Source organism: Lissotriton helveticus, chromosome 4_1, assembly GCF_964261635.1.
Source record: "Lissotriton helveticus chromosome 4_1, aLisHel1.1, whole genome shotgun sequence".
In the NCBI taxonomy this organism is placed as follows: Eukaryota; Metazoa; Chordata; class Amphibia; order Caudata; family Salamandridae; genus Lissotriton; species Lissotriton helveticus.
Window position 1 is genome coordinate 1,440,815,544 of NC_136063.1, and position 144,179 is coordinate 1,440,959,722.

Genomic DNA, 144,179 nt, shown 5'->3' on the forward strand with positions numbered 1-144,179 from the left:
CTCTGGGGATGCTACGTCTTCTGTTGGTGTTGTGCAGCCAGAAGTATCTGTGGCTGTTAGGCTTCCCGTTGGAGAACAGCAGCAAGATGTTTCGGTGCTGCAGGCTGGGGTGGCTGCTCCCCCCGTTGATAGGGATGGCCTCTGGGTTCCCCCTGGCTTGGTGCAGCCGGCATTGCCAGAGTTCACTGGTGTTCCTGGGTGTAGAGTGAATACAGAGAATTTTCTGCCAATTAATTTTTTTCAGTTGTTTTTTGACGATGTGTTTTTGCAAGAGATTGTTGAGCAAACCAATTTATATGCAGAACAATATTTGAGGGCCAACAGTGCCAGCCTTAAGCCCTATTGTAGAGCAATCCGGTGGACTCCCACCAATGTTGAAGAGATGAAGAAGTTTCTGGGATTAACTTTTTTGATGGGCTTGATAAGGAAGTCATCAATTACTTCATATTGGTCCACTAGTCCCTTGATGGTAACAGCTATATTTCCAGCAGTCATAAGTCGTGATCGGTATACGCTTCTTCTTCGGATGATGCATTTTGCTGATAATAGTTTAGCGTTGTCACGCGATCACCCTGATTGTGACCGTTTGTTTAAAATTCGGCCTGTCCTTGATCACTTTGTTGATAGTTTTTCTGAGATTTTTGTCCCTGGTAAAGAAATTGCAGTGGATGAGTCTTTGGTGTTGTTCAAGGGCCGCTTGGTTTTTAGGCAATACATTCCTAGTAAGAGGTCACGCTATGGAATCAAACTGTATATGCTGTGTGACAGTGAGACTGGATATGTCTACAATTTCAGGGTGTACACTGGTAAGGAGTCCCGCATTAACCCTCCTGGTTGTCCTTCTACTTTTGGAGTAACTGAGAAAATTGTGTGGGAACTAGGTAGAGGATTATTTAACAAAGGCCATCATTTATATGTAGATAACTTCTACACTGGTGTGCAGTTGTTCAAGGAGTTGGCCAAAGTGGGCACTGTTGCTTGTGGCACAATGCGCAGTAACCGTAAAGGTTTCCCAAAGGAACTTGTTTGCAAAAGGCTTGTGCGGGGACAGTCTACGGCATTGCGATGTGGGGAGCTTTTAGCTGTGAAGTATTCAGACAAGAGAGATGTGTACATGCTGACTACTATCCACGATGAAAGTACTGTACCTGTGCCTGTTTGGGGTCAGGGTGCTGAAGTGCGCAAACCTGTGTGCATTCTAGCTTACAATAAGTTCATGGGTGGTGTTGACAGAGTAGATCAGAGGTTGGAACCTTATGCTGCTCTTCGAAAGGCTTACGTTTGGTACAAGAAGTTGGCTATCCATCTGTTCCACTTGGCATCATTTAATGCTTTCGTTGTGTACCAGAAGTCTTGTCCTGGGACGAAGATGACTTTTCTTAAGTTTCAGGAGTCTATAATAGGCAGCCTTGTACTTGTGCAGCAGGCAAGTGTTCCTAGATTTGGAGTGGTGGAGGAAGTGGCTAGATTGCAAGATCGCCACTTTCCTGAATCTATTCCTTCCACTACTGCTAGAGACTTTCCGACTAGAAGATGCAGAGTCTGTTGGCGAAGAGGCGTGCGGAAGGAGTCTCGTATATACTGTCCTGACTGTCCTTCTAAGCCTGCATTGTGTATGTCAGCTTGTTTTAAATCGTACCACACGCAAAAGAACTATTGGGAGTTTGAATGAGCTGTAAAGTAAATTGCCTGGTCTGCATTCTGTAAAACATTTTTAGTTTGTTTCAAGGATTGGCATTAGTGCAAAGTTTTTATTTTAAGAATTTGTGTTACCTGATTTGTAGGTATTTCCATTTGTTTAGTGTTATTTTCAAAAAAAGAATTCTAAATGTGTTTGTGGTTTGTGCCGGCTGGTGCTTGGCTGGCGGTGTGTGTGGAGTTGCGCTTGGCTGGTGGTGTGCGTGGAGTGGTACTTGGCTGTCTGTGCACGGAGTGGTGTTTGGCTGATGGTGTGTGTGGAGTGGTGCTTGGCTGGCGGTGTGTGTGGAGTGGTGCTTGGCTGTCTGTGCACGGAGTGGTGCTTTGCTGGCGGTGTGTGTGGAGTGGCGCTTGGCTGGTGGTGTTCGTGGAGTGGTACTTGGCTGTCTGTGCACGGAGTGGTGTTTGGCTGATGGTGTGTGTGGAGTGGTGCTTGGCTGGCGGTGTGTGTGGAGTGGTGCTTGGCTGTCTGTGCACGGAGTGGTGCTTTGCTGGCGGTGTGTGTGGAGTGGCGCTTGGCTGGTGGTGTTCGTGGAGTGGTACTTGGCTGTCTGTGCATGGAGTGGTGTTTGGCTGATGGTGTGTGTGGAGTGGTGCTTGGCTGGCGGTGTGTGTGGAGTGGTGCTTGGCTGGCGGTGTGTGTGGAGTGGTGCTTGGCTGGCGGTGTGTGTGGAGTGGTGCTTGGCTGTCTGTGCACGGAGTGGTGCTTTGCTGGCGGTGTGTGTGGAGTGGCGCTTGGCTGGTGGTGTTCGTGGAGTGGTACTTGGCTGTCTGTGCATGGAGTGGTGCTTGGCTGGCGGTGTGTGTGGAGTGGTGCTTGGCTGGCGGTGTGTGTGGAGTGGTGCTTGGCTGGCGGTGTGTGTGGAGTGGTGCTTGGCTGGAGGTGTGTGTGGAGTGGTGCTTGGCTGGCGGTGTGTGTGGTGTGGTGCTTGGCTGTCTGTGCACGGAGTGGTGCTTTGCTGGCGGTGTGTGTGGAGTGGCGCTTGGCTGGTGGTGTTCGTGGAGTGGTACTTGGCTGTCTGTGCATGGAGTGGTGCTTGGCTGGCGGTGTGTGTGGAGTGGTGCTTGGCTGGCGGTGTGTGTGGAGTGGTGCTTGGCTGGCGGTGTGTGTGGAGTGGTGCTTTGCTGGCGGTGTGTGTGGAGTGGCGCTTGGCTGGTGGTGTTCGTGGAGTGGTGCTTGGCTGTCTGTGCATGGAGTGGTGCTTGGCTGGCGGTGTGTGTGGAGTGGTGCTTGGCTGGCGGTGTGTGTGGAGTGGTGCTTGGCTGGCGGTGTGTGTGGAGTGGTGCTTGGCTGGCGGTGTGTGTGGAGTGGTGCTTGGCTGGCGGTGTGTGTGGAGTGGTGCTTTGCTGGCGGTGTGTGTGGAGTGGCGCTTGGCTGGTGGTGTTCGTGGAGTGGTGCTTGGCTGTCTGTGCATGGAGTGGTGCTTGGCTGGCGGTGTGTGTGGAGTGGTGCTTCGCTGGCGGTGTGTGTGGAGTGGTGCTTGGCTGGCGGTGTGTGTGGAGTGGTGCTTGGCTGGCGGTGTGTGTGGAGTGGTGCTTGGCTGGCGGTGTGTGTGGAGTGGTGCTTGGCTGGCGGTGTGTGTGGAGTGCTGCTTGGCTGGCGGTGTGTGTGGAGTGCTGCTTGGCTGGCGGTGTGTGTGGAGTGCTGCTTGGCTGGCGGTGTGTGTGGAGTGGTGCTTGGCTGGCAGTGTGTGTGGAATGGTGCTTGGCTGGCAGTGTGTGTGGAGTGGCGCTTGGCTGGTGGTGTTTGTGGAGTGGTACTTGGCTGGAGGGTGTGCGTGGAGCGGTGTTTAGCTGTCTGTGCACGGAGTGGTGCTTGGCTGGCGGTGTGCGTGGAGAGGCGCTTGGCTGGTGGTGTGCGCTGAGTGTTTGGCTGGCGGTGTGCATGGTCTGGTGCTTGGCTGGTGGTGTGGGTGGACTGGCGCTCGGCTGGCGGTGTGTGAGTAGTTACTTTCTGTTGGTCACTGCACACACTGCTTGTTGAGTGACACTCCACGCAGTCCATCAATTTGTGTAGTTCCAGTGTCAGAAATGTGGGCGTGTGAAAGTGATGGGCCCTTGAATGGCGCTGTTTGCTGGTGTGAGTGTTGAAATGTGATGGGTCCGCGGCTGGCGTTGTGAATGTTTTGAATGTGTCACACGTACGAAAGGTGTATGAATGGCCTGTAAAGAGGTTGGTGCCTTGACGTGGCTTTACAGCTCACGAGCTGTGAGTCAGTGGTTCAGTTTATCATACTTGCAATTATACACAGTGTATTTCATTTTTGTGAAATTACTTGCGTATACAATTGTATGTACTGAATCATCACTCACCCTCGTGCCAAATCCAACCAGTATGTGTGTGTGCTTGCGGATTAGATGGGTGTGCAGTAATAATTGATTTTTTTTCTCTTTCTGCATTAGGGTGTACCTTGTCCCTTATTGTGATTGTTGTAATGTGTTGCTTTTATTCCAGATGGTGTCAGTGGTCTTGTTTGTATCAGGTATGAAAGGTGCGTGAATGGCCTGTAAAACGGTTGGTGCCTTGTCGTGGCTTTACAGCTCACGAGTTGCGAGTCACTGGTTCGGTTTTTATGCATTTATTTATTGACAGAGCATTTCATTTTTTTGAAATATCTTGTTAATAAAATTTTATATACTGAACCATCACTCGCCCTCGTGCCAAATCCAACCTGTATGTGTGTGTCTTTGAGGAATAGATAGCCGTGCTTGAATGTTTGACTTTTGAGTAACTCTGTTAAGGTGAGGTACCCTTTTACTCGGGAGAACAAGGGGAACGCTGGGTGGTAGGACATTTTTGCCGGCACGGCGATCCCACGGCAAAATTTTTGGAAAAGTGCTATTTTTATCTAATTAAGGTTTGCAAGGAGTTCTGGGTAGGAAAACATTGGGGGACCCACGCATGCCATACCTCCCTGGACTCCCCCGGGTGTCTACTTTTCAGAAATGTGTGGGTTTGGTAGGTTTCCCTAGATGGCTGTCTCGCACGGGGCCAGAAACCCAGGTAACCCCTCTTGCAAAAGCTGGAGAATTCATGTCAACCAGCTTTTGCAAGAGGGGTTACCCGGGTTTTTGGCCCCGTGCGAGACAGCCATCTAGGGAAACCTACCAAACCCACACATTTCTGAAAAGTAGACACCCGGGGGCTTCCAAGGAGGTATGGCTTGCGTGGATCCTCCAACGTTCCTTTACCCAGAATCCCTTGCAAACCTCATTTTTTGCTTGGAAAAAATCAGTTTTTTCACACGTTTTAGTGTGGGCAAGCGTGGCATCACTGGGCTCACACAAATTACCTCCCACCCAGCGTTCCCCAAGGTCTCCCGATAAAAATGGTACCTCACTTGCGTGGTTAGGCATAGCGGCTGCTTTAGGAAAAGGCCCAATTCATACTGTGGAGACGAAAACATTACCTTTAGCCAAATAATCTTATTTTTTGAGGGGGTCACCTGAGCTTTTGGCCCGGGGCTTGGCAGGCATCTTTGGAAACTACCAAACCCAAACAGTTCTGAGAACTAGACACCCGGGGGAGTCCAGGGTGGTATGGCATGCGTGGGTCCCCCAATGTTTTCCTACCCAGAAACCCCTGCAAACCTGAAATTTTGGTCCAAAAACCCACTTTTCCATACTTTTTTGGGTGGGATCTCGCTGCCGGAACAAATGTCCTACCACCCAGCGTTTCCCTTGTTCTCCCGAGTAAAATGATACCTCACTTGTGTGGGTGGGCCAAAGGCAAGTGACTTAGGCTGGGGTGCTTAATTTGTAAAACGTAAATGTGAGTAAAAACTACTTTTTTCAAAATTCATTTTTGGGGTGTTCTGCTTTGGGGCACCCACACAAGTGAGGTATCCTTTTACTCGGGAGAACAAGGGGAACGCAGGGTGGTACGACTTTTTTGCCGGCACGGCGATCCCACGCCAAAAAGTTTGGAAAAGGGCAATTTTTACCTAATTTTAAGGTTTGCAGAGAGTTCTGGGTAGGAAAACATTGGGGGACCCATGCATGCCATACCTCCCTGGACTCCCCCAGGTGTCTAGTTTTCAGAACTGTTTGGGTTTGCTACTTTGCAAAGAATACCACCGAGCCCCGGGCCACAAATTCAGATCCCCCCCCCCAAAATCAAGGTAGTTTTGCAATAAGGTAATGTAAATTCACCACCGTACGATTTGAACCGTTTCCTGTTGCAGCCACTATGTCTACCCACGCAAGTGAGGTACCGTTTTTTTCGGGAGACCTGGGGGCATGCTGGGTGAGTGGAAATTTGTTGATCCACGCAGATTCCAGAACTTTCCACCACAGAAATGTGAGGAAAATGTGTTTTTTTGGTCACATTTTTATGTTTTCAAGGGATTCTGGGTAACAAAACCTGGGGGTAGGCAGACGAGTCACCCCATCCTGAATTCCCCTGGGTGTCTAGTTTTCAAAAATGTATAGGTTTGCTAGGTTTCCTTAGGTGCTGGCAGAGCTACGGCGCAAAAACAAAAGGTAGTCTTTTTGTCCGAATCGTGCAAAATTTCACTGGGAAATTGAGGTGCGACCATGCTGCGTTTTGCGCTGTTTCATGTCGCAGCCACTATGCCTACCCACGCAAGTGAGGTACCATTTTTTTCGGGAGACCTGGGGGCACGCTGGGTGGGTGGAAATTTGTTGATCCACGCAGATTCCAGAACTTTCCACCACAGAAATGTGAGGAAAATGTGTTTTTTGGTCAAATTTTTATGTTTTCAAGGGATTCTGGGTAACAAAACCTGGGGGTAGGCAGACGAGTCACCCCATCCTGAATTCCCCTGGGTGTCTAGTTTTCAAAAATGTATAGGTTTGCTAGGTTTCCGTAGGTGCTGGCAGAGCTACGGCGCAAAAACAAAAGGTAGTCTTTTTGTCCGAATCGTGCAAAATTTCACTGGGAAATTGAGGTGCGACCATGCTGCGTTTTGCGCTGTTTCATGTCGCAGCCACTATGCCTACCCACGCAAGTGAGGTACCATTTTTTTCGGGAGACCTGGGGGCACGCTGGGTGGGTGGAAATTTGTTGATCCACGCAGATTCCAGAACTTTCCACCACAGAAATGTGAGGAAAATGTGTTTTTTTGGTCAAATTTTTATGTTTTCAAGGGATTCTGGGTAACAAAACCTGGGGGTAGGCAGACGAGTCACCCCATCCTGAATTCCCCTGGGTGTCTAGTTTTCAAAAATGTATAGGTTTGCTAGGTTTCCTTAGGTGCTGGCAGAGCTACGGCGCAAAAACAAAAGGTAGTCTTTTTGTCCGAATCGTGCAAAATTTCACTGGGAAATTGAGGTGCGACCATGCTGCGTTTTGCGCTGTTTCATGTCGCAGCCACTATGCCTACCCACGCAAGTGAGGTACCATTTTTTTCGGGAGACCTGGGGGCACGCTGGGTGGGTGGAAATTTGTTGATCCACGCAGATTCCAGAACTTTCCACCACAGAAATGTGAGGAAAATGTGTTTTTTTGGTCAAATTTTTATGTTTGTAAGGGATTCTGGGTAACAAAACCTGGGGGTAGGCAGACGAGTCACACCATCCTGAATTGCCCTGGGTGTCTAGTTTTCAGAAATGTATAGGTTTGCTAGGTTTCCCTAGGTGCTGGCAGAGCTACGGCGCAAAAACAAAAGGTAGTCTTTTTGTCCGAATCGTGCAAAATTTCACTGGGAAATTGAGGTGCGACCATGCTGCGTTTTGCGCTGTTTCATGTCGCAGCCACTATGCCTACCCACGCAAGTGAGGTACCATTTTTTTCGGGAGACCTGGGGGCACGCTGGGTGGGTGGAAATTTGTTGATCCACGCAGATTCCAGAACTTTCCACCACAGAAATGTGAGGAAAATGTGTTTTTTTGGTCAAATTTTTATGTTTTCAAGGGATTCTGGGTAACAAAACCTGGGGGTAGGCAGACGAGTCACCCCATCCTGAATTCCCCTGGGTGTCTAGTTTTCAAAAATGTATAGGTTTGCTAGGTTTCCTTAGGTGCTGGCAGAGCTACGGCGCAAAAACAAAAGGTAGTCTTTTTGTCCGAATCGTGCAAAATTTCACTGGGAAATTGAGGTGCGACCATGCTGCGTTTTGCGCTGTTTCATGTCGCAGCCACTATGCCTACCCACGCAAGTGAGGTACCATTTTTTTCGGGAGACCTGGGGGCACGCTGGGTGGGTGGAAATTTGTTGATCCACGCAGATTCCAGAACTTTCCACCACAGAAATGTGAGGAAAATGTGTTTTTTTGGTCAAATGTTTATGTTTTCAAGGGATTCTGGGTAACAAAACCTGGGGGTAGGCAGACGAGTCACCCCATCCTGAATTCCCCTGGGTGTCTAGTTTTCAAAAATGTATAGGTTTGCTAGGTTTCCTTAGGTGCTGGCAGAGCTACGGCGCAAAAACAAAAGGTAGTCTTTTTGTCCGAATCGTGCAAAATTTCACTGGGAAATTGAGGTGCGACCATGCTGCGTTTTGCGCTGTTTCATGTCGCAGCCACTATGCCTACCCACGCAAGTGAGGTACCATTTTTTTCGGGAGACCTGGGGGCACGCTGGGTGGGTGGAAATTTGTTGATCCACGCAGATTCCAGAACTTTCCACCACAGAAATGTGAGGAAAATGTGTTTTTTTGGTCAAATTTTTATGTTTGTAAGGGATTCTGGGTAACAAAACCTGGGGGTAGGCAGACGAGTCACACCATCCTGAATTGCCCTGGGTGTCTAGTTTTCAGAAATGTATAGGTTTGCTAGGTTTCCCTAGGTGCTGGCAGAGCTACGGCGCAAAAACAAAAGGTAGTCTTTTTGTCCGAATCGTGCAAAATTTCACTGGGAAATTGAGGTGCGACCATGCTGCGTTTTGCGCTGTTTCATGTCGCAGCCACTATGCCTACCCACGCAAGTGAGGTACCATTTTTTTCGGGAGACCTGGGGGCACGCTGGGTGGGTGGAAATTTGTTGATCCACGCAGATTCCAGAACTTTCCACCACAGAAATGTGAGGAAAATGTGTTTTTTTGGTCAAATTTTTATGTTTTCAAGGGATTCTGGGTAACAAAACCTGGGGGTAGGCAGACGAGTCACCCCATCCTGAATTCCCCTGGGTGTCTAGTTTTCAAAAATGTATAGGTTTGCTAGGTTTCCTTAGGTGCTGGCAGAGCTACGGCGCAAAAACAAAAGGTAGTCTTTTTGTCCGAATCGTGCAAAATTTCACTGGGAAATTGAGGTGCGACCATGCTGCGTTTTGCGCTGTTTCATGTCGCAGCCACTATGCCTACCCACGCAAGTGAGGTACCATTTTTTTCGGGAGACCTGGGGGCACGCTGGGTGGGTGGAAATTTGTTGATCCACGCAGATTCCAGAACTTTCCACCACAGAAATGTGAGGAAAATGTGTTTTTTTGGTCAAATTTTTATGTTTGTAAGGGATTCTGGGTAACAAAACCTGGGGGTAGGCAGACGAGTCACCCCATCCTGAATTGCCCTGGGTGTCTAGTTTTCAGAAATGTATAGGTTTGCTAGGTTTCCCTAGGTGCTGGCAGAGCTACGGCGCAAAAACAAAAGGTAGTCTTTTTGTCCGAATCGTGCAAAATTTCACTGGGAAATTGAGGTGCGACCATGCTGCGTTTTGCGCTGTTTCATGTCGCAGCCACTATGCCTACCCACGCAAGTGAGGTACCATTTTTTTCGGGAGACCTGGGGGCACGCTGGGTGAGTGGAAATTTGTTGATCCACGCAGATTCCAGAACTTTCCACCACAGAAATGTGAGGAAAATGTGTTTTTTGGTCAAATATTTATGTTTTCAAGGGATTCTGGGTAACAAAACCTGGGGGTAGGCAGACGAGTCACCCCATCCTGAATTCCCCTGGGTGTCTAGTTTTCAAAAATGTATAGGTTTGCTAGGTTTCCTTAGGTGCTGGCAGAGCTACGGCGCAAAAACAAAGGGTAGTCTTTTTGTCCGAATCGTGCAAAATTTCACTGGGAAATTGAGGTGCGACCATGCTGCGTTTTGCGCTGTTTCATGTCGCAGCCACTATGCCTACCCACGCAAGTGAGGTACCATTTTTTTCGGGAGACCTGGGGGCACGCTGGGTGAGTGGAAATTTGTTGATCCACGCAGATTCCAGAACTTTCCACCACAGAAATGTGAGGAAAATGTGTTTTTTTGGTCACATATTTATGTTTTCAAGGGATTCTGGGTAACAAAACCTGGGGGTAGGCAGACGAGTCACCCCATCCTGAATTCCCCTGGGTGTCTAGTTTTCAAAAATGTATAGGTTTGCTAGGTTTCCTTAGGTGCTGGCAGAGCTACGGCGCAAAAACAAAAGGTAGTCTTTTTGTCCGAATCGTGCAAAATTTCACTGGGAAATTGAGGTGCGACCATGCTGCGTTTTGCGCTGTTTCATGTCGCAGCCACTATGCCTACCCACGCAAGTGAGGTACCATTTTTTTCGGGAGACCTGGGGGCACACTGGGTGGATGGAAATTTGTTGATCCACGCAGATTCCAGAACTTTCCACCACAGAAATGTGAGGAAAATGTGTTTTTTTGGTCAAATGTTTTTGTTTGAAAGGGATTCTGGGTAACAAAACCTGGGAGTAGGCAGACGAGTCACCCCATCCTGAATTGCCCTGGGTGTCTAGTTTTCAGAAATGTATAGGTTTGCTAGGTTTCCTTAGGTGCTGGCAGAGCTACGGCGCAAAAACAAAAGGTAGTCTTTTTGTCCGAATCGTGCAAAATTTCACTGGGAAATTGAGGTGCGACCATGCTGCGTTTTGCGCTGTTTCATGTCGCAGCCACTATGCCTACCCACGCAAGTGAGGTACCATTTTTTTCGGGAGACCTGGGGGCACGCTGGGTGGGTGGAAATTTGTTGATCCACGCAGATTCCAGAACTTTCCACCACAGAAATGTGAGGAAAATGTGTTTTTTTGGTCAAATTTTTATGTTTGTAAGGGATTCTGGGTAACAAAACCTGGGGGTAGGCAGACGAGTCACACCATCCTGAATTGCCCTGGGTGTCTAGTTTTCAGAAATGTATAGGTTTGCTAGGTTTCCCTAGGTGCTGGCAGAGCTACGGCGCAAAAACAAAAGGTAGTCTTTTTGTCCGAATCGTGCAAAATTTCACTGGGAAATTGAGGTGCGACCATGCTGCGTTTTGCGCTGTTTCATGTCGCAGCCACTATGCCTACCCACGCAAGTGAGGTACCATTTTTTTCGGGAGACCTGGGGGCACGCTGGGTGGGTGGAAATTTGTTGATCCACGCAGATTCCAGAACTTTCCACCACAGAAATGTGAGGAAAATGTGTTTTTTTGGTCAAATTTTTATGTTTTCAAGGGATTCTGGGTAACAAAACCTGGGGGTAGGCAGACGAGTCACCCCATCCTGAATTCCCCTGGGTGTCTAGTTTTCAAAAATGTATAGGTTTGCTAGGTTTCCTTAGGTGCTGGCAGAGCTACGGCGCAAAAACAAAAGGTAGTCTTTTTGTCCGAATCGTGCAAAATTTCACTGGGAAATTGAGGTGCGACCATGCTGCGTTTTGCGCTGTTTCATGTCGCAGCCACTATGCCTACCCACGCAAGTGAGGTACCATTTTTTTCGGGAGACCTGGGGGCACGCTGGGTGGGTGGAAATTTGTTGATCCACGCAGATTCCAGAACTTTCCACCACAGAAATGTGAGGAAAATGTGTTTTTTTGGTCAAATTTTTATGTTTACAAGGGATTCTGGGTAACAAAACCTGGGGGTAGGCAGACGAGTCACCCCATCCTGAATTCCCCTGGGTGTCTAGTTTTCAAAAATGTATAGGTTTGCTAGGTTTCCTTAGGTGCTGGCAGAGCTACGGCGCAAAAACAAAAGGTAGTCTTTTTGTCCGAATCGTGCAAAATTTCACTGGGAAATTGAGGTGCGACCATGCTGCGTTTTGCGCTGTTTCATGTCGCAGCCACTATGCCTACCCACGCAAGTGAGGTACCATTTTTTTCGGGAGACCTGGGGGCACGCTGGGTGGGTGGAAATTTGTTGATCCACGCAGATTCCAGAACTTTCCACCACAGAAATGTGAGGAAAATGTGTTTTTTTGGTCAAATTTTTATGTTTGTAAGGGATTCTGGGTAACAAAACCTGGGGGTAGGCAGACGAGTCACACCATCCTGAATTGCCCTGGGTGTCTAGTTTTCAGAAATGTATAGGTTTGCTAGGTTTCCCTAGGTGCTGGCAGAGCTACGGCGCAAAAACAAAAGGTAGTCTTTTTGTCCGAATCGTGCAAAATTTCACTGGGAAATTGAGGTGCGACCATGCTGCGTTTTGCGCTGTTTCATGTCGCAGCCACTATGCCTACCCACGCAAGTGAGGTACCATTTTTTTCGGGAGACCTGGGGGCACGCTGGGTGGGTGGAAATTTGTTGATCCACGCAGATTCCAGAACTTTCCACCACAGAAATGTGAGGAAAATGTGTTTTTTTGGTCAAATTTTTATGTTTTCAAGGGATTCTGGGTAACAAAACCTGGGGGTAGGCAGACGAGTCACCCCATCCTGAATTCCCCTGGGTGTCTAGTTTTCAAAAATGTATAGGTTTGCTAGGTTTCCTTAGGTGCTGGCAGAGCTACGGCGCAAAAACAAAAGGTAGTCTTTTTGTCCGAATCGTGCAAAATTTCACTGGGAAATTGAGGTGCGACCATGCTGCGTTTTGCGCTGTTTCATGTCGCAGCCACTATGCCTACCCACGCAAGTGAGGTACCATTTTTTTCGGGAGACCTGGGGGCACGCTGGGTGGGTGGAAATTTGTTGATCCACGCAGATTCCAGAACTTTCCACCACAGAAATGTGAGGAAAATGTGTTTTTTTGGTCAAATTTTTATGTTTGTAAGGGATTCTGGGTAACAAAACCTGGGGGTAGGCAGACGAGTCACCCCATCCTGAATTGCCCTGGGTGTCTAGTTTTCAGAAATGTATAGGTTTGCTAGGTTTCCCTAGGTGCTGGCAGAGCTACGGCGCAAAAACAAAAGGTAGTCTTTTTGTCCGAATCGTGCAAAATTTCACTGGGAAATTGAGGTGCGACCATGCTGCGTTTTGCGCTGTTTCATGTCGCAGCCACTATGCCTACCCACGCAAGTGAGGTACCATTTTTTTCGGGAGACCTGGGGGCACGCTGGGTGAGTGGAAATTTGTTGATCCACGCAGATTCCAGAACTTTCCACCACAGAAATGTGAGGAAAATGTGTTTTTTGGTCAAATATTTATGTTTTCAAGGGATTCTGGGTAACAAAACCTGGGGGTAGGCAGACGAGTCACCCCATCCTGAATTCCCCTGGGTGTCTAGTTTTCAAAAATGTATAGGTTTGCTAGGTTTCCTTAGGTGCTGGCAGAGCTACGGCGCAAAAACAAAGGGTAGTCTTTTTGTCCGAATCGTGCAAAATTTCACTGGGAAATTGAGGTGCGACCATGCTGCGTTTTGCGCTGTTTCATGTCGCAGCCACTATGCCTACCCACGCAAGTGAGGTACCATTTTTTTCGGGAGACCTGGGGGCACGCTGGGTGAGTGGAAATTTGTTGATCCACGCAGATTCCAGAACTTTCCACCACAGAAATGTGAGGAAAATGTGTTTTTTTGGTCAAATATTTATGTTTTCAAGGGATTCTGGGTAACAAAACCTGGGGGTAGGCAGACGAGTCACCCCATCCTGAATTCCCCTGGGTGTCTAGTTTTCAAAAATGTATAGGTTTGCTAGGTTTCCTTAGGTGCTGGCAGAGCTACGGCGCAAAAACAAAAGGTAGTCTTTTTGTCCGAATCGTGCAAAATTTCACTGGGAAATTGAGGTGCGACCATGCTGCGTTTTGCGCTGTTTCATGTCGCAGCCACTATGCCTACCCACGCAAGTGAGGTACCATTTTTTTCGGGAGACCTGGGGGCACACTGGGTGGATGGAAATTTGTTGATCCACGCAGATTCCAGAACTTTCCACCACAGAAATGTGAGGAAAATGTGTTTTTTTGGTCAAATTTTTTTGTTTGAAAGGGATTCTGGGTAACAAAACCTGGGAGTAGGCAGACGAGTCACCCCATCCTGAATTGCCCTGGGTGTCTAGTTTTCAGAAATGTATAGGTTTGCTAGGTTTCCCTAGGTGCTGGCTGAGCTACGGCGCAAAAACAAAAGGTAGTCTTTTTGTCCGAATCGTGCTAAATTTCACTGGGAAATTGAGGTGCGACCATGCTGCGTTTTGCGCTGTTTCATGTCGCAGCCACTATGCCTACCCACGCAAGTGAGGTACCATTTTTTTCGGGAGACCTGGGGGCACGCTGGGGGTGTGGAAATTTGTTGATCCACGCAGATTCCAGAACTTTCCACCACAGAAATGTGAGGAAAATGTGTTTTTTTGGTCAAATTTTTATGTTTGTAAGGGATTCTGGGTAACAAAACCTGGGGGTAGGCAGACGAGTCACCCCATCCTGAATTGCCCTGGGTGTCTAGTTTCCAGAAATGTATAGGTTTGCTAGGTTTCCCTAGGTGCTGGCAGAGCTACGGCGCAAAAACAAAAGGTAGTCTTTTTGTCCGAATCGTGCTAAATTTCACTGGGAAATTGAGGTGCGACCATGCTGCGTTTTGCGCTGTTTCATGTCGCAGCCACTATGCCTACCCATGCAAGTGAGGTACCATTTTTTTCGGGAGACCTGGGGGCACGCTGGGTCGGTGGAAATTTGTTGATCCACGCAGATTCCAGAACTTTCCACCACAGAAATGTGAGGAAAATGTGTTTTTTTGGTCAAATTTTTATGTTTGTAAGGGATTCTGGGTAACAAAACCTGGGGGTAGGCAGACGAGTCACCCCATCCTGAATTGCCCTGGGTGTCTAGTTTTCAGAAATGTATAGGTTTGCTAGGTTTCCCTAGGTGCTGGCAGAGCTACGGCGTAAAAACAAAAGGTAGTCTTTTTGTCCGAATCGTGCTAAATTTCACTGGGAAATTGAGGTGCGACCATGCTGCGTTTTGCGCTGTTTCATGTCGCAGCCACTATGCCTACCCACGCAAGTGAGGTACCATTTTTTTCGGGAGACCTGGGGGCACACTGGGTGCATGGAAATTTGTTGATCCACGCAGATTCCAGAACTTTCCACCACAGAAATGTGAGGAAAATGTGTTTTTTTGGTCAAATTTTTTTGTTTGAAAGGGATTCTGGGTAACAAAACCTGGGGGTAGGCAGGCGAGTCACCCCATCCTGAATTGCCCTGGGTGTCTAGTTTTCAGAAATGTATAGGTTTGCTAGTTTTCCCTAGGTGCTGGCAGAGCTACGGCGTAAAAACAAAAGGTAGTCTTTTTGTCCGAATCGTGCTAAATTTCACTGGGAAATTGAGGTGCAACCATGCTGCGTTTTGCGCGGTTTCATGTCGCACCTACTATGCCTACCCACGCAAGTGAGGTACCATTTTTTTCGGGAGACCTGGGGGCACGCTGGGTGGGTGGAAATTTGTTGATCCACGCAGATTCCAGAACTTTCCACCACAGAAATGTGAGGAAAATGTGTTTTTTGGGTCAAATTGTTATGTTTGTAAGGGATTCTGGGTAACAAAACCTGGGGGTAGGCAGACGAGTCCCCCCATCCTGAATTGCCCTGGGTGTCTAGTTTTCAGAAATGTATAGGTTTGCTAGGTTTCCCTAGGTCCTGGCAGAGCTACGGCGCAAAAACAAAAGGTAGTCTTTTTGTCCGAATCGTGCAAAATTTCACTGGGAAATTGAGGTGCGACCATGCTGCGTTTTGCGCTGTTTCATGTCGCAGCCACTATGCCTACCCACGCAAGTGAGGTACCATTTTTTTCGGGAGACCTGGGGGCACACTGGGTGGATGGAAATTTGTTGATCCACGCAGATTCCAGAACTTTCCACCACAGAAATGTGAGGAAAATGTGTTTTTTTGGTCAAATATTTATGTTTTCAAGGGATTCTGGGTAACAAAACCTGGGGGTAGGCAGACGAGTCACCCCATCCTGAATTCCCCTGGGTGTCTAGTTTTCAAAATAGTATAGGTTTGCTAGGTTTCCTTAGGTGCTGGCAGAGCTACGGCGCAAAAACAAAAGGTAGTCTTTTTGTCCGAATCGTGCAAAATTTCACTGGGAAATTGAGGTGCGACCATGCTGCGTTTTGCGCTGTTTCATGTCGCAGCCACTATGCCTACCCACGCAAGTGAGGTACCATTTTTTTCGGGAGACCTGGGGGCACGCTGGGTGAGTGGAAATTTGTTGATCCACGCAGATTCCAGAACTTTCCACCACAGAAATGTGAGGAAAATGTGTTTTTTTGGTCAAATATTTATGTTTTCAAGGGATTCTGGGTAACAAAACCTGGGGGTAGGCAGACGAGTCACCCCATCCTGAATTCCCCTGGGTGTCTAGTTTTCAAAAATGTATAGGTTTGCTAGGTTTCCTTAGGTGCTGGCAGAGCTACGGCGCAAAAACAAAAGGTAGTCTTTTTGTCCGAATCGTGCAAAATTTCACTGGGAAATTGAGGTGCGACCATGCTGCGTTTTGCGCTGTTTCATGTCGCAGCCACTATGCCTACCCACGCAAGTGAGGTACCATTTTTTTTGGGAGACCTGGGGGCACGCTGGGTGGGTGGAAATTTGTTGATCCACGCAGATTCCAGAACTTTCCACCACAGAAATGTGAGGAAAATGTGTTTTTTTGGTCAAATCTTTATGTTTGTAAGGGATTCTGGGTAACAAAACCTGGGGGTAGGCAGACGAGTCACCCCATCCTGAATTGCCCTGGGTGTGTAGTTTTCAGAAATGTATAGGTTTGCTAGGTTTCCCTAGGTGCTGGCAGAGCTACGGCGCAAAAACAAAAGGTAGTCTTTTTGTCCGAATCGTGCAAAATTTCACTGGGAAATTGAGGTGCGACCATGCTGCGTTTTGCACTGTTTCATGTCGCAGCCACTATGCCTACCCACGCAAGTGGGGTACCATTTTTTTCGAGAGACCTGGGGGCACACTGGGTGGATGGAAATTTGTTGATCCACGCAGATTCCAGAACTTTCCACCACAGAAATGTGAGGAAAATGTGTTTTTTTGGTCAAATTCTTTTGTTTGAAAGGGATTCTGGGTAACAAAACCTGGGAGTAGGCAGACGAGTCACCCCATCCTGAATTGCCCTGGGTGTCTAGTTTTCAGAAATGTATAGGTTTGCTAGGTTTCCCTAGGTGCTGGCTGAGCTACGGCGCAAAAACAAAAGGTAGTCTTTTTGTCCGAATCGTGCTAAATTTCACTGGGAAATTGAGGTGCGACCATGCTGCGTTTTGCGCTGTTTCATGTCGCAGCCACTATGCCTACCCACGCAAGTGAGGTACCATTTTTTTCGGGAGACCTGGGGGCACGCTGGGTGGGTGGAAATTTGTTGATCCACGCAGATTCCAGAACTTTCCACCACAGAAATGTGAGGAAAATGTGTTTTTTTGGTCAAATTTTTATGTTTGTAAGGGATTCTGGGTAACAAAACCTGGGGGTAGGCAGACGAGTCACCCCATCCTGAATTGCCCTGGGTGTCTAGTTTCCAGAAATGTATAGGTTTGCTAGGTTTCCCTAGGTGCTGGCAGAGCTACGGCGCAAAAACAAAAGGTAGTCTTTTTGTCCGAATCGTGCTAAATTTCACTGGGAAATTGAGGTGCGACCATGCTGCGTTTTGCGCTGTTTCATGTCGCAGCCACTATGCCTACCCATGCAAGTGAGGTACCATTTTTTTCGGGAGACCTGGGGGCACGCTGGGTGGGTGGAAATTTGTTGATCCACGCAGATTCCAGAACTTTCCACCACAGAAATGTGAGGAAAATGTGTTTTTTTGGTCAAATTTTTATGTTTGTAAGGGATTCTGGGTAACAAAACCTGGGGGTAGGCAGACGAGTCACCCCATCCTGAATTGCCCTGGGTGTCTAGTTTTCAGAAATGTATAGGTTTGCTAGGTTTCCCTAGGTGCTGGCAGAGCTACGGCGTAAAAAACAAAAGGTAGTCTTTTTGTCCGAATCGTGCTAAATTTCACTGGGAAATTGAGGTGCGACCATGCTGCGTTTTGCGCTGTTTCATGTCGCAGCCACTATGCCTACCCACGCAAGTGAGGTACCATTTTTTTCGGGAGACCTGGGGGCACACTGGGTGCATGGAAATTTGTTGATCCACGCAGATTCCAGAACTTTCCACCACAGAAATGTGAGGAAAATGTGTTTTTTTGGTCAAATTTTTTTGTTTGAAAGGGATTCTGGGTAACAAAACCTGGGGGTAGGCAGGCGAGTCACCCCATCCTGAATTGCCCTGGGTGTCTAGTTTTCAGAAATGTATAGGTTTGCTAGTTTTCCCTAGGTGCTGGCAGAGCTACGGCGTAAAAACAAAAGGTAGTCTTTTTGTCCGAATCGTGCTAAATTTCACTGGGAAATTGAGGTGCAACCATGCTGCGTTTTGCGCGGTTTCATGTCGCACCTACTATGCCTACCCACGCAAGTGAGGTACCATTTTTTTCGGGAGACCTGGGGGCACGCTGGGTGGGTGGAAATTTGTTGATCCACGCAGATTCCAGAACTTTCCACCACAGAAATGTGAGGAAAATGTGTTTTTTGGGTCAAATTTTTATGTTTGTAAGGGATTCTGGGTAACAAAACCTGGGGGTAGGCAGACGAGTCACCCCATCCTGAATTGCCCTGGGTGTCTAGTTTTCAGAAATGTATAGGTTTGCTAGGTTTCCCTAGGTGCTGGCAGAGCTACGGCGCAAAAACAAAAGGTAGTCTTTTTGTCCGAATCGTGCAAAATTTCACTGGGAAATTGAGGTGCGACCATGCTGCGTTTTGCGCTGTTTCATGTCGCAGCCACTATGCCTACCCACGCAAGTGAGGTACCATTTTTTTCGGGAGACCTGGGGGCACGCTGGGTGGATGGAAATTTGTTGATCCACGCAGATTCCAGAACTTTCCACCACAGAAATGTGAGGAAAATGTGTTTTTTTGGTTAAATTTATTTGTTTGAAAGGGATTCTGGGTAACAAAACCTGGGGGTAGGCAGACGAGTCACCCCATTCTGAATTGCCCTGGGTGTCTAGTTTTCAGAAATGTATAGGTTTGCTAGGTTTCCCTAGGTGCTGGCAGAGCTACGGCGCAAAAACAAAAGGTAGTCTTTTTGTCCGAATCGTGCTAAATTTCACTGGGAAATTGAGGTGCGACCATGCTGCGTTTTGCGCTGTTTCATGTCGCAGCCACTATGCCTACCCACGCAAGTGAGGTACCATTTTTTTCGGGAGACCTGGGGGCACACTGGATGGATGGAAATTTGTTGATCCACGCAGATTCCAGAACTTTCCACCACAGAAATATGAGGAAAATGTGTTTTTTTGGTCAAATTTTTTTGTTTGAAAGGGATTCTGGGTAACAAAACCTGGGGGTAGGCAGACGAGTCACCCCATCCTGAATTGCCCTGGGTGTCTAGTTTTCAGAAATGTATAGGTTTGCTAGGTTTCCCTAGGTGCTGGCAGAGCTACGGCGCAAAAACAAAAGATAGTCTTTTTGTCCGAATCGTGCAAAATTTCACTGGGAAATTGAGGTGCGACCATGCTGCGTTTTGCGCTGTTTCATGTCGCAGCCACTATGCCTACCCACGCAAGTGGGGTACCATTTTTTTCGGGAGACCTGGGGGCACACTGGGTGGATGGAAATTTGTTGATCCACGCAGATTCCAGAACTTTCCACCACAGAAATGTGAGGAAAATGTGTTTTTTTGGTCAAATTTTTTTGTTTGAAAGGGATTCTGGGTAACAAAACCTGGGGGTAGGCAGACGAGTCACCCCATCCTGAATTGCCCTGGGTGTCTAGTTTTCAGAAATGTATAGGTTTGCTAGGTTTCCCTAGGTGCTGGCTGAGCTACGGCGTTTAAACAAAAGGTAGTCTTTTTGTCCGAATCGTGCTAAATTTCACTGGGAAATTGAGATGCGACCATGCTGCGTTTTGCGCGGTTTCATGTCGCAGCCACTATGCCTACTCACGCAAGTGAGGTACCATTTTTTTTCGGGAGACCTAGGGGCACGCTGGGTGGGTGGAAATTTGTTGATCCACGCAGATTCCAGAACTTTCCACCACAGAAATGTGAGGAAAATGTGTTTTTTTGGTCAAATATTTATGTTTGCAAGGGATTCTGGGTAACAAAACCTGGGGGTAGGCAGACGAGTCACCCCATCCTGAATTGCCCTGGGTGTCTAGTTTTCAAAAATGTATAGGTTTGCTAGGTTTCACTAGGTGCTGGTTGAGCTACGGCTCAAAAACAAAAGGTAGTCTCTTTGTCCAAAGAGCTTAAGATTTCACTGGGAAATTGAGGAGCGACCACGTTGCATTTTGTGCCGTTTCCCGTCGTAGGCACAAGGCCGACCCACACAAGTGAGGTACCATTTTTTTCGGGAGACCTGGGGGCACACTGGGTGGGTGGAAATTTGTTGATCCACGCAGATTCCAGAAATGTGAGGAAAATGTGTTTTCTTTGTCAAAATCTGAGCTTTGCAAGGGATTCTGGGTAACAAAACCTGGTGGTAGGCAGTCGAGTCATCCCATCCTGAATTCCCCTGGGTGTCTACTTTTCAAAAATGTATAGGTTTGCTAGGTTTCCCTAGGTGCCGGAAGAACTAGGGTGCAAAAACTACAGGTAGGCACTTTGCCAAAAAAGGGTCAATTTGTAACTGCAAAATTTAGGTGTGACCACGTTGCATTTTGCGCCGTTTCCTGTCGCAGGCACAAGGCCGACCCACACAAGTGAGGTACCGTTTTTATCGGGACACTTGGGGTAATTCAGATTTGTAAATCAACTGTTATTACCAATTGAGCTTTCTTGCATTTCTCCCTTTGAATGAAAGATATTGTGTAGAAAAAAAAACTTTATGAAAAATGACCAATAATTCTCATGCTAGTATGAGTATTCCCAACTTTGAAAATGTGCAATTATATACTGTTTCTGAACTCTATAATTTGTACCCAATTCATACATACATAGGTGTCTTTCATACAGATTATTCCATGTGTACATTTTCCAAGACAAAGTGCACTATACCCAGTAAATGAAAAAATACCATTGCAAGTTGCTGCTCAGTTTTTGGATCTGGGTTCGTCGGGTTCTTGGTGAAACTACAAGTCCCATATATCCCCACAACCAGGAAGGTCTAACGGATGTAACGGTATATTGCTTTCCAAGAGCTGTCAAAATTAGAAAAAGTTATAGGTGAAAACGTTGAGACAAAAGGCCGTTGTTTTCAACAAATTTTCAAATATTCCAATATCTAACTGTTAGTTTCTATAACGAAACCTTCATGGATTTAGACAAATGACCCCTTTCTGAATTCAGAATTTTGTCTATTTTTCGGAAATGTAAAGCTTTCCAGGATCCATTATTGCTTTCAAACTCATTTCTACCATTAACTGGAAGGAGGTGGAAAGCTCTAAAAATAGCAAAAATAGGCTATGTCCCAGAAAAATGCCAAAACTGAGTGAAAAATTTCGGTTCTCTGACAAAACACTGTCATTCCCTAAAAGCTGAGAAAATGGAGAATTCAGCCCCACAAACCCTTTTTTGATACCATATTCAGGGAAAAAGCCAGAGGCTTTCATTTGCAGCCCGTTTTTCCCATTTTTCTGAAAAAAACAGAAAAACACTATATTTTGGTTAATTTCTGGGACCCCTCCAAGGGAATCCACAAACCCTGGGCGCCTTTAGAATCCCCATGATGTTGGAAGAAAAGGACGCAAATTTGGCGCGGATCCCTTATGTGGTCAAAAAGTTACAAGGGCCTAAGCGCGCACTACCCCAAAACACCAAAAAAAGCCTTAGCACAGGAGGGGGAAAAGGCCTAGCAGCGAAGGGGTTAAGGTGCCATGATACAGCCCCTGGTGTGTTTCTGGAAGTCAATACATTACGTGTCAAAGGAACACCAGATCAAAAAGTAAAACTTTGTTGTGAAAACATATCACTGACAGAATCATTTTGCACTTATATATACATTTTGATTAAAGGCATTCCTCAGTGTGCTTCTCCGAAGGAGCTTGTTGCCATCTGATGCCTTGATGCCTTGATATCAATGGTGATAAATATATTTTCATATTTTTTTCCTATTGGTATTTTTGTTGCATAACATGATGTTATTATTTTTGAGGAACACTTGAGACTGTGACCTAAACTTTACCTTGCTTTAAATTAATATAGAATGCTTTTGAAATATCTGAGTGCCTTGTAGAGTGTCCAGTTGGATTAAACTCATATAGTTGTGTACGAAACAACAGATCTTTCTATTTATAATGCTAGTTTATGATGCCCACCAGCCTCCTCACTACTCTTTTTCCACTCCTTTCATCTCCTACTCCTTGATAGACCTAAGTGCAGAAAAATAAGATCATGTCTCAATTTAGGTAAATATTTTTCTTCTATTTGCACCAATGTATAGTATTAGCTTAGATTTCGACTGACTATCCGGATACTTGTCTTCTGTTCTTTGTAACTCTGAAAATCATTAATAAAGATATTTATTAAAAAAAGAATGAAACAACACTAACAGCTACAGCACTTCAACTTTTCTTCCATGTTACGAAAAATTCTAATACAAAGACTTTACACAGAGAACAAGAAGTGCCATATTCAAGGTCGAGAACTTTATTGAGATAAATTGAAAAGACAGTTCCTGCAAAACAATACCAAAGTACATGATTCTTGGATTTTGTAACAAAACTTTGACGCCCTGAATCCTTAAGGCGAGGAATATCTTCCAAAGAAAAGGATGTTTTTTGATGGGTTATGCCGGATGAAAAACAAGAAGGGGTGGTCAGCCTTGAATTCCTCTTCCCGGAGCATGCAAAACATTGCAATGCCTGCCGTTGCAGCAGCTGCTTCAGTGCCTTCTTCGTTTACCTCCACAAAGGATTTGTGCACAACTTTAGAAAGAAAAAGGTCACGTGTTCCTGACATTCCCGACAAGTCGGCCACACCATTCTGGAATAAGTCTACAAGACCCAGGCCGGCCAAAGCTGATTTCAGTTCATAGGAGTCCTCTAGCTTGAATTTGGGCAGATGGACGTGAACATCAATAGCATCCATATTTTCAGGTAAAGTCCATTCCTGGAGTGTTTTTAAGGTAAGTTGACTTTCCAACTGTAGTTCAAAACAGAAAAAGAGACATAATATAACTAAAAATCATTTTACCATTAAAAAGCAAAGTGACATTCAAAATGTACAATATCTAAACATAAGAATTTAGTAATACATTTCATCACAATTCGTGAGGAGCTACTTAGACAGGAAGTACTAATGATGATAAAAGATTCTACAGCCTCACACCACAAACAATGAATGTCTCTTATGAAACCCCTTAGTGTTGTATGAGAGTATGCTTGAAAACTCAAAACCTGATCGATCAAATTTACTCCAATAGAGATTATGGCAAAAATGCTCGAGAAGCAGAGCCATTCATACTCATGGGACTTTTGAGCATCACACGGCATTACTCACATGTAACAACCATTTCTTGGTTGCTGCACTTTGAATACATGTCAGAAAGGATCCAGTAAGGTTTCCTTGACCTATTATAATACATAGGAGGTAGAAATCCCTGTATAAAAAATTATCTCTAGTTTTCTTATTACAATCTAGCTGGGACCCCAGTAGTCACCTGTAATAAGAAAAAAATCATAGCTGCTCAATTGTAGTAAGGTATCATAGTTGAGTTGGGATGTCATAGGCAGTGTGAAAGGCAGGTCAAGGAGAAGAATTACAGCATACATTTAAACAGTGGAAACGTGATCCACCCTTTCAGCCATTCTGAAATGGTTTCCTGAAATGAACCCTCTTCAGCAGAAAGGAGCAATTGAGGAGCAACATGTTTATTTTTAGCTCAGCTAAATTTTATTAAACAAAAGAAGAAGTTAGAAGTTCCTCTCCGTTACCTCACATTATAAACTAAAGCCGTTTTTTGACAGTGACTCACAAATTAAATTGCACCCTATATGTGTTTGCAACAAATAACTGGTTGCATATTGGTGCAATGTAATATATTTTGCATATTTGAAATCGCACAAGTTCATATGAAGGATCAAGAGGCCAGGGATTTTGGTTTTGAAGGGCAATGTTCCTTTGCTGTAATTGGAAGAACCCTTCTTTAAGATCATCCAGAAAGATGGGTTGTAAGACGTTTTTACGCATGCATTTCCAACACATGCCTTTACAACGTGGTCCGTACAACGACCTTGTTGTTACCACGCGTTCCATAACAACAAAATTCATTACAACGACTTGCTTTAGGGAAGCGCTGGAGTTTGGAATAGTATATTTTACTATTCCAACTTCACTCTGTGCAACAGTAGGGAAGGTGTTGGATTTAAAATCCAACGCCTAAAGTTCCCCAAAGCAAGTCGTTGTAATGACATGCATTGTAATGGGACACATGGTACTAATGTGGTCGTAGTACTGACCGAGTTGTAAAGGCACCGCGTTGTTCTGACAGCATTGTAAACGCTGTTTCCTGTTCAAACATGATCCATGGGAGGTTGTTCAAGAAAGACTCAAGTAGACCTGTGATATAGTGAACTGGGTGCTAGTGAAGGTTCTAGCTACACGCTGGTGCAAGAGGATGCGATATGCATACATTGTTCATTCAGTGTTATCCATTATTCTAGCAAAAGCGACAGATATTACAGCTTTTGTACCAGCTCACTACTGTAGAGACAGTCACGAGGTAAAAGGTATGCAAGGTGGATGCTCACATACAAAATCATCCCACTAACCTAATTCACATGGCGAGAAACATTAACTCAGCACACATCCGGTTTTACAATTCTTAGGGGACATTTCTGCTACAAAACCAATATCACAAGATAGAATTAAACAATCTAAAATTAATATCGGTAGCCAAGCAATTGGGATTTATGTGAAACCACGCTAAAGTAATAAACAAATAAAGCATAGCTCTGCTAGAGAGGCGTGCTGTGTGTGTTGTTTATCAACCTGTAACCACAATAAACATGTTTTGTGTAACTGTCTCAAATGTCACTTTTAAGAAATGCAGACCTAGAGATAAAAATCTTGACAAGTATGCTGCTTGCAGGCACTTGGATTATGGATATCATAGGGGACTTGTGGTGTTGAGGGACACACAGACGCATATTGTTAGCCCGTTGCTGCCAGGACGTTTGTTATGACAACAGTGAGGTTACTAGGGGTAAAGGTTGCTACTCCTGGCTTGGTTTGCCCTATGGTACCACTGGTACGGCCTTTGTGGTGACTGGCCATGTTTAGTTTCTAAAGTTCTCAAACACATACATTCTTTTCTGAGCTACAGATGCTTGTTGAATTAAGGGTTTTTGAAAGATCATTAAAGATATATACACACACATACACACACACACACACACACAAACACACATATATATATATATATATTCACTGAAAAAACCATAGGTTATAGACCATATATAGTTAGGAATTAGCATTTACAAAACCTTGAAAATTCACTGAAAAAACCATAGGTTATAGACCATATATAGTTAGGAATTAGCATTTACAAAACCTTATTTTACTCACACAAAACCATTGAAATTCCATATATAGTTAGTTGCACTAACTATATATCGCGCACCCGCAATCCACTGCTGATGATGTCACATATTACATCATTCATGACATGGTCAGTGACATCACTGATGACATCACTGATGACATCTCAAATGACATCACTGATGACATCACTGATGACATCACTGATGACAACATCCAGTGACTGTATGTTTCTGTAAAGTTAAAATGTGTCTTACATATTGAAGAATGAGTGGAAGTATAAGTGTCTGGACAAAGGATTTAGTAGGTGCATGACTGAATGTATGAGTGAGTGATTAAATGTGTCTCACTGAGTGCATGGGTTAGTGACTAAACTGTCTTAATTTGTGCATCATTATGTCTGTTGTTCTGTAAACTGCTGCATGTGTTGATCAGTAGCTATATGATTAACTATATGGGTTACTGATTGATTGTCCAAGTATTTGTATGGGAGACTGAGTGTGTGTGTGGCTGGCTGGGAGGTGTGTGACTCTGTGCAGATCAATGTGTACTTGTATCAATGATTGTATAAGAAGGTAAGTATGTGTTAGTATATGTTTGAAAATGTAAGGTGCTCTATGTTTAACTGTATAGACAAGAAAATGGAAGTGTCATTGATTCTTTACAGGACTGACTAGGTGTGTGAGTAACTCCATGGATGAGTGGCAGACTGTGAGTGTCTGTATAGGTGTATGAGTGCATATGATAGTGTTGTAAAGATGAGTGATTGTATGTATGAATGATTGTATGGGTGAATGAGTGAATGTGTGTGTAGACATAGGAATCAGTGAGTGCGTATGTAGTAACTAGTATTGGTGTGTCAATGGTTTCAAAAATTATACTCTGTATTTAACACTGGGTGAAACAGAGGTTATATTAAAATGTGAGGAGATGCATTGTATTGTCACATGAATGATATCATCAGTGATGTGGTCATTGATGTCAAATGAGATGTCATCAGTGATGTCATTTGAGATGTCATCAGTGATGTCATCAGTGATGTCACTGACCATGTCATGAATGATGTAATATGTGACATCATCAGCAGTGGATTGCGGGTGCGCGATATATAGTTAGTGCAACTAACTATATATGGAATTTCAATGGTTTTGTGTGAGTAAAATAAGGTTTTGTAAATGCTAATTCCTAACTATATATGGTCTATAACCTATGGTTTTTTCAGTGAATTTTCAAGGTTTTGTAAATGCTAATTCCTAAGTATATATGGTCTACAACCTATGGTTTTTTCAGTGAATTTCATTGGTTTTTTAACAGCTAATATCGGTAGCTGTAAAATGTATTCTTCTTTAAATCCAAAAATATATTTTATATGTTTATGAATAATTTTTTTTTTTAATATTTTTTTTTCTTCGTTCCCGCTTCTCGAATCGGGAAGCTTCCCGTTAGCTGACCTTGATGCCGAGAAATAGACCGCGAGCCGGTAAACGTTTCTTTACCGCAACTGCCGCATTAGAAAACAACATCGTGACGCCTCCCGTCCGCATGACGTTTCACGTTGTCGCGTGATACGTCATATGACGTGCTACGTTAGCGAACTGGTACGCGAAGCGAGTCGCAAAGCGCAGGTTTCTGGAAGCAAACCGGGAGGCCCTGCAAAGCGCTTAACGTAAACACAGCAGGTCATGTGACTTGGTAATAACACTTTTCATTGGTTCATTTCACTTTTGGTTTCCTAATGATGTAAGACTAGGTCATATAATATAAAATGAACACTTTTCATTGGTTGAGAACTCTTGTTTTTCCCAAATGATGAAAATCCCTCCTTCTTTCCTCACTCTGACTTTCATCTTTGTGAGAGAAAGACCCTTTGTTACCAGTGAGCAATGGCTTCTTTAGTAGCTTCAGCTGGTGCTTCCCCACCACCTCCACCACATCCAAGGAAGAGTGGACCACCTGCTCAAGTTATAATTCAACAAGAAGAGGAAGAAGAGGAACAGGACGACGAGCACGAAGAGAGGCAGTTTTTGCCTGAGGAGCCCAGGACGTCTCACCGGAAAGAAAACTTCATTTGGCAATTTTTTAAAATTCCCAAAGGTCAGAAAAAAGTAAATGCAAGATACGTAACTTGCCTTATATGTCAAGATAGACTGTCCAGAGGGACCGAGAAAAAATACAGTTTCGGAAACTACACAATGCATCGCCATATGACTAGGTGGCATCCTAACAACTACAGTGCTGCACAGTTTCGGAACGACCTAGATAATCTCCCTATTATGGCCAGAAGATCTGTTGTACCGGAAGTAACGGGACCAGAGGGCAGGGAGATAGTGCCAAATATACAAATGAGATTTGGTGAAGTAAAACACGTCTGCGTACATTGCGATGGATTCATTTGCTACGGAGAAAGAAGCATCACTCTGATCAACAGAGCTATTGACTATCATATGCAAGTTTGTACGAAACGCCCAAAATAATAAATACTTTTTTTTTGTTTTGTTGCTCCTGTTGAGCCCTTTACAATGAATCGTTTTCATTGCCCCTCCAAGAAAAACCCAAAAAACATATAAAACTGTTCAGAAAAATTCAAAAAAAGTAAAAAAATGTTCAGAAAAATAATAAAAAAAATATAAAACAACAAAAACAATTAAAAAAAAAGTTCTTTTCAGAACTACCTCCCCGTTATTAAAAAATTGGTACAATATTTGGAACTGTGCCAACCTCTATTTCTCGTAGTTCGCTTCCCAGTTCGCTCGCCGGTACGCGAACCGGAAGTGAACCAAAAATTTTTTTTAAAAAAAAGAACAGTAAGTATAAGGGAAGGAAACAGACACTTATGTTAAAAGAAAGACAGCTATAAGGGAGTAAACTAGAGATACTATTACCCGTAATCCACTGCTGATGATGTCACATATTACATCATTCATGACATGCTCAGTGACATCATCAGCAGAGGATTGCGGGTTTTTTGGCAACGTGCCTTATCCACAGTTTAATAACGCTGCCTTTTGCTTTATATAAGTTTTCAAATTGTATGAAATATATACCAATAGGTCGTTATGAACCTTTAGGTAGTGCTTTTCTTCATGAGGTCTGGTCGCTTCCATACACATACAGATGTTTCAAAGATGATCAAGAAGTTTATCTGAATGGAGAGGAATGCACTGAGACGCCACATCATTCACTAATGTGTAGGCACATACAGTTACACGGTTCATGCAACAAACACCGACCAAATATGGCTTGCGTGTTGCAAGGCACGCCAGTTCCTGCTATCATCCCCACGTTCAAGTTGTTGGAAAATGGTAGTTATTTGATGCTCAATAATGAAGATTGTTCTGGGTTAATTAAAAGTATTCCTTTTATCGTAACAGTAAGTGAACGGGTTATTTGCTGCAGAAATGTTCTATTTCCTCCCACACATGAACATAGGGAGTTTTCAATCTCGCCACAAATACCAACCTTGGGAGCAGATTTCAACGGCATGGCAAGAATAAGAGCTCTTTTGTCTCAGAGAGAGGTGGCCTTGAGTTCGGCCCGTGAAACTTTCGTGCTTCACATAGCGAACACCCGTACAGAGGTGCAGACCCTTTTCAATACAGATTTGCCTTTCCATTTCAGCAAGATGGTTCGGACTATCTTTAACGCGTCCTCCACAAAGGCCCTGGCGCACTTTTTTAAAGTTGTTACCAGTGGTCTCGTGACTTCATTTGAGAAAATCTTTGGAGTCATCCCTGCTTTCTTTCATTCTATTTTTTCCACTCTGCTTCGTGGATTCCCATTTTTACTTGCATTACCAGCGGACGCTCTTGTGCTTTTTTACATTTTTAAATATGGATGTCCCTCCTGTGCAAGCTCCGGCCCTGCAGCTGCTGACACTGTTCCGCAATCGCATGCTAGAATATTATGGCACAATGCCGTTGGCGATATTAAGCACGGCATATGGATTATCTTTTCGATTCTCCTACTTCACCTGTGTCCAGCCTGTATTTCACTGCCTGACCTGTGATTTCGATTGGGCCATTGATTTGTGTCTCTGCGGACCGGTTTCTCCTGACGTAGACTTTAATCAGCTGATGACTCCTATCATTACTCACGAGTTGGTTTGTCCTGGCGAAAGGATTATGGCTGTGGCATTGATGCATGGACTAATTGGTCCCTGGAATTTACTGGCGGCAACACAGTCTTTCTTGGAACAGAGCTTTCTTGAAAACCCACCGAGCTGTCCTCTGATGGTGATAGAGGATCCGGTGCTGGGAGAGCACGTATGTTCTTTTCCGCTTTTAAATTGGATGGCTGAACTCTTTTCGGATGAAGACGGTGACTTCCTATTGGAGGCTGTTGCAGCTTATTTTGCATACACAGTTATGTCATAGACCTTTTTCATGTTTGATATGCTGAGTACTAGCATTTCATTGACAATTCATTGACTTATTTGTCAAGTTTTTATTATTTAGCTTGCCTATTGGCTTAAGACTCGATAAAGTACTTGGCTGTTTTATTTTTCTTTAGCATTAAATTTTCCTAGTTTTTAATGCTTTACCTTGCGGACCGTCCACATATAAACTTGCAATCTGCTCTCATGAGATGGCACTTCTATTATCTTATTCAGTTCGTTTCCGGATCATGGGGAGGTGTCATCTAGGTCCTGGATATCTTTACACCGTGTTAAGTTAGCATGGGCTCATTACCGGTTTAAACGCCATTTTTCCTTTTTTGCAACTTCTGCACACGACACTTAGTTGTTGCTTTAGCTTTCAACCTAGTAGTTCATCGTGGTTTACATGAGAATGATATGTTCTTGCTCTACTATCTGCTTTGCTTGTTAAACTATATCTGTACAGCGAGTGCTGAAGTTTCAAGAACAACACGATACAGAATTGTTATGAGGTCTGATCTCCACGACTTCATACTCATAACATAAGTGCAACTTCTGCCAATTCTGGGCATGAGGCGGGTTTTATATTGCTTTGCCGAACACACATACACAACAGTTGATGCGGTTCACATGAAGAGAGAGCTGGTGTATGCTGATGTGATTCCTTCAAATCTAAGACACTAAAGTATGGGCACGCCCTAAACCAACACAAAGAGACCTTCTTAGCAAATAATATAATATGTGTATTAGGGAGGGTGAGATATAAGCAGCCGCGGGCCATGGAGGGAGTTACGGTGGGGCAGGGAGGCGGGGAGAGGGAGGGGCAGGGTGGAGCCCTCTCCACCCTGCCCCTCCCCCTCCCCGCCTCCCTGCCCCACCGTAACTCCCTCCACGGCCCGCGGCTGCTTATAAGTGTTGCTAACTCTTATTCATTTACAGCATGTTAACATACTGTCACCATTCGCTTTTTATGTACTAGTAACTATGCTGGTAATTTTGCTACTGATAATATGTGTACTTGTATTATCTAACATACTACGCCTGAGAAGACGGCATTAGTAAATAAACATTTCAAATACACATGTGTTCTTCTTAACTCCATGTTCTGGTTTCTAAGAAATATATAACGACCGACTGTTCATGAGTTCCACGTATCCTGAGGTACTATAAGTTCATATTCTGGATTGTCTAAACATTAAGAGTTTGTTATATCCAATGTGACACTGTACCTAGCTTGCTAAGGGGTTTTGATTACTAAGGTGAGTTCTGGGACACTTTAATTCGCCGAGGTTCCAATCCTCTGTCCACAGTTCTGTGTGAGAACAGAAACCCTGCGACAGGGGCACCCCTGAGCCTTGCTGGAGCTTCATCACACTTGCGATACAACTCCAGCAATGCGCCACCTTTACGGCACAGATACGTCACGCATCTGTGCTGTTTTTGCCCCATGATGCGCCGCATTGTAAATGCAGCACACCATAGGTGACGGAACAGCGGCACAGAATGACTAACACATCCCTGGTGATGCGCCAGTCATCATAAATCTATCCCTATGCTTCTTATCTTGTTAGAGATGAACCGCCATATGTATCATCAAAGTTTTTTGCATTTCCTAAATAGCGAACTTTAAGGAATAAATAGCGATTCTTTACCATTCCTAGTTTGCGATGACCTATTTGCTAATTACAAATTACCCATTCATTTCCATGCAGCAGGAGGCCCATAGGAATGAAGGTGCAATTTGCGATTAGCAATTACCTCATCGCAAATTACGAATTTTTCCGAGGGTGCAGGGGTGTCTCAAGAACACCCTGCTGCACCCCCGAAAAAGAAATTTGGGGACATATGGCGCACATAAATTTTGAAAACATTCCTTTACCTCAAAAACGATTTTTTTTTTTTTATATATTCATACTTTGAGTTTCTAAACAGTCTCAGAAACACACCAATTTGTCTTCAGCAGAGCAAAAGGTATGCACTCCAGAGTCTGCAGCTATCAAAAGCACAGAAATGCTGTAATTCCTCACACATATCTCTCATGTCACACCAATCAAAACTCTTCCCTCACTTTTTTTCAAAGCAAAACCCTGCCCCCTCTCTGCTTTTTCTGCATAGCAACCACCTCTTGCAAAACCTCTGGTGTTTCCAAGTTCACACAACAATGTTGCAATTGAACTCTGAACTCTCAGTGCACCTGCATATCCAGAGCATTCTTTCATTTAATGATTTTTTCTTCGCCACTCAAAATACATCTTTCAACGAACTCATCCATGCACACTAACTTTCTGTTTTCAGCAATCAAAATCCACCAATCACTCTTACTGCTTCATTAACACAGAAACTCCTCAGTTTTTTTCATTTTACACTCTCATTTTTTCAACTGCCATTTCATTGCCACACTTCATCTGACTGCAGCAGAACCTTCTCTCGCCATGTTTTCTGTCTGGATTGTTGGACATAGTTATATCTATTGGGCTCAAAGGTACGCTGAAAACAGGAATTTACCTAACCTCAATTTACAAGATGTGGAAATTAAGTGGTTTGGCCACAGAGGATTAAAATGTCACCAATTGATACCATTGGTGAAAACCTTTATGCATTTGCCAAAACCTGACCTGTTAATTGTGCACTGTGGAGGTAATGATTTGGGCACTTTGACTGGGGTAGGTCTGGAAATGCTTTTAAAGGACACCTTTGAGCAATTGATGGCACTTTTTCCTCAGACTGCCTTGGTATATTCAAATATATGCCAAAGACAAAAATGGAGGTGGTCGAACCAATTTTGTCCACAAATTGAGAAATCGAGGAAGCATGTAAACAAATGTGTTTCAGCTTACATGAGAGACCATGGAATGGGCTCCCTGTACAACAATAACTTGCGTTACTACATGCAAGATATCTACAGAGGAGATGGAGTTCACTTCTCAGATGAGGGCAACAGAATTTTCACTCTAAATTTAAGACTGTGCATTGGTACCTACTTATAAGTACCTAAATGTACCATAAACCCAAAAGCTCTTCTCAGAGCTACCCTACATCTGATCACTCACAATTATTATTTTACTCTAACTTTTTTCACTAATTTTCAAGAAAGTACGCTCCCCAGAACGCTTCCCGGTTCGCGAACCGGGCGCACTCCACGCAAAAAAACTAAAAAAACGGTATATTTTTTTTTTGCCCTGCGAGACCCTTTCAAAGCCTCCACATCAAACCTAGGGGGTCAGGGACGATCTACTATGCCCCCTTATGGTCATTTGCCCCTTCGCTTTGGCCTCCTCTTGTCTCTCGATCCTACCGAGAGACAAGATGGCGGCCGCTACGGACTGTTTGGAATGTTTACAGACGCCGAAGAACCAATCAGCTTCGCAAACCTCCGTAACGCGAAAAGTACACGAAGCGGAGCGCTATTACAGATATATATCTTTTTTTGAACGTTAATTTCTCAAAATCCACTGGAGCACATATATTGAGACCTAGCAAAGGCACATCGGGCTACCAGTCCCTAATATTTTACCAAGTTTCGTGCAAATCCATTCAGCCGTTCGATTATTATTATTATTTTTTTTTTTTGCCCCGCGGGGCCCTTTTAAAACCTCCACATCAAACCTAGGGGGTCAGCGAGGATCTACTATGCCCCCTTATGGTCATTTGCCCCTTCGCTTTGGCCTCCTCTTCTCTCTCGATCCTACCGAGAGACAATATGGCGGCCGCTACGGACTGTTTGGAATGTTTACAGACGCCGGAGAACCAATCAGCTTCGCTTCACAAAGCTCCGTTGCGCGAAAAGTACGCGTCCTGGAGCGCTGCCCGGTCCGCTGTTACAGATATATATCTTTTTTTAAACGTTAATTTCTCAAAATCCACTGTAGCACATATATTGAGACCTACAAAAGGCACATCGGGCTACCAGTCCCTACAATTTTGCCAAGTTTCGTGCAAATCCATTCAGCCGTTCGGGCTAAAAGTGAGGCCAACCGCCCTATGGAAAACTCAATGTTAAAAACACGTTTTGGGACCCCCCTTTTTTCTCGGCCCCCCCTTGACGAACCCCCCCCAAATTTTCAAGAGCTGCTCAGAAACAAAATGTGCCATTTTCCTGAAAATTTCAGCCAATTCCGTCCACAAACGCCAAAGTTATTAGACATAGAATTTTCAAAAATCCCATAGAGAAAAAATCCTAACTATATATACCTACTGGCGACCGCCAGTAGGTAATATGTATACATACATATATATATGTACGCATACATACATATATACATAAAATAGAAAAAGTCAATTCAATTTCAAAATGCTTTACTCGGTGTGTATAAATACAACCATATAGCAACAAGCAAAATAAAATTATAATACAACATACATTTGTATCAGTTTTGGTTTACCGAATGCCATCCTTACTCAAATGCCGTATACATTTAGCAGCACATGGCCGACAGTCTTAAAGTGCTTTTTGGTACGTTTGTCTACTAGTACATGTGCAAATTAACAATATAAAGTGCAAAATTAAATATACCATCCTTACTAATGTACAATATACATTTAGCAGCACATATCCGACATTCTTAAAGTGCTTATTTAGTGCATACGTCTAATAGTACATGTGCAAATTAGCAGAGTAAAGTGCAAAATAGCTATACCAACCTTCCTAGAGTACAACATACATTTAGCAGCACATGTCGGACAATCTAAGAATGTTTATCAGTGCATTCTTCTATTAGTACATGTGCAAATTCGCAATATTAAGTGCTATAAGTGGTAGAGGTACTCAGTTTCTGACACATGTGCAAAAATTAGCTATGTTAAAACAATTTGATCAAGTGCAAAGTTTAAACACAGAGAAATGATGCAGGACTACTGCCTCCTTCACTTGTTAAAAGAGCAAAGCTCTTAACCTGTCACAGTTGCACTGAAATGATGCTCCACCTTTGTCCCTCCATTGACGTTCACTGACTGGGTCATGCTTTGAAGAGGTATACTCTGAAAATGGAAATTACTGATGAAATTGAGGCCAGCCACCTTCCAAATGAGGGTCACAAGGAGAAAGAAAGGGGACGTATTCAGTGAATAAAAGTGAATGTAGATGACTCAGTAACAACAGCACTGGGAGGCAGTAGCTTGCAGGGCATAGCACTGTAGGCTAATAATTCATGGCATGAGGCCCAGCCCTGAAATACAACAATTAAAGGGGTCAGCACTTTTGGCCAATAATTCTGACAAAATTCAGTAAGTTAATAATTCATGGACAACAGCACAAAATGTAAATACTTCATGGGGAGGGGAACCGAGGATGGTAATAATTAAGGGAAAGTAATGCTTAATGGTAACGATCCATAAACTTCAAAATGTTATGGCAAGGGCTATTGATAATTGGCTGCAGCATAACTGGCTGATATTAATTGGGAATGGCAATGCAGTGGTAATTGTTTACATGTTTGAAGCTGTATCAGTACATATAAATAGTTCTGCTTGGGAATTTTAGGCACATTACTCAATCAAATTTCACTATACTAATCCTTTTTAGGCCTTCGGAGTAGTGTGCTACTCGCCGAAAAGCACTTCGACGCCTACTCGGGTAGTATGCGCTAAATAAATACAATTACAATAGTATTTGTGTGCCTGGCCCCAATGTGGATGAGTCTGGGCCTGATGCTTATGCCTTAGCATTAGAGACTGCACCCAAGCACGTGAAGCTTTGCCAGGATATGTGAGGCTTTGTGTCTATTTGACTTTGTTCCTGACCCTTTTAGATCATTCCCGCCACATGGAGGTTGTGCCTAGGCATTCGAGGCTGGTTTGGGTACATGAAGTTTAAATGGGCATATGATGGCTGCACTTAGGCATAGGATGGTTGCACCTTGGTGTGGCAAGGAAAGTCAAACAATGGATGTGCCTGGGCATTTGGGTGTATGCTAAGACATGTATTGGCTGTCAAAGCTTTCATTTGGCATTTAAATCAGTAATAGTCATATACGGTTGTATCCGGACATCTGAGGAGGTGCCTAGGCTTTTGAGTAGTGGCTGGGCATTTGATGTTCGAGCCTGAATTTAAGTGGGCGTATGATGACTAGCATTTGAGGCTTACTTTTGGCATTTAAAGCTGTAATTTGTCAGAAAGGTTTACACAAAGGCATATGACCCCTGTGGTCTTGGCATACACTGGCCTATCCTTGGTTTATCATGACAGCACACCTCTTGATATATCTGCTAACAGAACTATCTTTTCAGCTTTGGTAACATTTTTATTTTAATAATCCAACAAGTATTGCAGTTTTGAAGTTCTGTGATATTACTTGTGGTGATGCAACTAGGTTAGAAGTCAGGTGAATTCAATTTTTTGGAATGCCATTATGAGTCAAAGTGTATTTGACATGTGGAGAGAGGAGTTGGCCTAACGGCTAGGGCGGTGGACCTCGAATCTGGGGAACTGGGTTTGAGTCTCGGCAATGATATTGAACATCCTGTGATTCTGGCAAATCACGTTATCTCCCCATGCCTAACAAAAGTGAGTGTGTCCTCATGTATTGCAACTGGTGCTATGTAACCGATTCGTGTCAAGTGCGTGCTATATAAAACTCTGTAAAAAATAAAAAGCCCGCCATTTTTGGCACTTTGGTGAAATGACTCCAATGAGCAGCAATCTGTAATGTTGTAGGACTCTCACGTTACAGATATGTAAATATAACTGTGAGAACCGTCCGAAGTTAGTGTGCTGGGATTTTAATACTGACTGGATTTCTGTTTATGAAGACATAGAGCAACTGAAAGTAGACAGCTTGTCAGCACATGTGGCTTTACCTGTTTAAGGCCAGTTGCATCGTCAGTGATGGCATCAGGTAACAAGAGGATCATGCTGAGTTCATCACCAACGTAGGGAAGCTCCAGGGCACGGCAGTTGGCCTCCATAATGTAGCGGAAAGGAAACTTCTTCTTTTGATACATCATCTTCACTGTCTTTTGCTCATTCTGATAGAAATTACAGATAATAATTGCAACTTTATTTATTGAGAAAACATTAATCCAATTGCAACACAAGGAAAAAACATACAAAATTAAGCATTTTGTGGGGAAAAATAATTTAAGACTATTTGGCAAGCTTTTAGGTACCCAAACTCAAATAAAGCATTATTAAAATTGCCAAAAGGATGGACTGGTCAGGCAGCAATCTAATTTGACATAGGGATCTGGAGCTCCATCCAATGCAAACAGTATTGGAGAATTCTCCCATCCTTCCTGGATATTCACGCACAGAATCATCAGTATTAGGAATAGAATAAGTTGTAGGGTTAATTTGGTGATTTTTCCCTGGGAAAAATATCTTGGAAACTGATGAAGCACTCCTGAACGGTTGGCGTCAAGCCATAGGTCTATTTGACAATCACCCACCTGATGGAGGACCGGGTCAATCTGCAGAAGCAAAAGAGTTAAGCTGTTACCCCCTGTATATGAGGTGGAGTCACTTGGTGGCTCTACAATGTGCATAGTTGTCTGTCTCCTGAAGCCAGGGGCAGTGCACACATAAGGAGAGGTACCTTGCTAGAGGTGCAACAGCTGATGGAGAAGTGCTATGGGCTCCGACAAAGGACCCAAGCTGTTGTGTGAGGTGGCAGCTGCGTATGACAGGCCTGCCAAATATGATTTTGTCATAGTTACCCCCATTATGTTAGCAGGGCAGTCTGGCGATGTGGAATACCCACGGGGCAGGTGATGAGGACACCATAAAACAAGCACTGGCAAAGCTACTGCCTTTGCCAACGGGTTTTAGCCGTGTTGTACACCAGCATGGCTGCTGTTCAGCCTGCCAAAAAGTTAGTGGCATAGAGGAGAGTGGTGTGGCGTGTTATAGAGGTGAATGGCGAAGAGCCAAGTAGAGTGTTGTAGAGTGAAGTGGCATAGAGTGCTGTGCATTGGAGTAGCATGGAGTGGAGTCGCGTACAGTGGCGTACACTGGAGTGGCATAGGGTAGAGTGGACTGGTGTAGTGTGCATTGGTGTAGAGTGCTGCAAAGTATAGTGATTTAGAGTGCAGCAGCATAGAATCCAGGGGCATACAATGCAGCAGTGTACAATGCAGTTGTGCAGAGTGTTGCATAGTAGAGTTCAGTGGCATAGAGTGTAGTGATGCAGAGTGGTGTGGAATAGAGTAGAGTGGCTTAGAGTTCAGTGATGCAGAGTAGAGTAGAGTGCCATAGAGTGCAGTGGCATAAAGTGGTGTAGAGCTGAGTGCTGTAGAGTCCAATGGCGTAGAGTGGAGTGCTGTACAGTGCAGTGGCGCAGAGTGGAATGATGCAGAGTAGAGTGGCGTATAGTGCACTGGCATAGAATGCAGTAGTGCAGTGTAGAGTGGGTTAGAATTCAGTAGCATAGAGTGCAGCGGCATACAGAGCGCAGTGGCATAGAGTGCAGTAGCGTGGAAGGCAGTAGCTTTGAGTACAGTGGTGGAGAGTAGAGTGCAGTGGAATACAGTGCAGTGGTGTAGAGTAGAGTACAATGGCACTGAGTGCAGTGGCATAGAGTGGAGCAGAGTAGAGTGCAGTGGCACAAAGTGGAGTGTAGAGCAGTAGAGTGGACTGGTGTAGTGTGCATTGGTGTAGTGTGCATTGGCGTAGAGAGTTGCAGAGTATAGTGGTGTACAGTGGAGTGACGTAGAATACAGCTGCATAGAATTCAGTGGCATACAATGCAATGCTATAGAATGCAGTGGCGTAGATTACAATGGTGCATAGAAGAGTGCAGTGGTGCAGAGTAAAGTAGAGTGGCGTACAGTACTGTGGCATAGAGTTGTGCAGAGGAGAGTAATGTAGAGTGCCGTGATGTACGGTGTTACAGAGTAGAGTATAGTGTCATGGAGTGCAGTACATGGAGTGCAGTAGTGCAGAATAGAGTTGTGTTGAGTGCAGAGGTGTAGAGTGACGTAGAGAGCAGTGGCATAGACTACAGAGAGGCAGAGTAGAGTGCATTGGCGTAGAGTGCAATGGTTTAGAGTATAGTGTTGTAGAGTGCAGTGGCATAGAGTGGAGTGGTGTAGAGTGCAATGTTGTAGGGTGTAGTGGGGTAGAGACGATTGTTCCAGAGTACAGTAGAGTGGAGTGTTGCAGGATAGAGTGAAGTGGTGTAGAGTGTAGTGCAGGATAGAGTGCAGTAGCATAGAGTGGCGTAGAGTAATAACGTCAAGTGGTGTAGAGTGCAGTAGTGCAGAGTAGATTGGCGAACAGTGGATCGCCATAAAGTGCAGGGGCATAGAGTGGAATTTTACAGAGTGGCATAGAGTGAGGTGTACAGTGGAGTGGCCTAGACTTTAGTGGTGTAGAGTAGAGTGGCGTAGAGTGCATTGACATACAGTAGATGCAGTGGCGTAAGTGGCATAGAGTGGATTGGTATGGAGTCGATTAGAGTGCATTGGCGCAGAGTGCGGTGCCATTATGTAAAGTGGAGTGGTGCAGAGTAGAGTGTAGTTGCATGAAGTGGTACAGAGTAGATTGGAGTGACATAGAGTGGAGTATGCAAGGTGTGCTACAACATTGCCATTACAGACGACATAATTTCAATTGAAAGGAAGATTACATATGCACAGGCATACAGTTTTACTAATAAAACTATACAGCGCAAAAACGATAATGTGTGGAAAAGGCATAACCAAATGTATTGTTTTGTTTTGATCATAATAAAGTGTTTGCTTCCAACACACTTCAGAATTAACAAAAATGTGCTTTATTTGTGCTTTGCTAATACTGATACATTCTGAAATACCTGCAGTCTAAATGTTGATGTTGTGCTATAAAAAACCCTTTCGTCTACCCCCAGTATACAACAAGATTGTCACATAAATCCTCTCACTTTGAAGTCAGAGAAAGAAATCTAAACACAAAGCCCCCTTGGAAGGCAGAGCTTGACATTTGACCTCTGTCTTTGAATGCACAGCTAATGTGACAAGATACAAACAAGATTTATAGGCCTATTTCCAGAAAGGAGCACTAGTGGAAGAATGTGAAAAGGCTTTGCTCCTTGGAAAGAACAAATTGAACCTGAACAGCCTAAAACAAATAAAGCCAGCAAATAGAAAGCCAGTAAATTTGATAAACAAACCACAAAGCCAATGGTAAGCAAAGAGCGGAATGCATCCCCAGGGAAGCTTTCTTAATGTCCCCGAGATGTCTTTAGCAAACCAGTAGGCTTTGACTTAAAAGGGATACTGGAAGGGTAAGCAAAATGAATGGCAGCAATAATTCCCCAAATGCTAAAGCACAGATTAGAGACCAATACAAATACAATGCAAACATTTCCAGTTTACCTAAACCAGTTACGTTTTTATTCTGTTTATTAAATAATCAATACCTCAATTCATCTTTCATTATGTAAGATTTCAAATTGATTGCAGTTCTCCGTTAGGGAACACGATTTACCTTATTCAGCCTGAATGGCATGTCCACGGTGCTCTCTGCATTAAATTTCTCTGCCCAGTTTCCCTTGAAATATATGGCATTCACCAGCACCAGGATTGTGGAACTATCAATGGTACCTTCAGGCAGTAGATCCAGAATTTTACCTAAAGCCAGGAGGTGAAATTAAAAGGAAATATCATTGTGTATGTCAGATTTAACATACTAATAGGCAAGTTAAAGAATGGGTTAGAGCAGCAAGGAAACCAACCCTTTCAAGATGGGTTTGGAAAAGTGGAAGGGGAATGAGGGGGACCATTAGTTGTTACAACACACATTTTCACAAGTCCACACCCAGGTCATCAATTCACTGCTCCAGCTTCTTCACAAAAACATCATATTTTGTAGTGACTTGCAGGGACTCAATGTGGTGAAGGAACCATTTGGGACTATTCCAATGTTCTAGGCCCATTGGTCTCTCACTGTTAACTGATGTGGATCTATGTATCACTCAAAGAACTATTAGGTACCCATATTGCATTTGTGATATGATGATGCCGAGGATCTACTGCATATCACCCAAAGGAGGCAATATACCCTTGTAGACCTTCACTTCTAGCCAATGCCTAACACTCCCCCATGTCACAGTAAATCACACACATTCTGGCATTCACTGAAATCAGTGACACATTATGTCTTATTCATTACATGTATGATGAAGGAGATGGCATTCCTCAAGATCACTGAGACAACACATTGTTACTAAGAGACATGCTTAGGCTGGATTCTTTCTACATGTACTCCTGTGCAAGATGTGGCAGCAAAGCAGCAACAATACACGATTGTGTAAACAATGTAACAAGGCTAGGACAGAAACACTTTGCATGCATTTCTATCAATGTTAATTCCTGAGTATGAACCATATTAGAGCTGCATGCAGTCACTTCAGAGCATATCACTGGAAAAGACATGGATGTATGACTTTGAAAACACTTCTTTCATCACCAGATTTCAGTTCCAAAGTTACCTTGAGTGCATATTATGAGAATAGTGAGTTTTAAATATTGTTTCACCAAAATATCGTAGCCAGAATATCGACTACCAAAATATGTGAAGGAAAGTATATATAGGTAAGTAAAGATTTACTATATTTATCGCCACATGTATGTACCTTGATAATAAATATATATTCAAGGTACATAGATATTAAGTTAAGATATATAAATAGAAAACGTGCATATATATATATTCACTGAAAAAACCATAGGTTTCAGGAGTTATATAGTTAGGAATTAGCTTTTACAAAACCTTTGAAATTCACTCAAAAAACTATAAGTTTTAGTGGTGTTATAGTTAGCTGGACATTGTACTCATACAAAACCATTGAAATTGCTCCTATATAGTTAGTTGTACTAAGTATATATCGCGCACCCGCAATCCACTGCTGATGATGTCACATATTAGATCATTCATGACATGGTCAGTGACATGTGGGTGTGTGTGAGAGGAGTGTGTGTGTGTGTGAGGTGTGTGTGGTGAGTGTGTGTGTGTGTGTGTGTGTGTGTGTGTGTGTGTGTGTGAGGTGTGTGTCAGAGGTGTGTGTATAGAGGACTCAAGGGCAGCTAGGCCTCACTCGAGCCTCTGCATAGTAATGTTCACCAACTGGAACTGAATTGTGGTCCGCTGCCTCTCAAATGTATTTTTGAAAGCAGGATCACCAGACTCTGCAATCAAGCGGGCTGTTAAACTTGAAAAATATCTCCTAGAAAGCAATTGGGAGGGTAAATCACTATACCCTTCCTGGCCCACCACATATTAGGGAAGAGGACAGGTGTGGTATTCAAACCCTCATGTGGCCCCAAAGTCCTCCTTTCACTGAGACTGACTGCTCAATCTTACATTTATCCTTGGGAGAGGAAGGCACAAGAATGCCGCTTAGCCAATGTCTCTCTATCGCTTTGCTGCAGGTGAAATGCAGAAGAACTGGTGTTGTATTAGCAGGATGTGGCAACCCCCACAACTGCAGCACTGTAGGTGAACAGAACCGTTTGGCAGAGGGAACTTTTTCAGGTACCACTGGCTCAACACTGACACGAACCCGTAGTATGCAAGATTGTAAACCATCTGGTGCACGTCTGCATGCCAAGAATCTTGTCTGTGATCAACAGCACCTCGTTACTGCAAAAATCCAAGACTGTCCTTTCCTTTTTATCACAAGGGGGCTCAGATGAGAAACCTCAAGCTTATCTCTATCCAGTGAGGACTGGCTACTTGCCAGACTGAGTGCCCTACACAAAGCTGTTCCCAGTATTTCCCACTAGAACCTGAACATTTACACATCTATATCAGTTTTTAGGAACATCTCACCTTCCGCTCAATGTTGAATTTGCCTGGATTCAGAGCCATGCTGGAGGATCCCTGTGTGAGAACCATTCTCCATATTGAAATCGCTCACCTGACATCTGCGGCCCCTTAGTCTTGCACTACCCTTCACTCTGCCCCAGCATTGCATTATTTCTCTAGTGGATTTTCCTTGGACTTAATTATCATTAACAGGATTCCCAATTGCACAATCAAACTGGATCCAATGCACAGCTCAGAGACACTTCTCAACCTACATTACCACCAATGTCCTGAGATAGTAGGGAAGGGAGTGCACTCATAGGTAGGGAACTGAGAACTGAGGTTATCGTGTGGTTGACCACAAAAATATTTGCTATTGTCTCTCTCCATGATTCAGGAAGTCTCTCTCTCTTGGAGTCAGCATTTACCCAGGAAGATGGTGTGGTGGGCGATTCTTTTTGTACCCAGAAAGTTGTCACTAATTACGATTCCTTTCTTTGCCATACATCTATCTCCAAATAATGGATATTACAAGGTATTGAGCCAGGATTAGGAAATAACATACTGACCCTGTATTACCAGGTCAATTTTCGTATGTCAGGCCAGATTCCAGGTCCTTTTTCAATTCTATTTACCAAGCAAGTGGTAAATGGTATTGGGATAATGCTGTGGGTTGGGAAGATGGGAGGGTTGTGGTGGGGATAGATAGATGTCAGGGGACGGGAGAGAATATGTGATGCCATAGTGCTGGCAAAGGTGGGTGGGGCTGGGGGAACAGCCCATGCCACTCTCTAGTTGTGAATCCACACCTGGTAAAGTTGGGTTTGGCGTTTCGGACCATTTTAGGGTCAGAAACACTGGACCGCTACTAGTTTGGCAGACAGATATTCCTCAGGGGTATCACTCCACTTGCCCCTTAATGATACCTCTAGAGGGATCTCAGGCCCGGCCACTCAGACATTGTGCCTAATTCCTGCAGATTGAATTTGTTGGGATAAATCCTAAATGTGTATAGCACTGAGGACACAATACAATGCATTCACAAACGTGTCATCTCTGACCTCAGTAGGAGATTAATGAGGGTGTTAAATGACTTACCGATACTTTCAGAAATGTCAGTTGACTTGCTACGGATTGACAGTTTTGAGGCTGTAAGGCCATTCATGGTCCTGCATACTGCCTGTTCCTGTCTCCTGGTTTCCAGTTAGCCATGCTAAAACTTTGCTACCGCCTTCAGAATACAATGCTCGACCCATCAACTGGATAGCCTAAAACCTCTCCCCCACAGAAAATAGGAGTGACTGATAATGTGATGATAGACATGCTGAGAGTATTGGCTTTCAATGGCTTGTATAAGGTGATAAAGAGTAAGTGATGCAGGCAAATGATTTTGAGGGGCTATGGTTCCTGTGTCATCATGTTATGTTATGTTATGTTATGTTATATTTATTTTTGTATAGCGCGCGGCTACTCAAAAAGAGTGTCCCGGCGCTTTGAGTAAGGAGGACTACCACACAATAACATAACACAGTTAAAAGAGAAGGAGCAGAAACAAAAAGGGCAGACCAAATGTATGCCGCCTACTGGATAAACAGCCAGGTTTTAAGACCTTTTCTAAAAGCAAGTAGGCTGGTGGCTCCCCGAAGTGTGAGCGGCAGAGAGTTCCACAACTGTGGCGCCAAAAGTGCAAAGGAGCGACCTCCCAGGCGGGCTCTCTTCACTCGCGGGACCACCGCCAAGAACAGGGATTCCGATCTCAGAGAACGAGCTGGGTGGTAGAGTGCAAGTCTCTTTTGGAGATACTTTGCTCCAACCGCATGGAGGGCCTTGTAGGCCAAGGTCAAAGCCTTGAAGGCGATCCGTTTGCGGATTGGAAGCCAGTGCAAAGTCTGCAGCAAGCCTGCTGCGCTGGCACGTCTGTTCAAACCAAAGATAGCTCTAGCAGCCGCATTCTGCACCACTTGAAGCCGCTGTAGCAGATACTCTGGCAGGCCCAAGTAGAGGACGTTGGAATAATCTAGCCTAGAGCCGATCAGGGCCTGCACAGTCAGCTTCCTGTGCTCCTCAGATAAAAGGGGAAGAAACCTCCGCAGCATTTTAAGGAGGCCGAAGCACATGCCCGACACCCCGAGGATCTGAGATTTCAGCGTTAGCCCCTTATCCATCTTGACCCCCAAGTTCTTCGCCATTTGGGATGAACAAGACGGAGGGAACATACTAATGGGCCACCAAGCCTGCCAGTCTGGCTCCGTGACGCACCCAAAGAAGAGTACCTCGGACTTATCGGAATTGCACTTGAGGCTGTTTAGTTGGAACCATTGAAAAACAGCCCCAAGGCAATTCCGGATACTCTCCCCATCAAAGTCTCCTCCTCTCTTACACGAGAAGAGGAGCTGGGTGTCGTCTGCATAGGATACGATCCGGGCCCCAAACGACTCCACCAGCGCCGCCAAAGGGGTCATAAAGATGTTAAAAAGGGTCGGGCTCAGAATAGAGCCCTGTGGGACCCCGACTCCCAGAGGCGGCATCACGGCGGAATCTGGCGAGGCCCAGACCGTTTGCCGGCGGCCAACTAGAAAGGAGGAAAACCAGCTGAGCACCGTCCCCCGCAGTCCTATCTCATAGAGTCTTGCGAGAAGGCCGTCATGGGGGACGGTGTCGAAAGCCGCCGACAAATCCAACAGCACCAGCATGGCTTTGCCCCCCGTGTCCAGAACCCCTTTAATGGTTTCTGATACCTCGAGGAGCGCGGTCTCGGTGCTGAGATTTGGACGGAAGCCAGACTGGGTGGCATGCAGAATCTCATTTGTCTCTAGAAAATTGGAAAGCACCGTTTGAACGTGCTTTTCCACAACTTTCGTGAGAGCCGGCAACAGAGAGATAGGCCTGTAGTTGACTGGGGCCTTTGGGTCCAAACCAGGCTTCTTTAGCAGCGGGATGACCATTGCCTGCTTCCAGGCCTGCGGAACCACTCCCTGGCTTAGCGAGAGATTCAATAACGGGTTCGCCAGCGGATTGATCACCTCGGCAATTTTTGCCAGAAATTTAGCGGGGCACGGGTCCAGCGGCGAGCCCGATTTGAGATTGCCCATAAGTATTAGAGAGGCAGGGGCAGAGATGGGTGGAAACACGCCCAACGTCAAAACTGGCGAGGCCAGAGGGGACAGGTTAGCCTCATGGTTAATCAGCCCCACTGGTACAACCGAAGGAAAGGAGTCCTGTATAAGTTGGATCTTGCTAGTAAAAAAATTAGCCAGATCCAAAGCCCAGGAATCGGCTGGCCTCTCATCCGAGGTATTAGACAGTGAGGATGTAAATTCTCTCACAATGGAGAAAATCTCCTTACAGGAGTTGGAGGCGGCCTCTATCCTCCCTGCCAAATAGGCTTTTTTTCCCAAACGGATGTCCCGGTGGTAGGCCTTAACCGCCGTCTTATACGTCAGCTTAGCCCCTGTGTCGTATTTGCCCGCCAGGCTCTTTCGGCCACCTTACACTGCTGCCGCGTAGCGGACAGTGCTGCGGTGAACCAAGGAGCGGAGACCCGTTTCGGTGTAAAGCGGGGGGACAGTTCCGGGGCAAGATCGTTTAGCCTGTCTACCAGCCACGCATGCAAGGACTCCAAATCCTTCTCTAAGTCGCCTGAGAGGGGGCAGGGGTGATCCAAGGCAGCCTGGGCCAGCATCGCAGGGGTCACTCGATGGTAGGCCCTATAGACTCGACCCTGCTGCTGTGATAAAGCAACAGCCGCTTTAACTGTGCCTTTGATTGAAAATTTTGCAAGCAGATGGTCTGACCACAGTACCGGGATGATCTCTATCACCTCAAGAGGGGATGACGAGAAGACCTGGTCAAGAGTATGCCCCTTGTCGTGCGTAGGCCCCTGCAAATAAGGAATCAGTCCCAGCGGGGCCATAGCCTCTGAAAGTTTGGTAGCTGCAGGGTCCGACGGATCATCCATCCGGAAGTTGAAATCCCTGGCCACAATGCAATGTTTCGCTTTCAGGGCCAGTCCCAGCAGCACGGAATCAAGATCTTCGAAGAACGTACCAGATGGACCAGGCGGTCTATAGACCAACAATCCCTTGACTGATTGGTGCGGTGCCAGGGTGATAGAGAAAGCAAGGGTCTCAGAACCGCGGATGTCATCCACTGGCAAGATAGCACAAGGCGTGCCCTTCTTCACCATGTAAGTTGAAATCAGTGTTACGGACTTGCTTGACTGGAAGTGCAAACACTTGCTCTTCGAATTCACATGGATATTCCTCAGCTACCACCCATTGGCCACCAAGCTTCAATTAACCCAGCACCAGATAATCACAAGAGAGGTTTCCAATGTAAGCCATATACAAACATGTATTTATCTCATGAGAACCAGGACACAATCTACAGCAACTTGAATGTCAGTACCAATTATGAATGTGTATGCCCAGTTTCACACTCAACAGAGCCTCCACAGTAAAAGACACACAAACATTGGATTGGCACAAAGCAATCTGGACACAATCACAGCTCTAACCAGAGGTCTTGTCTCAGATGTATCAGGAAAATGCAGTACATTCAGTATATGCAATATGTATTAACTAATTCAAGTTGGAAATGACATAATCTTTGACTGCCTCTGTGATCTTGTTTTTCACAGCGTGCCAGGTCAGTCCAGCTTTACCCATCATCTCAGGACACGCAAAGGGTTCTGGGCAGTGAACAGCTAACCCAAACTAGTAACATCTCTGAACTATTCTTGTCTAAATTGCTTTCCTTTATTCAATGAAATAAGGTCCACAAACTGTTTTGCTCACACTGTGGGCCATAACCAGTGCTTACATTGAGCTGATGGTTGCTGGTGAGGGCCACAGCACTTATTTTTGGGGACCATCGCGTATTTTTTCCGCATCAGACATTGACCAAGAGCAAGGGAGAGAAAAACACATACAGAGGAAAAAAGCAGGAAGAGAAAGACAGGAAGCTGTAGGAACATGCATGAGTGAGACAGGGCAAGGAGTTTCTAGGGAGTGGATCGAAGAAGTGTGAGGTCAATTCAAGACTAGGCAGCCCTAGTATTTGGTGAGCCAACATTTAAAAGTAGCACCCGTAGGTTTCTGAGCAGAACTTGAGGCACCGGCAATCATTTCCATTACAAATTAAGCACTAGCCATGACCTCTCTTCTGCACTTGCAAAGCCAATTAACCATCATCACCAGGTAAAATACTATCCAACATATATGCTATGACCACCTTAGCAAATTGCAGCATTTAGATATTGAAGAGCGGTGGTAACACAACTGTGAGATACCACAGCTCAAAAAATAATGGCTAGGAGAAAAAAGCCTGAGTTTTATTTGACAGACAAGGCTTTCCAAGAATGATGCAAGCCAATACTTGATTACACCTCTCAACCCCTATTTTCTATTCTGTCAAAAGGTACTTCTGGTCCATTGAGTCAGAGACATCAGACAGGTTCTGATGTCCTTGATCACTGGCCTACAAGAACTTGTTCTGGATTTGAACTAGGACCGTAGTCATAAAGAACTCTAACTTGGTTTGGTCAAGCAGTGCCTCCTCCAATTCCAAAAAGCTTTTGCAATGAACCCATTCTATGACTTTTGCTATGGTCAGCCAGTTCAAAATATGCCTAAGCTGTGCTCAGTGTCTAAGTGCCAAGGTAGGCTTTTTTAATAGATGCCTCACAGTAGCATTTTTAGACATTAGTGCTTCCTTTTCTTCCTGGAGGCCCTGATTCACAACATTGTAAATCACAGTTCTAACTGCAAGAGAGTTCTTTTTAAAATAGAGGTGAGGCAAGGATATAATGGAAATCCTGAGCACCCTAAGTTGCCCTCTACTCTGCTGTTTTGGCATCTGTGATTAGCTGAAATTCTTTGTATTTCATAAAACTATTTTACTAGAGTTTGCGTTGTGACAAATAATTATCAGGATGTAGATATTGAATTGTTTGGTGGGCATGAGGCTCAATCAGCTACTGCAGTGAACACATATTTAGCTGAGATTTGAATAATTTCAGTAGGAGCACTGTATTTACTAACAGCCACAATTACATTTGGATTGCACTATCAGGTAAATGAAAAGGTCATATCCAGACTGGATTCTTGCAACAGTAAATCAAAAATCATGGACACCCCTCCACTGAAAGACATGAAAACACACACCACCTTGCTATCAATTTTTGTTTTAGGTGGAATTGATGTTCACAGAGTTGAAGACTGAATTTGGTATTATAAGAACTAAGTTTGAAATCTGTACCTATACTGTTGGCCATATACATGTTCGGCTGCACAGATATGGCAACAGACTCGCTGAGATTGAACAAAGAATATCAAAAACCTAAAGATTGTTCTAAGCTAATAACACCTGTGGTATAGAGATCAGAAAACATGCTGAGGAAGTCCCTCCCAAAATAGGCGAATAAGAGCCACCGATGTTAGATCAGTGGGTGCATAAGGTGAATTTCTGTGACCTGTAAAATAAAATAATTTGTGAAATAGCTAATGTCTGGCTTATTACACAGGAGACTCCTTTCTTCGCAATGGAGTGTGGTCTTTGATCCTTCGTTTTTAGAAGGGTTTTTGATCAGTATCCCCTTCCCAGTGAGATTACTCTATTATAAAGTCTGGAACATGATTCTTAGGGTATGCCATGGAGATTGACCTACTGCCACTTTGAAGAGCATGGACTCTGATACTCTACAACTAAGGCCCCGTCGGCACGCACATTCTCCTTCAAAGCGAAAAGATTTTTGCTTGAGCACTGGTGGAGTACACAATTTGATGAAAAGCTGCGTTTGCTCAACTTCTTAACTGCTACAAGAAAATACATAGATAAAAATGTGTTAAGCACAAAATCTGTGTTCTGAAAAAAGTGGAACACTTGCTTCCTGTTATAGGCCCACCGTCTTTGAGAAGTATCATGGCAGCAGGTTTTAGCTCAGTAGCTTTCTTGTCTTCCACCAAATGTGTATCCCGCAATTTTGCATTTGTGGCCAATTACAATTGTTAAGGGATTAATGTGCTACTAGTAATTTCAGGAAGTCAGTGTTGTTTGGGAGTTTGTTTTTATGTTGGTTATTGTGGTGTGTTTCCTCTGACAAATGCAGTTTGGTGCATGAAACGCACCTCTAGGAAAAATATAATTTAAGTAAGGTAAATGGTTTGTATTCCCAGCAGATTTTGGCATTTATGGCTGTAAATTCCTTTGAAATTAGCACTGAGCTGCCCTTATCTTGATTTTGTCATCTCGCCTAGTCAGTATGTTTTCTGCACAGGATCCTTATGTCCGAAGATCTTTGGCAGTCTGTATGGTATTGTAAGCAAGGTGTTCACCAACCCCCTTACTTGAGTTTAAGTTAATTGAAAAAGTTACACCTGTTAATGTGGGTACCATCCCCATGTCTGGGCCATGAGCATAGTATCTTTTTGTGATACTTGATTATTGAGGGCCTCATTCGGAGTGCCCAGGTAACTCTGCCCTGCAGGAGTAATCGATACAATGGGCACCTGTAAAGAGTCACTGCGGATTACTTGGAGTGTCCCAATGGAAATGATGAATTAATGGAGGAATCAATAACTCCAGGTCCTATTTCTACTGTAATTCCTCATTACCCCTGGAGTTTCACCTGGAGATCTGGGCTGCTGAAATTTCCGGGTGAAACAAAATTGATCTGTGGTGTTTCTGAAGATCTCATCATTCTGAAAGGGCTAGTACCTGCTTTTTGTCTCCCTTTCGGAATTTTGAGAGAAATCATAAATGAGGCCTTCCAAATGTGGAGCTGTGCAAAAACATTGATTGCCTTGTTTCCGATTCTTTCTACAGCTGACTCTTAATTGCTTGTATCTGGAACCCTGCGGACAGGATTTCTTGCAGTGTACTTTGTATAGGGGCAAGAAATTGATGTATGAAAAGGCGCCTTAGCCTTCTGCAGATGACTTAGTCAATCATCAACACAATGCACAATTTAGTGACGCGCATACAATAAAGATTCTCCAACATGAATCTTCGTGAAAAGGTAAGCCATGATGCATTCCCTTTACATTCTAAAACATGAATGCCAGATTAAAACAAGAGAAATGTAAGACGAAATCATGTATTCTTCTTTTCCTGGACTTCACTTACTTTTCTCCCCAGAGTCCCTTACTACACTTTTCACCATTGTAGTTCCTGTTTTGTTTCCGCAGGGTTATTTACTATTGGTCTGGTTGAAAATCTACACAATAACTGTTACTTTGTACAGGAGATAAAGACAGCCTTTCCCTTCATCTCCATGGTACGTTACCATTGGTCTGCTCCTCCACCCATTTGTTAATGCCCTGGCGTTCTACATCGAAGGCACCAATAAAGTCAGCAGCCGATAACTCCGCGCCATATAATTTCAGAGATGAAGCCAAATATTCCTGAAGAAAGACAACAGAAACATTAGTTATTCCAATCCACAGTAAGCACAAAGAAAACAGTTCACAGACAGTGGGTGTGTCAGAAATAGAGTAGTCAGGAACTAAATGTATCAAGCCATAGCTTTTACTAATCGTATTCTTTTTATTAGGCTACATACAGCTAAAAATTCTGGAAGTAATGTTTAGTCACTTTTACACCCCTGGTTAAGCGTGCGATATCCAAAAGACATAAATTCTATCTTTTCCTTTCATTAAGGCTTGATTTAACAACAAAATCCCAAATTGTTTGCAGATGTAGGATGCTTTTGGAGAACATACATCCTTGGAGAAAAGTGACTATATGTGTATGTGTTCCTAAGTAGTGAACAGCTGGTTTTGCTTCATTGGGACTTTGAATACTATTGCACTTGATAATTCTCTTCTTTCAGATGTAGCTCAGTTTTGATACACTGGAGACAAGAGACCTTATTCAGAGTTTGTCGATAGGGTACTTTGTCAAACCCATCGCCTCATTTTGACGTTCCACCAAGCTCTACATATGACCCTAGCACTATATTCTCAAGGAGAAATGACTGGCAATATATTGATGAGAACATGGGGCATGCAAGAGGCCTATCTATTCCTAAGTCTTACCTTACTCTAAGATCCTCCAGTGACAAACTATGCTTCTGACGATCCCTCAAGGTTTGATTGAAGATTTGTAAACTCATAGTCCATCACGGCAAAGGATTAGCTGTCCTGCAGCATGAGGACCCATATCAAATGAAAAAGCTTAATGACTGATAAGATTATTGAGGGCTTTAGTAAACAAAGAGTACCACAACACCTTGTCTGTCGCCTCTTCATTGTGCGCTCACCAGTCTCAGTGTTTGACTTTGTAGGAGTTCCACGCTGCAAGTAAAGTGTTTCTAGTCTTAAAATGACTTGTTCCCTGGTATTAACGAACCGGTAGCTTAAATGTCTTAGATTGCCACAGACTGCTGCAAATTTCCCTGTTCCGGCACTTCTTGCCTACCACCAGCATCTATACCAGAGGGTCTTCCATTCCTAGAAAACTAGTATTGAGATTTCCAATGTGCTGCAACCTGCCAAGTAGGAAGAAACAATGGATCTGCTAGCCTCTTTCTTTTCATCTGTGAGAAACTAAAAATGTCAGAAACGTCGGGCACATCCAGATTCACAGACGCCTTCATGATTTACCATATTTGGTGCAGTTTAGATGCCCCAATTCTCAATTTTCTTTTTTTGCAAAATCCCCAACATTTCAGAAATAGGCACAGCCCTGAGTAACAAAATCCACGAAGAATTGCCCTGATGCAAATGAGGGGATGCTTTACTATATCATTGTTACACCAGGCATCTTTTGTAGTAGTCAAGTGCTCGGGTGCAAGAATCAAAAGCCTGCAGCATTCAAGGCAGGGCATGAGCAAAGATAATTCGTTTAGCTTTGCCCAGTGGCACCTGAGAAATGCTATCAGCCCCACAAAGATGTTCTAGGCATTTTAGGATTGGCTTCTTTTCGGCCATTAAACTTTGACCATGCCTGAAAAAGAGCAGTTCAGAAAACAGAAGTGAGATTCAAGCTCGGCATTAGTACTTTGATTGAAAATCAGCAGGAATATAATTGAACCTGGCTTTGGTCCCCAGAATATTCCATGCCCAGTCGGGCGGCATCTCTTTCAGGTTCCTAGAGGTATAGGCCTGGAATGCGCTCCCTGTGTCACTGAGATCAGTGACAGACTTAGCCATATTTAGGAAACTCCTTAAAACCTGGCTATTCAGTCAATGAACAATCACCCCTTTGCAGCATCCCTTAGCGGCATCTTGTCGCGTTAGCATGGGGGATGTCAGTGAGGTTGCAGAGAAAGCCTTCTGAAGTGCCGGGACACTCTTGTTTAGTAACTGTGATCTATATAAATGCCTTAATTCATTCATTCATATTGGCATAAACAGTTGCCTTATTTTTTATTGAAAATATTTTCTCATTTTTACTACATAAAATAGTTACAAAGGGCATGCATCCTGAATGCTTGCGCTGAAGAATTATTTCCACAGACATAATTCTGCAAAATTAAGTGACCAATCTGGATTAGTTATGTTACGTGATTTACTTCAAGGTTGATCAAACTATAGAAAACAATATTCAAAGAGATCAGTTCAGGCCTTAAGTTACAATGCATTGTAATTCGGCAGCATGCCTCCCAAAACACCTAAGACCAGATAATAACTGATTTTTGAGCAAGACATAAACTCAGCTGTCATGTGAACTTACTGGAAGGAAGGCGTAGGTCTTTTCTCCAAAGAGGCGATTGGCCAGATTCAAATGGTAGGAGGCTCCCGCCTTGTTAATATCTGTTGATAGAGCCTGAAAGCCTGGATGAAGATCTTCAACGCCATCAAAGTGAAGAGTCTGAATCGAAAATAGATATAGGATTATAGAGCGTCATTTGCTTTTTGAGGTGCATTTCATAGTATACTACTACTGTACAAACAGACATCAAAGCTGCAGACACATTTCTCATTACGCGGGGCCCTGAGTGGTATCCCGTGGGTTAGGATGGGGGAGCCCTGTGGCCCATTCTCTCTCGTCCATTGTTCCCTTGCCCAGGATTACCGAGTCTGAAAATACTGGATCCAGTAATCCCAGGCCTGCAATCATTGGACACAGACCTGTGGGCGGTGCTGCGGGGGCTGCAGCAGGCTACTGCAACCCACCCACCCAGCTGCATCATTACGAGGGAAGATGCAAATGCTCCATCCAAGCTCTACACTCATCTGCTCTACCCTCCACCAACCTCTCATAATATGGGCCAAAACACAGACTCAGCATCCATTTACATCCTGCTCAAAGCAAGTGGTATATGAATGAGGATTTAAGCTCATTCTTTTCTGAAGAATGGAGTAAAACACATAGAGTTTGACTCAGAGTATTTGCGGATTAGTGTTCCCCATTACAGGGGAAATAACTCTTAATTCCCATATTTTGCTGAAGGATATTGTCAGGAATTGGTGATTTCGGCCCATGGTATCCTCACACCAAATAAGGAGGCCCAATGGAATAAACAGTTCAACATTTGCAGCCTGCAACATTATTGCAATTACAAGACAAGAAATCACAATCTGACACAAATATCAAATCCGGAACTTTCAAATAACAAGAGGATACTTAAATAAATAAATAAAGAGTTTAATGAATATCAATACAGAACCTTTACTTCAACAGAATATCTAGCTTTTTGTTTTCAATACATTTCAACAGATTATTCTGGTGCGTCTAAAAGCTAATTTTGAGAGAACTCCTATACAGCTCTGTGTAGGTGGTTTCAGTACAAAGTTCAGTGTAATGTGTATGCTTCAGGTTTCTCTAATGGGACTTCTTCAAACAGTTCCTCCTATGTCAAGGCAAAAGCTATAAATCAAGTGATGATTAGTATTACAATGATAAGGATACACTATGTCTCTTAGCAACGCTATAATTAACAGCAGGACTATAAATAACAGCAGGGAGTAGCAGATCCTTGTCTCAAGGTCTGAGTACAAATTAACCTCAGTGGTTAAACTTTACCTAACTGAAAAGCACTTCAAGTTAGAATAGTTCATAGCTAGAAATGCAATGCAGGACATGCATTTATTTTACCTATAAATTCATGGTATCTTCAAGAAACAAGTGTTTAGTGATTGGAATTTGTACTAGAATTGTTAAACTTGCAAGGCTCAGACACCTTTTTAATGTTAGATAGTTGTAAATCGCACATTGTAGATCAAATCATATATTTGGAATCCTTGCCCCGTCATCGAGCTGGGTCGCGAGTTTGTATAAGCGAATCTGTAGGTTTTGTGGGCTTTCCTGCCTAGAACTGATGTTGGCAGGGATCTTTAAACATATAACAGTTTGACCTATCATACATTGAGAAGAGTCTGGTAAGCGGAGAATTGTTCCAAGGAGGATTTAGGCATACGCTGGTATGTTTTGCAGGAATCTGTGGCTGTAGTATTTCTTTTTCTGAGGTTCAAGGAGGAAGCAATCTGTGTCACGCTATACTTTTTGAAAGAGGCCAAGTAGTTCATGGGTACCCAGGTATATACTGCACACTTTGAACCTTAGTTGATTTTGATTATGTTGTGGAGATGAGGGACAACTTACAGGAGCCCTGGGCAGAATCACTAGAGTGGGGAATATTATAAAATGTGTGGCAGCTCGGTTTTGGGTGTTCATACTCAACTGGCTGCAGAAGTTGACTTCTTTTTCAGCCCTTGGTCAACCAGACAACTGATGACCATTCAGAAAAAGGAAAAAATCCTGACTCTAGATATGAATTTATAAATCTGAAAAATGTCAACATTCCCAGAGTTGCTCAAGGTTTTAAGGCAGACAGACGGAGCCACAGGCTGATTGGTCACATAAAGAGTCAAAGGGAAATGCTTACAGTTAGAGGGAAGCATTAAGATGTCAGAATTGTCAGTTTACTACGGGCATAGCGGGGAAAGGTGGGAGCTTTGTTATGGATATGTTATGAGGATCTTTTTTACCATGCAGTAGTAATTATCCAATGAACATGAAGCAAAAACCTTCTGTCCTGAATTCAACATGTATGCACTCACATTAACTTACACCTAAACTAAAGGCATCCAAAAATAATAAGCTGACACGAACAAAAACCAATATGATTTTTTTTATGGAGGTGCTTGATGTTCCTGCAGCATTTGTGATATTTTGTAGCAGGGTTTTGGGTTCAACCAATCATAATAAAGGCTGGTGACAACTTGAGAAAAATAAGTATTGATAAAATGAATTCATCAAATGTGGCCATGATATAACCCAACCGAGGTACAAAATTCCTATCTATGCCTGTGATAGAAACTCAATTGTTATGTTTTCAGAAATGTGGAAGCTTTGGATCAGGAGTGGAGCTAGTGGCAAACAAGCTTTTATTACATATGAAACAGCGAAATAATTGAGAAAGTTCTCTGGATCCAGTGAAAGACGCTGAGCTAGGAAATAAGTGTGCATTCATTTGAACATCCTGGGTTTGAGACAGCCACAATGGTATAAGTTGATAATACCGATTGGCGGTTGATGCATTTTTTTGACATAGTGGTGGAGAGATGCGACTCCGGGCTCTTGAAAATGTCTTTCCCTTGGAAAGTTGTCCCTAGAAATAGAGAAACCCTAGGTAATGATCTTCTTACAAGATACAACTTTCTGATTACCTCAAATACGAAAACTCTCGATGAGAAAACAAACAAAAAATATTTTCCAGATAGTCCAATCCCTGGTTCTACACTAATGAATGACAAAAAAATTCTCATTTACAACCTTAAAACCAAAAAACTAGCTATCTGAAATGTTCTGAACGAAGTGAACTCTGAAAGAAATAATCGCCATAAAAATAAAACATAAAAACCTCAGACATGACATAATGCCATCCTTCTCATATCAATGATGCAGTCAACGATCCAAGTTCACAATTGTCACTCTAAAAATTCTTCTCTATAATGGCCTTACACAATCTACCAAAGATATTAAACAAATTTAATTTCACCCTCATATTCTATACCATTCAGTTCAACTATCTAAATCCTTAAAAATAGGTAATTGTGCTTATAAAGGTTTTGCTGCCTTGAACAAAATCCGAGTCCCAACAAGCTGTTCTTTCCATTAGTCCTCTAAACATTTGCAGGCCCTTTTTCATTTAAAGAAGTCACCCAAGATCGCAAAAGAAACCAAATGTAGAGCACCACATAATTCCTAACACATTCTTGATGAGCTGGTGATGTATATGCACATCACAAACATCATCAAGTAGAACCAGGGCTGTAACAACGTTTGCAAACATTGAAATCTGAATTCAGATACTCCTGCAGTACTGAGACAACTGCCATCTGAATCCTTCCTCAATGACTACAAACAAAGTGTGATAGACTATATCATTATTTAAGCTTTCTAAGCATCTGAGATAGATATATATATATATATATATATAAATATCGCCCAATTCAATCCCCTATCGAATGAGATTGTACCAAAGAGCCCGCTGATTTATTGACTCAATTAATTGAGGGACCGATCACAATGTGCACACTCCACAAGCTTTTGTGTACTCCTAGAAACCAACTTAATTTTGCAATGGGCCCTCCAAGGGCTCATATTACCCTTCTTACTGTTGACTACTTTTAACATTAAATTAGCAGTTGCTCAGCTAGCCAAATAGGCTGTAATAAACATCAATACGCATAATTGCATAACATTATCAACCCGGCTCCACTTTCTGATTTAAACCCTTTGCACTATTTGTTAAGCACAATTGTTAACTGAAATGTGAGGTTATGTGTTCATTCACCATCTGTACAATGCTCTGAAACAGACATAGGGTAATTCCACACTGTATAGAACTAAGATAAGTAAACATAAAAATAAATACATAAAATATCTCAAACAATTAACTAGAAGGCTGTATTTCCTACACCTTTCATGAGACTTACTAAGGGCAATACTGGATCACTCTTTCTGACCAATTACAATGCCACTTTTTAGGATTCTGAATTCTTCAATCAAGGAAAAATGTCCACCTTCACGCGAAAAGACAGATCAATCTGGCTCCTTCTGGAAAGCTTCCTATCCAAGGAAAAGCCCAAACTGTATTGAATTAAAATTGCTAATCCAAACTCCATTAATCAGACTTCAGACTGGCTACACACATGCTTCAACTGTGGGCACTGTCTACTGAAGCGCCTTGCAGATTTCTCTACCTCCCTTGAAAGTTAGGGAGGAGAGAAATGCATGCTACAAGTCATCCATAATTCTCTATCAGTACTTCTGTTGAAAGAGCTCTGTAAATAGGTACAAAACTATTATAGGTATTGTAGTAAATCCCCCCTTCTCTGCATGGCCACACTGGGCATTTAACCTTTCGCTGGACCCTATGTTTTTTGCTGGCTCTAGAACTCTGTGCACTTTACCCTTGCTAACCAGGAGTGTCTGCGCTCCCTTTTTAACAGTGGTTAAATTGGCTCATTCCTGATTGGCAGTTTTCACTTACCTGTACGTCCCTAGGATATGGTGTAAAAAGTGCACACAGGGCCCGGAAGTTAAATGCCAGCTGTGGACTGCAGCACCTATTGTACATCCAAAATAGTGGCAATGTGAACATGGTTACAGGCCTACCCAGTGTAGCCTGACTGTTGCAGTGTAAAACCTGCAGTGCGACCTGTAAAAATAACCCTTTTGACAGGTAAAAATCTGCCTTTTAAATATTAGTAAGTCATCCATGTAGAAGCCTAATAGCCCTTAAGTTAGGGTGCATGGTATCTAAAAGTGGGATATGTAGATTATTTATGTTTCCATGTCCCTAGAGTGACAAGTCTTAAAAAACGACTTTCACTTTGGCAGGCCTAGCTTTCTTATGTTGAAAATACTGCATCTACTATTGGAGATATTTATTAAAAATTAAATTAAATGGTGAAGTCTGATTTTTAATAATTATTAAGAAAATGTAATCTTCTCCTACCATATGTGCCTGGAGGCTAATTTGCATTAGCCCTCCTACTTCTCCCAGCCTGTGCTCAGGCTTGAATAGCTGTGAATGAGGTGTGAAATGCCTCCCAAGAGCAGACAATAAGGTGACCTGGATGGTCTGAGATGACCTCTCTGAGCTCAACAGAATATGCAGAGTGAGGCCTGTGGACCTCTTCTAGCCAAATCCTGCTTGACAGGTCTGCTGATCCACATGTAACATTTGGATCAGCCGCTGCAGGTAAGAGCTGTGTAAGGGGAGGGTGGGGGGGTTTCGGCTGGGGGGGGTATTTCAACAGACGACCACAAGGGTAAATTAATTATTTAAGTTTCCCTTGTGGTCATTTCTCGAAATCCCACCTAGGCCGGTCCAACCGCTCTTACCTGCAGCGGCCGTGGCTGATTTGGAGTGCACTTGAAAGGGAGAGAACAGAATGGCAAGACACTTCTTGTGGATCCTCTGTGTGATTGCTGAAGGACCCTACTTTTGCCATAGCAGATTCAGGCTCTGGGTTCGGTGTGGGTACAGTGCCTGCTTCAAACTGGATTTTAGTGTCAGATCTGGGAGAACACTAGGATTACAATAGTACACTCCCCACACTCCACCAGCCACAGAGCCCAATTGTAGGGTGGCAGAAGACTTTCACCATCTTGACAGTGACCTGACACATGGCAATTTGGACCCGCTTTACAATAAGGCAAACAGGAACTATTGCAAATGTAGGTAGGACAGGTCCTGTGACCCTTTACCTCATCAGCCAGACAGGAGTGTCGTAGGGTATCTCCCACCCACATGGGTGAAACCTACAAAGCTGGACCCTCACCCAGACTCCCTCAGAACAACTTCCAAACATGCGGACGAGCATAACAGGACTGGACCTGCTGACTGTCACCTGAGAGAAGTCCTGAAGGATTGGACCTACTCCTTCTTTAACCTAGGACAAAGAAGAGAACTCCAAGGGTCAGCTGGTCAACTTCCTGCGTTTCAAAAGGGATACAACTAACTACAATACCTTTTCAAGGAGGTACCCAGCTGACAAGTGGCAGAACAACGTCCTGAGGTTGGCCTCTGCTTGACACACTGGGAGTATTAAAGTGCCTCCCCTGATTTCCTGGGGGGCTTTAGAAGTGTAGGCCTATGTTGGATTAGGACCTAACAGACTACGGGCCTGATTTAAATGTTGGCAGAAAGGGTAAGCCGCTGCAATGGATTACCTTTTCAGCCAACCTGATTGTCCGCATACCTCCATTGAAGGTGGGTGGATCTTGAGTATACACATGGCACACACACGGTCAGTTTTCAGTGTCCGTCACTGCCGTGAAAATAAAGTAAGGACGAGTGAAAACATTTAAATGCCTCTCAACCCAAGGGAGAATGCTGCCATGGTGAGAGTGTCATTGGTTTCTTTGCTTTTCAAAAGAAAATCCTGCGTTGGGATTTTCCTTTTGTAAAAAAAAAAAGAAATTGTAAGTTTCATGTACTTCTCCGTCATGTTGATGGAGCCGTCCATTAAACTTCAGTGGGAGGCAAAGTAAAGAGTAAAGTACTCTGCCATGGAGACGATAATTACTCGTCTGCAAAAATTTAAATCGGCTCCTAAGTCAGAAGGTAAAACCTTTGTCCAGGACGACCCTGGTTTGTGTATCTGAACCAAGCTCCATCACGGCTAGCCTCAAACACACCTAGATTCCAGTCTACCACAATCATTTAATTTTCTATTGTGCTTTAGGTTTCATGGTACTATTTCTACTTAATGTCCGCATGTCCATGTGTTTCAGGCTCTTATACAGGCTGCTGACTCTTACGTACCTTCAGCATCTGTAACATGACATGCTCACACACTAATTTCATTCTGCAGCAAGGCATATGGCAGCAGTACTCTTCAAAAACATGTCCTGCAATATCCAACCCTTTAGTCCAAGAGCACTAACTGCTCTTGGACTATTATTTGAAAGTGGTAACAGAAGATTAAGCCATGGTCGAAGGGAACATTCTCATTGTTGGAAAAGGAAAACATTAAAAACTTCAATTCTAACCTTTGTCACCTGCTCAGCAGAGTTGCCCTTGGCTCCTAAAAGCACCATGGCCAACGCAGCTGAAATACTGAAGGGAGAGAAGAAGATGTTGCCTGTAGGGTTGGTTTCATTCAACTTTTGGAAGAGATCCAGAGCAAAGTGGGTGTTTGCAAGGCTCAGGTTATCCATGTTTAAAATCTGAAAATCAAAAGAAACTGTCAGTGCTGTTCCCTGCACAGAAAGGTCCATTTTCAATTCACAAAAAGTTTTGTTGACAAGGCATTTGCTGGCATTTAATAATACTACTGGAAATGTTTTCTCAAACGTTTACAATTTTATTGTAAATCAAGTGACTTCATCATAAATGGAAATCTATTGCAATTTAGTTCCTCACTGAGGGCATTGTAGACCCAGTCTCGACGACGGACAAACTTTCCATGAACAGACAATATTCCCTGACAGATACTAGAATCACAGAATAAAGCCTACATAGAGATAAACACACAGGTTCACCCTGCTTGAAGTTACATTGTACAGAAAAAAATACCCAAAAGATTATGATGGTCTTGGAGAACTGCACCAAGATAGGGGTACATATTACTTCCTACAGAAAAGAAGAGGGTTGGGCATGAGGTATATCAAGGCAACAACATTGCACAGGCCTAAATAATAAGATGGTTAGGAGACGGATAAGCCTTTCCCCTTATGCGTATAATGGAGCATAAAAGAAGTCTGAAGACTATCACATAATTGAAAATGTGTGTGATTATATCATGGGCAGGTCTGAAGACCACGTCAAATACCAAGTGGATTCAAGAGAGCACAGGATGTCACTATTTTTAAATACCAGAAACATGTGAATCAACATTCAAGAAAGTATCAAATCTAAACCCTTGCAATTGTTTTCTTAGAATAAGCTAATAAGATGTATTATACATTTTAGTTCAAGAGCAGATTCCTGCAGGACTGTATATTCAATTTCCTGTGTTTCAGGCTCTGGATAGAAGTAACATCAGAAAGAATACCATGATTCATCTGCTCCCAGATCCTCCTGGCAGAAAGCACTGAGAATGTGTGATTTACTTGTGAGTGCTAGAACACTCGCCAGGTACATCTTGGACTTCTTATCTACAAATATTGACTGTATAACACATTGGGAATTGCATAAACAGTATACACTACAAAGGTTCTGCTTTCTTCTGGCTCAGGACTTCAAAGGCAGCTGGAGACTCACAAGGATGGATGACTGCTGACCATTGGTTTATTTATCTAAGCCTTTATCCAGGACATTCTCAACAATTAAACATTGTCCCACCTGGAATATAAATTCTGTTGTTTGTTGATACTATTAAAATAAAAAAAAATAGTATTGCCTGAATAGAATTGATCCACAGGCTTGAAGCTCGAACACCATCACCTCCATTTTGTCTCTGTTAAGCTTCCGACAGTATGACCCATCCTATCTGCTACCTCCTTCAGGCATAGTTTCAACTGATCTTTTTTAAAAATGGTTACCCTGAATTAAAGGTTTCAATAATCTGTGTGTCATCTGCATATGATACAATTGAAAGACCGTAAGCTTGAACGATCTCTGCCTAAGGACTTGCATACAAATTAAATAGGGTGGGACTGAGTGAGGATCCCTGGGGAACTCCACACTTCAGGGAAAAAACCTCTGAGTAGAAAGGTTTTTCATATACCTGAAAGGCTCTATCCTCCAGAAATAAGGTTAACCGCGTCAGTCATAACTGCTGCAGCCCTTCCTTGGTCCAAGTTCATATTAAGTTCCTCAACTATGGCTAACAAAGCTGTCTCTGTGTTGTGACCGGTGCAAAATCCGTTTGCATATGATGAAGCACATATTTTTCTAGTACCTTACCCACATGAGGTAACAAGGATATTGGCCTGTAGTTTTCCACTTGTAGCATATCAAGGGTAGGTTTTTTGAGTATAGGTTTTACCACTGCGAGATTCCAAATAGATGGCACTATACCAGACTGTAAGGGAAAGTTAAGTAACTCTTAAAGAAGAGCATAGATTGGTTTCTCCTCTGCCTAAGAATATGAGGAGGCGCAGGGTTTTACCATATTCATTAAGGCCATTAAGTCTGCCTCCTTAATCTCCTGAATGAAGGAAAAAGACTCAATTTGTACTTTTGCAATATAGCTTAAAGGTATTTAACCTCTTATTTCCTGGAATGAGGATACCATTGGGATACTTTGCACCCTGTAGGACTTGGATTAAAGGACAATTTGTTTGTTCCTTTGAGGAATATTCTAAACCCTGAGGAAGTCCTGTTGTACGAAACTCGTTGGCTGAGCTGATGTACGCATGCTATCTAAACTTCAATAAAGTGGAATTTGAAACAGATGAACAAAGACTCCCTGATCAATATATTTGGATTTGATGGATTTATTGTACTATACAAGCTGATTTTATATAGCCAGATGCTCCTTTTCACTTTGTGTACATGAATAATTCAGAAAAGTGCACTTTGAGATAAGAAAAGACTTCCAAGACTACAAACCTGGATAGCAAAGACTTCAATAGATTACAGTGTATGTAACCATGCATCAGACACCCAATGTTCCGATGTTATTACCCTCTACACAACAGTTTTCCCTGGTGGCGACTTACAGCTGCAGAGAATAACCATGTTTCAACAAAGGGCATGCAATATATACTCAAAACCTCATTTGAGTCAGTGCTAACATAGGCAGAAATGCAATTTTCACCAGTTTTAGTGCCAACTCCTGGGTCTAAATGTTCCTAAAACAGCTATGGTGTAGGTGGGAATGGAGCTCTTAAAATGGGAGGGCTATTGATAACATCATCAGAGAGCAACATGAAGGGGAGGATGCATGTGACGTGCTCAAATGTGTAGACAGGTCCTAATGAAAAAGAAAGTACATTCTGTGCTAAACAAGGCTTGCCACAACCCTTGCTAGGAGAATCTCTGTACTGGTGATATTTCTGCAGTCTAGATGGGTGGATACATACTATCGGACCAAGGACTCTACAACTGTTGCATGTCAAGTTGAGCACAGACCATAAGGAATTTCTAGGTAAACAAAACACTATTTGCAGCAGAGCTGCACAATAAGTTGCATGTTAAAGATACAGAGGGATAATACTCATAAATGAAGTGCTTACCGCCTTGTTCGCCATAAGTTGGCAGGGTATGCTCAGACGTGAGTCCCTTGCTCACTTTGCCACAGGATTCAAGCAAGCCGGGCTGAAGACGGCTGAAATGCCAGAAACCGGTCCTCGGAAGCTTGTTTCCGGTCCAGGGAAGGCATTGCTTGGCAGTTCGGGCTGGACTGTTCCCATGAGGCACAGGGTCAGACTGATTTGCATATGGCCATGTCTGAACTGGGGTGGCAGAGTGGGATAAAGAACGGTGATGGATTAAACACAGATCTGTTGACTGGGTGTGAGTGTTTGATTGGTTCAAATGCTCCGTCCATCACCACCTCCTTTTGTACCGCTTTGTTCGCCATAAGTTGGCAGGGTATGCTCAGACGTGAGTCCCTTGCTCACTTTGCCACTGGATTCAAGCAAGCCTGGCTGAAGACGGCTGTAATGCCAGAAACCGGTCCTAGGAAGCTTGTTTCCGGTCCAGGGAAGGCATGGCTTGGCAGTTCGGGCTGGACTGTTCCCATGAGGCACAGGGTCAGACTGATTTGCATATGGCCATGTATGAACTGGGGTGGCAGAGTGGACTAAAGAACGGTGATGGATTAAACCCAGATCTGTTGACTGGGTGTGAGTGTTTGATTGGTTCAGATGCTCCGTCCATCACCACCTCCTTTTGTACCCCTTACAACTATATACTAAGTCACAATAATCACCAGTAGGTTTTTGGTTCCTAGCTATTCTTTCATAAAGGATGTATGTGGTATTTCTATAGGGTGAACGTAGCCAAAGGGCAGCAGAGCAGGGTACATAGTCAAACACCAGCATAAAGTCAACAAATTATAGGAGAGGGAGCTGGTTTGTGGACGGTTAATGCATTGTGATGTAACTTTCTTCAAATAGATATATATTCAACTCTTTTCTAATTTGGTGCAGCATTGTGGCAGTCCTGATGGATAAGGGGATGCTGTACCAGATCCTCAGTACATGGAAGGAAAATGCTGGTTGCCTTGTTCTTTTCTTTGTTACACTTCTTAGTTTGCAGTCTGATGGTGTCCTGGCTGTGGATGTACTGAGAAGCACCAGTGACGGTGAGCCTGTCTGCAAGATATGTGGGAATTCTGGTTGTGATGGCTTTGTAGATTATGTCTTGTCAGATTTATTTTCAGGCAATTGTATGTTATTCATACAACATCAATTAGCAGGTTGTTGAGGTATACCCACTGGAAATGTGGATAGAAAAAGTATTAAGACATACATGAGGAAATGCACCTTATTCACTGCTCAATATATAGATGAAAGGGATTAACTGCTAAGATGATGCAATGGGGATGTCTGTAAATACTGGTCCAACCTTTGGCCTACTGCATCAACAGCATGTGCCTTACAACCAATGACTAAGAAGGTTACACAATCATGCAACAAGTTCTGTGTGATGAATTCCGCAAAGGTTCAGAAAACTGTTGCTATGATCAGCATTGAAAAATGCCAAAGTTGTGACCATAAATAGCTCTTAAAATTCCTATGTCTGTTATCTCAATGCCATATCCTCCTCAGGAATGTGATCAGTTTATGTAATTGCGGCAATAGCTAATGGGCGTTGGATATTTAAATGATATAAGGCATAAATAGCAGAGTCACTGTTAATCAATATTAGGCTGACGGGTCAATGTTCCTATGACTAATTACAGGTTTCATCACCACAAAAGATTGAGGTGTAGGCCAGAAGCTACACCTCAGCATTAGAGATGGGCAATGATGCTGAAGAATCACTATTTGAATGTGTTCATAAAGTTGGGTTCAAGTGAAGACAGAAGAAAAATAATCGAGTTGTATGTGAGCAACACCATTTCCACTAAGAAGAGGCACCTCATGCAACTCTTTGAGTCCACAGCCTTTACCCCCTGCAAATACCTCTTTGAAAGGGTTAAGTGCAACGGTGACTCATGCAGCACACATGTTGCTAGACGTTGGTCCTTGCAAGTCATCATAACTTACCTTCCACAGACAAAAAATGGATTTTTGCTAGTGAGTGGTTCTGAGTTGACCAGAATGTCTATTATGCCATGCAATACCCTGCGGTGCAAAACATCCTCTTCCTGGTACCTGCAAATGGGCAAGTTTATGATGTGTTCCCTTAACGCATTCCCACACCCATGTCCTGAGATGTTCTAATTGAAGACGAGGCAGTCCCCACTCATGGTGCACTCACAACTAACAACTAAAATCATCTATCTCCTGCCACTCCACCCCACCCTGCACAGTCCCCGCCAATGAAATACAAAAACTAGCATAGCTCTTGCCACCTTCCCCTCCCAACTGCATGCTTCCAATACCCCATCAACTAACATATATGGCCTCCTGCCATTTTACTACCTACCGCTTGAAATAATCAATGAAATACCTTACCTGATTCCACTATCCACCCACCCCACTAGGTTAACTGCCTCCACTGCCCACCTCATTCACAGACAAAAAACATACCAGGACGTGTTCTCCCCTTCCCAATCTCACTCAGTGTCCCTTTTCGATCTCTAGCTCCTTCCCCGGGACAAATCATACAATGACTCCTGCCAATCGCCATTGGGTTTTCTTTGCAGCTCTCCAATAAAAGGCTGATACCTGTATCTTGAGGGAGAACAGCCAGAAGATTAAGATGAACTTCTGTCCTTCTGACAGAAGAACTACAGAGCTCCTCCACTTGCCTTAGATCATTACAGATCCAAGAGACACACGGAAAGGTCATGGGGGTGGAGCTTGCAGCATTTACCCATCAATCTCTTCCTTCTCTTCTATAGGATTTGAGAACGCTGTGGAAAAAGGAAGAGATGGAATGGCAACATTTGCCTTTCATCTTCTCCCATGGTTCTGTAGAGACCCATGGGTCTGAAGAAGGGGGAAAGTAGATCTCCAGCATCTTCCTCTTTCTGGTTTCTTTTGGGTCTGCACAGATCTGGGGGAGGCCGTGTGTGCTACTACCTGTTTTGATCTTTTTCCTATTTGTTTGAACCCAAATGACAGTCAAGGCAATTCTCTAGGTCCTATGGATTTTAACAGCCACTGGGTGATCTCTGTGACAAATATTGTTTAGTGCTCTAGTAACAAAAGGAGACACTGAGCCAGATACACCAGAAAGCTACCAAATAACAAGCACCTCATTTAAAGCTTGGACTTTCAGGGTAAGTTAGGTTGAATACTAAGGCACAACTTCCTCCTGGGTATGACCAAGGGCACTTCTGTCACCTGCAATAAAAGTAGAATATTGAACAAAACATAGCTGCTTGTTTGCTTATCTTTTATGCATCATGGTTGCAGTGGCCTTAAACTAGAGTCCTGACTATAAATGGAGGAAACTGTTTGTAGATAATTTGTTTGCAGATGACATGATGCTTGAAGTTGACAAGCCTAAGTCTAAAACATCAATTCTGGTTATTTTGTGAACATAAAGAATAAGGAAAGTAAACTGATAAAAAAACAAAGTCATAGATTAAATTCCTGTCACTAACAAGCATTTTTAATCATGATTACAGTCTCTGGCAGTTTAAATGGCACAGCAGTACATTCAATAACAGAAATTGAAATGATGTAAATTCAGATAAATTTTTAGTCAGATCCACAGAAAGGCTATTTAGTGCAGTGGGCAATTTAAAAGATATGACCTTTGGAGTGCTAACATTTGGATATTTCCAGACGTGAACTACACCACTCAGTGGAGAAGGTATAAATTCCAAGCTATCAACAAGTAGTTCATTTAGAAGATCATAGTGTTATTTTGGTTCTATTCTGAGCTCCAGGTGGTCAATGGTGATAGGACACTAGTCTTCATACAAACACAGGTGGCTGATTACTTTCTGATTGCAAAATAGGAAAGACTGCTTTATCGATATGTGAAAGACTGTATGATCAGGCATTAATTTGTTAACTCTCTGACGTGCTGTCTGTGATGGTGGATTGCAGCTGTGGCAACTCCCTGGTGTTGACAAATGTGTTTAATAGAGTTAATGGGACGAGAGAAGGTACTCAGGCAATAAGTGCCCCAGAGGACTTTTTAATAAATTACAAGTGCTGAAGGGAGCGTATTGTTGCTGGAAATATGTACTCCACCTTTAAACCCCATACTTCATTTGATCCAAATCTACTGGCAGAGAAGGATGGAAAATGCTGCACAGATACTTGGTCTGATGCTGAACTTCAACCTTAGAGCAACTAACAGCCAGACTATATCTGATGCCAACGGTAGACACACTTTTAATAGGCCAGGTGCACTAGCCGTATTGACTATTGTCTGGTTAGCCTGAAGTGCTGGAGACACGTCCAGGATATAGTGGTCCTGGAGAGGCTACATAGGGATGCCCTCAGTCTAACTTTGATGGGGGTCTCTACTAATGCCATGCCATCTTATCGGGAAGTAGGGAGTAAGGAACTTCCTAACAACGGGAAGGCTATTACATGGGGATGTGTCCAGAGCTCCCAGAGGCCTTGGAGTTAGTTAATACCATGGCCAGGGAACAGGTGGCAATATTGGATACCCTTGCGGTGGAAGACAGGGGCTCGTTCCTGGCCAAGACCCATGAGAATCTTTTCAACACTATAAGGGGGACCTGGTGCAAGATATTAAGCGCAACCAAATGAGCCGGGAGGTAAATCCCTGGTAAAATAAAGCATGTAGGCTGGCTAAAACACAATTGATATTAGCTGCCAAGAACAGACCACATGTGTGTAAATATAAAAGGGAACTGGATACGGCCAAGAGGGAATCCGATTATTCACTTCAGGATGAGATGACCAATGGTATGAATCTAAAGGACAATGTACGCTTCTGAGGTGTTCTGGCATCAAAAACCAATGAGGGCAAGAAGCCTGTGAAGAATGTTGTCCAACCACAGGACTGGGGATCTAATTTAGCAATGTATATTGATGTAATGATACTGAGACATGGGTGGATATTGATCCCCAGTTGGCTGCTAAACTGGATGGTCAAAATCCCCTAGAGATAGACCTGAGGAAGACCGAGGAAGCTATTACTTCTACCTTATTATAGAAAGCACTGGGCCATGTCCTGATGCCAAATTAATTATTTAATTTAAACCTAGTGGTCTGGGGACCCTATATGAATTACCTCTCCAATGCCATCTTAAAGGGAATGCAGGTCCCTATGTCCTGGCGCTTTTCAGAGATCCTCCCAATCTTCAAGAACGTCAACTACCAAACCATTAGCTTAATTGATGCTTCACAAAAGATCTTTTGCAAGCAAGTCCTAAAACATCTCCAGAATTGGATTGACGATAAAATCATATTATCCAAATTCCAGGTAGGATTTAACAGCAGAATGGGTATGGTTAATTATGCCTTCCGGTTCAACTGTCTGAACTGGACGACTGCAGCAGTCAATAGGGGTTGACTTTTTGTCACCTCTGTTGACTTGTGCCCGGCCTTTAATCTTGTTCCTAGGGTTATCAAGTGATCAACATTGGACAAGATGGGTATCCTGACCAATCTATTGGCAATTTTAGTGTGATTGCATGGAGGGAATCAGGCTAGAGTCCGGTGGAGGGAGTGGGGGCACCTTGTAATAGCTCCAAAACAAAATATATGGTCTTCCACCTGGAAAGAAGCTTCGGTGATAGATGCAAGCTGTCTGTTGAGACAGCCCCAATACAGCAGGTCTCCAACTACGATTATCTAGGAACAAGAGGAACTCCAACTATGGATTGGTCAATGCACGTTCACAAATCAGATTGCTCATTGACCCTACACACACAATCGTTGCTGTTGAGCTATAACAAAACTCTCTCCAAGCAAGCTGATCCAGCAATAGAAATGGATAACGTAAAGGCTTTGGAAGCTGTTATGCACAAAGCTGAGTTGTGGGGCCACGTTAACTCCTACAGAAAAATGATTCATCAGCCTATTGTTTGCCCTCCCAAAAAGCACACCCTTGAAACCATTATTTCTTGCATTGGGGTTTAGAAAATAGCATGGATAGTTACATTTAAGCTCTTGGTTTATTGGTATAGGATATGGTCACCACCCAATCTGATGCATATAGAGAACCCCTTAAAGACCTACTCGCTCTGTCAAGTTCCCACAAATTACAGTGTTTTTTGCCTGTTAAAATTCTGCTCAGTGAGTTGAGAATGGAAAACGTTTCGTTTGAACCAGAAGCTATCACTACTACTACTAAAATGTCTGTTAAAGCAACATATTTGGAGAAAGTTTGTGTTGATACTGTGTGCAATAGCATAGGCACTGTAACTCTTGATTTTATGATTTTTAAAATGTCTCCCAGTAATGAATGAATGATTGATGAGATTACTCCACCATTGGCTCGAAAACTGTTCCTACAATTTTGATATTGGACCCTCCCTACTAGGGCATTCTGTGCAAAATTGGATAATGAAAAATGTCAAAAGGACCAGTGCCAGCATGTAGGGGCCCACCAGAAACTATAGAACACTAGCTTTTCTTCTGTCCTAAGCCACCAGCGGAGGAAATGGCTACTGCCTTTATGCAGCAAATTGGGTATGAGGAGGCATTTGGATTTCCTCAGGATTTTAAGTTCTGATCTCAAAAGAACTGGGGTTTTTGCTGTCGCAAGACACCTTCAGGTAGTATGGTTTTGAAGGTCTAAGTGTATTTGTGCTTTTGGTGATATGAGCCGGGAGGATGAGCACAAATACGAGGCAAGGCGCTTCACTTATATAATAACCTTAAACTTAATGTCCTCCTTGCTTATTTTTTATTTTATTTTTTTATTTTAAATTTGCCTTTTAAAATGTTTTAATATATTGTACTGATAACTGTGTGAATCCTCTATGAGTTTTCTTGGTGGTTGTGTTGATTTAGTTGCACTGACACTTCTTGTGAATCATGAATTGCTCTTTCTGTATGAATCTTTTATGCGTTTTATAGTGCTGTTGTTGATTTAGTTGCACTGACGCTTTACATGAATCATGCATTGTTATTTTCCCCACAAATAATTTATGCAAGATACTGCGTAACAAGAGAAGTTATTGCCTCCCCTTGTTATTCCCTTTATTCGGGGCAGTTTTTCGGTTTAATTGGAGGGGGTTGTTATTATTGTAAAATGCTTTTTAAAATGTGCAATAAATGTTTTAAACATTTCGATTTGTGCTTTTATGATCTGCGTTGATCAAAATAAATCTTTTGTGATGAATTGGTGAAATCTCTGTTGGATAACAGGAGACCAGTGTGATCCTATATCAAGACAAAAAGATGGGGTACACATATATGTGGATTTTAGTCATATTCCTATTTAAGTGTTTAACTTTCCCACGTGTTTGCCCCATTTGTGGTTCTATGTATTACATTTTATACATAGAGCCAGCTTTTGCTGTACCAAGTGGAAGATTGCTCTCTATCACATGATGCGATTCGCTGTAACATTCTTACGTTTCTAGAGAGCATGAATTTGAATTACAGTACTTGAGGACCTCTTTTACATCAAAAGTACACTAAATCATGTAGAGCGCGAGCTCCGACCAGCCTGCACTCATCCTGACTCCTAATCCTGGCCCTGGTCATCAGCGAGGGCACTCAGTGAGCTTGTGCCGTTACCAGACACGGGGGGGCACCATCCGACAGCGACAGCGGCCGAAACCGGCTCCGACATTCGCAGAACTGCCCGGCAGCCCAGTGAGACACCCGACGAGGCCTATAAAGACGGAGCCTTGATTTTGGTGAAGCCCAGCCGGCAGTGGCCGCTGGTGGCGAGTGTGGGAAGACCACGGGCTCACTATTTGCCCAGGAGCTTGGCGATATTTGGGACCATACCCCCCGCGGGGGAGCAGCAGGACGAAGCAGTGACGCCCGCCGGCCGGAGCAGAGGCCCGATCCTGGGGCAGCCGGAGGGAGTGACCGCCATCTTGGGACGCCTCCGCCGGTCCGGGGAACTGTGGTGAGACGCGACCAGGCGGACAGGCAGAATCGCTGAGGGCCTCAGGTCAGTGAAGAGGGCCAAGGACCCACGGAGAGCTGCCCTGTGGGGGCGGAGTGACCGCAGTGCACGGACCGGTGAAAGACGGTGAGGCGGGGGTGATCAGTGGCTGGGGCCTCGGGGGTGAGATTGGGCCCCGGTGCGCGCATACTATAGCGCTCGCTGTTCGTGGGAGACAGTCTGGGTGGGGGTCTTGTGACCGCTCAGCCAGCGCGGTCAGCGGCCATCTAGCATGCGCATGTACCGGAGAGACACCTTGCGGACATTGAGAACCGGTGCTGGTAGTGGCGGTGGGGGACCCCCTCAAGTCTGGTGGTTGACGGCTAGCGGCCACACAGTTGCGAGTCTGGCATACATGACGCGAGGTGGAGCCGGAGGAGGCCAGAGCAAGCAGGGGCCGATAGATAAGTTCACGGAGGCGGTCGGCCCTGGGGTATCACAGACACTGGTGCCCGACAATGCGGCACCGTCGGCGGCGATTACGCAATCAAGAGACGTCCTGAACGCTAAAATCGGTGCTGTTGGGTCGGATGTCATGCTGCTGCCGATTATCGCTAAGTTCCTGAACTATGCCGATCGAGACACCTTCCTGAGACAGGCGAGACTGAAAGGTACACTTACCTATGAGAACACTAACATCCTCATTTTTCCGGACTACACAAGACTGATACAGCAACAACGCCAATCTTTCATTGCAGCCAAGGCCCGTCTCAGGGGCCTTAAGATTCAGTACGCACTGCTCTACCCAGCAAGGCTGCGGGTTGTGTACAAGTCTCGTACACTGTTCTTTGACACTCCAGAAGAGGTCTTTCAGTGGACAGATGAAACGGTGAAGGTCCGAGTTAACACAGCAAAGGGCGGGGAATCAGACTCCTCATCGAGTGGCATTGCCAGGGAAAGCCTTAGAAGTCAACGTCGGCGCCGCAGACGATCACGCTCGAGCCGTGGCTCGCGCTCTGGATCGGCCTCCCGCCGGGATGCTTCCACACAGGAACAGCAAGAAGATGTACCTTGACTGTGGGGGAGCAAGATCATGAACATCTATGTATGCCCGAAATGGATGATCAGGTGCACTGTGGCTTAGGCTGGAAGCCACACCCAGCCCAGTTGGGGGGTGGGAGCGACAGCCTAGTTTTCTATGGGCTGGCGCTGGGGGATCCATTGGAGGGGGTGGTTCTCGGTCCCCCGTTGGGGACTGGGCCACGGTCCGACCACGACAGGTGCTTCCATGTTTGGGAGGTGCGGTGGGGGGAGGGGGGTGGAGGGAGGCTGGGGTCGGGTTGTTGGCGGGGGGGGAGGGCTGGGTTGCTCTAGAGTTGCTTGCTGACTGCCTTATTGTACGCTGACTGTGTTGGAGTGGTGCCAGGTTCTTATATACTGTTCTCTTCCAATGTCCATTGCTGGAGAGGGAGGTCGGTTAGGCCCGGGTACGATACGAATCTTGAGTAGGAATGTGCGAGGAATGCTGGATAAGGTGAAACAGGGGGCAGTCTTCACATATGTTAAAAGGGCGGGGGCAGATATACTATTCCTACAAGAAATTCATTTACTTGGTACGAAGGCATTGTGCTTTCAGCAATGTGGCTTTGTACACACATATCACTCCGGGTTTACAAGGGGCTCCAGGGGGGTAGCAGTCCTCATTCACCGTAGGGTTCCTTTTGTGCACAAACACACTTGGACAGACGCGCAGGGCAGATATATATTTGTGCAGGGAGACATTGGAGGGGACACCGTCATCTTAGGCAGTGTATACGCCCCACCGCCACTACAGTGGCCATTAGTAGAAAGGCTCCTGTCCCTCTGGAATGATATGCCCAATGCACTTTCTCTCATAGGGGGGGACTGGAATGACGTAATGGACACGACTAGCGATAGATGGCGGAGTGCAGCGGACGTCCAGGACCCGGGGAGGGTAGTGGGACCTGCCACCAGGTTGCGGGCCCTGGCCACGGGCCTTGACTGGGTTGATACATGGAGGCATAAGCCTGGGTCCCGTACGAACTTCACATACTTCTCTACATCACGAGACTCCTTTTCTAGATTGGACAATGTTTTTATCCCGAGGGTATTTGCCTATAGAGTGTTGTCCGTGGAGATCTTGCCACGGGCGCTTTCCGACCATTCGCCAGTGTGTGTTACGCTGGACACAGGTCATGCTAGGCAGCCGTTTCGGTGTCGGCCTGGCATTTGACGCAGGACGTCTACCGCACACAAATGACTACCGCAATAGATCATTTTTTGTCCACCAATGTGGGCACGGTGGACTCCCCGGCGATTATCTGGGAGGCCCTGAAGCCCACGCTATGGGGGGTGGATATTTCATGGTGTGCGGCGGCCCGGAGGGAGAAAAGTAAAGACCTGGTGCGGCGTGAGGCCGAACTGGAAGCGTTGGAGCGCAGGGGTCGGGAGGAGGATGGTAGACCTGCTAGGCGGCAGTTGGCACTGGCGCAACAGCAATACGCCTCCGTGCTGTTAGATGAGGCGCGACAGGCCTGGCTGGCCACACGCAGTCGGGTCTACCAATGGGGCGACAAGTCCTGTAAGATGTTGCACCGCCTGTGCCAAGGCATCATGCATGCCCAGCCGCTGCCCCGGATAGTGAGCCCCGGAGGGACACCCATTTTGGAACCTGCCGCACTCGCTGAGAGCTTTGCGGAGTACTACGAGCAGCTGTACGCGCCCCGGGAATGCCTAGAGGCTGAGGTAATCCAGCACTTTATAGATGATCGCCCACCGAAGGCTGTCTCAGACGAGGCTCGGGACCTATTGGACCGACCCTTGACGGATGAAGAGTTGGCTACGGTGCTTAGTGAATTGAACCCGGGCAAGGCACCAGGATCTAACTGGTTCCCTAGCGAATTCTTTCGGCGATTTGTGACACAGCTGGGTCTCCATTTCCGACCGGTGGTGGTGAGGCATGCGAAAGTGGGACCCTCCCCCCAGACTGGCGCCATGCGGAAGTGGTAGTGTTTCTAAAGCCTGGGAGACCCCCAGAGAGTCACGCGTCATACCGCCAATTTCCCTACTAAACACAGAGGCCAAGATCCTGGCTAAGGCCCTGGCCAATAGGCTTAAACCGTACATCACAGATCTAGTTCACCCGGACCAGGCGGGCTTTATGCCACAGCGGGCCACTCGACATAACATCAGACGGGCCCAGGTCGCGATATCAGCCTGGGGGCGCTTGGGGGAGCAGGCGGCGCTGTTTCTGACGGACATGGACAGGGCGTTTGACTCCCTGAGCTGGACATATTTGTTTGCCTTGCTGGGGCGCCTCAACCTCGGTCTGCGCTTCCTGGCGTATGTGCGGCTACTGTACACGGACCTCACGGCCTCAGTACGGGTGGGGAGAGGGATGTCCCGTTCCTTCCCAGTCCGGCATGGGACGCGGCAGGGCTGCCCCCTCTCCCCGTATCAATTCGCGCTCGCCATGGAGCCTCTCGCGGCGTGGGTGCGTATAGACGCCCAACTTAAGGGATTCCGGTGGTCGGCAGGCCTCACGGACAAAATCGCCCTGTACGCCGATGATGTGCTATTTTTCCTCACAGATCTGAATCGCTCAGGGCCGCGACTCTTGCGTATCCTCCAAATTTTCGGCGAAACAATGGGCCTTTATATGAACTGGGTGAAATCCACGCTTTGGATTTTGGGAGGTCCGCAGACTGTAGGGAACTGGGCGTCGGGACTCCAATTGGCCACTGCAGGAGTGAAATACTTAGGAGTATTCTTGGCCGAAGATGCGGTTCTTTCCCGAGAGCGTAACCTTACTCCAGTGTGGGACTGCACACGGGATGACCTGAAAGTGTGGTCGAAGATGCCGCTATCTATACTAGGTAAGTCTGCCATTTTTAAGATGGTAGCACTGCCGCGCCTAGTGTACCAACTGCAAAATCACCCACTGATAATCCCACCCCGTTGGTTCCGACGCCTCAATTCAGCGTTGAGTGGGTTTTTGTGGGAGGGGGGCACGGCGCGGGTAGCCCTGCGGACGTGCTTTCTCTCGACATATACCGGGGGCCTAGCCACGTCGGATGTACTCTCGTACTATCAAGCGTCCCATCTCTTAGTACTGAATGATTGGTGGTATGGTGACAGGAGCGATCCAGCCTATGCGGTTGAGAGGGCCCTGATGGGAACTGCGTCCGTACACACCCTCTTGTACTCTGCACCACTCAGGAGGTCCCTTCCTCCGGTCACGCAGGTGGTCTTTCAGGTGTGGGGGCAGGCCCTGCATAGAATGGGTTGGTGGAATGTCCTTACTCAGGGGACCCCGCGGTGGCGCAATGGCCGCCTACCCCAGATGGACACACTGATGGGCTTCCGGGGATGGGATGCGATTGGCATTTCTACCCTGGGGGATGTTATGTCAGGGTGTGTTCTCAAATCATTCGAAAACCTGCAGGACGAATTCAGGATGCCCCGTACTCAGTCTTTTAAGTATCTCCAGTTCTGACATGCTTTAACGCTATACCTGGCGGGGCTGGAGCGACTCCTTGAGTTCAGCCCGCTGAAAGCTAAAATCTTTATGGGGGAATTGCCCGACAAGAAGTTGTCACGCATATACCAAACGCTGGTGCGACATTGCTCTTTGGACCTGCAACGACTTAAAACCACATGGGAGCAGGACGTCAGGGACCTAGACGAGGAGGACTGGGTGGAGGCACTAAAGGGTCCCAGGGGGGCGGCAATATCTACGCGCCTACGACTTATACAATTCAGATATCTGCATCGCACATATTACACCCGACAGCGCCTGTGGAGGGCAGGTTTAGTGGCATCTCCCGACTGTCTTCGGTGCGGGGCGGAGGTAGGCACATTACTGCACACGGTTTGGGACTGTATGGCACTACGGAAATTCTGGGGTGGAGTGTTTAAATGCTTAGATGAGGTCCTGGCCTGGGTACTCCAGAGGGATCCCAAGCTGGCCCTGCTACATGTTATGGCGGGGGTAGGGGGCAATAGGTATAAGCGTCATCTACTCCTACTGGGTCTAACTCTGGCGAAACACGACATTGCAAAAGCATGGAAGGTGCCCCGAACCCCTTCGCTTACGGCCTGGAAGAACGGGTTGGACTTCTGTATGGGGCTGGAACTACCTATATTTATCGCCAGGGGCTGCCCCCGAAAACACTTCAAAATTTGGAAAAGGTGGGCGGACTATCGAGGACTGGAGCTGGACCCGCCGCCTGAAGATGTTGTCCTTCCAACTCTTTGAAACGCTGAACTACATGAAATCATAGTTAGCGCATTGGTGTACCTGACATGTATTATATACGATCCGAATGTCGCAGGTGGAGCTGGCAGCGGCGCAAGGGGGGGTGGGCCCTCGGAGGGAGGGTGGGGGTTTACATTACTCTGTTTCCTTCTGTTTTATAGATGAATTCAACTTTTAAAATGGCTGAGACTGCTGTGGGTAAACTGATAACGGCAGTTGTCTCTGGATGGCAGAGCTTTGCATGATATGTGTTTTCAGTCAATAAAATCTGTTTTTAAAAAAAAAGTACACTAAATCAGCACACATTAAATGCCTCATCTTATAGATTTATTCTGTAAAGAAAACAATATTCTCGTTTCTTTAGTGAAGCATGATTTTCTATGTTTTAGCCTTATTTATAAGTTGGCGGAGAAGGAACTCTGTTGCAACTGTAACAGAGTTCTCTTCCCACGAACACAGTGGTCCGCAGGCCTGATTTAGATGCTGGCAGGCCTTAAGTTTGGCTGTGGTGGTGACTACTTTGTCACCTCTGTAGCCAAACTTCTCTGATGGCCCGATGGAGTAAGAAACAGCGGAGAATTGGCTATATGTCCATCCGCTCGATTAGGATGATCAGACATACAGCTGTTTTTTTACTGTCCGTCACCACCAGGCAAACTCTGGCATTGAGGAACAGTAAAAAAGAAATAATGCCCTCCTTCGCAAGGGAGATGACTTCTATGGCGAGAGGGGCACTATCTTTTCATATTTGGAGGAGAAAAACTATATTCTGGATTTTCTTTTTTAAACTAAAAAAAGAAAACTGTTTGGTACAAGGCTCCATCATGTTGACTGAACCCTTCACCAAACAGGTAAATGTACTGACTGCTGTGATGGTGGTTCCTGCCAATGTTTTATAAATGAGTTCCAGCTTATGGGTCATTTATAAATGTATTTATAAACTCCACCAGCACGCTTCGCTTTTTAAAGGATTATAGTCTTGTTGTGGAGAGATGTTATTAAAGATATGATATCCTATTATTAATCTGTCTATCAATTATTCATGTCGTTTTGCTATATAAACAAATTTAAAACACTAAAGTGTTTCTCAAAGTGGTCCGCCATATGGGTCAATCAACATATAACAAGAAACTATTAATGTGGAACGTGCATCATTTTGTAATGTAGATCAACTTTTGGAAACCAAAAACTTAAATCTTTTGTGAAATACATGATACGATTGGTCTTACAAAATGATTCCTTTTATAAAATTTTGCATAGCAGTACTACAGAGTGGAAGCTGCTGCATGTTGTCAGAATGTAAAGTCGACCAAGCTAGGAGGCTTCTGCAGTGCATCAGAGGGGTGAGGCTTAACAATGGCTAGCAAGACTTTTCAAGTTACCCACTGGATAATGGCAGACATAGTTAAAAAAAGATTTGACTCACAGTGATATAATGAAAGTTCAAACTCCAGTGCATAGTAGAGTGACAAAGACATGCTGATTAACCTAAAATAAAGCCAGCAACTAGAAAGCAAGCAAATGTGAGTTGCAAATCACAAAGCCAGTGGTAAACAATGACCGGAATACATTCCCAGGGAAGCTTTCAGAATGTCTTACGAAGTCTTTCACAACTAGACAGCTGTGCTGCCTGGTAAGCTTTAGAACTAAAAACTGTAAAACCACTGAAACTCACCAGTTATAGTTCGGTGAATTAACTACAACTTGCGCCCCTATCATGCACTGCTTCTGATCTCACATATTGAATCTACGTGACATGTTAAATGACATCGTTGATTTGGAATGTGTGCTCCAAAATCCACTACTGGCTACATACCACACCCTTACCCTTGGTGAATTTCAGGGTTTTTTGTGCTTACACTAGTTTTTGTCTTATTTTAACACCTATGTATAGCATCACTTGAATGTGTTTTAATTTTTTTCAGTGGAAATATAGTGGCGAATGTGTAATTCTAGTTAGGTCAGAGTTTCCATAGAAAGAACACTTTTGTTTCTTTAATAACTTTGTACTGTTTGACGAATTTGGAAAACAATTCCTAAAAAGTTGAAGCACCTTTGCTCCTTTAAGAAGGTTTAGCACTGATCCATCAAGCAGGGTCCAAAAAAAAGGAATGATGGAGGAGGGTCTTAAAACTATGATTTCCCATGTTAATTCCTAACGGAAACTTTGCTCTTCGATAAAAATAAAAACAGCTGAACAAAATAACATCAAGTTTGGCAAAATGTTAGAACCTACCTCAGAAAGTGTGCTTTTTATGCTGTGGTGTAAATACGCTTTGCCACCTTTGAGAAATGTGGTTTTATAGAGGGGTTTGGCTTTAGCATGATGGGGTTAAACCTCACAAAGCGTTAAGTACACCTGGACGAATGGTTCCAAGGGAGTCACATGGAAATAAAACAATTTAAAGATAGACCACTGGGATCAGGTGAGGAGCTTGTTCTCCCATGGGTCATTACAGTACTGCAGTACTGGTGCTGGTACTTCAGAATCGAATGAAGAATGTTGCAGCTGCCATTACAGAACTCAAGGACTCAGTTCCCAAGTTCTGCAAAGGAACCGTCCATTAACTCAATTAAAAAAAATTATATTTTGTGTCATCAGAACTACAGCACCCCCTGTGGTACAGTGATTATACTGGTATTGGTACAAAAAACATGGTCAACCCCTACTGAGTATGTCTAAAGGTCATGTGCACCAGGAAATGGCTGATGCCTGTAAGTTGGGAGCAGGCCTGGCATGTATATTCTGCCTTGTAATCAGCCAATGAGAAGCAAACTATATCACTTACTGAAAACATAATTTTGAACTGCCATCTAATTGGTTGATTGCAACTTGGACTTTGCAGTCTGAGTTAATGCTCTAAGCAGCCTATCAGAACCAGTGGTGCTGGAACACTTTTTAGAGTGGGTGGGCCTGCCATCAATGTTGCATCATTAAGTCATAGGGGCTATGAAAAATCCAAGGGCCATCAGGGTCATCTTTACAAAAGGTTCTAGGAGCTTTCTGAGGCACTGCAGATTGTTGAATATTGCAGAATGTAGGGGTGTCGCATGTAGAGGTGTTTTTGCTCACACTTGGGTTGTAAGCATGGCTTTAAGGTATTATGCCTTTGTGCTCATCTCAGGAAGTTATGTAGTGTATTTTAGTAAACTACGGGGAGTTGTCCATAAGGTCTGGAAGAAAGCATCTGATGAGTACTAGTTGCATAACTGCCAATTGTGATTTAAAATAGCGGCTTATGTAAAACTATTAAGAGGGTTCCCACTAATATGAATAGAGTACAAAGCTTTTTGAGGGTGTTTGAGATTTGACAAGAGCGCAGTCGATTAAAAGCTATATAGGCATTTTATTTGTTAGGTGGATGAATACCAACCAGTAAAAAGAGGGTAACATCCACTAAATGTGGATGGTTTGACATATCTGCTATGGATCTAGTATGTGGACAATGTTTATGTACATTACCGCTTGATTTGTGATAGAAAGCGATGCACAAGAGCAAAGTGTTGAATTACTTCAAGTCCACAAACCCTATAAGACAAAGGTACAATAACTGCATGATGTTATTAGTGATGCCGTCAACGATTTGATTTAAGACGACATGCATGATGTTATATGGGAGGTCCTATGCAGTGCATAACAGAGCACAAATTACAGCTAGTTCATTCAACTTGCAACAGTGCAGTACTGTGGGTGAAGCTTGAGCAAAAGGTACCATGGTACCTCACGAAAGGGCCACGCTGGGTCCTGCAGGCGTACTAAAGTGCCAGTGGCATGAAAAAAAAAAACATTTTGAACTCTTATAGCATCCCTCTAAGCCCTTACCCCATAAGCTCCTAGAGGTCAGCTGCTGCCTGATACCTTGGACCCTATTATTTTTAAACAGTTTCAGGACACTGGGACTAAATCCCTGAGTAATGTTATGATGGTTGCAACATTTTCTTCTTTGATGCAGAAAGTCAATCAGACCGCTTGGTCCCGGGGGATCCATCCTAGTCCCACAGTACAAAAATTGGGAGAAAAAGCTCCCATGGGGAATAAGAGACCCTATTTTTTTTCTACATTTTGGAACCGAGGGACTCTCACAGGATGAAGCAAAAAAATATTCCTACATTGTTAATCCCTTGAAGCCCAATCCGAGGACCTCTTTAAATAAAAGATGCTGGATGGAGTTACACCAAATTACAAAAAGTTCATTTTCTGAGTAACGTTTTCATTTTTTGCTAATCATACAGCACAGTTTCCTAAGGGAATTAAGAGAGTTAACTTGGGAAATAAACCTTTTTCATGCTCCTAGTTGACGGATCGGTGCAAAACGATCCAGGATGAAGCTGAGATAGTTGAACTTTGTTTTTGGAAAGTTTCATGCAGATTTGTCGATTGGCTCCGAAGTACTACTGATGTAAAGGTTGTAAAACTTACCTCTGATGCTACCCAGGATGTAATGAATCCTGATGTAAGGCTTGCGATGTAATAGTAGCATGCTCGGGAAAACCTAGATTGGATGAGCTACTTATGCTGGGGCTTGAAAAACATGAGAGCTCTAAATGCCGTTCTGGGGAAGGGATTCTGAGCCCACTCAGAACACAGGTGCTCCCAAAGGAAGAGAACAAATGTACAAGTAGAGAGAACGGTTGAAGATCTGCCCAAACAGGCATGACACAGAAGAGGAAACAGAATGTTCCCTTAGACAAAAGAGTACTCAGGGTCCAGGAAACAGATGCAATGAGAGCATTGTGACATCTTGTGGTGTGCAAGTAAGAGCAATGGAGCTGGTCCCTGAACATAAATAATTGTTTGAGGGTGACAAAATCAGAGAAACAGTAACTCAGTGCATTACATGTACCCAGTGGTCGAAGTGGGTGGGATTGGCAGGGTACGGAGTGCCCCAACTTTTTTAATTTAGCAGAATCCATTCCCCTACTTTTTCATTTTAAAAATGTGTCCCAAGACGGCAGAAATAGCGAAGGCCTTTAGATAAGGTTCGGCCGTTTGGGCCCTTCGGGGATGAGCAGGGTGGGCAGAGAAAGAAAAGTACTCGGGCTTTTCCTTCTTTTGCCCAGAGAAGACAAGGGCAGAGTACACTTCTTCTGCTCTGTCGCTGACAGCTGTGCCCCACTCCCTCTTTCTTTCTCTTATTCCCTCTCTTTCTGTCTCTGCCCCGTTCCTCCTCACTTACTGAAAACCGTGACTTCAAGAAATGGTCGTTTCCCCTGTCTTTTCTATCCTTTACTTCATTCGATTCCTTGGGAAATGGATCCAGTAAGAAGAAACACTTTTGCTGGAAATCTTATCTTTTTCTGACATTTTTCTATACCAAATGGCAGCCTCGGGACGGAAAGAAAATGAGGTTTAAAATACGAAAAATAAATAAATAACAAAATAAAGCAAGACAGAGTTGTCGCAAAGTGGACAGATTCGTTTTCATCACTCCCAAACACCTTAGCACCACTTTACAGAGTTTGTCAGTGAAGCGCTACTTTCGTTTTCTCATGAACATCATTGTTTTCCCTACGTGGGGAAGTGCACTGTTCCTGGAGGTACTGCAATACCTGGTTGATGCGTGGAATGGAAAACGTTTAATGTGATCCTTAACAGCTGTTTTGTTTTCCTTACTTTGGTTTATAAAATGTGCAACTCCCTTTCATGGATGTGGTGTTTTTAAACTATACTGCTTCTACTTTGTAAGTGTATAAGCAATGGACATTGAAATGGGTCCCTTCGGGCCCTGTAGTCTGACAAATGCCAAACAAATACAAAAAATTGGAATGTTTTGCTCTTTCTGGCCAACACCTTTGACTCCACCCACTGACCCAATCCTTGGGTTATTCTCTCCATATGATCCTCCTCCCACAGATCCCCTACTTTTTTCCCCACTTCGGCCACTGCAAGTACACCAAGAAAAAAACAACAAATTATATATTTTTCTAGCCTTGATGCCTCCTCTTACCAACCAGTGGGATTGTACAGCATATTATCGCTTTGGCATTAATGCTGAGCTGTTCGCCATGGAACAGTATCTTTTCTTATATTAGCTTAACTCATTATTGGTTAAAATAATCGATACATTTTTACACTCACTCCAGTGAGGATATATTCCCCATTACAGCTTCGTGTTAAAGGATGTTTCCCACTCAGATCATGTAATATTGACCGACATATCCTTACAATGGCCTGATGCTTACTCAGAGAGTCACAAGGCATAACGGGTGAGAGCAGTATGCCTACCTGTTAACTTCACATGTATCAGTTGCTAAATAGATGTATGTTTATATGGTTTACGGGGCGATTCCATGGCCTATGTGGTATTTTCACATAATCTGAGTGAACTACATGATGTAATAAGTGCCTACTGTTAGATTTGAGGGTCTCCAGTTGGCTGTGGTAGGTACCTTAGACCAAATAGGGACCCTTGCTTCTATGTCAGAGTAAGAAAGATATACGTTTGTCGATAACCTCTGCTCACTCCCTTGGTAGCTTGGGACAGGCTTATCTTCAAAGGCAATGCGTAAAGTATTTGTACTAACCCTCACAGAAATATAATGATGACATCACAAATGGACTCCACACTGGTTTAGAAAAACTAAAGTATCTTTACTAAACTTTAACAAGACCAAAACGGCAAAAAGGTTTCACATAAACACGGTTACTTTTTTTTATTTTTATTTTTTTATCTTTTTATTGTATTTTGGATAAAGCAAGAGCTCAATTACAAACAACAACACGGACCTTTACACTACTGCATTCATCATCCCACGTTTAATAAAAACACCTGTTAACACAGTTTCTACAAATTATCACATAGCGCAGAATGATAAATTAAGACATGTTCGGATAATACTTTTAGACATTTGAATTCACAGTTAAATAGTCAGTTAAATACTTCCAATAGTCTTTTGGCCTAGATCTTGCAGGCAGTTCCTCCTCATAGGTGTGCAGTGTATCCCGGCAGTAAGACATATCATGGATCCACTGTTTGATGCTTGGTGCAGCTTTACTTTCCCAGCAAAAGGAAACCCGTCTCTTAGCAATCAATAACGCCACCACACAAAATGTACGTTTCAGGGCACACACATTACCAAGTAATCCCAGCAAACTGATGCGAACATTGCAATTAATATCAATCTCTACCATCTCTGCCAGCAATGAGGTTACCGTCTCCCAATAATCCCAGACTTTGGGGCAATACCACGCCAAGTGAACAAAGTCTGCCACTGCAAAGCCGCATCTCTTACAGCTCGCCTCTGAACGCAGACCATACTTATAAAGGTTCGCAGGTGTATAGTATGCTTGATGCAAATATTTAAAATGTAAGTGCCTTAAGTTTCCATTAGGTGTGAGCATTTGAGTTAATGTACACGTAGTTTGCCACTCCACCTCAGTAAGAGGGACATCCAGCATCTCATTCCATCTGTCCATAGCCTTATGTGTAGTGTAAGCTATTTCGTTCTGCGCCATATTGTATAGGTGTGACACTAAGTGTGTAGTGTTTGGTGAGGACACGATGAGCTGTAGCGTATCTAATTGCGGTGGTTCAGGAAGAAAACTTGGGTATAACATCCTAATGGCCCCCTGAAGTCTGTGGTAAGTGAATCGAAACAATAACGTCCGATTGGTAATATACGATAAGTCTTGGACCTTTTTAAACATTCCATTATGATAGAGGTCCCCGAATGTGTCTATTCCCACCTGTCGTAGCTGGCTCAAGCCAACCTCCTCACAAGTAACAGAAATGGCAGGGTGATGGTGGAGCGGCAGAGCCGGAGCATAAAAAGGCAACTTATTTGCTAGTTTACCAAGCCTATGTCACGCTTTGTTAGTTGTGTCAATCGTGTTTATATCTCTAGTATGCAGCGGTGGTCTGTGATGCGTGATAATGGCTTTTAAAGGCGTAGGCAGGGCATCTCCTTCTTCTACAGCATTGTGCGTCAAAGATGGAATTTCATGATACCAATAGGTAGCGTACTGTGTCTGCGCGCATAAATAATATAGTAGGAAATCAGGCACACTGAAGCCCCCCCACTTGAGTATGGTAAGGATAAAGTTCGCAGCCCCACGCGAGCCTGCTTACCTGCCCATATAAGTCTGATCACCACTGAATTTATGCGTTTGAATACCTTTCTAGGGGCGGGGGGGATTGGGACATTATTAAAAAGATAAAGAAGTTTAGGTAATATGACCATTTTTACAATGGCAATCCTGTCCGCTAGCGATAGAGGCAATTGTACCCAGCGGGTGACTTTATCATCTAATGTGGATAATACTCTTCCATAGTTGGTTCTGATGACAACCTCAGGGTCCCTATGATACCAAACTCCCAGATATTTTATGGGGTCAGTTTGCCATTCTAAGAGGAATTCTGTGGCATGCGGCAATGTGGAATCTGTCAGAGAAATAATAGACGACTTTGACCAATTAATTTGGAGTCCAGAATGCCTCACAAATTTTATATACTCCCGCAACAATGGGGCTAGATTCTGTTCGGGCTCCCGCACGTAGAGTAGCATATCATCTGCGTACAATGAGATATGTAAAGGCCTACTGGGAAACTGCAAGGCGGACGACCGATGCCCCTGTCGAACTTTACATGCCAATGGCTCGAGGGCTAAGGCGAATAGTAAAGGGGACAAAGGGCATCCCTGCCTTGTCCCACGCGCTATAGTTATCTGGCCAGATATATAGGCATTAAATCGGACTTCAGCTACAGGCTGCGTATATATTAATTTCACCCATTGCAAAAACATAGGCGGGAACCCCATCCGCTTGAGCACTGTTAGCAGATACGACCATTCAAGCGAGTCGAAAGCCTAGGCGGCATCCAACATAACCGCCACTGCTTTAGTGTCAGGTATCAAGTAATGAGAGAGAGCAAATAGCGTCTGAGTATTATGCGTGGTTGCCCTGGTTGGTATAAAACTCGACTGGTCTGGTAGGACCAGATTGGTCATTAGTGGTTGCAGCCTCGTGGCCATCAATTTGGCTAAAATCTTGGAGTCAACGTTAATTAATGACAAGGGCTGATACGAGTCACAAAACTCAGGATCTTTTGCAGGTTTCAGAAGCGCAATAATCACTACCTCCCGTAGTGTGGGTGGTAGTATATTCTTCTCAAAGGCATCTCCGTACATTTCAACCAGGTGAGGCGCAAGCAGGTCCACATAAGTCTTGTAAAATTTACACTTGAACCCATCTGGGCCTGGGGCTTTGCCGTTAGGCAACGATTTAATGATCTCAGTGACTTCCTCCACCGTGATTGGCAACGAGAGATATGCCCTCTGCGTGTCTGAAAGCCACGCAACTTCCACATCCTCCAAGTACTTTAACACCTCTGCGGGTGATGCTGTGGGTTGCGATTCGTATAACGCGCAGTAAGTGTTTACAAACCCCGGCAGGATACCAGTGGTGTCTTCACAGATGGAGCCATCCTTGCCTCTTACCTTTAGCACTGTTTGAGGGCCGCGGCCTTCGCATATTTTAGTTGCTAACACTCTCCCCGGTCGCCCTCCCTCTCCGAAAGCCCTAGCGGCGGGGCGCTTGTGGAGATATTTAAGCTCATCATTAGCAAAAGATTGATAGTCAGTGAGCACTTGTCTGATTTCCCCTAGTAGTGATTGGTTTTGTGTGTGCTCAGACTGAGTCTCCAGCGGCCTCAATCGAGCCTCGCAACGTGCTAGCTGTTCTCGGATGTCACGCAATATCCCGACATTTGTACTGATGCATACTCCTCTTAAGGTGGCTTTAAAAGCCTCCCATAAAAGGCTAGGATCAGTCGAGGAAGGTTCATTCAACTGAAAATAATCTTTAACAGCCGTGGCTATGGTGTCAGCATAGATCGAATCAGTCGGAGCTTTAGCGTTGAATTTCTAGTTATAGGGTGGTGGCATATAGTGTGGTATCTTAAGGGACAGGAGAACGGGGTTATGATCTGAAAGTGTTTTGGGCAGATGTTTAAACTCCGTGGTCCATAGCAAGGTGTTAGCGGTGCCAAGCCAGTAGTCAATGCGGGACCAGCTACCATGTGCTGCATTGTTATGTGTAGCCTCTCTTGCACCTGGGTTACAGGCCCTCCAGATATCTTGTAAGTGCATTTCAACCATGATGTCTAATACTTTAGTTCGCGCTTTTTTTATGCTGCTCTGTGTTAGGCCCCAAACGGTCTAGTTGGTCATTGAGAACAAGGTTTAGGTCCCCACCCCAAATCAGTATGTGGTCTAGCTCGTCGTGTAAATGTTGCCATATCTAATGGTAAAAATCAGGGGCATCAATGTTTGGACCATAAGTGTTGATGAGCGTTATCCGCTGCCCTCGCAATTTCCCCACGAGTATGATATATCTGCCTTGACTGTCCCCCACCATACGCTCAACTTGGAAATTTGTGTCTTTTTTCACCAAAATCGTGACCCCCTGGAGTATGAGGAGTAGGTGGAATTATGAATTGACTCCGCCATTTACGGCCTATACTACCATGCGCGTGTGGTGCGATGTGGGTTTCTTGCAGCAACACAATGTCTATCTGCCATCTATCAAAACACGCAATCACTTGCCTAATTTTCTTTTGTGAACCCTCTGATATTCCATGTGAGCAGATTGAGGTGTAGCCTGCCCTGCGTTATGGGAGGTTTCGCTGTTACAACTCGGATCTCAGCAATGCATCTTAAGTGTTCCGGTCCGGTGAACTGAACTAACATCCCCTTCTCCCCCCCCCACCCACTTCAGCAACCCAATCTCCCCGAAGCCACACCCTGTATTCATCCCCTTTGTGAACCATAAACCGTATGGGGAGCACCCATGAGGGGGTCCGCCTAGGGTACACAACACCATCCAATCTAATGGATGTGGACAGACCCTAATTAGTAACGCAGACTAATTCTACAACAACTTTTTGGACTAGTAGTGACAACAGTGCCCGTAGTACAATTAGCAACGCACCTACTTCCCTTGTGGTTGATAAATTTGGAGCATGAAATACAAGATAAGTTTCTCAGTTCCACCACCTCCCACCATAGGTGTCAAGCGATTGTTATTCCCAAACATCAGTAATCAGGGGAGCGCTGTCACAGCAATCAATTATACAGTCACATACTTTACCAGCCTCCACATGACAGTTCGTGGTGGGTTGCAGGTATTGGCGACCATGCAGGCAGTGCTCTGAACGTGCACCCTCTCAGCATACAACGCTAAGCAGTTCATGGATTATCCTAACTGTGCACATGTCTCCGATATTAACCATTCGGCGAAGCTGTTATCAGACCCTGACAGCCCAGCAACTTCCTTTAAGGCTAGTAACAACACCTCCACCACATCCCCAATAACGGACTACACAGGTTCTGCCCAAGATAGGGAAATACCATCAAGCCCATCATCTGCACAGCAGTCTTACCGCGATATGTCCCCTTCTCCAGCCAGCCGTGGACGGCCCTCTGAAGTATCCAGCCATGTTTAGCGTGCACAATGCTATAGTTCTCTACTGCTAAATATTGTTCTGCAATCACGCCCTTACCATTCGGGGATTTTTCAATGCTCCATTAGTTTGGCATACCTGGATCTGATACAACAAGGACACTTAAGATAACAGCATCATCAGCAGTAGCACCGGTGGCGGATTAGTTGACGTTGTGTAGTTGATTAGTCGGAGTCACGCTGTTGATCAGCACGTTTCTGTTCTTTCCGTTTGCCACCAATTTTTTTGACACAGTCCTGAGCTGCCTTGGGAGTGGTGAGGATTGTTGGTTTACCCTCTCAGGTTACCTTCAGTCGTGCCGGGTACAACATGGCGTATTCCACCTGTAGATCTCTCAGCTTTTGCTTGACGGCAGCGTACTCCCAGCGGGCTTGTTGTACCGCGATAGTGTAATCCAGGTAAAATTCGAGTTTATTACCCTGGTAGTGGATTTGTTGTTTCTCGCGCGCCATTCACAGGATGCTGTCATGGTCTCGATAGTTGAGAATACGAGCCACTATAGGTCTGGGTGGAGCACCAGGCGGTGGACGCGGCGCCAGCGACCTATGCCCTCGCTCGACTACAAAAAGCAGAGAGAAGGGTTCTGTTCCAAAAACCGCCAGACACAAGTCCTCAACATACTGCTCCATGCGGCCCGTATTAGTTGTTTCCGGGATACCTGCTATTCGTACATTATTGTGGCGCGATCTGGCCTCTAAATCTTCTGCCTTGGCTTTGATTACTTCCAGCACTTTTTCCATTCCTCCACATTTGGTAGCTGTAGTGTGTGCCTCGTCTTCCTCTGCGGATGTACGTTTTTCGGCCGCATCTAAACACTGTCCTTGCTTGTCCAATTTCGTCGCCATATTATCCACACGGCAGGTAAGGTGGTCAAGTTTTCCGTTAATTTCCTGTAGATTGGATTGTATCGCCTTAAGGATAGTTTCCATACTTCCCTCTATGACAGTGTCCGCATCCGTTTCTGTATCGGAGTGTGCCGCAGGCCCACGCGTCATCCAACGTGATTCAAAGGTAAGCTTTGGCTGCTGTTTATCCGGCTTCCCCATCTTGTTGGATGAAGGAAGCACCTCAGGACACCGAGCTGCAGGTATCTCTAGGCAGCGACCAGAGCCTCTGCAGTGTGGGGCGACACCGGCGCAGCCAATCTCAGGAAGAGCACGTTGCGGCACCGCAGCCGTCTTTTATTGTAACCGACTTACTTCTCTACCATAAGCCACAACCAGGGACGGCTGTAACGAAAAAGCACAGGGCCAGGCAGGCGCAACATGCATGTATTTGAGGAATATATGTACCAAGCCAGGATGGAATCACCAACAGCAGAGGGTGACGCTAAAACAATGTTCTGCCCCCGGTAGCTCCACTGGGGTTACCCCTGCGTCAACAAAACACACGGGTCCAAAGTTCAACACAGCCTGCGAGACCCGCAGCGGCTCGGGCAGAGTCACACGGACCCTCGGCAACAGTACCTTGGACGAAGATGATGATGATGATGCACGCCGTCAGAGGAGAGCGATGTCGTCTCCTGCCACTGATGACGTCAGCAGTTCTATTGAGAACAGAAAGCGGATTCTGCTCCTCTCGTGCTTGCACAGCTCCTCAATGATGCAAAGGCCTTACTTTCAGCTTCAGGCCCTCCTCACGAAGGGAACTCCCAGCAAAGAAGTTCGGGGGTGCTGGCGGTGAAGTCCTTTTGGGCCTGGAACTTCGTAACAGGAGACCAGCCCTACTCTGGTCCTTGGAGACGCTTTTCCCTTCAGCCAGACACTGCACTTCAGCAAAGTGCGTCTTCAAGTAGGGGGTCACAACTCACAGCTGAGTCCCTTCGTCCGCTCCTCAATGGCTACAACAAACTGCAGGCCAATCACAGACACACAGTAAGGGCAGTCTTCTCCTGAGTCTCTTCAGCAGTTCCTCTACGGCAGGGATTCCTCTCGATCACGAAGGTAGTGAATTCAGACTTGTCCCATTCTCTGGGGTTTTGGTTGGTGTACTTATACCCCATCAAGGCTTTTATCTCTTTGTGTGAGGGGTCTAGGACCCGGTTCAACCAGTTCGGGGTGCCCTTGGCCAGAGCCCGTCGTTGTCTCTTTGTGCAAGTGGGCCCGTGTCCCCAAACGAACCGCAGAAGGTGGAGCCAGCTTGAGGGGAGGCAGACACAGCCCTATTCAGGTCCGGGCGCTACACCTCCCACCACTCTAGGTTTCAATCAGCCTATTCAATCCTCCCAGGGGCCATGCACTTCACACCAGACCCTGTCACTCACAAACCCAGACGGTCAATACACACAACAAGCCGAAGCACATGGAACGGTTGAACATGAGGACAGCTACTTTCTAGAAGTGCTCTCCTCAAACACGGAATTAAAAAACCATCTGGCCTAAAAGATGCGTTATTGAATTCCGAGTTCAGGGGTACCAGACTCCGACTCTGTATCTTGCTCCTATGGGAAGATAGGTGGGTAACCATTATACGCAGCATTCCCCATTCTAACCTATCAGGCAAGATAGCCCCTCCATTGCGAAAGATCATTTGGCGGTCTTTCACTACCAGGACATGTCACCCACATTAGGACATGTCTTGCCTTCCTTATGTACTGCACCCTGCCCAGGGGGGTACCTCTGGCCTACTATAGGGGTGACTAACGTGCACCAGAAGGGGAAGGTTAGGCCTGGCGGTGTTGACACAGGCCAGGTCGTCAGTGCAGTCGATAGACTGCGCACGGGCACAGCGGTGGCCGGCCCGAGACATTGTTTCTGCGCTACTCGTGTGGGTGGCACAACCAGTGCTGTGAGCCCAATAGTAGCATTTGAGTTACCAGCCCAGGCACGCGAAGTGCACTTTACTAGGGTCCTACGGGTAACATAAATCTGCCAATCATGGATAATCAATTACATACAATTTCTCAGGGGAGCACTCGCACTTTGACACTGGTCAGCAGTGCCAAAAGTGCCCGAAGTGTCTAAACAAGCAAAATGTAATCCGGCATAGTGTCAAAAATATAGGGAGTATAGGCAAATAGTCTGGGGTAACCACGCCAAAAGATGCCAAGTCTAACACCTACCATCATCGTCTAACCTAACTTCTCAGTGCATGTGCATACTTCTTTTATCATTTTTGCACAATATACTGGCTAAGGACTGTCATAAGGACTGTTTTGTATAATGACATCGTGAGTGTCCCAATGAAACCAGTCGTGTGTGTGCCAGCATGCATGGAGAAGCACTTTACTGTAAAAATAGGAATCGTAAGAATGCATTACGTGTTATTTTGTACCAAAACTTGGCCATTTTGACATTTCACACCTTACACCCTGGCATTATTACAATACTTTCCTTCCCAGTGTAAGAATTGGCTTTTGTAGTCTGGTCTGCCCTGTTCCCATGATGCACTGGGCCAGGGACAGACTAATTTGCATACAGCCAGGTTCTGAAACTGGGATGGTGCAATGAGCTAAAAAACGGTGTTGGATCTAGCCCTGATCTCTTGACTGGGTGAGAGTACTCTGCTTAATTCAGAGACTCTGTCCATCACCACCCCTTGTTGTAAATAATTTTGTCCACCCTAAGCGTGGAAGGGTATACTCAGATGTGAGTCCCTTGCTCATTGCACCATCAGGATTCAAGCAAGCCGGGCCGAAGACGCCTGAAATGGCAGAAACCGGTCCCCGGAAGCTTGTTTCCTTCCCAGTGTAAGAATTGGCTTTTGTAGTCTGGTCTGCCCTGTTCCCATGATGCACTGGGCCAGGGACAGACTAATTTGCATACAGCCAGGTTCTGAAACTGGGATGGTGCAATGAGCTAAAAAACGGTGTTGGATCTAGCCCTGATCTCTTGACTGGGTGAGAGTACTCTGCTTAATTCAGAGACTCTGTCCATCACCACCCCTTGTTGTAAATAATTTTGTCCACCCTAAGCGTGGAAGGGTATACTCAGATGTGAGTCCCTTGCTCATTGCACCATCAGGATTCAAGCAAGCCGGGCCGAAGACGCCTGAAATGGCAGAAACCGGTCCCCGGTAGCTTGTTTCCTTCCCAGTGTAAGAATTGGCTTTTGTAGTCTGGTCTGCCCTGTTCCCATGATGCACTGGGCCAGGGACAGACTAATTTGCATACAGCCAGGTTCTGAAACTGGGATGGTGCAATGAGCTAAAAAACGGTGTTGGATCTAGCCCTGATCTCTTGACTGGGTGAGAGTACTCTGCTTAATTCAGAGACTCTGTCCATCACCACCCCTTGTTGTAAATAATTTTGTCCACCCTAAGCGTGGAAGGGTATACTCAGATGTGAGTCCCTTGTAAGCATGGGCGGATTTTGCGGATCCACGATTCACGAATTTGCGGATTCACGGATCGTGGATCCGCAAAATCCGCGGATTTTGCGGATCTGCGGATTTGGGGGCGGGGCTTCCTCGAGTGTGTGGGCGGGGCCAAACGGACGGGGCTTCCATGCGAGCGCACATGCCTCTTGTGTGTCTAAAAGGTCAGAGACCGATCAGAGCAGCAGATTAAGAGACAGCAGCCCCTGGTCACAGGAACAGCACGGGGATTGCGCTCGTAAAAGTCAAAGATGCAAATGCCTTGCTCTGGCCAGCATCACAGGGGATTTTCGATGGTATATTTGGGAAGAAGGCACATCTGCCCAGCCTCCCAACGCTCACGATTTTTTTTGGGCTGATGAATGAGTCACTGCATTTGCGCTTCAACTAGTTCCAGCGACCAAGTGTGTGTTACTATGCAATCGCGCCGAAGTGCGCAGGGGTCCCTTGAGTGAAATGTCCATCATAGTGGGTAAATGGCGGGAAGACGGTCAGTCCCAATCATGCTGCAATGGTGGTCGGATGCTCGTCTGTCCACTATTATAATCGGGCCTTATATTTTCTTCAAACAGAACTCTCTCCTTTAGTACTTGTTTAAATTTGCTTTAATAGATAAATGATTTTAAGTAGTTTATCATTAATTGGGTGATTAGTACTCATGTGGAAACATGAATATGAGAACGCATTGACTGAATTACTTTTTACTGCAGATTTTAGGGAAAGGGTCTAAAATAGAACATGAGGAAGATGTGACGTGATGTTTGCTGGCAGGACACAGGTGCAGTACTGCATAGAATTACTGAGCAGTACTCAATATGCTAACCCCAGTATCAATATTTTAGGCCTCAAATCATTTAAAGCAATGAATTGGGTCATTCATGTGATGGCATATATCGTTGAAAAATGATGTTATTATTCCAGTCGTATTATATGTTCATGACAATTCTTTAATATTGCTGTCCAGGGTGGAAGCCATCGAGATCTGAAAAGGTTCCTGCATAATTGTTCCTTCGCATTCACATAGAGGTTGCAGTCAACACTTCTCAGTTACCTGTCAACATCTTCCTACACCATCCGTGACCTTACGCCATTACACTTCCAAAGGGCTGATTGCTTGCTGTGTACTGCCACCAAGCTGTGAAGTCTTACTAGAAAGAAGTGAGAACATGTATTTTCACCCAAGATGTCTTGACATGTTCAAATTCATTTCAGATCTATTCTTACATCTTAAGTGCTAAAAGCAACCTTGCAGAAATAAAACTTGTTCTCTGGCTACTTTACAGCTTAATTGTTCATCTGATGAATGAGTCACTGAATTTAAGCTTCAACTAGGGCACATGCGTTATTGATATCTGCAAGTGTTTCCTGTTGAGGTTTATTTTTTGTGCCAGGACCGTCGTGCCAGAATGAACCCTGCCAGAAGACACCATGTAAATAATTTACGATGGCGCCGGCAAGCTGCCAGCGCCATCCTGCAAAAGTTACTTAATTAGCTTCAACAGGAAGCTCCAACTGATAAAATAAAGCAGGCGCTCGAGCCCCTGCTTTGTCTTATCTGTTAGAGCTTCCTGTCAAAGCTAATTAAGTAACCATTTGAGGATGGCGCTGGCAGCTTGCCGGCGCCATCGTAAATTATGCATTAGGCTTGAACTTTTGACCGCAAAATCCGCTCCGATCGCGGATTGCGGATTCTCGGTAAATTCGCGAGAGTTCGCGGATCGCGGATTTACCGAAAATCCGCAAAATCCGCGATCGGAGCGGATTTTGCGCTCATGCTTAGTCCCTTGCTCATTGCACCATCAGGATTCAAGCAAGCCGGGCCGAAGACGCCTGAAATGGCAGAAACCGGTCCCCGGAAGCTTGTTTCCTTCCCAGTGTAAGAATTGGCTTTTGTAGTCTGGTCTGCCCTGTTCCCATGATGCACTGGGCCAGGGACAGACTAATTTGCATACAGCCAGGTTCTGAAACTGGGATGGTGCAATGAGCTAAAAAACGGTGTTGGATCTAGCCCTGATCTCTTGACTGGGTGAGAGTACTCTGCTTAATTCAGAGACTCTGTCCATCACCACCCCTTGTTGTAAATAATTTTGTCCACCCTAAGCGTGGAAGGGTATACTCAGATGTGAGTCCCTTGCTCATTGCACCATCAGGATTCAAGCAAGCCGGGCCGAAGACGCCTGAAATGGCAGAAACCGGTCCCCGGAAGCTTGTTTCCTTCCCAGTGTAAGAATTGGCTTTTGTAGTCTGGTCTGCCCTGTTCCCATGATGCACTGGGCCAGGGACAGACTAATTTGCATACAGCCAGGTTCTGAAACTGGGATGGTGCAATGAGCTAAAAAACGGTGTTGGATCTAGCCCTGATCTCTTGACTGGGTGAGAGTACTCTGCTTAATTCAGAGACTCTGTCCATCACCACCCCTTGTTGTAAATAATTTTGTCCACCCTAAGCGTGGAAGGGTATACTCAGATGTGAGTCCCTTGCTCATTGCACCATCAGGATTCAAGCAAGCCGGGCCGAAGACGCCTGAAATGGCAGAAACCGGTCCCCGGAAGCTTGTTTCCTTCCCAGTGTAAGAATTGGCTTTTGTAGTCTGGTCTGCCCTGTTCCCATGATGCACTGGGCCAGGGACAGACTAATTTGCATACAGCCAGGTTCTGAAACTGGGATGGTGCAATGAGCTAAAAAACGGTGTTGGATCTAGCCCTGATCTCTTGACTGGGTGAGAGTACTCTGCTTAATTCAGAGACTCTGTCCATCACCACCCCTTGTTGTAAATAATTATTACAATACAGGCATGCCCAACCAATTAACACCACATGGGATTAGAAATCATGCAATCTACAGGTTTGGGATTCCCTGATCAACTTCACTTCTTTCGGAATAAAATTCTGAGCTCTCTCACCTTAGCTGTTTTAAAGGCACTAGAGGCCAGATTTAACACCTTGACTGCTACAGCAATTCCCGCTGGGTGCTGACAAGTCAGCTTTATCATTGTTCATGACAAGGTCAGCTCGTCATAAGCACACGACCAGTGTACTGCATGACGAGCTGAGCTCGTCCTGAGCAGCGAAGGGGTTAACAAGATTTTGTGTCGTCCTTGTGCCATGCCATGCCTAAGTGGGATTTATCAAGCCAGCCTTGCATGTCCCTGCATGGCTTGATAAATCTGGAGTAATGCAAGGCAGCGCAAATCTCTGCTTTGGGTTACTCTTCCCCAGGGAGGCGTTCCGTGGGTGGATGGAGCATGGGTGTTCCCACTCATCTGCCATGGGATTTTGGCGCATTTCTAGATTTTCCATGATTGCTGCATTCTGTAGCACACATAGAAAGAGGAAAATGCCTCGGAGGATTGTTTTTTGTGCAGGAATGTTCTTTAAATGGCACTTATAAGTACCTACTGTCCTCAATCCTGTGCTTTACAAAGCATGCCACCTGACCAGTATTTGGCTACCTCTCTGATATTTTGTTTTTGTTTCCAGACATGTCACACAACAACAAACACATATACCTAAAACAAGCCAAACGTATTGCCTTTGCCAATGTTTGTTTGCTGTATCCGATATTTATTTTTTTAAACTGTGATTTTGTTGTGATTAGTTCGTTTTTTTCAATAATGATAACCATGAGACTGTGAATTAAACCGGACTAATGTTTGAGGAAGGAGAAATGGCATTAGAGTGTCTTAAACACTCTCCCTCTCCCCTTCACACCAACTTCTTCTGCAGTCTCTTATGTGTTAAGAAACCTGTGCCATCTTTTTGAAATCCTCCATCTGCATAACTTACACTTTCCCACAATTACCAATGGCACCTAAGCGACTATCGCTCTGTGTGAAGCCAAGGACTGGATGTGCGTGTAACCTGCACAGCCCAGATCTAGCACTGCCTTCAGGTCCGGATTGGCTGTACCGGGAATTGGGCGTTTCCCCGGGAGGCCGGTTGAAGCGGTGGGGATTGCTTTTGTTACTGGGGGTCAGTTTTGCAGCTGTGCTGCAATATCGGCCCCCAGTAACAAGAGCAGCAAACAAGCATTTCCAAGCGGGGCGAGGTAGTGCTTCCTCAGGGGCTGGTCCTAAAATAATGCCATTGCGGATTTGGGTTCCCAGTCCGTCCCGGACTGCCTTCTGCCTCAAATTCAGACCTCTCAATCGTGCGTGTCATAAACAGCCACCCAGCAACCTAACTCCCCCAAACTCCTAAGGCGACTCAGTTCACATTTTGCACTAAACAGGAGTCATGGGTTGCAGGAAAATAAACAACCACAAATATATGCATCATCTTGAAAAAAGCAAACACCCCGTGGGAAAACGAGTTGAAGTAAAACGTGAAATGGAAGCAGAGATAGAATTGCTGACATGGAATACCAAAAGGGATTCTACAGTCATATTGAGAAATAGATCAGTCTTTTTGCCTGTAACTTAGGGACAAGACTACAGAGCCCGACAGGGAACCGTTTCAAAGCCAGTTTATAATTACTGCCAGGTCTGAGACCCAACCAGACCCAGCCCACTTAAAATCCTGCTCTGTGGGGAGAGGTGTGGTGTCCCTTCAAGTGCATCTTGCAGATATGTATAAGCCTAGGCTGACTGGATGTCCTGAAGGGAGGCCCCACTCCTGCCCAGCAGGGGATGTAGTGGTCTGCGGTCTGCCCCTGCACATTAATCCTCTATACTATTTCATGACGAGTCAACCCTATGATTAAACACACAGATCTCTCAAGTAAGTGAATTAACCAGCAGAGTTATTTTACTGCTGTAATATCTTCCTGGGAACACCAAGATTTGTTCAACAGATACCTCAACCCAATAGGCTATTTTAAGCCTTTTTATAACCAATTAAATAATCCAAAACAGATATACTATCACATATGTCCTTGTTGCCAATGTATTTGAAGCTCACAATTTATTTTAAAGTAAATTAATAATTTGGCTGTGAAATTCCGCTCAATATAACTCTACCTCTTAGGACTCCGCCCCGTTATACCCAATGCATGGGTTTCAGGAGTATTTTTTTTTGTGCAATTTTATATAGCGCGGACATGGCCCGAAGGCATCAGAGCACTTTGCAACACACAAGATACAGGGGTTACACTAATAGTTGTTAAACTCGGACGTTTACATCAGTGACTGGAAGTGCACAGGTGTTACCACAAGAGACAGTTACAGCAATTGGGCAGAGGACGTACACAGTTAAAGCATCGATTTGGATGGTCGGACACTATAATTAAGGCTCCCTGTTTTCCATTTTTACTGATTTTTACAGATAAATACAGACAGAAAAACATTTATTTTCCTGTAAGTATTTCTATGTAAATGTGGATAAAAATGGAAATTAGTTTCTTTTTTGAGTGATTCTAAATACTGTCTGTCATGACTGTCAGGCCAACAGCTGTGTAGATTTACAGGTAAGCGGTTACAAAATAAAGAAATTATTGTTATGAGTATATATGCAAAAGGTTGATACTAAAATGTTCATATTTCTTATATGTGCATTGAATTATCATCTGTCAGACTTCATATTATTAAAATCGGTCATACATTCAGAGTAGAGTTTACATTTATTGCTTAAATACATGTGGAAATGTACTATTTTTGCTTCATTTGTCTTACAAAACCCGAAATAAAAATGGATAAATACAGATAAAATTTGTAAAAAATAAATAAGGATAAATACAGACGGAAATGTCAAGAATATAAATACCATAAAACTGGGAGACCTAACTATAATGAAGGCAGATCAAGGCGCAGTGGAGAAAGAACTAAAGTCTGGTCCACTTCCAACACAGATTAGTATGATTTTAACACGAGACAGAGAACGCGGAAGCAGTTACGTGTGCAATATGAGATGTCTTCAAATCCCAGCGCTGAGCTGGTTAAACTCGAAGCAGTGTATATTATAGTGAGAACAGCAGTATAAACAACAGCCGCCGGGAGTGCCGGGGAGGGGAAGAAACGCCCGTCACAGAAGTTCCAGCAGCAGAAGTCGCGCTTCTAGACTCTAATAAGTATTGGAACATATTCGTCATCGGAGTGAAAACTACTAATAGGCGAAATATATTAAACAGGCGATTCACCACTCGGTTGTCTTACCTGAGGGCTGTTATGTTTCTGTCTGAGGGAGGTTTCTGTCTTCCTGCAGGCTCTGCTCTCATAGCAGAAGATATGAGAGAGAAGCTCAAGCCGCAGGCATCGAAGGGGGCGGAGACACTGCTTCTCTTTACCAATAGCAAGAAAAGGTCAGATATGGGCCGTATAGGACGCGATAGGAGGCGGGATCTTTCATTGCAGAGATGTTCATTCATTATCAGCTGACTTTTTTTGAGATATTTCAAAACCAAATAAATGGCTCGAAAAAAGACCGAAATAGGGACTCTTTTCTTGTGATTGAAAAAAGTGCATCTCCCCTCTGAAAGTTAGGTTGGCTCATATTTTGAGGCATTAAGCTGACCTTGATGTTTTAGTGCATCTGTCCCCAGACTGGACCACAAGGTAGACCCCTATCTTCTTCACCGGTCTCTTTCCCCATTCCTCTTACGGTGACCAACTGGCATATGTGCACATGCAGGACAGCGAGGGTAAAAATTCAGGACAAAGGGTCAAAATTCAGGACAGATATTCGGGACAAAAAGAATGTTTTACAGACACATCAGAGGAGGTCGAGCAATATTACATAAGTAAATAGACAACCAACACAAGTACAAGTCAAAATAAGTTTATATTAGGTTGAGACAATCTTGCGCTGCATCTGTTGTATGCGCAAGTGAAACTTAACCCCTTCGGGGCTGATGACGAGCTCAGCTCGTCATGGGCGTATCCTGCGCTACGCTGATGACGAGCTGAGCTCGTCGCGTAACGCGGGTTTTTAAAAAACGCAGTGCGCAGCGGGAAAACCGCTAGCGCGCATGCGGTTAAACATCTGCGTTGCATATTCCCCCCTAAAAATGAAGAAAAAGATCTCTTCTCAGATATTACATGCCCCCCTCTCCCTCATTGAAGAAAAACACCTGATCCGATCAATCATCCCAAGGGGATGTGATGCTTAAAAGCTAAGAGGGCTGGGGGATAATTGCTTTTATATAGTGCTTACTACCCCTGACAAGGCGCCAAAGCGCTTTTTTGGCGAGTAGCATGCAACTCCGGATCCCATAAAAAATTTGTGATGAATTAGTTTAGTGAAATATGAAAGTGATTTGAGTGATGGATTTGTTAGTCAGTTATTTGGATTGAGAAGGATAGTGGAGGGATAGAAGAGGGAAAAAGGTTTACATTTATATAGTGCTTGCTACCCCTAATTGAGTTTTGAAGTGCTTTTTCGGTGAGTAGCTCTCAATGGAGTGCAAAAGAATTAAAAGACACAGCAGAAAGGGACGAACAAACATGTAAAACAAGCACACATGGACGAGAGATGAAATAACACATGCATTCCAACAGAGTGTTAAAAGAGAAAGAAAAAAGTAGCTCCCTGGTTGTAAGCAATGGAAGGATATAACTCATGCAGTCAGAAACACTGTAAAAACCTATGCTCCAGGGGAAGGACATGGACAATAGAAGGAATGAAAGCAATTGAATAAGAAGCAAGGAAATAAGCTTGACACCAAGCCCACCAATAATAAGCATTGGGCTGACCAGAAGCCCACTTAAGTTTTGGCATTGAACACAAGTCTTTTGGTAACAGACAGCCAAAGCAGTCTACACAAGCGGTCTAATCAGTCATTTTCTGGAGAGAGGCAGGTGTAGCTGTCCATTTTCTTCAGATTGTGACAGTGACTTGCAGCCAGTCCTGTTTTTCAGCCAGCAGAGAAGCATGCTGGGACACGCAGTTTAATTTTCCTTAGCCTTGGTGTGGGTCTTTAAGTCTCATAAGATGAGGCCATTTGACTGTAACAGACCAGTGTTTGTTCATTGTATCAGTGTTTGGAATTTATATTGAGCATAATCAGCTATAAGTATGCCACAGCAGCTCTTTGGTAGTCTGTGAATGACTTTCACGCAGTTATAGCCAATCTCAGCTGTGTAACAGGAACTCAAGAGTATGAATGCCAACATCAACGTACCTTCGTGCTGCACGTCTTTCTAGTTTTCACCCATGCCAGACATTGTCAGGATGCATGCTACATGGAAAACATTCATTTTCTGTGGTTCCCTTACTCACTCAGTCATGCAGCATCCAAACCTCCTCCAACCCGAACCGTTTTAGGGATGTTTGTCCTGCATTACTTTTGCACCCGGGGCTAATTTTGTTCAGGTAAATATTTGATTGTGAGAGTTGTACAGAGCATAATATGAACTGAATTGACTGTAGGAATTGTGAATAGCGAGCAAGAGATGGACAGAAATGTTTCAATCGTGCAAGCCACTTGTATTTATTAAGGCCAAAATCCACTCTATTGGTCTTTAAGGTAGTGCCTGTGCGTGTTTGTGTATTCATATGTCATGCATTTAGGTATGTCAACTTTAAGCACCCCCTAATTAGGGGATGTCCCTTAGGGCACAGCGTTGGAGCCAGATAAGGCTTCTTTGTGTAAACAGAGAAGTTCAAAACCAAAACAATTTTGATGCAAGTTTTAATATATATCTTCCAAATCTTCAAATGATTGTTAATTCCATAAATCAATCTTAATTCATCCTGAATTCAAAACATTCCAAAACATTCCCGATGCAATTCAATTCAATTCATGAAGCTTTATTCGGTGCATACAAGATGACCATAAAAGCACAACAGCAAATAAAAAACAGATAAAACATGATTACAATCAAGGGTTAAAACATGATTCTTAAAATGACATACTCTTACGTGCCCTAATGGACTGAATTAAAAATGTAGCAGTAAAAAAACAAATATCGGTAGATTCCAGATTAAATAACAAACTCATTGCCTGGTTCACTGTACATACACCATGATTTAAAAACAAGGGCTTCAGGTAAGCTATCCTAAAATTCGAATACAATTTACAAATCAGTAAAAAGTGCAAGGTGCTTTGTTTCCCGATGCATTTCGGGCATCAATGTGCCCTTCTTCAGGGGTTTCTCTGAGAATACAACCAAAAAGAAATGCGCTATTTCCATTTCAAAATATCACATATTCGAATTTCAAGAGTAGGGTCTCAATATAGTTGTTAAATAATCTCAAAAGAACAGTGTGAGTGCTCTATACCAAGGATAAAGAAAAACACCAAGCAGAAGCTAAATCGGTAATAGTGAGTGATTTTAAACTGTGTATGTTCATGCTCGCCCACAATTGAAACATGACGATAAATCAAGTCGTGAAGATACAATGTTAAAACAAATGAAGCTCCCAGGTGGTAAGTGCTTGCAAACTAAAAAAACCCCGGTGAGAAAGAATAAAGTCGAAGTGTCTTACTGTCAGGGTTTGAACAGCGCTGGTAAGCGAACAATCTGAGCTTGCCACTCCATTTAGATGGTTACGGAAAATCTAAGGTGCAAAAAGGCAAATGCCATACATGAGTATAGTCCGGCAGTACGCTGTATTTAATGTTACGTACCAGATGATGGTGCAGTGTTACTTACAAAGAAATGAAAGCGGCAACGGCTCAGGTAGCTATCTCGCGGGAAATCACGAACCGGCGTGTAATCCAATCGCAGTGTTCAAAACCGGAGGATTTAACACAATATGTGATCGTAAAGAGTGGCGGCGGCCATTCATGTTTGGCAAGTGCTCAGGAGAGCATAAACTAAACGACGGACACATAAAGTCACGTGGTCGCGTGTTATACAGCGGCCATCTTAAAATGGTGCAAAATCTGAACCTCAAACAAAATAAACACGATGTTCATGCATAGTGCTGTGTGAAAAAAGAGAGATAAAAAGGACAGTGTTATATAAACCATAAGTGAACGGTCTGGTTAACATGATATCTAATAGGGTTGGTGCACAAAATAATAATTGTGTTATGTAGACAATAAAAATAATATAAGTGATCATCATATCAGTTGTAAAACATAGTGATGTAGTACATCAAGTCTATTATAGATAACAGAGGAATTCCATCCTATCGTTAAGCCCGTTAGGATGCATCGTGTCAAGGTATCGGATCCAAAAGTTCTCTCTTTGTAAAAGTCTATCGTTGGAGTCAGTTCCTTCTTTATTTTCAACATTTTCCAATATCAGAAATTTGACTTGAGAGATATTATGTTTCTGGGTTGTATAATGTGCTGCTAAAGCTGATTTGGTATTTTTCAAACGAATGTTACTTTTATGTTCCAGAATTCGAATTCTTATTTCATGTGAAGTCTTCCCCACATAACAAAGGCCGCAGGAACATTTGATCAGGTAAATCACATTTGTTGAGTTGCAAGTGGCATTAACACGAAGCTTTATTGGTGTACCTTTCATAGGGTGATTAATTGTAGCTCCACGAATGACATTACTGCTATTTCTGCAATTCAAACAAGGTTGTAGGCCTTTGTAATTGGAGGTTGATGGAACATGATCTGGTTTGGTTAGCATGTCCTTAAGATTGGATATTCTTGTATAAGCAAACATAGGTGGTTGAGCATACATATTGTGAAAATCAGGTTCAGCTGTGAGTATTGACCAGTGCTTCATGATAATTATCTTGTATTGGGAGCTCATTGTAGAGTATTTTGAAGCGATCACTATGCGGTTCTGTGGTGTTTTCATGCTCGGCTTAAGGAGATCTTCACGTTTTTGATTGTTGCTTCATTAGTGCTTTCTGTAATACCTGTAGTGGATATCTGCGTTTCTCAAATTTTGTCATCATATCTTTAATTTGATTTGTACTTTCAATAGGATCAGAAACAATTCTCTTAACGCTAAGAAATGATGAATATGGAAGGTTGCATTTCAAGTTGGGTCTGTGAAAGCTCTGAAAATGTAGGATGCTGTTTATGTCAGTCTCTTTACGGAACATTGTTGTTTGAAGGTGATCATTTTGACGTAGAATACGAACATCAAGAAAAAGAGTTCAATTTTGATGTATCTCATGTGTGAACTGTATACGTTCATCGATGTCGTTGAGTCGTGCAAGTGAGTCCAGTAGTTCATCCTTGCTGCCTGACCAGATAATGAACAGATCGTCAATATATCTTAAGAAAATTCTGCTGTGTGTGTTCCAAGGTGCATTGTGTAGAATGTGATTTTCCTCAAAGCGATGCATGAAAATATTTGCGTATGTGGGCGCTGCGCAATTTCCCATGGATGTCCCTGAGAGCTGCAAAAACCAATCGTTGTTCCATTTGAAGTTGCTTTGATATAGTGTGAACTGTAACAGTTCCATTAAGAAGATCTGTAGATCCGTGTTCATGTTAGATCTGAATAACACGTACTCCACTGCTTCAATCCCCATGTCCTTGGGTATTGATGTATATAGCGATCTTACATCAGCTGTGCACATCCAAATTTCTTCTCCAGGTTGAAACCTTAATTGGCTAATTTTGTCAATGAAATTGGTAGTGTCACGTATATAGGTATTCATGTTTTTAACAAATTGCTGGAGATGTCTATCTAAGAATTTACCAACGGGTTCAAGGATACTGCCTCGAGTCGACACAATAGATCTGAATGGTGGGTGTTGTAAATCTTTATGTACCTTGGGTAACATATACATGGTAAGTGATTTTGGATTCATTTGGATCAAGAATCTTTAAACTTTTTTTGAGATAGTTCTTTTTGTCAATGCTTTTGAAATGATGTTCTTAAGTTCTAATTCAAATTGGCCAGTGGTATTGAATCCCAGCGACATGTACGTGTTCATGTCATGTACATGTGTGTTCACTTGCTCTTGTTAAAACTGTTTGTCCATAATAACCAGGGCCCCTCCCTTATCTGCATTCTGACAGATTATATTGGGATTGTTAGCTAAGTTACGAATGATTGCTTTTTTCATTGTCATGTTCGAGTGTTTTGATTTGTGTTGAAATTTAAGTTTGGCAAGATCTCTTTTCACAAAATATTCGAACAGAGCCAAACTTTTGCGGCTGATAGGAGGTAAGAAAGTACTTCTAGGTCTCAATCCTTGAAGGAGTGTGTCATCAGTGGAATCTGTAATGGTAACTATATTTTCAAAGTAGTTCCTTAAGCGTAAATTCCTCATGCATTTAAAGAAACTGATTTTGAGTTCCAAAGTATTAGAGGAAGTGGTAGGGAAGACAGATTGTCCTTTTTGTAGAGTGCGTATTTCAAACGTCGTCAATTGATGAGAGGAGATATTGATAACTAAGTTGTCTGGATCCATTATTTCTTTCGATCTTTCTTGATAGTTTGTGGAACTTTCTCTATTGATGTTTCTTTTTCTGGATTTTTGGCTCTTCCTGGGTTGTTGGTGTCTTTGGATCCCTCCTCTAAAAAATGAACCGCAGAGGTGGTAGGAGTTTGAGTGTCCTCGCGTACAATTGTTGTGATGTTTTGTGAGGATGATGTTCATGAACGGGTCTCCCCATCAGAGGAGGATGTTTCGGTGTTTGAATTGCAAGGTTTGTTTTGACGTCTGAGGGCATACACTTCTGCCCACGAGTATACCTCTCCTAATTTGTAGTCGATAGTGTCTCTTTTATATTTGCGGATCTTACGAGCATGGATGTCTTGGGTGTATCTTTCAAGTTGTACATTGATATCAAATTAAAGATATAATGACAAGATTTCAGAAACGCAGATATCCACTACAGGTGTTACAGAAAGTACTGGAAAGAAGCAACAATCAAAAACGTGAAGATCTCCTTAAGCCGAGCATGAAAACCCCACAGAACCGCATAGTGATCACTTCAAAATACTCTACAGTGAGCTCCCAATACAAGAGAATTATCATGAAGCACTGGTCAATACTCACAGCTGAACTTGATTTTCACAATATCAATGCTCAACCACCTATGTTTGCTTGTACAAGAGGATCCAATCTTAAGGACATGCTAACCAAAACAGATCAGGTTCCATCAGCATCTATTTACAAAGGCCTACAACCTTGTTTGAATTGCAGCAATTGCAATAATGTCTTTCGTGGAGCTACATTTAATCACCCTATGAAAGGTACACCAATAAAGCGTCGTGTTAATGCCACTTGCAACTCAACAAATATGATTTACCTGATCAAATGTCCCTGCGGCCTTTGTTACGTGGGGAAGACTTCATGTAAAATAAGAATTCGAATTCTGGAACATAAAAGTAACATTCGTTTGAAAAATACCACATCAGCTTTGGCAGCACATTTTACAACCCAGAAACATAATATCTCTCAACTCAAATTTCTGATATTGGAAAATGTTGAGAATAAAGAAGGAACTGACTCCAACGATAGACTTTTACAAAGAGAGAACTTTTGGATCTGATCCCTTGACACAATGCATCCTAACAGGCTTAACGATAGGATGGAATTCCTCTGTTATCTATAATAGACTTGATGTACTACATCACTATGTTTTACAATTGATATGATGATCACTTATATTATTTTTATTGTCTACATAACACAATTATCATTTTGTGCACCAACCCTATTAGATATCATGTTAACCAGACCGTTCACTTATGGTTTATATAACACTGTCCTTTTTATCTCTCTTTTTTCACACAGCACTATGCTTGAACATCGTGTTTATTTCATTTGAGGTTCAGATTTTTCACCATTTTAAGATGGCCGCCGTATAACACGCGACCACGTGACTTTATGTGTCCGTCGTTTAGTTTATGCACTCCCGAGCACTTGCCAAACATAAATGGCCGCCGCCACTCTTTACGATCACATATTGTGTTAAATCCTCCGGTTTTGAACACTGCGATTGGATTACACGCCGGTTCGTGATTTCCCTCGAGATAGCTACCTGAGCCGTTGCCGCTTTCATTTCTTTGTAAGTAACACTGCACCATCATCTGGTACATAACATTAAATACAGCGTACTGCCGGACTATACTCATGTACGGCATTTGCCTTTTTGCACCTTAGATTTTCCGTAACCATCTAAATGGAGTAGCAAGCTCCGATTGTTCGATTACCAGCGCTGTTCAAACCCTGACAGTAAGACACTTCGACTTTATTCTTTCTCATCTGGGTTTTTTTAGTTTGCAAGCACTTACCACCTGAGAGCTTAATTTGTTTTAACATTGTATCTTCACGATTTGATTTATCGTCATGTTTCAATTGTAGGCGAGCATGAACATACACAGTTTAAAATCACTCACTATTACCGATTTTGCTTCTGCTTGGTATTTTTCTTTATCCTTGGTATAGAGCAATCACACCGTTTTTTTGAGATTATGTAACAACTATATTGAGACCCTACTCTTGAAATTCGAATATGTTATATTTTGAAATGGAAATAGCGCTTTTCTTTTTGGTTGTATTCACAGAGAAGTCCCTGAAGAAGGGCACATTGATGCCCGAAATGCATCAGGAATGTTTTGGAATGTTTTGGATTCAGGATGAATTAAGATTGATTCATGGAATGAACAAACATTTGAAGATTTGGAAGATATATATTAAAACTTGCATCAAAAATGTTTTGGTTTTGAACTTTTCTGTTTACACAAAGAAGCCTTATCTGGCACCAACGCTGTGCCCTAAGGGACATCCACTAATTAGGGGTTGCTTAAAGTTGACTAATCAGTTCAACACTCCACAGGACTGGAGAGTGATACTCCAGGAGCACGCAACAACTTTCTAGATTTGGAACAATTAAAGCTGTGCGTGGCCTCACCAAAGAGTTTTTGTTATGCATTTAGGTATGCCAACCCTAGCTGGGAAGTAACAGCACGCTGTATAGGACAGTAGGAAACCACTGGTGATGTACGAGAAAAACAAAAGCATAGGCGGCCGAGTTCTCTCTTTTTTATTGGCCTCAGATAGTTGGAGCTAGGTCTGGAAGGATGGGGTTTCCATTAAAGACATGAACTTCAGTTCTACTGTGAAGTGTAGGAGTTTATAGGCCCAGGACACTCCCAGTTATGTATACCAGCCCCCTCCAACTCAACAAAATGAATGACACAATCGCAAGCTCTCTTCATTTGGGTACACACAGGTCATGTCGATTAATAGAAAACACTACATTGAAACAAAAAATTGTAACCAAGCATTATCATCAAACAAACAAGGACAATTCCTAAGGCATTCTCATATTAACAGCCACAGCAAATGGCACACTTCTATCTAACAGATCCATCTTCATAAATAAATAAAAACTTATTTACAGTTTATTACACGATTTAACATGTGCCAAAATGAAACCTCCACCTCCCCAGAGCTTGGCCCCTGGTGGGGTGACAGGAGCCCATAAACAAAAGCAGTTTGCCATGCTCTGGCAGGAGGTGGGCCAGTAAATGCTGTCCCTGAGCAGAGAGGCCCATTATCATTCTGTATGTGATAATTAGGTTGACATGTGTGTAAGGTAGCATACCCAGGCAAATGAACATATAAACTGGCACAATTCAGTAGATAAACAAAGTCAAATTTAGATAACAACAGACTAGATTAGCATAAAAAGATATATTTTAATAAATTTTGATAAAAAGTGTCATGAATTGGACCATTGACATATTGATAAAAAATATAATAAAACAGATGACAATAATACATTGTTGTATACAGTAAGATAGATAGGATGGTTTCCTGTCTACGCGTTTCGACACGTTGGAGGTGTCTTCTTCAGGACAATACCATCATAATACTGAAAATAAAATGAACAATGTTTTAATAATTTTTCTTTATGCTAAATAGTCTTGATACAGTTTAATGACTTTATATCAGCCAGTTATTCGATAGAGTTTCATGATATACCGCATCATTTTGAATTCATCTCTTTGACATACAACACAGAACAAAAAAATATAATAATATATACATACCTCACAGGTTGAATTTCTGGATATCCTTATCCGAAATGATTCAAAGAGCTTGGAGGTAGATCTTTACACCAAGCCATCAGCACGGAACACTTTGCTCCACTTTTCTAGCTACCATCCAAGGAGTCAGAAGGATAGCATCCCTTTCTCACAATTTCTAAGAGTCAGAAGAAATTGTACTAACCTGAAAGACTACGACATTCAGTCCACCTCAATGAAACAGAAATTCCTTGAACGAGGCTACCCCCATCGCCTCATAAGAGAAGCATATAAAAGAGCTCGCTTCTATGACCGAGATGCCTTACTCAAATCCCAAAAAAACCCAACAGAGCCCAAATTGGTATGCATCACAAAACATTCCACTTTGGATGCTACCGTCAAACAAATAATTAATGCCAATTGGCATCTCCTTAATGCGAATTCCTCTCAAAACAAATTAAGCAAACCATTGTTTGCACATCGCCGCAATAAAAACTTAAAAGATCTTGTAGTACATTCACGCTATACATCAGTGACTACAAAAACTCCATTCTTACAGAAATCTATAAATGGATCCCAAAAAATTTTAGGAACCTCCCGATGTGGTTCCTGTCAATCTTGTGACGGCATCATACCGGGAGAGTCATTCATTTTTAATGAATTCAACATCCAAGCAAAAGAACTATGGACGTGTAACTCCAGCAATGTAATATATCTGATTTTATGCCCCTGCAACCTAGGCTACGTGGGAGAGACCTCCCGCACAATTAAAACACCCCTCACTGAACATAGGTCCGCTATCAAAACATGCAAATTAAGAGCTCCACTGGTCAGTCACTTTACTGAGTTCAAACATTCTCCCAAAGATATCAGATGGCGGATCTTGGAAAAGATTCACACGCCCAATAACAATGGTGGCGCCAAAATCAGAAAGAAAAAAGAGGTTTTCTGGATTTTTTCTTTGGGAACTTTCACACATGGCCTAAACAGTGAGTTACCGTGGGAGAATGCCATTCTGTGATATCAACATACAACTGCCATTGCCCTATTGACTATACACTAAAACTGAGCTCCCTAAATTAAACTCTGATAAAATAATTGTCTAATATATAAACAAAATGATTATGTAAATATAGTTTAATCGCTGGGAATGAGCAATGAACATCCTTCTCCCCTGCATATACATCGACCCTAAAGCTTTAGAGTGTATTTCTTTAAGAAAAGGGAAAACAAATCAACAAACTTGAGTGTATGCCTTTAAAAGGAGGCTACACCGATGGATCTTGCCATAGATATGGCTCGGTATATAAACCAATCGGTATCAGTCACTCAAACTTTTCCATTCGAAGCAGGGACGAGAGATCGCACAACGTTGCACGGCATCATTCCAATATACACAGGGGAACCCTTTTCTTTTGACTGCTGAGCTGACACCGGATCGCAGAGGAATCACCGCCCTAAAGGCTACTCAGCGGCCACTGAGACAAACCTCGCCGGACCCGCTTCGCGGGTCCCGCAGCGCCTCGTGTCCCTGAGGAGGCTGACTGTGTGGGAGCTTGGAAGAGGAGGCGCGGGCAGGTGAGAGTGCCGGCGGGGCTGCGAGCACGCAGGCAGGGACTCCATTGTCCAGGAGCCCCTGCGTGCCCATTCAACACACCTGGGCTGCTCTCCCCGCTGGCCACGCCCCCCGCTTGACTGCCACAAAAGCCGTTACTTTCCACATACCTTTGGGAACCCTTTTCTTTTGACTGCTGAGCTGACACCGGATCGCAGAGGAATCACCGCCCTAAAGGCTACTCAGCGGCCACTGAGACCAACCTCGCCGGACCCGCTTCGCGGGTCCCGCAGCGCCTCGTGTCCCTGAGGAGGCTGACTGTGTGGGAGCTTGGAAGAGGAGGCGCGGGCAGGTGAGAGTGCCGGCGGGGCTGCGAGCACGCAGGCAGGGACTCCATTGTCCAGGAGCCCCTGCGCGCCCATTCAACACACCTGGGCTGCTCTCCCCGCTGGCCACGCCCCCCTGTCCACTAACCAATTAGCTACCAGGAACAGAGTTCAAAGCTGCCCACTATCTCCGCCTCGCGGGAGCGCGCCGGGAGAAGCCCGGGACAAGGGCGGGACCGTCTGTGGCCGTCCGGGGCCGAAGGAGGCCGGGCTGGGCCAGCCCCTTAACACCTGTAGTTCAGTGGCCCGGGTCTTGCCACACATCGGACATGGCGACAGAAGAGGAAACCCCGGGGAAAAAAGGTAGATTACGCAATGGGTCATTGGAGAATTACTTTCCCAAGAAGAGTGAGGGTGAAAAGGATTCTATCCTAGCAGAGCGTAGGGCAGAGCGGCGTCGCTCAGTTGAGAGCATGAAACATAGACCCCTCACTGATAGTTCCCTGCTTGAATTGACCCGGGAGGGAGGTTCTGTAGACTTGAGTGAGGACAACGCTACTCAAGAAGGCGTTCCCCTATTGTTCCGTGATTTTGTATCCACACCCTGTTTGCCTTTGGATAACATTATAATCGTTTCCCCTACCCCTAGTCCAAGTCGCGTCATTGTCACATCTAAACCCAGGAAACAGAAACCTAAGCTTTTACTTGCGGCCCAGATCCACCGCCCACCACCTAGTAAAAAAAGGAGGAAACATAGGGTGGCACCAGGTAAAGCCAAAACCCTGCATACTGAGTTCGGTAAAGGGGCAAAAACCCCCATTTTAACTGAGATTACCCCAGCAGTGGAACAGGATTTTACACCAGCAGTAGTACTACCATTGATTCCCAGTCCATTTGAAGTAGCTATACAGGCGGTGGTTCCTGATAGCAACACTAGAGCTACAGCAGCTGTTACTTCACCTCCCCCCACATTGATAGGGAACTTGGAGTTTTTGTTGAGATCTCTCCTTTTACCTATTAATGAGTCCATTAAAAAGGTGGAAATCAGACTGACCATATTGGAAGCCGCCATAACTAGTATGGCCACTCTGACTAAAACCCAGGGGAGCGGGGTGGCGCATCTTACACCCTCGATAAGGCCCCCTCCTACCTCAGTCCAAAAAAAAACACCCGCCCCAGCTCAGCCGGCCAAGCAAACTCTACAGTCCCAGGGTAGAGTTGACCTTTCCTCTCAAAAACCACCGCCTTCAAAACAATTAAAGACACCAGAAATTGAATTGGGTGATGCCCCAAATAAACCAATCTTAAAGGCCCCGATAAGTAAGAATCAGAACGTCCAAGGGGAAGGTAGAAATAATAGAATACCACATAAAAAGGTCCCACAAGTGGAGATTCCCCCAGAAGCAGTGCCCTTTGTGGTGGTCTTGACTGGGGTCCCTCAGTTAGCAGAAAATAAGAAGGAGGGATATGTTGACCTCAAGAATAAAATCATTCATTGGTTGAGAACGTACAGGCCGATAGCGCCCAATATAGATGGGGATATAGTCCATGTTAGACGGATCAATTGGTTGGGGAGTAGAACTAAAAATATAGAGGGGGATCTAGTGGTGGTCAATTTTAGAGATCCTCGGGCTGTTGATTATATTTTAAACTGGCCACCAGGAAACGGGGAAACTTGCATCATCCCTCGGGCCTTAACACACTTTTATCCCAGGTTAGAGGCTACCCCTTTTAAATATCCAAATAAATTTCAATCCTATAGGCCTTCTCTTACCTTGCCCTACAATAACAATTATCCCCAGTATGGGCAACATTTTGCTTTGGTGCCTGACCAGCACCTTGCCTGGTCTACGGTCCCTTATAGACACACGATGAACCATGACACCAGGATGAATCATCTGAGACCTTTTACCCCGCTGGACACTTACAATCGGTTTTCTCAGCTCTCTGGGCTGGAAGACTGCGATTGAAGTTCAGTGCCCGGGGGGGAGATAAGTGAACTCCCCGGGGAGGAGGCCCCACGACGACTCTGTGGTAGTATAGATACAGGGGAAGTTAGTCCACTTTCAGCTCAAACTGTTATTACCAACAACATTACTGAGGCTTCTATGTCAGCTAGGCCTTTGACTAGCATGGTTGGTTGTCCTGCAACCCCTATTCCTTTGGCATAGGAGGGGGGGAGCTGCATGACCATGGTGGATAATGAGGGTGTGAACGGGGAGGGATACTCCATAGTGCCCAAAGGACGGCGGGTAATAAACCTCCTTTCTTGGAACATCGCGGGGTTAAAAAGGAAGTTAGAAATCCCAGAGTGGCACACGTTCATTGAGAGGTTTGATGTTTGCCTGTTTCAGGAAACTTGGAGCCTATCACCGTTACACAAATCGGGGTATACCACCCACTTTTTGCCAGCAGTAAGCAAGGGAAAGGGTAGACCAGCGGGGGGCCTCATGGTCTGGATTAAAATAGAACTGGATTGGGTGGTCACACGCCACATCTTGGAGTGTAATGATATACTCCACCTCTCCTGTAGAGGAAAGGTGGAGGGTAGTAGGCTTGACCTTTTCAATGTTTACGCTAGAGGGGCCCCTGGGGACTCTGCCTCTTTGATTTTAACAGCTTTGGACTCCGCCTTAGCTAATTGCCCGTCATCAGCAAAAATCATCGTGGGGGTTGATTATAACTGTACATTTGAACCCCTCCTCGGAGATGACCCTTTGGGTATTGAAGAGGAGGATTCAAAATGGTCCATCCCAACCTTATCCTTGCCCCCCATTAGGAAAAGGTCAGCTAGGGCAATCCAAATCAATGCACTGACTAGGGACCACAAGTTAAGAGCCCTCAACGGCAGGACTATATCCGATCAGGCAGGGGCTCTGACCTTCAATAGACTTACTGGGCCGTCCCGAATTGACTACATCCTAATGGATGTTAGTTTTTGGGCAGACCTTATTGACATGGAGGTCCTCCCAAGTCAGGATAGCGACCACAATCCCCTGTGTTGCAAGTTTAATTGGGGTACCCTTAAAGATAGGAGGGTGAATGTCACCTTAAAAACATCTAAAGAGGTTATCCCATATAACAACAATCGCAGACTGAAATGGGATAAGGCTAAACTTAAGGAGGATGATCTAGGGGCCATTAAATCTCTGGTAGAGGGCTTGTCTTCTGATTTGGAGGTCTGGGTCGGTGAAAACCAGATTATCAGGCTTCCATACCCCTCCCTTGACTCAGTTTATACAGCCACAATAGATCATGTTGGTCAATTTTTTACCTCGAAAGGGAAAAGCAATAGGACTACTGTTACACCCCCCACTTTTAATAAACCTTGGTATACAGATCAGTGTAAGGGCAAAAGAAAAAACCTGACAAAAGCCCTGATTTCTGGGGATCCTTTGCTGGTTAGAGCGGCCAGGAAGGATTACCTAAAAGCATTATCACTGGCCAAACGCGAGTGGGAGGAACAGCATTGGCAGGACCTATCCAATGCTGTGAGTAGTAGGAACCCGAACCTTTTTGGGATCTGATTAATAGAACTAGGCAGAGGAAATCGCAACCATTGGCTGCACACATAACTAGTCAGCAATGGTTTGATCATTTCTCATCCCTATATGGAGGCACTGAGGAAACAGCCAGCCCTGGGGCAGATAGTTTGGGTGACGGGGATTCCTTAGGGGTGGACGACCTTCCATTTACGACCACAGAGGTAGTGATGGCGATTAGACACCTAACCCCCAAGAAAGCAGCCGGTCAGGATGGGATTCCTGGAGACCTGTTGATAGTGGAGCCACAGGCTTGGGCCAAATTAATAGCCACAATAATGAATTTGATTACCAGGGGTCACCAGGTGCCAGATTCTTGGAAGGGGGCAGAGGTAGTAACCGTGTTCAAGAAGGGGGCAAGAGATGACCTTGCGAACTACAGACCTATCAGTCTGATAGATATAATTCAGAAAGTGGTTGGCAGGGTCATCATTTCAAGAGTAGGAGATTGGATGGAGGAGGCCAGTATTCTTTCCCACCTACAAGCGGGTTTTAGAAGAAAGGTAGGCACGATGGACCAGGTCTTTCGCTTTTTTGTTATCTATTGGAAGGCAGTTACCATCAAGAAAGGCAGTTTATATATGGCCTTCATAGATCTCAAAACGGCTTTCGACCTGGTCCCCCGCGCAAAATTATGGGAAATCCTAGGAGAGATGGGATTTCCCAGTGGTCTCCTGAACCTAATCGTAAAGCTCCACGAGGGGAATTACGCGAGGGTCAGATGGGGATCCCAGGGACAGTTAACAGATAGGGTCCCTGTGAGGAGAGGAGTACGCCTTGGCTGTGTTATGGCTCCGACCCTTTTCTCCCTATTCATGAATGGAGTGGTGGACCATCTGAAGGGGGAGGAAGCGGATGCCCCATCCCTGGCGGGGGAAAGAATCCCCACTTTACTCTTCGCCGACGACACCATATTAATCTCCAAATCCCCAGTGGGTCTGCAAAAACTCTTGAACCGGTTTAGCTCCTTCTGTACCATCCGAGGCTTAACCATCAATACCTCGAAAACTAAATTGATGGCACTCTCCCCCTCTAAAAGATTCAAAAATAACTTCTTGCTCAATGGTGTTCCTCTGGAGTTGGTCGAGTCTTTTGACTATCTTGGTGTCCGGATAAACAGTTGCATGACCTGGAAGGACCATTTGGCCAAAATGTTACTCAGTCACCAAAGAGTATCTGGGGTGACTTTAAGGGAGCTCCGTGAATCATGTAGTAAACCTGTCTCCCCGGCCATGGCCATCTATGAGGGTCAGATTCTTCCTGCGGCATTATATGGCTCCGAACTCTGGGGGTTTGAAAATGTTTCAGAGCTATCGACAGCGGAAAACAATTTTCTAAGGAAGGTGGTGGCTCTTCCTACCTCCACCCCACTGATCCCCCTGAGACTAGATCTGGGCAGAAGAGCACTAAAGGACTTGGTAAGGCTACGCCCGTTGCTCTTTTGGACTCGTTTAAGAAGAACTGAGGAGCTTGTAAAATATGCTGAAGGGTTGGACGATCTTCTTCTACTGGATAAGGGTAAAAAAATAGGATGGTTGAATAAATTGAAAGACCTGGCTCTTAACCTGGGGCTAAGGGATGCATGGGAGTCACAATCGCCGCCACCTAAGGAAATGATCAAAAAGCTATATTGGGACTGGGTACAGAGTAATGCGCTGAGGGTTACGGATGGGGGCTCACTCACGGACCAATTTTTGCTATTTAAATGTGTGAGAAAATTGGAGCCCTTCCTCGACCTGATAACCAAACCTTTAGATCGAGCGCTATATCTAAAACTGCGATATGGGACGCTTCCGGTGCATGATTTCACGGTGAGGTGGTCAAACTCTGGTGCCCCCCTGCGTTCATGCCCTGGCTGTGTAGCACCAAAGGAGTCTGTGGCCCATCTATTTTTTGCCTGCCCAGCTTACAAAGGGGCGCGGAAATTTTGGTTGAAACCTGTTTGCAGGGAACTGGGGTTGAGGTGCCATAGCCAGGCACTACGTGTACTTTCTACGGACTCTTCATCTTCCATCGTGATTTGCGGGGTGGCAAAATTCTTGGGTAGTGCGTGGATGACGCGCTCCCGTTTACTGAAATTGCATTCGGGGGGACCTACGGTCTGATGCTGTATCCGCCGGTAGCAAACTAGTGATTGTGGTGCATCTCTTTCTTTTATTCGTATTTTAATAATTTTTCTGGAGAATTGGAAATGTATATTGCATATGTATTCTTTTATGGTGATTAATTTGCCGAATAAAGATATTGAATAATAATATACACAGGTAAGAATGACCTGTAGTAATCCGTAAGAGTAGCCAAAAGCCCGCCTCCCTGCGCATAATATTAATACCTCTGCATAATTGTTCTATCTGCAGACAGCCGGAGATCTGTAACCGCTTTTATCTTTATTACCGACGTGCCTTAGAACATCCGGCCCGCCCGTTACCTTTGTCTAAATAGGTAAGAATTTAAATACAGCTTTTTATCATAGTTCATCCATTAGCTATCTCGCAACACTCGATAGCTTATCAAATATCGCTGTTTTGAATCTTAGATAGCCATTTTGGGGTGTACCACGTGACATCAGCCCGCCGTTAAAAAAGCATTCAAACAGGTAAGAAGGCAGTTTAACATCCGCGCCACGCTAACCATTTTAGAAGCCCGCAATATAATTTAAACTTATAATGTGGCTACATGTTTTCTTTACCCATAGACACACGGTGATGTGAAGCAACATTTCTTCGCATTGTTAATGTGCAATGTAACATCGTCCGTGTCTGCAATCTATCTAAATACAGGTAAACAATTAAGAAAAGCACTTCGGTTTGTAAACCGGTACAGTTCTAATCGCTTTTAATAAGTCAGGTGATAGCTTGACCACAGTATCATGCTATTTGATTCATTATGTTGTTCATACTATTTGTATTAAAATATAATGATTTGTATTTGCAGACACTGAGTGTACTGCAACTTCACAAACCACTAGCGGCTTCACGCTAAATTACATCAACGGCTTCATTAACGGCTTCACGTAATATCACATCAACGGGTCCAAACCAGATATAGGTAAGAGATAAACCAGCCTAGGGAGTTAATTTCAAAAGATGTTTCTAACTGCACGCTCCTAAAGATCTCTTCCTTTTGCCACATCATATCCCACTATAGACCATCGACGGCTTGCTCTGGATAGAAATTTACCCAATGTCATACGTGACATAAATAATTCACGTGCACACAGATATCAAAAAATATGCGGCCCTTATCCACCAGGAAGATCTCCATACAGGTAACACAATAATGTCATAGCTATTATAATTCGGGTTTTATTAACCCCAATGTATCCGAAGCTACAAGTAAACACCAGTACTCTCTAACCTCTTATCTCTAACTTCAATTCTCCCTCTCTCTATTCTTTTTTGAATTTATCGTTTATACTCATACATTAGGGGCTATGTATCTCTTTCTCCATAGTCAAATGTGAAAAAATCTCAATACTGAGTTAACATGAAATGTTTATATTTGGAAGTTATGTACCTCTTTCTCTATAGCCAAACGTGCAAATATTTCCACGCTGAGTCAACATAGAAGGTTTGAATCATATCATTGGAATTGAACCTATATCACCTTGTTGTATGTTGAAGAAATGAATGTATATATATTTATTATATTATTATATTTTTTATATTATTATATTTTTTTGTTCTGTGTTGTATGTCTAAGAGATGAATTCAAAATGATGCGGTATATCATGAAACTCTATCGAATAACTGGCTGATATAAAGTCATTAAACTGTATCAAGACTATTTAGCATAAAGAAAAATTATTAAAACATTGTTCATTTTATTTTCAGTATTATGATGGTATTGTCCTGAAGAAGACACCTCCAACGTGTCGAAACGCGTAGACAGGAAACCATCCTATCTATCTTACTGTATACAACAATGTATTAATGTCATCTGTTTTATTATATTTTCTATCAATATGTCAATGGTCCAATTCATGACACTTTTAATCAAAATGTATTAAAATATATCTTTTTATGCTAATCTAGTCTGTTGTTATCTAAATTTGACTTTGTTTATCTACTGAATTGTGCCAGTTTATATGTTCATTTGCCTGGGTATGCTACCTTACACACATTATTTGCCCTGACCCAGGAGTGTTATCCATATCAGGGGGTCCTTGTTATTTCTCATAATAATTAGGTTGACATACAGAACCATAATGGGCCAATAGCTGCCTTCACGAGGTCGGAGAGGGCCTGCTACAGGCCACTGATCACTGCAGGAACGCGAGCTGGCCCCTGCTGTGAGAGTTACGAAACACTCAGGCTACTTGCAGAGGGGCAGCTCTCTCCAATGTCTGAAATTACTGACAAAAGGCGTCCGTGAAAGAATTCCTCACGAGCAACGGACAAGAGGCCCAATTAACGGACAATCCATGAAATTTACAGACAGTTGGTCACCCGATTTCCTCCTCCCTTTGTGTTCATATCTTTCAACCCTCCTCTCCCATCAGCACGCTAGGCACTGTGCCCCCAAGACAAGATAACTCAGGCACGACACCAAAATGCTTCCCATGTAGTATAACAACAATTATATGCCAGCCATACATTCCCCTATGTTGTGCTACCCATCCCATATGCTGAAGTGCTACAGTACCCCATAAAGAGGTATGGAGAGCAATATAAATACTTTAATACAAAACCAGGTTTGAAAAACAGTTATTTCAGTTATGGAACTTCATTCGGAGAAATACATTCTTGAGTCGAGTGTATGAGGAGAGTGCCTTTCATCCCAGTAGTGAAAAAAGACTCACAAAGATGGGTGAAAAATGCTCTTTCATGACTAAAGTCTGTATTCTAAACTTTAGTTGAAGAATCAGGTGTAGTGGTTAAAGGCCCAATTCATGTAGTTCAAGAATCAATATGTAATCATTAAGCCATAGAGCATCCACACTTTAAACATTTTAACACGCCTCGGCAAAGCCAGTAGCTTTGGCCTTGTCAAGCTTGCAATGTTTTTTATTTTCCTATTACCTACGCAATACTCATTAAACTTATAAAAGTAATAAAGAGTTAAAATGCTGCTACTTAACTGTGGTGCACATATGTTTGCAAAAAAAAACAACGAGAAAGAAATGACCCATTGAAGAATAAATAAAAAAAGAAAAAGAAAACAAAGCAAGAATAATATTAGCGATTGGCATACCAGCCCTGGCACTAAAGTGGAAAACTTTTAGCTGGATGTGCTCAAGCTGAATGCCATCACACATAGTAAAGAAAACCATAGCTGGAGTAGGCTGGCCCATTACCTCATGCTGTGGTGGGCAGAAGCAAAATATGAATAACATTTGAAAACGTGTAGAAGGCTGACTGAAAGCTCCTGTATGCATATATTATTATTATGCTTAATTTTTGGAAAACAGGAGGCTAGCAAAACAGTTAAAGATGTTTCTAGCCCAGACCTAAAAATGACTGAGGTACATCAGTACAAAAGCACAAAATTAATTGCAAAAACTCAGGTTAAGGAACGTTATAGTTAAATGGAAAAAGTGAACTGGTTATGATAAACCACAAAACCACAATAACTCCTGTTGGATTTTGCCCTCTCTGGAGGGTAACAGTAGAGGGTCTGGGTGTTGGCAGGTTGGGCTATCCTGACTTGATGTGAGGGTCGGAGTGGTAACCTGTCACACTAGCACTTCAAGGACACTGCTTCGGCTCACACACAAAGGATTTTCACACTACCCTATTGTGCCTGCAGACAGACTGGGTCCAGGGCAGGGAGGTAGGAAATCCCAGACAATTCTGTAGGGAGAAGACTCCGAAAGTTTCTTTAACTTCAAATTAGGCGCCATGTATTAATATTAGGCACTCAGACCCACTCTTTAGTATACTCCTGGACCTACAGATACTACAGAAGAAGGTCTGCCCTGTTGGCTGAGAAGGAAGACTGAACCTGCACCCTCCATCCGAGGCTGAAGTGACTCTAAGGGTCAACTGACTTACCTCCTATTCTGAGCTACAGGGGACACAACAAACTTCCCAGCTGATCTGCTGCACTGGACTTGGCTGGACCTGTAACTGGACCTGCCAGAGCTCTGCTGGCCTCTTCTGAGTGAGTTCCTGATCCCCAAAAGGTGCTTTCCACATCCTGGCCACTTGGTGTAGCATCAGTTGAGCTCCTCCTAGAAAAAAATGTAGAAATCCTGGAGCTTTGGGCTCTTCGCGGTCGCAAACGGGCCGTTTATGTCACCATCTTACTTGCCTGTACTAACCGGCAATACAAACCTCCAGTGAACCCGGCTCTTCACGCTACAGCAACTAGCAAACCGAAACCTGCACTTTGCCATAGTTTTAGAGATGACCAGGGCTGTACATCACATAAATTATAATCACAATTTCTAATCTAATTTTCAGTCAATAATGAGAGTTAGGCATGAGATAAAGAGTTTTATTTTTCCAAATTTTTTATGTCATATTTATTAGATCACAAGTATATCCATCAATTTTAGTAATTAGAATCTTATTAAAAATCAATAATCAATCAATTGGTATCAAATAACTTGCAATAAAATACATTTAGCTCATTCCAGGAAGGATAGAATCCCTATGCTAGGAATTGGGAGAATGGTGGTAGAACCCATAAAGAGTTCCAGTTCGAGAGAGTTTAAGCATAATGCTTTGGCATATGAACAATTCAATGAATTACAAGCATTGGCAAAGCCAATAGGTCGCGGCAATCTGAGAGGTTTAGGCGTTGTCAATGTTAAAGTCTTTTAATTACGTGTTATGGAGTGAAGTGGGTGTATGTGGTATGGAGTGGAATCATGTGGGTTGGAGTGGAATTGTTTGTTGTGGAATTGTGTGGTGTTGAGTGGAGTTATGTGTAGTGGAATTATATGGCATTGTCTGCATTGCAATAATGTGACTAGTAATTATGTGGTATTGAGTGTAGTGGAATTATGTGGAGTGGAATTGTGTGTCATGGAGTGGCAGGTAGTGGAATGGAATTATGTGATGTGGTGTTGAATTTTGTAAAATGAACTTTCCGGGAGACGCTTCATAGAAATTGTGATTACAAGACTCTAAGGCCTAATATCTGTAATTTTAAAAGGACAAAAAATGTTCAAATAAAAATTCGGGTATTTTGTTCCATTAATATGCCTGTAAGAACTGGGGTTACCAATTCCACCCCGGTAGCTTGGCGCGAGGCAGGAAGGCACCCGAAGGCAATGTGTAAAGCAGAAGTGCAGCACACACTCGCACTGACTCAAGAAGGCACACGCAATAAAAGGGACACCACACCAGATTGTTGTTTAACAACTTTTTTATCCAGACTTCTTAGTGCAGGTAAGTAACTCATCTTATCAGGCAAAAGGGGTCAACATCCTTCAAATGCTAATTCAATGCAGGTATCTCGCTATTATGTAGGGGCAGTAACATTCCTCATAAGCAGGTTTATTAACTGTAACATTTCATAGGTCTGGTTTCAACACTAAAACATATCTTGTGCAAGGGAATCATTGGAATGATTCAACAGAAGCATAAATGGCACAACAGAATCATCCTTAACATTTCATAAGTAAGGTCACGCTAGAAGGAACAGTTCCCTGGAAAGGGGTTAATTTAGGCACAGTTCATCAATCACCAATGCAGTCTAGTGCCCAGTTCAGCAGGCCTCTCCACACTCTCCCTTTTACTTTAGGCTTCCCGGGGGCCCACAGGGTTAACTAGGGCATACGGGGCCCAGCTGCAATCTCCTGCGGGGAGGGGCGGACACGGGGCTACCTCTTTGATCCCACGAGGCTGCTCGGCAGCCCCTGCTGTCTTGCAGTCTCTCACCCTCCCCCCGGGGGGTGTTACCTTTGTTTGTGGCCTCCGGGAGGCCCTTGCTCCTCAGTCCAGCTCTGGGGCAGAACGGGGGGCTCTCGCGCTCCTGGAGCCCCCTCGCCTGTTATATTACAGCGCCAGCAGCACAGTTCTATCAGTAAAGCGCTTAAGTGGTACAGCGCTGTTTACCTGGTTGATCTCACAGCAGGCAGTCCCTTCCTTTCTTACAGCACTTGATGGGCACACCACCTTTCTTGGGGGGATGGATGGCAGGTCCTAGTGCAGGTTCTTGGGGAAGGAAGGGGCGGTTGAGTTGGTTGGCTTCAGAGGCAGGATGGGTTCCTTTAGCACACTGGAGATAGTTCCCTGGGTTCTCCCTCGCTGGGCTAGATCAGCAGGCTGGCAGAGTCCCTCATCTTACTTAGGAACAGCAGGGCCTAAGCTCAGTCAGTCCAAGTAGTGTAGGTTCCTCCCCTAGGACCAACCGCCTATACTCCGGGAGAGGTTCCCCCAAGTCAAGTGGTGCCCCAACTGACAGTCAGGTTTCCCTCCTTTACTCTTATACCCCTAGGTCAGGTGCCACTCCTCTAAAGGCAGCAAAACATAACCCCTCCCATGGCTGGAAGGTTCCAGGAGCTTCCACATATTAGGCTATGGAACAAAAAGGCGGGACGGCGGAGATACTGTATCAGGATGTCTCAGCCTGCTCCTAACCACTAGTGCGTGTCTTCAATGGCCACTCCGCAGTAGCAGGGGCCTGTGGCAGCCATGTTGTTGGGAGAGAGCACCTGCACCTCAGCACTGTTTGGCAGTGGTAAGGCGCCCAAAGACCTAGGTCCAACAAAAGATGGTGGTAAAAATAAGGCGAAAGGGACAAAAAACGGGGTAAGACCACCCTAGGGCTGACAGGTCTAACAATGCCTATCACAGAGTCTATGCAAAAATAAATGCATGTGCAGAACACATGAGAGCTGGGCAGCGGCTGTATGTGGAGGAGGGGGCAGACATCGGTCTAGGTCGCATATTGATCCATACGGTCTCTATCATTCTTAAACACATCATTCTTAAACACATTGTCTCATCCATCAACGCACCATCAGTGCAGCCACCAAACATCTATCTCATCGAGACTCAGTTATAGCCAAAGGAAGGGGGGCCTTGCAATATCCGAGCACTCACAAGTGTGTACTCACTGACTTTCCCGAGTCCTCCGCTGCTTGTGTAATGGCCGAAGGGGAACGGGTAGATCGAGACGTCCTCAATTAAAAGCGAACTGTACGTCGGACGTAGTGAACCGGAAGTGAAAAACAACTTCCAGTATCACCACCAAACTACTCCCGTAAGACGAGATTAGATGAGACTGTCGTTCTGGTGTCATACCTCATTGATGAGATAGATGTTTGGTGGCTGCACTGATGATGCGTTGATGGATGAGACGGTGTGTTTAAGAATGATAGAGAACATATGGATCAATATGCGACCTAGTAAGCAACTATGACGCAAAGTTTAATGTTTGACATCTGTATTGGAAGGGTGGTATTCTCTTTGCATTCTAAATTACGGACATTTGACATAGAAAGGCTATTAGGTATAATCCCTTAGCTGACTATACTTGTATGTGCCTACGTGCTTTTTATGGTAGGTGTGTACATTGATGAGAGTAACACACCCTTTGAACTTTAATGCAGGTCACTGTAAATTACAGAGCACACATAATGTTGGGTACATCCATATGTGAAGCTAATTCTTTTGGAGTAAGCAACTTGTGACCAGATGATATGAAATCTTATAAGAATAGATGTGGAGATAGGATATTTATGTGTTACAACTGATTATTTGTGTACATACTACACCTCTAGATTCTCGAGACAAGTTTAAAGGACCTTTTTTGAAGGCCGGGGCAGATGAGGTGTCTAGTTCTGGTGAGATTGTGTTTATAACACAATAATTCTTTTATATATATTATTATTGTTACGTGTAAAATGCTAATGATATATACACAGGAATTTTGGGGCTATGTTGGTGGGTACATGGAACCTTGATTTATAGAATTCATTCAGTCTTTACGGGACACAGACCAGACTGCAGCTGGATGGGGGTTATGTCCCTCCAATAAAGTATGGTAACGTTTAGATAATTTAATTTGCACTAATAATAGCAGAGTGACATGATATGGCCTTGAAGAATGCCACAAACCTTTGTGGTCATCAAGGCAGAAACATGTTGACCTTATAATAGGGAATATCTATACCACTATTCTCACACTGTTTTTTAGGTCGAGGACTCCGTCGCACTGCTGTAAGCAGTGGGGGCGGAGCTCCGAAGAATTAATGTTTTTTAGTAAGGGGGCTTGAACCCGCCCCTCTTCTCCATTGGCTGGCTTCCTAAACGGAGGCCAGCCATTGGAGGAGATGGGGCGTCACTCGGTTCAAGCCCCGTCTTTTTCGGATTCGGGGGCATTTTTTAAGCTTCTTTCTATTTACTTTCCCTCCTCTTCCCATTGGCTGGAATTTTACCTTTAACCACGCCCCCAAATCTGAAAAAGACTATGCTTTCTCCGAGGCATTTCTGCCTTGCCTCGGAGAAAGATGGTGGTGCAGCACTAACCATGCATATTTCGCTGCATTTTATAGCTGGTCTCTTGTAGATTGTGTGTGTACACTTGGATGTGCGAGCTTCAGAAACAACTGCTGTAGCATCACATTTACGTTCGGGCGGCGTAACTCTCGGTTTGTTATGCCACACAGCTCCGCGCCATGCAGCAATGTTGCTTTGGATACTGGGGTAAGCCGTCTACCTGGCCTGGATTAAGCAGCTGAAAGCATTCCTAGAACAACTGCGGCGGCTAGGACGGGGACATGGACTCGGGCCACAATGACTGTAATAGGTCATGGGACATAAAGTCGGAGTCCCAATCTGACCTTTCCTGAGTATTAGAATATCATTTACTGTGAATGCGCCAGCTTTGGAAATGGCGGCCGCGGTTTGCAGGGTAGCAGTCAGGTGTTGTCGAGGAGAGCAAACGTCAGGCAGCAGAAACTGGACGAGGCTGTTCCTGCTAAAGGAAATCATTGCAGGGTGTTTATGACTGTACCTGCTGGGTTTGGCAACATAGCAATGTTTTCACATTTGTATTGCAGAGACTGCAGTCTGTCTCCTGACAGGGAGGGTTGCGAAGAAGAGAAGCTGTAGCTCGGTGCTTGGCTGCTTATGCCTGGCGGAGCTCGCTGGCTTCTTGCAGGGGCCCGTGAACAGGCCCTGCTGTTTCTGCCGCCGCCATTGGTGCCTGGTGAGCCGGGGGAGGGGTGAGGTGCTCCGTTTCTGTTGCCGCCGTCAGTGCCTGGTGAGCTGGGGGAGGGGTGAGGTGCTCCGTTTCTGTTGCCGTCGTTGGTGCCTGGTGAGCCGGGGGAGAGTGAGGTGCTCCGTTTGAGCCGAGGCAGATGGGGATTGGCCCAGTTCTTTTGACCAAAAGTGTGGGTAAAGGCTAATGGGAGTGCAAGCGGGTATTTTCTCCAAGTTGTTATCCAGAGGGTTTTCTTATTGTAGAAATATCAGCTTCTTGCTGATGAGGTGAACTACTTCTGATTGCCGTAACACTCCTGCCATCTTCCCATCCTTGACAACTACTTTATAACTGTATTATTTTCAGAAGGGAGTCAGCAGTGTGCACTAAGGCTGGCGCAGGGGTGCTGTGACTGGAACTAGCAATGAGTGTTAATTGGAAAAGTCGGATTGTTTTTATGTTATGAGTATTTTCATAGTGCTTCTCCCACTAGTGTAGCCACTTTGTGCTTGTTAGTTGTCCGGCTGTACTTGCCACACTTTCCCAGTCTGGAGTTTGTGTTACCGCACATATATGGGCTGTCTAGGTGTGTGCTGTGGCACATAGCAGGAATTGGTTCATCTCTACTTTAAAGCTTGTCTCAGACCTTCCAACTCACATAGTCGCACAGAGTGTCACGCAATGTCGGCTCCTATCACACGGTCACCCAGCGAGGAGCCGATATCACATGGTGTGCACACAATTAGCTGGAAACCCCTGCAGAGAGCAGGTTTTCAGCTAATTGTCTGGATGCTCTGAGCAGGAAACCTCCCCAGGACATCAGCAGCAGCCTCGAAGGCTTTTTTTTTTATGTTGGAGGGGGAGGCGGTGAGCTGAAAAGTGGCTCCGACTATAATGGGCACTAAGCCACCCCCACTTTGAGGCCCTGCCCCCTCGTCATACAGTGAAAAATGTTCATAGGTTGTCAGGTCTGTTTAGTGTATGCATGTGAGAGCATAATAGTGGTCGGTCATGCAGAACATGGTTTCATCTGTGGTTAAAGTCAGGGCTGATGTTTCCATATGTTGAGGTGAGGCATGCATTTCAAAAGAATTTCTCAGATGGCTCCTGGTGGTTAATTGTTTAAATTCTACTAATATTTGTATGTAAAATCATCCCACACAAGAAGATTGTCACACTGAGTTTCTAACTGTTTCTTGTTTCCTCAATATGTAACTGCTCAAATGATCTGTCCCTGGCTGTGTGTGTGTGTGTGGGGGGGGGGAGCTCTGTGTGTGTGTGGGGCTCTGTGTGTGTGGGGGGGCTCTGTGTGTGTGTGGCTCTGTGTGTGTTGGGGGGGCTCTGTGTGTGTGTGTGTGTGGGTGTGTGTACTGTACATCTAATGTAGAGTACTTACCGCATTTGCGAGCGATTAAGCTATTGGCATTGTAAATGACAATGGCATTTATTTATGATTTAAAAAAAAAAAGTCATGAGCAATGCCAATAGCTCTACCTTTAATAATGCCGAGACCATTGCATTGTAAATGCTTGTTATGTCTATCCTGTGAAGACACAGATTAAAGTTTTTGTCCTCACATGAGATAGTTTTTATTCACTTGCTTATATAGTTTTTTCACACTCTGCACCTCACTCTGACCACCATTGGATGATTAAAACACCTCTCACTCCTCTCCTATGGAGAGTTGCAGCCCACACTGTGTACCTTGCAGTCGCAGTGTGCAAGAGGGAACCCAGTGATGAAGCATGTCACCTCTGGGTGATTGAGGATTCTCGTCTTTAAAACAATAATTGTCCCCAAATTCACAATCTCCATTTTTTTTAACTATCCTGTTAGATTTGGGGGTCTCTGGTTTGCACAGGTAGGTACTTGTGACAATCTGGGACCCTCTCTTCTAGTCAGGGAAAGGGGATTACACACCTAAAATGACCCCTGCTCACCCTCTAGGTTGAGTGGCGCGAGCAGTCAAGGCTTATTTCAGAGGCGTTGTAAGTTAAGCAGTTGTGACAACATACAGTAACCCAGTGACAACACTACAAATGGACATCACACAGGTTTTATATAAAAAAATAAGTAGACTTTATATAGAGTTACCACAAGACCATAAACGACAAAAGTACACACTATGATTACTTTAGGATGGTACATTAAGCTTAGTTCAGTTCAGTTCTTAGATGCGACACTCTGCGTCATTGTACCTTAAGTTGCATTGCGCTTCCACGACAAGCAATGCCGCAGCAATGGGAAATGCGGCAAAAGTCAGGTGCAAAGAAATAAAGGCGTGAAGATCTTCCAGATACGCCGCGATTCTCGGGGATGCGAGAAACTCTCGGGTCGATGCGTGGACTGCAGCGTGGACACCCTTACGATGCGACGGCAACAGCTCCAGCGGCGACGCTCTTCTCCATGATGCGTGAAGCTTGTGCTCGATGCGACAACTACAGCGGCGACATCCAAGATGCGATGGCAGCATCTCCGACGGCGGCGCGCTTCTCAGGGATGCGAGGTGCTCTTGATCGATTCGGTGCAGTGCGACAGTTCCAGTGGCGACACCCTCCTTCTCCGGAGTTGCGACGGCAGGCACAGCGACGGCAACACGCTCTGACCTCGTTGCGCGATTCTTCTCCTGATGCGGTGCAGTTCAACAGCTCCAGCGGCGACACCCTCCTTCTTTGGAGTTGCGACGGCAGCAGCAGCGACGGCGATACGCTTCCTCTTCGTTGCGGCACGCTTCTCTCCGATGCGGTGCAGTGCAACAGTTCCAGCGGCGACACCCTCCTTTATCAGGAGTTGCGTCGGCAGGCACAGCGACGGCGACACGCTTCTTCTCGTTGAGTAGCGCTTCCAGCTCCTTGCGACACGCAGTTCCTCAGAAGGCCCAAAATAGCAGCAGGCACTTCCAAAAGAACTCTGGGGAGCTGGGGGGTGAAGTCTGTCGTCCCTGAGACTTCAGCAGGAGGCAAGCTCTTTTCCAAGCCATTGGAGAACCTTCACAAGTTGAAAGTGATGGAGCGAGTTTCAGAAATATATTTGTTTTTGACTCGCAAAGTTAAACTTCCATAATAAAAGTAATTGTATTAATCAGCATGAAGTGAATTTTTACTAACTAACCTAGATTAAAATGCACTCACGACATATGGGACTAATATATGTGCTTTTATATGTGCTTTTTGTTGCAAATGCATGTTCGTGGAAAATAATAAACTAATTTTGTCTATTGTTTTTGTCAGTATTAAATGCGGCTGTATAATTAATGGCATGTGCTTATTTGTGTGTGCCTAAGTTATGTCTTTCCGTCTTTGTGTGGCACAAATCTGTTTGTTGCTAAAATGCTTTGGCTAGGTAACATTTATTAATGGGTTAATAATTAGCAAAGGTGGGTGGGTAACAGAATGAATTCTAATTCTTTTATTAATTGATGTCTTGTGTTTGTTTATACATTAGTTTTACGAATGGGCCTAAGAAACTGGCTGGCAGTGCTACTGAATATGAAACTTGACCAGAGTGAAGCCTTCACTCATGCGCAGATAAAAAGAGCTTTTTTGCTGAATAAACAACGTTTAATACAGAAGCAAATGTGGTCGAGTCGAGTGTGTTCCTGGAGTCATATCCAAGGACAGGATGTGGCATGGCCTGCCAAGATTAGGAAGTGAAAAAGTTTTCTACCCGGTGTATGTATCTTTCTTGAGGAAGCAAAAAGGATGGAGAAACTAAGAACAATAAGGGCTATGATGAGGCCCCGGACTTGGTCAGGAGAACATGACCTAATGGTGGACTGACATGGCTCAGCTAATTGGAAGTTTGGATTTTCAGAAAGAATGTGTGATAAAGATACTTTAGCTAGTCAGAAAAGGTATAAAAACTGACCCCTTTGGCAGGAGGGCGCTTCTTCTCGCTTTCCGATTCCTGTTGGGTGTGACGTGCTGAAGGACTATTTGGAGCACGTAAGGATAATAGGGTTAAATGACTTTTTACCTTTGATTCCTTTTAGCGGAGTGAGTTTTAGACAGGGAAGTCAAGGCTTAGGTGATGGAAACTGTTTATTCTTCATTAATCATGCTAATTGATTTTGTTTGAATTTGTCACTCTAATTTTGCTATTCCTCAAATAAAGCTGCTAACATTATGCAAGAGAATCTAACAAAATGCACTTTCTTTGAATAAATAGTTAATAAATAAGATTTTTGAAACGACAAGCTGGTCTTGTTTATTCATGGTCTTGTTACCATCAGCAGATCCATTTGCCTAAGTGACTTAATGAAAGATAAGAATTACAATAATTATGGTAAAAATGTTATACTGCAGTTGTATATAAATATGTATATATTTTGTGAATGGGTTTAATTAATTAGGTGCAAAAATACAACAGAGGGACTCTGAAAACCTAAAACCATAGGCACGGGGAGCAACCCACCAGGGAAGAAATACTTAAGTAAACATGAAAGGGAGCTTCCCCAAGGAATAGTAAATCAAATGAATGGAAATCTACCAAAAACACCCACAGAACAGCTAAGTTATTTTAGAAAATTTATTTTCAGTTGATCATTTTTGATAAAATCATTTAGTTCAGCATTGAAAAGGGTCAGTTTCTAATGTGAAAAAACATTGGATTGTAGAATCATGAGGAAACATCAGCCCAAGTGCAAATATGACAATAAAAGCATGACACACCGTTGATTCATTCAATCAATCATGCACACTCTCTCTATCAGGCAAACCAAGTATTAACATTCAACAAAGCATTAAAAACAGCATAGAGTGGGAGAAAAAGCGCCGACGCGCGTTTCGGAAACTGAAAGTTGTTTAAGAGAATTCTTCATCAGGGCGCATATATTTAATCCATAAGTCTGTGCGGTCTGGAGCAATCCAAATTTAATAGCACACCGTAAGTAAAAAATATCAGTTCATAATTTCAATGTTGGGCTGACAGAGCATATCTGTGGGTGAAAAAAATAGATGAATATAGAAGCTATAATTCCAGGTCACAATAAAGAAACAAGGAAGTATACAAGAAACACAATATCAGCATAAGTGTTATCATCATTCAACCTGGTATAGAGGGGAGAAATGAAAAAGAAGATGGGCAATCCGAAAGAAAGGGAAGGAGGGAATGGAGGGTCCCTTAGTAACAGTTCATGAGACTATGATGAATCTTAAGATACACCTATGTTTAGTAACGTGATCTATACACACCTCTGGGTCCATTGAAACTGACCAAGATTTAGAAGTCACTTATGGTCAGGAAATTGTTCCGGAGAGTATGTACAGGTGATGGCAGGCTGTCAACAAAGTTGCTATAAGCTGTTGGAGAAAAGAAAATATATACAAACAGTTGATGCTGAGTAAATGCTGCTGTTAGAGAACTGTGCGTCCCACATATAAGGGACTAAGTTCGAAGGGGTGGCAACTCTAAGGACTATTGTGGGGACTACAAATACCGGAAATAAAGATGAAGTACCTATGAGTAATATCGTTTGTAGATTCCAGTACTGTCCCAGTTTTCTCTTGATCAGAAAAATAGATGTGATGAACTGAGAAAGCCCCAGTATTCTGGTCCTACAATCTGAAAGAGAAACACTTTGTCGAATGAAAATCCCCAAAAAGGTTTCTAATGGGATGCAAAAAGAAAATGCAGGAATTGGAGGGAAGTAAAAAAAACTAAAATAATGGCAAATGGTCATCACATTCCATACATATTGACCAGGTGTGGGTTCTAAATGAAGGACCAGATCGTGACTTGGACTGTTATGGTACCTGTCGTAAATGAAGATGTGGATTCAAGGAAATCTGGTCCAACCGTCTAGTAAGTGTAGCCAGTAGGAGGAGCCGTCTGATAATGTAAATTAGATTGTCCCCTAAAGTGAAAGGGAGGAGCAATGTATTATCCCAATGGTCCCGTAAAATGACTGGTGGCATGCAAGGGAAAAATACCGATAGTTACTCGTATCTGAAACTGTACACCAAGGTTTTAACTAGGGGGAGAAGAACAAATACAAAACTCCCGACTTATGCAAGCTAAAGGGACAAATGGTAGTTACGGAAGTTGATTAAATGCGGTAGTTAAAGATGGACAATGACAGATAAGTTACCAACCATGTCTGCGGCCACTAAAAATGGACATGTGAGCAATAATGAAACAACGTGTTTAGTCTAAGGATATCAAAACATAAGCTGTAAATGATCACAAGATGTGAATAACGCTCTAATACCTGATCGCGTAAGACAGGGGACACGTTATGGGTAAAAATAATGCTTCGTCCGCGGTTCCTTGTAGACGGTTATGCACTGTCCTGCGGAACGACAGAGAAGGCAATGCAGGGATTAGGATAGGTTCATATAATAAATGCGGACTAGGTCTTAGGAAGGGCATAGAAATGGTCGAATAGCAACTCCAGTACCTTGTCTGTCAGCGAGCACCCGGGGTACATCGATATCGCAGCTGGCGGCCTCAGCGTTCGTCCATGATCGGAATAGCAATGGAACGGTGGGAGTTCCGGTGGCATAAATATTATTCGGCTGATAGTTAATGCAGAACACCTGGGTAAGGTAGTGTGTAGAAAGACTGAAGCGCTAACCTCAGCAGATGAGACGGAGGAATGGTATGAGGCGCCTGAAATAGTCGTGAAATGAATGGCAAGTGCGCTAACTATAGGGAATGCAGAAGTGGTGCTCCTGACGTCCGTTGGACGGCGCACTCACAGAAATGAACAACCATGGGGGTCCTCCAAGGGGAAAATGTGCCAAAAGGAATAATAGCACAGAAGGGATAGGTAAAAAGAAAACTAATGAAAATTGATAACAAACCCAAATACGTACTAACAAACATCATCAGAGTGATAGCAGACACTGAAAAGTGTAGTGCAGGGGATATTCTCTTAAATAATCGCGTTTTCCCAGGGCAGGTGTTCATTCAAACCTGTGTTGGCTGTATTAAGGGTAAACATCCAGAACACCTCCCTTTTGCCTCTCAGAGCATCAGCATTTCCATGAAGGGGGCATTTGATGTGTTCCAAGATGAGCCACTTAAGGTCATCTTGGAACACATAGAGGATTTATGTTCAGAAAAGCGATTTCCGAACTCTGTCCCTGTTTCGCCAACATATCCTTTGACGCAGGGGCACAAAAGAAGGTAGATAACATTTTTAGTTCGACAATTAGTCATTTCTTTGAATTGGAATCTTCTTTTGCCCCATGTGAGTACAGGGGTGGTCATGGCTTGGTCACAGGCGTGGCAGCCGCCACATCTGTGACTCCCAGTTATAGGGTTGGTTCCGGTGATGCTTTTTTGGCTGGCCCTTGGTGTGTCTGGAATAGTAGCTCTGACCAGGGCATTTCTCAAATTTCTATTTCTATTTCTATTTCTAGGTTTTTTGAGTTGTTCATCTGTTTTATCTGTATTTAGAATATGCCATTGAGAGTTAATAATGGATCTAAGTTTATTATCGAAGTTGGAGTGGGTGGTAACAACTACTAGTTGTTGTTCCTCCTTTTTTTCTTTGGAGTTCAAGAGAGCTTCGCGATTGTAATATTTGGCCCTTTGTAGGAGTCCCTAATGAGTCGATGAGGATAACCTCTATCCAGGAGTTTGTTTTTAAGTTGGGCTGCATGGATCTCAAAGTTGTTGATGTCCGTACAATTACGGCGAAGTCTAAGGAACTGGCCAAATGGAATACTATTCCTCTGGCTCCGCGGATGAAAACTATCATATAGAAGGCGGGTGTTGCGAGCAGTAGGCTTGGTGTAAAGAGAAACCTCAATTTGTTGGTTGTTGATTTGGATCCATAAATCTAAAAATTAAATTCTGGTGGAGCTAATGTTTGCTGTGAATTTTAAATGTGGGTCACAAAGATTAATCCACATGATGAATTCATCAAGCTGTTCAGGTGCGCGCTTCCATATAAAGAAGATATCGTCAATAAAACGATTATAGTTGGTAACATTTTCAAAGAACGGCGCAATCTCATTATAGATGAATCTTTCTTCAAACACTCCCATGTATGCATTGGCCACATTCGGTGCACAAGCTGCTCCCATACTTATGCCAAGCACTTGTTGGTATGTAGTTTTATCAAATTCAAAATAATTTTCTTTGAGGACTATGGCCAAGCATTCCAGAATGAAAAGTTTCTCTGAGGGACAGTCTGATCCGTCCAAAATTTTATAAACAGCCTCAATGGCCCCATTTTGAGGGATATTCGAGTACAGCGCCTCGATATCCATAGTGACCAATATGTCAGTGTCAATGTTGAAATCAAGCCCCTCGATTTTGGTGATAAGATGGCCAGTATCACGTACATAGGCCGGAAGTTGGCAGATGATGGGGGAAAGACAAGCGTCCACAAATTTGGAAAGAGGTTCCGTGAAAGACCCAATCGTGGAAACAATGGGTCGATAGGGAGGGGTAAGCTGGTTTTTGTGCATTTTTGGTACCCCATAAAGAACTGGAATTTAAAAAAAGCTTTATTGAAAAATTCAAATTCGTGATTGCATATGGAGCCTCGTTGGAGAGCAGCATTGGTCACACTAAAAATATCCGTCTTGATCCTTTCCGATGGATAGAATGCCACCTTGCGATAGTGTTCAGGGCGGTTGAGCATGGCGAGTATTTGTTCCTTATAGCAAAGGCTATCAAGAACCGCAATGCCCCCGCCTTTATCACTTGGTTTCACGGTCAGCGTGTGGTCTGAGGATAATTTTTTGAGGGCTTGATATTCATCATAGTTCAGGTTGTAGGCTGGTTTGGGTACAAATTTTGTAAGGTTTTGGATTTTGGCATATACGATTTTCTCAAATATACCCACCACCGGACCAACTTGGTCTAATGAAGGTGTGAAAACAGAGGTGGGTCGGAAACCTGAGGTGTTGTTATTAGGTGGCAGATCTTTGTCTGCAAAAAACTTTTTTTGCCTAATTTTACGAAAAAAAGCCTGCACATCTTTGTTAAGTTCGAATGCATTGAAGGGTGAGCTAGGGACAAATGACAAACTTCGGGACAGGAGATCAATGGTACTTTTATCCAGAGATTTGGTGGATAAATTAAAGATGGGGATGAGGCTAGAATTGTTAGATGTTTTCATTCCCTCCAGTATTGGTTCCTCCTGGTTTCCAGAAAACGAGGTTGATTCTCTGAGTGTTGGTATCTCCCCCGTTCCTGGTTGTCTTGGGATGTCTCCCTCGTCTTTTCTTGGGGTCTGAATCTGACTCTGTTCGCTCCTCGGCGATTCCCTAAAAAACTATTCGATCATGGGGGGCCGTCAAAGCGTCTATTGGAGAAGTTGTCAGCGGAGTTAGATCCCCCCTCATTTTCTGACTCAGAGGTATCTGAGAAGGTACGTATCTTTCTATTAGTCCAATGTTGTTGGTCCCCTTGATTGGTGTCTTGACTGGAATAGTATTGAGCATGCAGATATGGATATATCTTCTCCTCTGAGAAGTATCGAATATCTTTCTTCAACTTGTCAGTCTTCCTACGAATAATATAGTAATTGAAGGAGCCAAGTTCGAGATTGACTTCATCCAATTTCTGTTTGGCATTGTCTATTGCATTATTCTTAAGGAGAGAATCTTCCATTTCGGCAATCTCCTTGAGAAGACCTGAAACTACCTCCCTCGCGGGGTCAATAATGAGTAACATGAGGTCCCTCGAACATCGATTCGCAATGAGAGACCATCTCTCAAGGAACAATCGAATCTCAACGAATAAGCCCGGGATGTTCCTGACCCTAAGACCATTAGGGATAACACCTGCCTTGAGATATTGAATCATAAAATCGGCATGTGATTCAGTCCTCTTCGCTTTTTTCTTTAGGTTTAAAAGTTTAAGCCACTCATCATTTGTTCCTTTGTTAAGTGAAAAGGGACGTTCAGTGGATGTAGATGGCCCCACTAATCGGTTGAAGTCCTCCTCACTGAACCCAAAAGTTTTGATGGCATCCATATTGGTTTAGAAATAAAGACCAATGTATATGAATCTGGAAAGAAAGAGAGAAAATGAATAAAAAAGAAAAGATGGGAGAAGGGGTATAGGATAAGACAGTTCAGAGAAGTCCAAACATACCTACAGACATACGAGACTGCCTTGTTCCAAGGACCAAGAGCTAAATCTAATGAACCCTCACGGCAACCGTGCCGGGAATAAATGCAAAAATACAACAGAGGGACCCTAAAAACCTAAAACCATAGGCACGGGGAGCAACCCACCAGGGAAGAACTACTTAAGTAAACATGAAAGGGAGCTTCCCCAAGGAATAGAGAATCAAATGAATGGAAATCTACCAAAAACACCCACAGAACAGCTAAGTTATTTTAGAAAATTTATTTTCAGTTGATCATTTTTGATAAAAATCATTTAGTTCAGCATTGAAAAGGGTCAGTTTCTAAAGTAAAAAACATTGGATTGTAGAATCATGAGGAAACATCAGCCCAAGTGCAAATATGACAATAAAAGCATGACACACCGTTCATTCATTCAATCAATCATGCACACTCTCTCTATCAGGCAAACCAAGTATTAACATTCAACAAAGCATCAAAAACAGCATACAGGAGGGGGCGTGGCTAGCAGCCAGCTAAGATGGCCGCACTATAACGGAGCTCCGTGACTGAGGAGCCCTCTCGCTAAAAATCCGATAATTAGTCCGCAATAGTGCAACCTACACTCGACACTACCTGCCAGATCTCCCTCTCCGGTGCACGACGGGCCGACCCTGCCTCCGCTACACGACTGTTTCGGGGAGCTGCAGCGAGGTGTGCCCTGCGGCCTGTCTTCGCGCCTGAAGCCGGGGACTAAAGTGCGGAGCGGACCCCATCAGGCAAGTGCGCCGCAACGCGGACGGACGTCCGTACTGCACGGGTGAGCCCCAGAGACCTACTCCCATGCACTACCTAGGACCCTGAGCACTCTGGACCAGCATCCAACTGCCCAGTGCACCCCCTGCACCGGGCGTGCACCAGCAGGGCCGAGGAAGCGCCGGCTGGCACAGGCCTGCAGAGGGAGACCTCCTGCGGCCACTGCTGGCTTCCGCGCCGGAACGTCTTTTCCACGCGCCGCTCCCCAATCACCATATATTCCCGCAGGCCGCCACAGCACACCGGACAGGACGAAAAGCACGCCGGAGGGAAACGGGGACCAGAATGCACCCCAATCGTCTGACCCGGCCGCACCACGCCCGAACCGAATTGCAGACAAAGCCCTGCCCAACTTAGCATCCTCCACACTGACTCATAAGGCGGAGGGGCCCCAGATTGGACAGCGCAATCCACAGCAGCTCCTGCAATCAGTGGCGCCAAACCGCACTCCTACAGAGCACGAAAGTCGGGGTCTACCCACATGGAACCCACTGCCCTACCCAATCTCAGTACCAGCTGAGGGCACATCATAAGCCTACTCCGCAACACAACATGAGTGGCAGGGGGACACGGGGACAGCAGACATTAAAGCTGGACAAATTTGCATACACCAAGGACCCACCGGACACCCCGAGAGGGGACGTACAGCGAACGCCACCCCAGCCAATCGGAGCCTCTAATGACGCAGATAAGGTCACCCTCCAGGACGTGATGGCGACCCTAAAAGTGATGCAGTCCTCGATGGGCACCATATCGACGGACGTGTCCCTAATAAGGGCGGACCTAGCGAAGTTATCTGACCGCCTCGGAGAAGTGGAAAAGACCACTACTGGCCTAGTAGGGGACACGACTGACCTACAACGTAGGGTCATCCAACTGGAGAAGGATAATACCGCCATGAGGGCCAAACTGGACGATCAAGAAGGACGCTCTCGGCGTAATAACGTACGCCTGATAGGTGTGCCAGAGACGGAAGGAGGCCCAGCCCTGGACCTCTACGTAGAGGACCTAATACAAAACCAGCTCAAACCCAGAGGTCTCTCCAATTATTTCTCGGTAGAACGGGCCCACCGTGTACCCGGAGGAAAGGCCAAATCAGGAGCGACGCCTCGCCCCATTTTGGCACGCATTTTCAATTTCAGAGACCGGGACGCCATCTTACAGGCAGCTAGAATGCGCCCACCGCTCAAAATTGACAACTCCGAAATCAACTTTTATCCGGACTACACTGCAGCAGTGGCCCAACAAAGGAGGGGATTCACAGAGGTGAAAAAAGAAATACGGGCCCGTGAACTCAAATACTCGATGATCTTCCCAGCGAAACTTTGCGTCGAATCGGAAGGGAAAACTTGGTTTTTTGAATCACCGCGAGACGCCCAGGACTGGCTTGAGGGCTGGAGACCAGCTAGAGGACCCAAGAATCGCGACCCCAGGCGGAATCTCAACAACGGGAGCTCACAGATGACCGACGAAACCGAATAAACAGGGATGGACCCACTGCAACCGCTGCAATGTACTCACCACTCTACGCAAGGAATTCGGGAGGACTAACTTGATACCACGACCATGACCACCGACAGCCTAAGGGACTGCCACCGGCTGAGGAACTGCCTGGTCATACTTATACTGATCGACCCTGGTGAGATCTGAATCGAAGGTGAGGGCCGTCATGCAGGTAAGAAACGATAATCTAAAAAGACATTGCATGACATTCCCAGAGAGAGGGACTCGGAACAGTTCACAGAAGTCTCACCCCCACGAACACTGCTCGAAAGTTGGGACTTTAAGCACTCTGCTCAGTTGGGGAGGTGGACGGTTCTTTGTCCACCGGGCAGGGAGGCAGGGAGGGGGGCTTGGGGTTTACACATGAAGTATTTGTTATGTTCTTGTTTTATGTTTAAGGCTTGGATAGCTCACGCATGTAAACATACTAAACTCAACTTGATTATATTGCAATCTTGTCGACATGATGCCTCGACCGAGGCTGGCCTGCAACGTACATTCATCACTCGCTTTGCACGCTTCATTCACGACACGATGGCCTGCCACCCAGATTCCCCCCCCCGGGCATCGGCTTGCCATTGACCCTGTCACGACCATACTCCGTACCTCTATGGACACACCTGCATATTAGAAGTTATGGTGGACACCGATTTACTGATTCCTGATTCCCACTCACGTAACTTGACCTTCCCCTCATTAACAGTCCTCTCCTGGAATGTGAACGGTCTGGGACATAAAATTAAACGGGGGTTGGTACTACAATACTTAAAACGGAGGGGGCCCACGTTAGTCCTTCTGCAGGAAACGCACCTGATGGGTACAACTAGCCAGGCACTAAACCGATGGGGCTTCAAAATGGTCGTACACGCGGACTTTTCCTCCGGATCCCGAGAAGTCGGAATCCTCATCAACAAACATGCACCATTAATAATCAAACGCACATGGGCGGACGGTCAAGGACGCTTTGCGGCGATCACATGTCAATGGGAAGGGCGGGATTACAACATTCTCACGGTGTATGTCCCTCCATCACTACATCAAGGAACGTTTCAGGATCTAGGGAAACTGCTCCTAGAACTGCCAGAGGGGAACCTAATCATTGGGGGTGATTTTAATGCAGTACTTAACGCAACAATAGACCGCCAACCTCCCCGGGCACAGTCTAGACCGTGCCACCTCTTTAAAGAATTTCAAGACGCAATGGGGCTGGTGGATATGTCAGACTAATTTGCATGTAGCCAGGTTCTGAGCTGGGATGGTGCAGTGAGCTAAAAAACGGTGATGGATCAATCCCTGATCTTTTGACTGGGTAGGAGTGTTCTGCTTAATTCAGATACTCTGTCCATCACCACCCCCTTTATGAATCGTTTTGGCCACCACAAGTGTGGAAGGGTATGCTCAGATGTGAGTCCCTTGCTCACTGCACCATCAGGATTCAAGCAAGCCGGGCCGAAGACGGCTGTAATGCCAGAAACCGGTCCCCGGAAGCTTGTTTCCTTTCCAGTAAAGAATTGGCTTGGTAGTTTGGTCTGCCCTGTTCCCATGATGCACTGGGCCAGGGTCAGACTAATTTGCATGTAGCCAGGTTCTGAGCTGGGATGGTGCAGTGAGCTAAAAAACGGTGATGGATCAATCCCTGATCTTTTGACTGGGTAGGAGTGTTCTGCTTAATTCAGATACTCTGTCCATCACCACCCCCTTTATGAATCGTTTTGGCCACCACAAGTGTGGAAGGGTATGCTCAGATGTGAGTCCCTTGCTCACTGCACCATCAGGATTCAAGCAAGCCGGGCCGAAGACGGCTGTAATGCCAGATACCGGTCCCCGGAAGCTTGTTTCCTTTCCAGTAAAGAATTGGCTTGGTAGTTTGGTCTGCCCTATTCCCATGATGCACTGGGCCAGGGTCAGACTAATTTGCATGTAGCCAGGTTCTGAGCTGGGATGGTGCAGTGAGCTAAAAAACGGTGATGGATCAATCCCTGATCTTTTGACTGGGTAGGAGTGTTCTGCTTAATTCAGATACTCTGTCCATCACCACCCCCTTTATGAATTGCAACGTACATTCATCACTCGCTTTGCACGCTTCATTCACTTCACGACACGATGGCCTGCCACCCAGATTCCCCCCCGGGCATCGGCTTGCCATTGACCCTGTCACGACCATACTCCGTACCTCTATGGACACACCTGCATATTAGAAGTTATGGTGGACACCGATTTACTGATTCCTGATTCCAACTCACGTAACTTGACCTTCCCCTCATTAACAGTCCTCTCCTGGAATGTGAACGGTCTGGGACATAAAATTAAACGGGGGTTGGTACTACAATACTTAAAACGGAGGGGGCCCACATTAGTCCTTCTGCAGGAAACGCACCTGACGGGTACAACTAGCCAGGCACTAAACCGATGGGGCTTCAAAATGGTCGTACACGCGGACTTTTCCTCCGGATCCCGAGAAGTCGGAATCCTCATCAACAAACATGCACCATTAATAATCAAACGCACATGGGCGGACGGTCAAGGACGCTTTGCGGCGATCACATGTCAATGGGAAGGGCGGGATTACAACATTCTCACGGTGTATGTCCCTCCATCACTACATCAAGGAACGTTTCAGGATCTAGGGAAACTGCTCCTAGACCTGCCAGAGGGGAACCTAATCATTGGGGGTGATTTTAATGCAGTACTTAACGCAACAATAGACCGCCAACCTCCCCGGGCACAGTCTAGACCGTGCCACCTCTTTAAAGAATTTCAAGACGCAATGGGGCTGGTGGATTAAACACCCAACTGACCACTATTACACATTCCACTCAGGAGCGCACAACAGTCTCTACCGAATAGATTATATACTGACACTGGCAATACCCCCTGAAATGATACTCTCCATGGAACATCTACCAAGAGGGATATCAGACCACTCCCCAGTACAGCTGGTATACACCACACAGCCGGCAAGGCGACAGAGAATCTACCCAATTTACCCTGGATACTTGAAAAATCACAATATCGCTAAAGCTCTACACTCTGCAACTACACACTACTTCGACTCCCCTTCCATCCTCTGGGAAGCATATAAAACGGTCATTAGAGGGCAGGCCATCTCCACTATTACGAGACATAAACGGACCCAAAGGGAGACCATAGAAGCCCTAGAAGCAGCCGTACTCGAGGCAGAACTGGCTCACGCAACAGACCCCACAGATGACACAGCACGAACACTCACCCTATCCTCGCACGAATACAGGGCGTACGCAGCAGACATGGCCAAACTTAGACACACCGACACCCTACATCGAATATATGAGCTTGGTGATAAGACAGGGAAAATGTTAGCCTGGCTTGAGAAGAAAGACAGAGCAGACAGGTGGATAGCCCAACTCACGCTTTCGGATGGTACGCACACTACTTCCCCCCAAGACATAGTCGAGGAACTGGCCTCATATTACGAACAGGTATACACTGCACATAGCGGAGTGACGGAAGAAGACAGTACAAGATTCCTACAAGACATACCACTTATGACACTATCACAAGAGGACGCCCAAACCCTGGAGGACGACCTGACCATAGAGGAACTGGGGAAGGCTCTCGCAGCCCTACACACAGGCAAAGCAATGGGGCCGAACGGCCTACCGGTAGAACTATATAAAACAATGGCCCGACAACTTCTCCCTCACATGCTCCCCATGTATAATGATTGCCTAACACGAGGTACTTTAACGGAAGAGCAGCGATTGGCCACTATTATCCCTATTCATAAACCTGGCAAACCACCTGACCAAACGTCCTCATATCGTCCGATATCACTCATGAACACAGACGCCAAAATCTTGGCGAAACTATTAGAACTGCGACTACAACCACACCTCACTACCTTAATTCACCCGGACCAATCGGGCTTTATGCCCGGTAGGAATACATCGCTCAATCTGCGACGTCTTAACGGAGTGCTTCACCGTATCCCACTAATACGAGAAGACGCGGCCATCCTATCCCTAGACGCAACCATGGCGTTCGACCTCGTCGAATGGCCCTTTCTTTTTGCAGTGCTCCAGTAGATGGGTTTTGGCCCCAAATTTTGTAACTGGATAAAATTACTTTATACAGGCCCCTTAGCCCAGGTAGTTGCCAATGGCCACACTTCCCGCACGATTACACTGGGTCGCGGTACACGGCAAGGGTGCCCACTGTCCCCGCTTCTGTTCGCGCTCATCTTAGAACCACTAGCGGTGATAATCCGCACAGAACCAATGATCCGAGGGATCACATGGGAGCCAGACTGGGAAGACCGTATATCCCTATACGCCGATGACGTACTGATTTACTTAATGTCCCCGACTACATCCCTAGTCACACTCCTGGCAGTCCTTGAGAAATATAGAGAAATATCAGGCTATACAATTAACTGGACAAAGTCGGTTCTATACGTCCTACACGGTCAAATGCCCCCACTACCTCCCACTTGCACGGTACAGACAGCGACCAGGGAGTTCCGATACCTCGGAATATATGTCACGCCGAATGACTCCATCTTTATGGAGGAAAATTTGTCAAAACCCCTGCAGAGGCTCAAGGCTGACGTGAAACATTGGCGCTCCCTACCGCTGACATTGTTGGGAAGGGCAGCACTCTTTAAAATGCTCTCACTTCCACGATTTCTCTACGCGCTACAAAATACCCCTTTTCTGATCCCGCCCTCATATTTCAAAGCCATTGAAGCAGAAATTTCCTCTTTGTTATGGGACGGGAAACCGGCTCGTATAGCCCAGACCAAACTTGTCCGCAGCTGGTATGACGGAGGGATCGCTCTCCCAAATGTTAAGCTATACTACTGGGCTGCCCAGCTAACAGTTATTAATCAATGGCTACACACTCCACAACAGGAACCAGCCCACAGCCTTGACAGAACTATCCTCCCCGCAGATAAATTGATGAAAGCCCTATACACCAACAAACGCAGACATACCCTCACGGGTCCAACGGCCCACACTGTCAAGATATGGCACATAGCACAGCGAGCCCTAGGATGGGAGGGGGTACTCACGCTTGCCACCCCGCTCTGGGACACGCGGAGACTTGGTACACTAGCTAACACTAAAGGCTTTAGGCAATGGGATCTAATTGGGATCTCCAAGATTGGGCATATGTGGAGCCGGGGAGCCATCATCACATTCGAAGCCCTGAAAGAAAAATACGGGATGGCAGATGTTGAGCTCTATCGCTACACACAAATCCGACATGCACTACAAGGGGCGATTCCGATCGGTACCACACTGGCCGACTCTTCCCCCCTGGAAGATAGGCTCCTGACTGAACACCTCCAACAGAAAGCGATATCACTCACATATAATAAACTGTTAAACAACCTTCGGGACCCCACGGTAGTACTTCGGAGTAAATGGGAGGTGGAACTAAGAGATATAGACGACGAGGACTGGTTGCATGCACTGACTTCCCCAAGAGACGCCTCGATCCCTTCCCGATTGAAACTTGTACAACTAAAGATACTGCATAGAGTATACTATTCACGCACCCTCTTACACAAACTGGGACACATTTCGGAACCTAACTGCTTGAGGGGTTGTGGTCTACAAGGAACATTCTACCACATACTATGGGATTGTCCTAAAATACAAACATACTGGGCGCAGCTCATGTCAGAGATCTCGGAAGCTAGTGGGGTAGACCTACCGCCAGAACCAAGGTGCTGCATACTGAATATCTGGTCACCTACAGATCTTAATAGAGGGCTGCAGACATGGGCTACGTTAGGCATGGCTCTGGCTAAACGTAATATCGCTAGGAAATGGGGGTCTAACCTGATACCCACAAGAACGCAATGGGAGAACGATATGGATGCGGCGATGGTGGCAGAAAGAGCGGTCTATGTCCACAGAGGTTGCCCCAGAAAATGGTCTAAAATATGGGGGAAATGGAATGAATATCGAGGCAATTTATGTGAAGCCCCACGAGAACTGTCTGACCCCGAGACGAGCCCATAGGATGGACTATGACTAAGCTATTGTACATATATTCCTGTTGAGTACCGGGGGGGGGAGGAACCTGGAAGAAATGAGATACGAGGGTGTTACTGATTTATCTGTTAGTTGACGTCATAGTCACAAAGTTATAACACGTTAAAGACTACCATCTAATAATACTACTGTCTACTGGTCATCATATGTCGTGAGAACACATGTATATTGCCATCCAAGATGAAGCGAGAAGAAATGTACCGTAATGATACTTGTTTTGAATGATAATTGTCTACCTATATGAAAGATTAAATGCAATGCCATATGTATATATTGCGATGCTGAAAAAAGCCAATAAAAACTGTTTAAAAAAAAAAACAGCATACAGTGGGAGAAAAAGCGCTAACGCGCGTTTCGGAAACTGAAAGTTGTTTAAGAGAATCCTTCATCAGGGCGTATATATTTAATCCATAAGTCTGTGCGGTCTGCAGCAATCAAAATTTAATAGCACACCGTAAGTAGAAAAATATCATTTCATAATTTCAATGTTGGGCTGACAGAGCATATCTGTGGGTGAAAAAAATAGATGAATATAGAAGCTATAATTCCAGGTCACAATAAAGAAACAAGGCAGTATACAAGAAACACAATATCAGCATAAGTGTTATCTTTCAACCTGGTGTAGAGGGGAGAAATGAAAAAGAAGATGGGCAATCCGAAAGAAAGGGAAGGAGGGGGTGGAGGGTCCCTTAGTAACAGTTCATGAGACTATGATGAATCTAGAGATACACCTATGTTTAGTAACGGTGATCTATACACACCTCTGGGTCCATTGAAACTGACCAAGATTTAGAAGTCACTTATGGTCAGGAAATTGTTCCGGAGAGTATGTACGGGTGATGGCAGGCTGTCAACAAAGTTGCTATAAGCTGTTGGAGAAAAGAAAATATATACAAACAGTTGATGCTGAGTAAATGCTGCTGTTAGAGAACTGTGCGTCCCACATATAAGGGACTACGTTCGAAGGGCTGGCAACTCTAAGGACTATTGTGGGGACTACAAATACCGGAAATAAAGATGAAGTACCTATGAGTAATATAGTTTGTAAATTCCAGTACTGTCCCAGTTTTGTCTTGAACAGAAAAATAGATGTGATGAACTGAGAAAGCCCCAGTATTCTGGTCCTAAAATCTGAAAGAGAAACACTTTGTCGAA

At 44.4% G+C, this 144,179-nt stretch overlaps 1 protein-coding gene across 1 annotated transcript; it reads right to left on the reverse strand.

The window, feature by feature from the left end:
* Positions 1 to 22,304: 22,304 nt before the first annotated feature.
* On the reverse strand, positions 22,305 to 98,524 carry LOC144829160 (leukocyte elastase inhibitor-like). The gene is made up of 7 exons (XM_078688017.1): positions 98,415 to 98,524; positions 60,265 to 60,441; positions 52,987 to 53,124; positions 50,597 to 50,714; positions 39,994 to 40,136; positions 36,390 to 36,557; positions 22,305 to 22,822 (listed from the first exon to the last, which is right to left on the reverse strand). The coding sequence occupies exons 2-7, from the start codon at positions 60,430 to 60,432 to the stop codon at positions 22,421 to 22,423; spliced, it is 1,137 nt and encodes a 378-aa protein (XP_078544143.1). The 5' UTR covers positions 60,433 to 60,441; positions 98,415 to 98,524; the 3' UTR covers positions 22,305 to 22,420.
* Between the last annotated feature and the right edge of the window lie 45,655 nt (positions 98,525 to 144,179).

Excerpts from the sequence above, each read along its gene's own strand:
- LOC144829160 (XM_078688017.1), bottom strand. The coding sequence starts at position 60,432 with ATGGATAACCTGAGCCTTGCAAACACCCACTTTGCTCTGGATCTCTTC. Across the intron at positions 40,137-50,596 it reads GGTGGAGGAGCAGACCAATG|GTAAAATTCTGGATCTACTG; the intron begins GTAACGTACCAT and ends TCCTGGCTTTAG. Across the intron at positions 36,558-39,993 it reads TGCCATTCAGGCTGAATAAG|AATGAGCAAAAGACAGTGAA; the intron begins GTAAATCGTGTT and ends AATTTCTATCAG.